Here is a 144,179-nt window from a genome sequence, read left to right as displayed (position 1 = left end):
GAGGTGATGGGGAGAGGGTGAGAGATCATGGTCTAGACAGACCCTTACGAGGACAATGGCATTTACCCCAAGTAGGGCGGAAGCCTCAAGCCGCTCTGAGCAGAAGGGAGATGTGATCTGACTTAGGATATAACAGGACCTCTCTGGCTGCTAGGTTAAGAAGGGTGGAAACCTAGAGACCGCCTAGGGGCTAGTGAGTAAATCCAGGCCAAGGTAACGCCAGTGGCTCAGCCCAGGGTGGTGGCAAGGAGGTTCAGGGTCAATTTTCAACGCAGACCCAGCAAGATGTGTTCAAGGATCAACCACAGGGCGTGAAAGGCAAAGCTGCCATTTGCTGAGACAGCTTGGGACAGGCAGATCTGGGGCCACACGGGGAAGATTAGAAATTCTGGATGATTCCACCCCGGGCCTTATGTTTGAGGTGCAGGTAACGACAATAGGTAGAGGTAATGCCACCTCGTGTGCCTGCACAGCCTTCCAGAAACAAATGGAAAGTCATCAGGCCGCCCCTTGGAGAGGATGGGTGTTTTCAAAGAGCCATTGACAGTTGAAATCCCCTTGGCTGTGGCCAGGTGTTAAAGAAAATTCAGTCCTGACCCTTGTTAAAGAGGGTAAGGCATGCTTTCTTTATTCAAGGGGCCACAGCAAGGGGGGGCTGGCCTAAGGGGAGACAGGGGGGGTTCAGCTCTGAGCACAGTCAGGAAAAGAGGGGATGTGTGGCCCGAGGAGCAGGTGGAGGTCAAGGGGAGAAGGTGTCCAGGGTGGGGATGAGGAATTTGGGTTCCAAGGGGGAGGGATTCTTGCTCAGCAGACCCGGTGGGATCCTTGCTAAAAGGGGACTAACCAGGCCAAGGACAGAGCCCAAGGTCAGGGCCTGGTTAGGAATCAGGCTCAGAGGGGCCTGACTCTGCTTTGGTCAAGGAGAGTCTATGTCAGGGGCGAGTGCAGGTGGGATTTGTTTAGGAGGCCGCAAATGTGGGCCCAAGGCCCTGGTGGCCCTCTCTCGGGCCACCGCTGTAGGTCAAGGCCTCCTGTTTCCCTGCTGTCCCCCAGCCTGCCCCCGCCGCAGCCATCCAGCCCAGCCTCTCTGCTGACCCTCCTCTGAGTAACCCCCTCCCCCCACTGCCTGCCCCAGGACAAAGTCTAAAGGCTGTCCCAGGTCCTCCCAGGTCTCCCAGAGCCTTCCAGGCTCCAGCCCCTTTGCCCGCTCGCTCCTCCCACTGCCCCAAACCACTTTGCAGCTCCCAGCAGGCCAGTCAGACCAGACTCTAGATGTCTGCCTGCCCTCCTCCCTCTGCTGGATGCCCTTGCTCCCCTCTTCTGGGGTGTCCTTCAAAGTGCGGTGGAAACATCACTCCCCGCAGAGCCTTCCCTGGCCTGGCCCAGCCTTCCTCCCAGCTGCGAGGCCAGTGTCTGCACCTGTCTCCCTGACAGGCCTGGGGGCCCCTCAAGGTGACCCCCCACTGACGGCCTGCGGGCCAGTCTGGCCCATAAGTCTGCTTCGTTCGGCCTGCGTGGACTTGCCTCCACGGTGTGTTCAATTTTCATGAGTTACCAACATTTAATAATCATGAGATTTCGTATACAAATCGAGATAGACTTCCAGCTGCTCTTGCGAGATCGAACGACCCTGGGTCTGCATCTTTGCCTGGTAACCACTGGCAAAAGTCCCTGTACAGGGGGCCACGGGGGGGGAGGGGGCCACGGGGGGGAGGGGGCCACGGGGGGGGGGTGGGCACAATCCCTCTGGGGCCCTTACATCCTCAGGGACACCTGTCTTGCCTCGGGGGGACGGGGGTGGGAGGGAGGGGTGGCATTGGAATCCGAGAACCCGGAATCAAGGCCCGAATCATTTTTGATAAAACCGATCCATGGTGCTAAAAGTCAGGATGATGGTTATACTTGGGAGGTGGCATGGTGGCTGGGAGGAGCCACGCTGGGGTCGCCCTCCGGGGCTGCCCGCACAGGTTATGTTTGGCTTATGAAAGCTCATCGACTTGTCCAGCTGGCACTTTTTTATGTTCGATACGCTGAACCGCAAAAAAAAAACGTTGCTATTCGTGACGAACTTACTGCTTTTCAGGAAGTAGAAATATGCATGGCAGGGACAAGACCTACTTGCATTTTGCACCCCACTTTTCCTTGGGGTCGGCTGATACAAAGACATGTGTCAGCTTCTGGGCCTCCTAAGTCACTTCCTGGTTCCTAAACCTTCAAAATAGAGCTTGGGAAACCAGAGCATCCCTGGCCTCTGGGCCCTCCTAATTATAGCAAGGGATTAGTCAATTAACAATTATCGGTGGGGTTTTTTAAACATTCATTCTCGAGGTATCTAAGCATAATACCCCCTTTCTTCCCCTGGGAAAGACACCACTCCAGAGTTTCCAGGAACGCCTGACCCTTGGTGCTGGGGTGCTTAGTGGCTGCTTGCCGCTCAGGGCGAGTGTTCCGAGGGGACGAAGGGACCCCGGAGCTCCGTGCAAAGAAGTCCCCAGGGGTGGGTTCTCCAGAGGGGAAAGGAACCCACTTCCTTATCAGATCGACATGGTCTTGGAAACCGTCTTAGCTCTCCCAGCAACTGTTCAGGAAGAATTTACTGGGTCCCTGCTCTGTGCCAGGCGTTCGGTGAACAGGACCGACCAGGTCCATGACTTCATGGGGCTTCTGTTCTTGAGAAAGAGACGATGATAGGTGGTAAATGCAGAGAAAAGGAAACAGGACGGAAGGGAGAGGGAGCAAGCAGGGGCCTCGCTAAGGAGGGGAATTGGAGCCGGAGAGAGTCCGATGTTCCAGATTGAGGGTGCAAGGTCTGAATTTTAATTCTGTCTCTGCCAAATCTGGGCCACACCTGTCTCTCAGAGCCTCTGTTTTCTCCTCTGTAAACGGGGTGGGGGAAGGGACCATCAGCACGTGCTGAGCACTGGGGATCCAGCGATGGCTGTGGAGCAGGCGCACGATGTGTCCAGGGCCGTGTGTCTGAAGGTTCCTCGGGGGGGCTGGCAAGGGATTGGGGGTGGGGGGAGGGGGTCGTGGGAGGTGAGGCGTCTTGAGATGCCTCAGGTTCACGCCACACACTGAAGCCTGCTCGGGGCCATGAGAAGGAACCCTCAACTTGGTACCCAGCTGCGTTTGCAGAGAACGCGGCCGAAAGAAAGCACATCTGCTCAAAAGCGTTCTCAGAAACCACAGGGATGTGGCGACTAGCAAATCAGCCTCGGCTCGGCCAGGCCAGGGAAGGTCTCAGCGGACCGGAGCATTCACGAATCGTGATAAAGGGGTCACTCGAGTCAGAGCCTGTGAACGTTTATCGGGCACCAACTGCACGTGCGGCACTTTGGCCAAAAGGGTATCAGTGAACCCTTCTGGAATTCTTACTAGATTGGCTGGGAGAACCTGAAGCTCCGGAAGGAGCAGGGCAGGGGTCGGAATCCGCGGCTTGTCCCCCTGTCGTCCGCAGGTGAGTCAAGCAGCAGCCCCACCGCCCCAGATGAGCCCTTCCTCGTTGGCTCACCGACTCTCCTCCTGGTGCTCCTCACTCAGTGGGAGTTTTCCTCTAGCCCCAAAGTCTGCAGCTGGTTTGTTTTACGCCGGTCCTGACGAGGGACAACAGGAAGACTGGGGAGAAAACAGGCGTTTTTAAGGTGTCTCCTGGACCAGTCCCTTCTTGCGTGTTTTGTGTGTGTGTGTGTGTGTGTTTTCTTTTCGTTTGAGTTGGACCTTTCGAAGCTGTTGTTTGCTTCCCTCTGCTGCCCCCTAGGGGCCGAGAGCAGGACAGCTGACCTTGCTTTCCCGCACCGGGGAGGGAGCCTCGCCACCCACGCACCCACCCACCCACCAAAAAAGCAAACACGGGAGGGGAGGGCCCTGGGGAGGAGGACCTGGGACACCACAAGCGATTAGGAGCAGGAGCCTGGAACTGAGTATCAACATTTGTAAACTCCATCGCGATGCACAAAGACATCGTGAACAGTAAACGCATGTATGTATAAAAGCTAGAAAAATTTTAAGGGCCTAAAGACGAAACGCTACTTTCAAATGTCTCTATTTTATTAATGAACAGCCTAACACGCCTTTTGGCTTTCATTTAAACATTCTTAACGTTTTTGTTTATTTTTATTTTTTATTTATGTATTTATTTATTTTTTTTTTTTGCTACTTGCAATGCAACCGCCTGTGTTCTGTTTGTTTTTGAGGGCTAACACTGCTGTCAGTCAAGGGTCAGATTTTTTTTTTAAGTTTATTTCTTTTAAGAGAGAGAGAGAGCACGAGCAGGGGAGACGCAGAGAGAGAGAGAGAAGGAGAGAGAGGATCCCAAAGAGGCTCGGAGCGATCGGCGCAGAGCACAACTCAGGGCTCGGAGATCATGACCTGAGCAGAAATCAAGAGTCAGACCCTTAACCCACTGAGCCCCCCAGACTCCCCCAAGGGTCCGGTTTTATGTAGGGTTCTTTCCATACTTGATTTGAGTGGCTGCTAAAGCTGAGAGCAATGCTGGAATTTTGAGGTATACAAAGCTTTCCAGGCAGATTGGTATTTGTGTGTTTTTAGCAAATAGATTCAAGTCTCCCTAGAAGTTTTTTTTTTCTGTTTTCTTTCCTTTTTTTTTTTTTTTCTTTATTTTAGAGAGAGAGAGCACAAGCAGGGGAGAGGGGCAGAGGAAGAGAGAGAGAGGGAGAGAATCTTAAGGCTCCACGGTCAGCACAGAGCCTGACACAGGGCTCGATCCCATGACCCTGAGATCATGACCTGATTCAATCAAGAGCTGGATGCTCAACCGACTGAGCCACCCAGGCGCCCCTAAAAGTTTTCTTTTGAAAGATTTTGGACTCGGTTGGAATTTCCTGTCCCTAAAGTGTGCAGACTCCAAGAGTCCTTAAAGAAAACCCACTTTCATCACTTTGGGGCAACAAAAGCTCGGAACAATGGAACCATTTTCAAGCATCTGCTTTCAGAATGCTCTCTTCCCAACACCTGAGTTCTTCTCAGAAAAGCAATCAGTCTCAGGCATTGTTTAAAACTCACCTTCCTCTTGAAGGAGTAGATTAGGCACATTGTTTTTGGGGGGGGGGGAGACAAAGAGCTGACAGTCATGTGTCACCCCAGAAGAGGTCAGCGAACTTGGGCGCTTGTCTTTTTCACAAAGGAAAAACAGGAGATTCACATTCAAGGCTCAGCAGCTGCTGAATGCCATCGTCGGGGTCGCTCCCCGCCACCCCCCCCCCCGCCCCGTCTCGTAACAAAGGATCACAGAGAAGTCTTCTGGGTCAAGGTCTCGCTGTTAGCAGTAATAATATAGGTGATACATATAACAATAGAAAATACTGATTCTGCGCCAGGAGGCATGACAGCAGGCTCCTGTGTGCTAACGCATTACACCCACAAGCAACTCTCTGAAGTAGGGGCAGTTCTAATCCTCTGACAGATGAGGAAACTGAGGCACAGAAGTGGCAGAACTGGGAGAGGTCAACCCAAAAGCGTTCTTAGGACTTTGCTGTTGTGGCCGTGATGGATGATAACTGTCAAAAGGGAGACTGTTGGGGGGGGGGATAAGAGGGAGCCCCCAGTGTGAGAACATGGGGACCGCTGACCTTGGGGACCAGGGCTTCTTTCCCCCACCATGCAGGAGACCATATGAGCTTCTAGAAAACTGAAGTCCAGGCCTGTGGTTTCGGCACAGACTGTAAGGGATGCTCGAGCCGCACACTCTGATGGCAGGTGAGGGGCACAGAACTTGCTGGAAAAGGGTGTGCACAGCTCATTTGCCTACGCTGCTCTGTGCTGCCTTGTCTTCCTCAGGTTTATAAGCAAGCGACATCTTTTCGTCAGAGCTAAGGTTCAACCCCGAGTGTGTGACTCCAACTTCCAGTGGCCCAGGATGCCTTGCCCTGGAAAGGGAGTCCCCGGGAACCTGTGAGGGGTCAACTCCATTCTGTGGGTTGGAAGGTTTTGACCAGAAATGTATTGAATTAAAAGAGGGTTTCACTGGGGGCGCCTGGGTGGCTCAGTCGGTTGGGCGTCCGACTTCGGCTCAGGTCATGATCTCGCGGTTCGTGGGTTCAAGCCCCGCGTCGGGCTCTGTGCTGACAGCTGAGAGCCTGGAACCTGTTTCGGATTCTGTGTCTCCCTCGCTCTCTGCCCCTCCCCCGCACACGCTCTGTCTCCAAAACAAATAAACATTAAAAAAAAAAAAAGATTCTCTCTTTCTCCCTCTTCCTCTACCTCTCCCCACTGCTCATGAATACTCTCTGTCTCAAAAATATATATATTTTTTTAAAAAGAGGGTTTCACTGAAAGGGGCGAAGTCAGTGACACATGGAGGAAACAAGGGAACCCCCCACTAGGGTTAAGGATATTAGTGAGAGAAAATCTAGCCCTGACCGGCCGTCCAGGGCACGCTGGGCTGGAAAGGGGCTCGGCTGGGGTTTGCACAGTGAACCAAGGACGGGCACACGAGAGGGTGGATTGGGGCTGGAAATCAAGGGGACCGGGATAGGTCTTCACAGACAGGAATGTTGGAACCACTGGTCTAAAAGGGCCATAATGGGGGAGAGGGGTGACTAAGCGGTTGTGACTTCGTGTACCTGGTAGCCAGGCTGCGGGAAAGAGGGTCCTTGGCCCTGGGAGAAGGCGGAGCCTGCCTTCTTGGTCACTTTGCAGAAGTACAGTGGAGCTGGGAAACTCTAGTGGCCTTTCTTCCCGGGCTGCTTGCTCTGGCTCCTGTATTTGTCCATCGGCCATGCCTTTCGTCACTCTGGAGTGTCCCTCCACTGCGGGCCTACCTCCCTGCCCCTTGACTTGGGATTCGGCCATGTGACTTGCTCTGCGGATTGTAGAAGGCATAAATATTGACGGGCCGGTTCCCAGGAGAGCCATCAAGGTACCTCTCGTGTTCCCACTGGCCCTCTGTCATTGCCATGACAAAAACACACCTGAGCTAGGCCGCCAGCCCCAGGAGGAGAACCTTGACTGACGGCCCCCCAGCTGACTTCCAGATGAGTGCCCGAGCCCAGCCAAGACCAACGGAGCTCCCTCCCTGACTCCGGCCTAGATCAGTCAGCCAACCGGCCCACAGTACTCACAACTATTAAGGCATGGGCTTAGGGGGTCATTTGTTATGTAGCATTTTGGGAGCAAAAGCTAACCGATACGGTGGCAATTTGTGTTCTCGTGATTTCTCTCACATTTCCAGCCCCAACCCCTCTCCCGATGACCTGTGCACGAGGAAAGACACAGATGGGAAATACCGCTGGCCCCAGGCACCCGGCGCAGCGAGTCTGGGTCACCAGGGATATGGGAAGAGGTCCACTGGACACATCTCCCTGTTAGAACTCACCGACCTTCTCCACAACCGAAGTATACGGAATCGACAGAAGGGAAAAAGAATGTGGAGAGTAGAAAGGGCCAACACATGTCCCAGAGATGCTCATATAACATGTCTTCATAAAAATGTTCCTTTGCAATGGGCGAGGGGCAAGAACGAATGGGAACTCACAAGGACAGCAGCTGCGCTCACTGCTGGGCCTCGGTGTCTCCTCACAACATGGCGTGATGGGCAGAAGTGTAGACCCTGGCGCCAGACCATGTGAGTTTGAATCCCGGTTCTGCCACCAATCGCTATGCCACCTTGGCCGTGTAGTGTTTCGGCGTCTCCGTTTCTTCATCTGTGAAGTGAGAATAATAATGGCTTCTGCGTCACAGAGTTATGGTGAGGACCACCTGAGTAACACGGGTAATGCGTCAAACCACACTGACTCGTCACAGACACTACATGAGAGTTTGTTGAGGGGCCCAGGATGAGAATGCTTGTGCATAAGAATAAGGATTCAGCATAAGACTATTTGTCCCAGAACAACGCAAGGGTCTAATAGACATGGGCTCCTGTCTCTTGGTGTACCAGTCACCAGTTGCTGTGTAACAAATTACCCCCAAACAGCAAGAAGCTTTCATTAGCTCACAGTATCTCTGAGTCGGGAATCTGGGATTGGCTTAGTGGGGAGGTCCTTGGGGGTTGCTGTCAAGATGTCAGCCAGGGCTAGAGTCTCTGAGGGCTTGACTTCCAAGGTGGCTGCCCCACCAGTTCGTGCTGGCTGTTGGCAGAAAGCCACAGACCCCCGCTATGCTGACCTGTCTATAGGGCAGCTTGAATGCCCCCAAGATGGCAGCTGGCTTCCTTAGAGTGAGTGACCTTCGAAGAAGTGAGGTGAAAGTTGCAATGTCTTTTGGGACAAAGCCTTGGATGTCACACACTGTCAATTTCCATAATATTCAAGGCGCTTGCAGAGGTTGATACCAACCAGCACGAGATAGAGAAGACTACTCAGAGATGTGAACAGAAGGAGGGGATCGTTAGGCGCCATCTTGGAGGCTGTGGGCCACCTGGTCAGGATCCAACACCAGTCTACAGACGATGCCCTTTATCTTCTTGCAATTGTTTTTCCCATTTGAGAGCTATTTTCTTTTTCGTTATCCATTCCTTCCTTTCTTCTTCCCTCCCTCCCTCCCTCCTTTCCTTCCTTTCTTCCTTTTTAGTAGCTTTTCCTTCTGATTATAAAGACACTGTGTTGCAGAAACCTCAGAGGATACAAAAAAAAAAGCGTAAAGAATGTCTACGTTGCCTATAATTTTGCAATTATTTGATATTCGCTTGAGTGGGTAATTTGGTGTTTTCATGCAAAATTTTATGCACATTTTCTAAAATCTTAACACGGCATGGCGTGTTCAATTTTGTACCAAGCTTTTTGCATTTGGAACCATATCACAACCACTGCTCAATGTCATTAGATGTCGTCAATAATAATAACGATTAATTACACATTTTGGAGTATTCCAGGCACTATATTGAGCGCTTCGCATAGCTCGTTTAATTTGCACAAAAATCCTATCGGTAGGCATTATTACTGTACCGATTTTAACAAAAGAAGGGATTGAGGCTCAGAAGAGTTACATAACTAGCCTAGGGTCACACTAGGCTCACACACACTAGGTCACACACACACACCGTCAAGACTTCAATTCAGATCTGAGGCCCCGACTGTCCTCTGCTGGATGCAGAGTGTTTCACTGTGTGGATGTCCCGCCATTGACTCCAACAACCTCCTGTTGTTCAACAATTAGGTTATTTCTAGTTTTTCAATGGAAGCAATGCTCTTATGCACAGCCCTTAACATAATGCTTTGTCTCTACGTGCCCCAATGTCTTAAAAGAAAATAAAATCGGGGCGCCTGGGTGGCTCAGTTGGTTGAGTGTCCAAGTTTGGCTCAGGTCATGGTCTCGTGGTCTGTGGGTTCGAGCCCCGCGTCCGGCTCTGTGCTGACAACTCGGAGCCTGGAGCCGGCCTCGGATTCTGTGTCTCCTCCTCTCTCTCCGCCACCCCCCCACCCTCGCCCCATGCTCATGCTCTCTCTCTGTCTCTCAATAATAAATAAACGTTTAAAATTTTCAAAAAAAAAGAAATGAAAATCTGTAAGTACCCCCTGGGTGTTCTTGAACCACATATAGGAGGGAAGTGTGTCATTTAGCGCTGACTTAAACGATTCAAAAAGGCACCCATTGGCTCATACAATTGAAAAGCCCAGAGGGAGGTCTTGCTTCAGGTGTGGCTTGAGGGAGCAGCTCAAAGATGCCAAGGACTTGGGTCCTCTTCTGCCTTCTGGTTTATCTCCCACGGCATTAGCTTCATCCTTCTGCCCTCGGTGCCAGAATGGCTGCCTTGATTCCCGACCTCACATTTTCCCACCACGTCAGCTCTTGCTCAGGCAGTGAGGAGATTTCTCTCTCTAGGAAGCCCCAGCACATGGCTCCCCACCCCTCACCATAGATGGGGAGAATGGGATGCGCCTATCGGCTTAAGCCGGTCAAGATGCACCCCCTAGATCTACGGCGTCCATTGATCCCGGTCAGTCCCCACCCAAACGTCACGGCTGAAGCTAAGAGGTGGCTACAAGCTGTCGTCCAATGCCATTTAACAAACTTGCAAAACTCCGTGGTGTAAAGCAGAGATTATTTCTCATGATTCTATGGGCTGGAGTCTGTCTCTCCCGGCATCATGCATGGGCTGCGGTTTTCAGTTGGCACTGTGCTGGCTGGGGAGGTGGGGAGGTCTCAGCTCTCCTCCTCGGGAGCCCCCCGAGGTGGGGGACAGTGAAAGCTGCAAGACTTCTGGGGTTCTGGCCTAGGCACTCACGTGAGGCATTTCCCTGCATTCTATTGGTCAAAACACCCCGGCCAGAACTCAGGGGAGGGCAAACAGACCCCACCCCCGGATGGGCGGGGCACGTTGCAAAGAGCCAGTAGGTCTGCAGACTCCGGCCCCCCAGTGATTAGGGCAGGTGCAAAAGTGGGTAATTCCCTCTGCCACAGATGCCGCGACAAGCTTGTCGAGCAATAGCCCTGGAGACAGTGTTGGTGTCCAACACGGGAATGTTCCAGAGACCAGCACCGGGGATAATCTCTGAGATCAGGGCAGGTGGGGCTGGGATTACGTGTCTCCCTCGCTAAATTGAGTCATGAAACTTTTATTAAAGGATGTAGTTTGTCACCGCCAAGAAAACAAGGCAATTCTGGACAGCCTTGTTAAGAGCAAATCCTTCTCCACCAGAGCAGGTGCCGCGCGTCTGATGGGATTGTGAAATGAGACAGCGCAGGCGTGCTTTCCCGGGCCCCTAAGATACAGGCACAGGGGGGCATCCATTTTCCCAAGACTTCTTTGACAGAGGGCTGCCTCCTTGGCAAACGTGAGGGACAGCTGCTTCCATTGGCTATTGGGGGGGGGGGGGGCGGGGCCCAGCCACTTGTCCATCAACCGAGGAGATTCACATGTGGCCTTGTCCCTTCAGAAAGCTGAACCTCACCTTCTGGCCCCCTCTGGAGGTGACGGGGACCCAGCTGTCCCAGCTGGAGAGACACCCCCTGAGCCCCTCGCCTTCCACCCAGTGGGTGGGGCCCAGGGAACCCTCACTGGGAAAACTGGAAATGCACCGACAAGCAGACTGGCCGTCTCACGGCCGTGTGCTGTTGGTCAGGCAACGAAGCCCCTCCCACCATCGTCAGATGGGTGTAACAATATCCATTCAACGTCTGGAAAGTTCCTGGCATGTGTTTTTTTCATTTGAGCCAAGATACTTTTTTTTTAAGTTTATTTATTTAAGAGAGAGAGAGAGAGTGCAAGCAGGGGAGGGGCAGAGAGAGAGGGAGAGAGAGACTCCCAAGCAGGCTCTGCACTCAGTTCAGAGCCTGACGCGGGGCTCGATCCCACGAACCGTGAGATCATGACCTGAGCCAACATCAAGAGTTGGACGCTCAACCGACTGAGCCACCCAAGTGCCCCAAGATTTTTGTTTCGAGCCAAGGTTGTTAAATCAGGAGATTTCGTGCAAACAACTGGGTTCTCCGCCTTCTCGGGAGCAGTCTAAAACTCGGCCAGTGCTGGGCCTGCACTCCCGGCTGGCAGAATTAGCTGGAGCTGAGGCATTGCCGGAAGACAGGAGATGGTCTCTCCACTTTGCCACACTCCCCGCCACCCCCAGTTGTCTCACGCCAGGCCTCCTTGGCTCATTTACATTCCTGGCCTAATCCCAACAGCCACGGACCGACCGGACCTCACCACCCCCGGGTTAGAGTTTCACCTCCACTGTCCTCAGAACTGGACCCGGATGGTCACCCCAGGATCTGCTCTCCTAAATCCACAGCTCCCCATCCGATCTGTGTAGGGAGTGCCTGTGGCCACCGGCCTCTTCCGTTGCTTTGGCCCTCAGGGCACGGCACGGACCAGCACTGAGGGCCCGGGAACGACCCGGCCAGTCTGCAGGGAATCCAAATCCGTTTGAATTCTCAGGGAGTTCAGGGCGCCCGTGGCTGCATCACGGCGTCTGGGCTACAGCTTGACTGGACCACCCAGCCTCCTCCTCTGATGTTTCTCTAGTCCTTCAGCAAATACTCATTGAGCATCTGCACAGGAAGCAGCAAACTGTGGCCCACACACCAAATCCCACCCACACTACCTGTTTGTGTTCGGCCCACCAGCTCAGAACGGTTTTTTACATTTTTAAATAGTTGGGGGGCGGGAGAGGGGGGGGGAGAAATCAAAGTAAGACTGTTTTGTGACACAGGAAAAGTATCTGAAATTCAGATTTCGGCGTCCAGAAGTACAGTTTCATTGGAAAACGGCCCTTCGGTTTTCGTATTGTCTGTGGCTGCCTTCCTGCTCTGTCGGCAGAGTTGGGCTGTCGCGACAGAGACGTGTGGCCCACAGAGCCTCAAAATGTTTGCTCTCTGGCCCTTTCCAGAGAGGTCTCGCTGTTCTCTGCTCGGCTGCATCCCGGGCCCTGCTCTGGATATTGGCCACGCAGCGGTGTTCCGTGTCCTGGGACTGCCCTAACCACTACCACCAACTGGGCGCCTTGCAACAATAGGTGCTTTCTTACGGTTTCGGAGGCCGGAGGTCTGAGATCCGGGGGTTGGCGAGGCCGCGCTCCCTCCGGAGGCTCCCTGGGGGAGGATTCTTCCCTGCGTCTTTCAGCTTCCGGGGGCTGCAACGCTCCTGGTGGCTACGTGCCTCCGATCTCTGCTTCCGCCTTCTCCTCTGTGGGTGTCTTATAAGGACACTTGTCACTGGAATCAGGGCCCGCTGGACAATCCAGGATGGTGTCATCTCAAGATCCTTAGTTAAATTCTATCAGCAGAGACCTTTTCTTTCCAAATAAGGTCGCATTCACAGTTTCTGGGCTGTTGGACATACCTTTGGCGTGGAGTAGAGGGGCACCATTCAACCCACTACAAGCCGTTGCTTGCTTTCTAGAAGCTTCTATTCCTTTGAAAGGAGGCTAATGACAATGCTTCTCCCTCAAAAATAAGAATAAGTAGGAGAGGGGGCACCTGGGTGGCTCAGTCGGTTAGGTGTATGACTTGGCCTCAGGGCGTGACCTCCCGGTCCATGGGTTCGAGCCCCGCGTCAGGCTCTATGCTGACAGCTCAGAGCCTGGACCTGCTTCAGATTCTGTGTCCCGCCCCCCACCCCACACACAGTCGCTCCCCCCCCCTAGTGTGCTCTTTCTCAAAAATATATGAACATAAAAAAATTTTTTTAAGTAGAATAATAATAGGAGTAATAATAATAATAGGAAGAATAATAGGAAACTGTAAGGGCTGAGGAGAACAGACAGCAGGAAGGAGGTTGGTGTTAACACCCCCCTTGAACAGAGACCCGGGGGAGTGAGATGCACAGATGTGGGGGGAGGGGCCAGCAGGTGCAGAGACCCAAAGAGGAAGGAGGTTGGCACACGTGAGGAGCAGCCAGGGGTCCCCGTGTGGCTGGAGGGGACAGAGCAAGGCGGGGAGAGGATTATAATCTCGGGAACCGGCAGTGAAGCGGCTACCGTGTCCCCAGGTCCTTCCCCTCATGCCAAGCGGGACTAATTTCTACTGTAATATTTTCCACGTACCTGTGTCTCATGGGGACGATGTCAGTGCATTGCCACACAGTTCCCTAACTGGGAAACTTATGATTGACTTCCTTTCCCCCTAAGTGACTTGTAGGAGGTCACTTAGCCCATGGGCAGCAGGGCGGTGAGCCCAAGAGTTACTTCCAGACCGGGAGCCCCCCACGTCCTCACAGCCCTTCTGGGGGCGGGGGGGGGGGGAGTGCGTCTTAAAACAGAACTGGGCTTAACAGAAAGAAACCTCGCCCAGATTACAGAATAACAGTGGGTGGCTTTGGAGGAGTTCAGGAGCGGGCCGGGCCCATCGTGTCTTGCCTTGACTTTCAAGGTCCCTGATCATAGAAAACAGTGTTCACACTGGGCCCTCCCGTGGGCGGACCTCTTCTGTGTGATCCAGGCTGAGCCACCAGGCCAGCCAGCCCTGGCACTCTCCGAGCCACCTCCCTGTTCCCTACTCCCTGTCTGGGGCCCGAGGGTCTCGGCTGCTTTCAGGCTGCCCGGGTTTGACGTGGGGGCCCGGGGGTCTCAACGAGGGCTGCTGAGAGAGGAAGGGCGGAGGCCCCTGGCAAGCAAGGAGCTGTGGCAAGACATCAGCTCCCGCCTGGGCAGCGCTGGGGGGCTGGGGAGCCCCGTCTTGCTGACTTTCTGTTACTGTTGAGAATTCAAATCGAAATAATAAAATCAATAATAGCCCCTAATACTCCCCCTCGCCCTCTAAACTGTAGCCACACCGGCCTTCCTTCTGTTTCCTATCAGGCCTTGCGGATTCCTGCCTCAGGGCCTTTGCACAGCCATTCCTCCTGCCTGAAGAACTCTCCTTTTGTCGCCTCCTCAGAGAGGCCCCCCCAAACCCCTGTGGGTGTATCTACCCCATCACCAACACCATCTCCCTCCACACGTAGTTCCCCAGTTGTTCTCGGGTCTTCTGTCTCCTTCACTGGGATGCCAGCCACGGAAGGACAGGACCAGGCCTGTCTTACTTACCGTGGAGGCCCCTGGGCCTAGAGCAGAGCCTGGGGCATGGCAGATTCTCACTGTTCGTCAAGCAACGGCCACCGCCTTTCTGTTCACCTCCTTTCTTACTCCGCCCCTGGCGGTGGAGCCCAGTGATCACCCACAAACCTGCCGCCAGCACAGTAGCCGCTCTTCTGGGGGAGGAGGGGAGGCGGGTAGGAGTAGGGGCCGTGAAGGTGGGAGGCCCATTGCAGGACTCGGGGCCCACCATCGATCTCCACCTGAAGACCTCAGGGCCTTTGCACTGCACCCGGAGCACACTGCACATTTTTTTTTCCTCTGCAGCCCTCGGAAGGGTAGGTAAGGACTCCCTTAGTCCCAGCGGAAGTTAGAGGAGAAGTAGGCGTCACGAGATCACCCCGGTGACCACAGAACTGCAGGCTGGGATGGACTCCTGACTGGACACACTACTGAGGACTGAGCCATGGTGGGGCCCAGCTCAGGGCCGGAGGGATCCGGGGGGAGGCTGGCCTCTGCTTCATGATGTACGTGGGACCCCATCTATAGGACCTTCCGTGCCTCCAGCCCTGGAGGAGCCAGGAAGCGGGAGAGGGTCGAGGACGGTGTGGCAGAGCCTGCCTCACCCCTGCAGGCCGGTGTGCGCGTCTGAACGAGAGCCCGGGCAGGCAGAACTCGGAGTCTGTACCTCTGCCGTCTCGTCTTTTTAAAAAAATGAAACGATTGCGTGTTTATACTCCAGGTAGTTAAATTCCCCCCAACAAACCAGTCACTTCGTAGGTGCCCAAGAAATGTTAGCTCCCTGGCTTTTGCCTCCCACTGACCTGAACCACCACCACTGTCCCTGTTGCCATGGTGACCCCTCCCAGGGACACACAGTGGCTCCATGAGAAGAAGTGAGTCAAGCTGGGCTCTAACCCTGGCTCTGAGCCCGGCCCCCACATCTGGCCAGGCCCCCCTTCGGGCCTCAGGCTCCCGAGCCATAAAACAAGGGCCCTGGACTTGGCTGGGATCAGGGCGGGTGTATCAGCACCTCTCGGGACACGGTGAATTCTCTGCCCCCTCCGTTCCCGCGCTCCCAGACAGGTGCGTGCCCACGCTTGCGTTCGTGTGTACGCGTGTGTATGTGTGACCAAGTCGCCGGCTGTCTCCCTAGAACAGGGCAGAAGGTCTGGGGGCAGGAGAAGGCCACAGAGGAGCCCAGGAAAGCCCAGGGCCGGCCACTTCGGGGCAGAGGTGATCAGGAAGCCCCCCCACCTACAACAGATGCAGCGGGAGAGAACTGAGCCCAAACTGCTCCGCAAGCCTGGGCTTGAATTCCTGCTCTGCCGTGAGTGACACTGGGCAAGCCTCGGGTCCTCCTTTCTCAGAGTTTCTGCCCCTGAAAGTGAAAATAACCAGCCGCCTCTCACGGGGGTCTGTTTCCGGGGAATGCATGAGGGACGTGGGGGGATGCCAAGAGATGAGCACTGGGGCCCAGCTTGGGACGGTCTCCTCTCCTGACCCCTGACTCATGTCTCCATCCTTTCCAGATGAGACATCAGCTGAGCGCCCCCCCGCCCCATCCATCCTGGACTGCTGCTGACCAGCCGACACCAGGCTTCAGCGCTATGGGGAGCACATCCCAACAGCACCAAAGACCGCTGTTTATTGAGCAACTACTACGTCCCAGGTTCGGAGCTGAATACTCTACAGCTATCATCTCCCGTGGTCCTTCAACATCCCTGGGAGGAACTCATACCCACTCTACTTTATAGACGCGGGCCGGGCACCAGAGAGCCTAAGTGATTCGGCCAAGGTCACGCAGCCGGACTGACTGATGTGTGCTCAGAAGCCCAAGAGAGAGAAGTCAGCCTACCTGCGAGTGTAGAGTCGCTTTGAAATCGTAAATCTAATCCTATGACTTACTATTGTTCTTGTTGTTTGTTTTTCTCCTCTCCCCCCCCCCCCCCACCAAGTTTTACTGAGGGGTCTAATTGGACTTAGAACTTTTTTCATTTTGAATTTCTTAGGGGTGGGGTGCTGGCACTACCCTGTTTTCCAACCTTTAGGGTCTGACCCTGCAGTTAGTAAGGTGTAGCATCTGAACTTGCACCCGGCTCTGCCCGAGTCTGACTCTCGCCTCCTCGAGAAGGACAGACAGGTTCCTGACACCCACCAAACTCTCAGACACCCACCTCTCTGGTTGCCTCCTGAGGGGTCGTGCCTGGAAGAGAGAGGACAGAGGGTGGGGTCCCCCAGGAGGCCCAGGCCTGCCGCCTCGCTGGCCGCCCTCACCGAGGGGCGGGTCTGTGGGGTGGGTCTAGCTGTGGGAGGCCTGAGGGCCGCAGAAGATCTAGAAATACCTGTGTGGCCATCTAGTGGGCATGGGTCACCTTGCAGCTACCCACCATCTTTCAAGTAGGCTTTGTGTCCGGGGAAAATTCTCCTGTTAGGAGCCCAATTCTCAAGCCCAACTGCTTTCACCAGATATGCCTACGTAGGATTCCAATTTGGGAGCAAGTCAAGCCACTTCCCAGAGCAGAGGGTGGGTGGTAAAGGACATCAAGACGTTAGGGGCAGGCGGTAGGACCCCTCGTGCTAGAGCTCCAAGCCTGAAGGATTCCCTGAGCAGCCGGCTGTCCTGATCAAGTCCCACGGGTTAGCACCGAAAGGCGCGAGACCATTTGTCAATGGCCAAGGAGCACCTTTCCTTACGGAGGTGGATTCCGTCGGCTCTCCCCAGCGTGAGCGGACGGCCACAAAGCTGTCCAAGACTGGCCCCTGAACTTGGCCCCCTGGGAGGCTGAAATTCAGGCCTGGAGGGGGGAGAGGGCAGACAGACGGAAGGAGGGGCTGGAGGGACAGACCACCTGGAGGGGCCTCGGGCATCTGTGAACCGGTAGCCGCTCCCCCCCCCCCCCGCCCCCTGCCGCCCACGGCCTTGACCCGTGGCACCAAACAGCACAGAGGCCTCAAGTGCCAGTGATAGCTTTCATTCGTATTTCGCCTACCACGTCCTTCTGGGGACTGGTGAAAGCCAGGTGTTACAGGCTGGGAATGTGGCCTACAGAGGCACTGAGCCTCGGATATGGGACTGAGTCCCCTTTAGATCTTCAGGCCATGCCCATCTACTAGTGGCCCTCTGGTTCGAGGGTCTAAAGTCCAACACGAGGGCTGGAAGCCTTTCCCGCAACCCCCCAGGCACATAAGCTGCACCCCTCTGAAGTCACCCTGGCAAGAGGAGGGATGAAGGGGAGACCTTTTGAGACAAGGCAGTTTTGACGGGGAGTCTTGACAAATCTACCAGGGACAGCTGTGCAAGTTGTTCACCGTCCGAGAAGGCCTGGCTGGGGGGACAGGGGCCCGCCCTCCACGCTCCCAGTGCAGAGCTGCACCTGCCTAGAGGAAGAAGTGCCTTTGAAATCCACACAAAGTCTGTTTGGAGTTTGAACTTTAACTGAACGTTTTATCCAGAAGAGCCTGTTTTCGATCTGGAGAGCATGAGTTCCGTTAAAATCAGCGTTGTTTTGTTTTGTTTTGTTTTTAAATACCTTTTTCCTGCCACCAGTTTTCCAGAGCAAAAGGGCATCAGTTAGAGAAACTGGTACATTTCGTGCACATCTGACTCCGCTCAGGGTACATTTTGTCCAGCACCCGACTCAACGTGTGGCACCTGGCGCACAGTAGGACCCCTCCTCCGTTTCTGGAAGGCAGGACTCGCGTCATGTCCACGTTTCCCTGTCGCGGAGAAGACCCTCAGTGAACTAAAAGGCCGAACTGGTGAGTGATGTGTAAGTGGGAAGCGTGTCCTTGAGTCGAGGGTGAGTCAGACACGCGTCGTCATAGTGAGGAAAGCCGACACAGCCGGCCTTTCATTCCACAGCCCCCTCCACATAGAAACCCCAAGGGAACCTTGCACTCGGTGGGGCCGGAGTGCCCAGGGCCTCCCCCATCCGGACGGTCACCTGCAGACTCAGTTCTGCCAACGGCTCTGAAAGCCCCTGGGACCCAGCGGCAGGGACAGCAGGGCCGGCCGGATATGGAGCCCTCCCGTCCTGGGCGGGCCCCCTCCTCACGCCCACCGGCTGCCTCTGCACCACACCCGGAGAAGAGACGGCCCAGGAAGGGAAGGGGATGGGACCCGTAGACACAGTGAATGCCGGACCCCCGGGGACCCAGACTGCAAGCCCTCAGCAACCCGCTCTTCCCACAGCTCGGGCTCTGGAACCCCTCCAACCGCTCCGCCCGCAAAGTGCCTCCACTCGGGTCTGTCACGAGGCAGACAACGGAGCGAAGCAGCCACGCAGTGCCTCTGGCGGGGAACAGAGCAGGGTGTGGAGCCCTCCAGACCCACAAGTGGACCCCAGCTTTGCCAGGGACTTGCTGCTGTGTGGCCTCGGGCAAGTCACTTCCCTTCTCTGAACCTCAGTGTCCTCATCTGTAAGCATTTGCCCTGAAGGCTGGGGGGGGGGGGTATCCTAAGGGGGTGGGTGGGCACCTGCAAAAGGCAAAGCTGGCTGCATCTGGGAGGCAGTGACGGCCTGTCTCCTGCTGTCTCTTCCAGCATGGAGGAGGCGGGAACCGTTTTTGGAAATGCCACAATACAGATCACGAAGGTAATAAAAGCCCCCAGAGCTTCCTCCGGGCTCCTGGCCCCTCCCCAGGCAGGCTTGGGAGGGAAGACCGAGATGCTCGGCACCTCCGTCTCTGGAATCTGAATCCCTCCTACTCGAGTGCCCCTCAGAGGCCGGGAGCAAGGTCGCCGCCACTCCGGGGGTGCCCAGGAGTCATCAGCTCCAGCGTGGAACACCAGTCGGAAGAGGCAGGATGAGGACTCGTTGTGACCTCTGGGCCTCAGGCTCCACCTCTGCAAGATGGGGATTATGCCTTCCTCAGCGGCTCTGAGAATAACAACGGTTATCTGTCTTGACTTTTCAGGGAGAAGATGCACGTCTGGATGAGCTTCTGGCCTCAGCCCCGAGCTGGCTCCAGATACCAATGTGAGTCTGAGAGACAAGGTCCCAGCTTAACTTCCAAATTGGCCCGCCATGGCTTAGGTTGAAAGAGCTGGGGTCTCTAGGAACCACACAGCTCACCTAAAGGGGTGTGTGTGTGTGTGTGTGTGTGTGTGTGTGCGCGTGCAGAGACTGAAGGAGGCAGGACCTTGCCACACATGTCACATGATCTTATTCCCGCTGAAAGATAGAGGTATGCGGATGGGCATATGGATATAAATGCAAGGAAAGGTCTGGAAGGCCACCCACTGAGACATGATTAAATGGCTTTGAAGATTTTTATGTTTATCTCCAAGAATCATACATTATTTCTATAATAAGGGGGAAAAATAAGCTTATTTCTATTTTTTTTCATGTTTTTATTTGAGAAACACAGTTCGCACATGCAAGCAGGGGAGGGGAGAGGAGGGACACAGAAAATCTGAAGCAGGCTCTGTGAGGAGAGCAGAGAGCCCGATTTGGGGCTTGAACTCACGAACCATGAGACCATGACCTGAGCCAAAGGCGGACACTGACTGAGCCACTCAGGCGCCCCCAGAACTAAGCTTATTTTTATTAAAAAAATTTTTAATGTTTATTTTTGAGAGAGAGGGAAACAGAGGGAGAGCGGGGAAGGGGCAGAGAGGGAGAGACACAGAAACCGAAACAGGCTCCAGGCTCTGAGCTGCCAGCACAGAGCCCGACGCGGGGCTCGAACCCACGAACTGTGAGACCATGACCTGAGCTGAAGTCCAGCGCTTAACTGACTGAGCCACCCAGGCACCCCTAAGCTTATTTAAAAAAAAAAAAATTTTTAACGTTTATTGATTTTTGAGACAGAGAGAGACAGAGCATGAACGGGGGAGGGGCAGAGAGAGAGGGAGACACAGAATCGGAAGCAGGCTCCAGGCTCTGAGCTGTCAGCCCAGAGCCTGACGCGGGGCTCGAACTCACGGACCGCGAGATCGTGACCTGAGCTGAAGTCGGACGCTTAACCGACTGAGCCACCCAGGCGCCCCCCTAAGCTTATTTTTAAAAAGAAAATATACTGTTGCCCAAATGGTCACCTATGTCTGCCCTTTGTTTCATTTAAATAATTTTTCAACCAACCCCCCACCCCACCCCAGGAAGGCACCCAACGTGACCTCTGCACGAGCTTCTGATGCCCTTCAGGGTCCTGGGGCTCAGAGCCAGCTTCCGGCCCGCCCCACACAAGGCTCCCGGCCTAACCCGGGAAGCCGCATGACCTGTGCGTTCACCCACCCCACCCCATCCACCCCAAGGCTGGAGCCAATTAATTAACATGAACCTTTAAAGATGTTTCCAATGATGCGAGCAGGGAAGGGTGGAAAAGTGAGTCCCTGAACTAAAGAAATCCTTCACTGAAGAGCTGTTCACTCGAGTGCTTTTCCCTGAGGAGGCCTGAAAAGTAAGGCCAGGCGTTCTGAGCAGACACCAAGGACGTGGCTTCATAATGTTAAAAATTAGTAAGACACCTCACTGTGACTGCAGGCCTCCTCCTGTGAGGAGAAACCCATTTGGATAAATCTGGAGAATCCTCGCGCACTCGACATTTTGGGGCACCCGCTGTGGGCCAAACCCCACACCGAGCACTGCGGAAACAGACCCTGCGTCCCCTGCCTTCACTGTGGCAGGGGACGCCGCAGGGGCCGTGAGGAAGGCCCTCACTGTCAGGACAGGCTCAGGGGGGCTTCTGACTCCTCCGATGAACCAGGTGGCTGCATTTCGCCAGTGGGACTTCGTCCCCCCCCCATCTCTGCTGACAGGCCGGGCCCCACAGAGCCGGATGCTTTCTCTTCCAGGAGTAGGGAGACCAGAGGTCCCAGCTGACCCCTGCTGGCCCAGGATTACTGCAGAGGCCGTCTGTTGTAACTCCATACATCTCCGTTTGGCAAAACAAACAAAAAACGGACGGTCACCCCGCCCATTTCCCCATCAAATCTTCGTGGCAATTTCTGAAGTGTCCAGGCAGTCCTGGCCTCACCCTTTCCTCACCCACTTGCCCGGCGGTGAGCTCGTCCACACACTGCAGAACCGGCTCAGTGGCCGACACCCTGGGTGAAGCCCTCCGACCCTGGGCCCCCCCATCCATTTCCTGGCCTCCCAACCCCCATCACCGCACTCAGCCACTCAGCATGCCACCCGGCAACAACCTGTCTGCCTGTCTGTCTGTCTCCTCGCGGGTCTGGGCTCCTTGCAGGCACAGGGTGCCTCACTGGCCTCCCAGTCCTTCACGTGCAGCCCAGCACCCGGCTAGGAAAGGTATTCGGGAAATAACGTCTGTGAAATTCACTGCCGTCAATCGGGAGTCCTGTCAAGGCCCCAGGAGTCAACCAGAGCCATTGGCACCTTTCCTCTCCCTGGTCCCCGCCACCCTGCAGCGATGTCACTCTAGGATCACGGTGGCACTCGGGAGTGGGCAGGAGGCCTGGTCGGGCCCCACCGCTAAGCTAACCAGGCAGGAGAGGCCCCAGGATCCACAGAAGTGGGGGCTGATTTGGTCAAACAATCTCATTGGAGCCTTTCGAGCTCAGACACTTTGCAACTCTGGAGTACGCTTCTTCCGAAGAGAAACCAGGCCCAGCAAAACCTATCACAAGTCGAGAACGTCGGTGCCGCCAGCTTCGCGTGTGGGAACCGAACCTATGGAAATAGACAAGCGCTGAAATTTACGTGTGAGAATGTCCACAGCGGCATCATTGAGAATAAGGAACCCCATAAACGAAGCGTGTCCGTGAAATGCCATCTGCCATTAAAAATCATGTTTTACTAGAATAGTAAGTAAAAGGGTCACAACGTGTCAAGTGAACAAGAGAGGCTGCACTACAACACGAACTCGCTTTTACAAAACCAAAAATAAAGGAAAAGCAAAAACGTGTTTGTCCACATGTGGGAAAGAAAATTCACCAAAATATTAACAGTGTTTTTCTCTGATCAGATGCCTTTTTTTAAGTTTTCTACATTTTTTACTACAATATTTTATTCAGAAGGAAAAAAAAAAGGCTATTGAAAAACAAGTCCACCCTCCATTGTCTGAGGCCCATGGCAGGCGAGTGGCAGAAAATGCTGGAATTCAGGAAGCTGTTACCAGTCCCCAGCCAAGACTGACCTAAAGGCTCACTGCTGTCCGTCTCTGGCCTTTCCCTGTCCCCTCCCTCAGAATGCAGACAGTCTCTGGGCTTGTCAAGGGCCTGAGAATGCACCCAATTCCAGCCACACTTCTTAAGGCCTGCTCTTGTGCCCACGGAGGGGGGCGGGAGACCCATTGCAGACAAGAGGGATCAGACGCAAGTCGGATGACGACGAAGGGAGCAGACCCTTTCTGCAGGTCACCCAGACTCTGCTTGCACACCTCCAAGTTCGGGGAGCTCATTACAATGCACACAGCTGGGGCCACGTCCAGCAGAATTGGAACAAAAATCCCCCATCTGGGCCCACCTTACTCCCCACGGCCTCTCCTCTCCCACCCCAAATCCTGCCTCGAGTTCTGTCCAAGGGTACAGCTCTTGGGCGGCAGACCCCATCCCTTCACCCCTTCCATCTGCAAGGCATTCAAAAAGCCCTTTCATTGGCTCAGGCACAGACCACACTCTGGCCTCCCCTCACGGGCAGGTGAGGTGGTATTTATAGCCCAGGAATAATTGGATGTTAATTCTTTTCTGCAAAAGAGCGACTGGGGTTTCAATTTCCTCCTCTCCGAACTCTGAAGTGGAGCTAGCTGTTAACTGGGAGGCTGTGACCGACACGGAGCAAGGGGCCACATCATGCACACACGGGCACACACACGTACCACCCAGGGCCCCCAGGCCCCTCACCCCTGCAAGTGGTCCTTGTAAAGGCCTCAGAAGTAGAAGCCCTTCCTCCCCAGTCCTACCAACAAGCCAGTGGCCACTCTCACTTTGGGTGCACAAGCCTCTTCCTGCCAGGTGTGGGATTCCACGTTAGAATCTAGCCGAGTCCAGGGGCGCCTGTCTGGCTCGGTCAGTGGAGCCTGAGGCTTTTCATCTTGGGAGTTGTAGGTTCGAGCCCCACGCTGAGTGTAGAGATTACTTAAAAGTAAAATTAAAGGGGCTCCTGGGTGGCTCAGTCAGTTAAGCGACCAACTTCAGCTCAGGTCATGATCTCACACTCCTCCATGAGTTCGAGCCCCGTGTCGGGCTCTGTGCTGACAGCTCGGAGCCTGGAGCCTGCTTCCGATTCTGTGTCTCCCTCTCTCTCTGCCCCTCCCCTGCTCATGCTCTGTCTGTTTCAAAAATAAATAAAAACATTTAAAAAATTAAACATTTAAAAAAATTAAATTAAAAAAAGAAAACAAAAAACGTAGTCCAGTGCCGTCAGACTGGTTGCTATGACCCTCAAGGCAGGAGGAGCTGCTGACGCGTTATCCCAGAAACTTCCAGACAAGAACCACTTCCACACGCGAATAGCGGCCGGGCAAGGCCCAGCTGTCAGACGCCCCCCAACCGGCCCCGAGGGCCACCCGGCTACAGCCTCCCTCCTCTCCCCTGCAATCACCGCCTCTCAGATGAGCCACCTGTTGAGACCTCCGCCTCTCTGCTGACCTCAGGCGAGACTTTGGGCCACAGAGGGGCAACTCCTGCCTGGGTGTCTAGAAAGGATCCATTCTCGAGGAGGAGAGGAATGGGATCCCGTGCCTGAGGAGCGGGGTGGTGGACCCCAGTGGACTCCACCCCCACCCCCGCCACCGGGTGACCCGTAAGAGCCAGCTCCCGCCCTCCGCCCCAGAGAACCGGGGGTCCCGTGTCCTTCGGCCGCTTCACTGAGAGGCTGTCCCGGCGGCCCTCCTGTGTGTGCGCTCCCCCGGCACAGTCCCACGCCCCTCACCGCCCTGCTCTGCACCAGGATGTCCTCCACCCCCACGCTGGCCCAGGGAGGCCCCGAGTGGAAAGACGCTCCCTGACCGGCGTTTCTATAACAACAACATAAGCATTTTATTTTTCATTAAGCTTCTTAGTTTCTTAGTATCACAATGGAATGATGAGAAAACGGGAACAAAAACCCACGAGTCTGCGAATCTCTGACAAAACGCAGAGACTTCAAGGCAATTGGAGGGGAGGGCGGGAGAGGCTGGGCAGAAGTGCCCAGATAGTCTCGCGGTCAGGCCTCTCCGCCGCCGGCCGGGCGGGGGGGTGGGTGGGGGCGGAATGGTGAGAAGGTGGCACTGTCACGAGCGGTCCCCGGCGCTTCTGCCTCACGGCTGGTGTCCTCGGGAGGTGCGCGGAGGGCCCACAGGATTCCCCGGGGCCTCCCTGGTGCCTGGGTGCACGAGCCCCCCGCCTGCCCCTGACGTCCGGGGGCACCCCAGCCAGCGCTGAGGGGCACCCCGAAGCCGGGTCGGCTGGGTGGGCGGTGGGAGGGGGGCGTGGAGGAGCGAGGGGCAGGCAGCCGGTCTGGGTGCGGGAATCCGAGGAGCGGCGAGGCCCGTGAGGGGGCGCCTGTGGCGGAGGGCGGAAGGCGGAGGGTGGAGGGCGGAGGCGGTGCGGGCGCGGCAGCAGCAGGTGTGTCCCGTGGTGGCGGGCGGCCGCGCCTAAAGCTTCACAGTGCCGGGGGGCAGGCTGTCGTTGCACAGTCTGTAGTAGCGCAGGTCGTTGACCAGCCTGTGCACGTTCTGGGTGAACGAGGGCAGGTCCTGGAAGGCAGGGGCACAGCTGCAGCCCAGCCCCACCCCGCACCCCGGCTCACCCCCAGCCCCCGCCACTTCCGTCCCAGCACGCTGGAACCTTCTACGCCTCCTCGCACCGTGTCAGCACAGGCGCGGCGGGAGAGCCAGAAGCGGAGCGAACGCCCCCCTGGCGCTCCCCATGTGCAGGCCTGCGCATCCGCTCAGGGACCCACCCCCTCGAACCCCACCCAAGCCTGCGACGCCCGGTGCGTTCACACCACCGTGGTAAGGGTGAAGACAGCGAAGCGCAGAGCGATCGCGGAACTTGCCCCAGGTTACACAGAAAGCAGGGAGGGGGTCCAGACCGGACTCGCTCGTGCACGGGGGCACGCCTGCCAACGCACACCTCTCCTTCGCCACGGCCAAGCCACATCCACAGAGTCCACCCCCGCCCGGGCCCCAGGCGGGCCCGACCAGTCAGCAGGGACGCATCGGCGGCACCCACGGGCTGCAGACACCCATCGAGAGGGCCCCTCGCAGCCGGAACCCAGACCCCACCAGAGGCCACAACAAGAGCACCGGGGTCAGCCCCCTCATCTTTAGGCCGGGATCACCGGTGGCCAGAGCATAGGTCCAAATGCGGAGTGACCCCAACGGTGCCTGCCACAGAGCCAGTGCGCATGCCTTCTGAAAGCCCAGTGGCCGGGCGGGTTCCAGAAACGGCTGAAGCCACCGACGGCTCCCCTTGCCCACCCACGCCTCACCCCGCTATTCTGTCCTCTTCGGCCTCCGCTCAAAGCCTGCCTCTTCTAAAAAGGCCCCAGCTGCCCAGGCCAGCACCCCTGCTCATCGCTGTCGAGCCGCCCTCGGCTCCCCCTGCGTGTGGGCAGTACCTACTGGCTCCCGAGTGAGAAGGCCCAGCCGAGGGATCCTGCTTCCCGGCTCTAGGGTTCCCGGGCTCTGAACTGCTAACTAACAGCTGACCCTGCGGAGCCTGGGCTCATCTGTGAAATGGGATTAACAATAAGACCTGTATACACTTCAGAAGGCTGCTGGAAGGCTCACGAGAGCCGGGACATGTGACGTGGCCGGCCCGGCGTCATCCACGGAGGGCGCCGCCGCCTGTCTTTCCAGGGAGGCTCCTCTGAAGCAGGGAGGGACTGAGCCCCAACACCCTCTCCGGGCCGAGAGGCAGCCAACTTCAGGTACAGAGGGAACTGGTGAGTGGAGGCACTGATTCCTTTACTCATCCTCCAGAAAACAAACCAAGGGGTGTCTCTTAGATCAGTGGCTCCCAAATGCCAAATTCAAATTTCCTGGGGGAGGATACAAGAATATGTTCCTGTGTGTTTCATAAGCACCCCAGGTGCACTGATGCATATATAGATTTGGAAGCCCGGCTTTCAATCGAGAAGTTGGCTGACAATGACATCACTAGAAACTGACAGTTAAATATCAGGATGTGGTCTCCAGGAAAAGGAAGGAAAAATACCCAAGTGGCTGAAGTGAACTTTAAGAAAAAGTTTAGGAGGGAACAAGACATCCCAGAAAGATTCCAAGACAAGGGAAAACAGGACCTGAGTCTAAGAAAGCACTATCCTGACACACGTCACAGACGAGACGGGCAAGCGGTGAGAGGAGTCTGCTCCAGCGAGAGCGATGTGTAAATCTGAACACTAAAGGGGAACCGTGGGCAGGCTGCTCCAGGGTGGGAGGCAAGGCAGGGACGCATGAGGACGTGGGAGAATGATTTCGTTTTGCCATGTATCAGGTGGTGAAGGACGAAAAGGACTTGTTCCGTGGGAAGAGTTCCAGAAAAAGCCTATCGGGCAAGCGAAGAAACCTAACGGCTGAGAGAGGAAGCAGGGCAGGTGAGTGCCCAGGAGGGAGGCGCCGGGACAGAAGCCGGGTGCCACGGGACCCGGACACACGGACAGCGCTGGCTCCGTGTGCACCCACAGCCACCCAAGGTGCTGCACGGGGGGCCACAGAGCCCACCCTCCCACCACGTTCCCTGAGCGGGCAGTGAGGGGGCAAGGGGGTGTGTTGCAGGGGCTTCTCCGAGGACCCGGCAGCAGGTCAGCCCACACGGAACCGGGAGGCCTGGGGAGAGCCCAGGGGCCCATCTCGAACTCTGGGGACTCAGAGACTCCTGAGCACCAGTCTTCGCAGCCTGTCTGCGAGTTCACGACCCGTGTGGGAACAGCATCTGGATCCCGGGGGAGAAGCACAAAGAAGCTGAGGCAGTCGGACGGACTGCTGGGGCCGGGCCCCAGGGGCTGACGTGAAGAACACACACCGGGGGAGGCGTGTGCCCCTGCGTCCAGCCGCGGCACCAAGTCGTTCAGGAGCCACCGGCGGGTACAGACCACTGCCCCTTCCTCCCTGAGCAGGCCCCGGGCGTGAGAGCCCTGGCCCGTCCTCCCTTTAGCCTGGCCTCTCTCTCCTCACCCGATCCATCTTGAAATTCCGCCCCAGCACATTTTTCTGGTTGGCATCCACGCCATCACAGCTGGTCAGAAACTCTGGGAGGAAGGCTGCAAAGAAGCCGTCAAAGTCCACAGAGGCCATGTTGTAAATGGCAATGCCGATCTCCTCCTGCAGAAGGTCGTGGGACTTGTGAACCAGGACCTGTAGCAGCACGTTCACAAACTGAAACAGCATGGTGGTCCGGAAGATCTTCTGCAGACAGAGAGGCCTGGGTAAGCCAGGGCACGAGGGCCCGCTCTGCCCCTGGGGCCTTGAGGAGGGTGGGACTCCACCCGCCCCCGGGGCAGCTCTGCCGAAGGGCCCTTCCCGAGAGGGGGCACTGACCTTGTGGTATAGCTTCTGCTTGGTGTTGAGAGTCTCCAAGTAGAAGAGATTTTGTTTAAATAGGTGGATATCAGGCTGGAGAAAGGACTGTCCGAAAGCCTAGAAATAAGACCACTGTGTTATAAGCACCATTTAAACCACCTCAGACCAGGCCCTCAAGGGCCCCCGCCCCACACCAAAAGAATGGGCGTGCCACAGGCAGTTCCTCATGCCCACCGCAGGGCTAGGGTATCCACTGCCTTGATTCTTCTGCTCAGATCTTGGAATGTTCCTGTGTAGCCTTAGCTCTTTTTTTTTTAATGTTTATTTGGACGGGGTGGGGGGGGGGGGGATGCACGAGTTGGGGAGGAACAGAGAGAGACGGAGACACAGAATCCAAAGCAGGCTCCAGGCTCTGAGTTCTGACACCAGGCTCGAACTCACAAGCGGTGAGATCATGACCTGAGCCGAAGTCGGACGCTTAACTAACTGAGCCACCCAGGCGCCCCTAGTCTTAGCTCTGAAGTCCTCCCCACTGGACCTCACTTCACATCTTGGTTTCACCTTGGCCTTTTGGAATAAACCTCCAGATCCCTTCATGGATTCTGCCTGTGTAGCGAGAAGCCGCCCACCCTCTCCTCGGCGTCCCAGCTCTTATAAACCACAAATCCTGGGAGGCTCCTTCAACCAGCTGCCTCTGCTTGGGGTTAAGCAACAGCAAAGTGTTAAACTGCTTTGTAATTTCTGGGCTATGAGCTATTAGTTCAAGGACAAAAAGAAACGCCCCCCCGGACCTGACCAAAACCACCCCCAAGCTGATGACGTACAAGCCCCCACCCCTAACAAGCTGCCGATTGCTCTGTCATTCTGACCCCAGGGCCCTGAGCTACAAGAAGGGGGTCTTACAATGCCTGCTACAGCAGTGACATCTCCATGATGCCCAATGTTTTATTTACTTTTTTAAGTTGGGTTTACTGAAGTGTGTGACACGGAAAAACTCCTTCCGGGAGTCACACACTGCTGTGTGACTGGTACAGGGTCATCTAACCACCATGACAATCAAAACACACATTTCCATCTCCCCCCACCCCCCAAAAGTGTCCCTGGTGTCTCCATTAGTAGTCAGCCTTCTCCCCTGCCCCTGGGCGACCACTGCTCATTCTCGGTCCCTCCAGTTTTGCCTTTTCCAGAATGTTATATGATGTAATGGAATCATATGGCATGTAGCCTTTTGGGTCTGGCTTCTCACCCAGTACAACGTGACCTATGTTGGTGTTGGTGTAAGAATGTTCCTTTTTACTGTCAAGTAGCAGTCCATTTTATGTGTGTGCCTCAGTTTACCCACTCACCAGATGATGGATATCTGGATTCTCTCCAGATTTGGGCAATTATGAAAAAAGCCACTATAAATACCCGTGGACACGTGGCATGAATATGTTTTCATTTATCTTAAGTAAAATGCTTAGACGTAGGATTGTTGGTCAGGAAACTGCCAGACTGTGAAGCTGTCTTCCAAACTGGCTTTTACCAGTCCCGAGCAGGGGGCCAGCCATCACCAAGAAGGCTTAAAAGCAAGGCTGAAGAGGGGGACAGGAGGGGAGCAAACACTTGAATACTCCACACCCAAGGCCCCGCCGGAGACAGAAGGGCAGCAGGAGACCAGGCGTAGGGCTCGTGCTCATCCAGACTCTCCACACTGGGAGCGTGTGCCTGTGTGTCGACTGGGGCCTAAAGGGGGTAAGGGGAGAATCCCTCTGCCCATGCTGTGAAGAAAACCCTGCACTGAAACAAACAAAAGGAGAGCCCTCTACTCCAACCTAGGTTTAGAACAAAAAGTTCTACAATCCAGTGCAGAACGAGGACAGTGCTGGAAGGCAGCCACGAGGCAGCCTGGCCGCCCTAGCCTCCCACGGCGGGAGACCACTTGCTTCACAGGGCGGTGTTCCACCAGTATAGTGTGGTACGGGCCAGGATGATCTTTTTTTTTTTTTTTTAATTAATGTATTTATTTATTTTATTAAAAAAAATTTTTTTTCAACGTTTTTTATTTATTTTGGGGACAGAGAGAGACAGAGCATGAACAGGGGAGGGGCAGAGAGAGAGGGAGACACAGAATCGGAAACAGGCTCCAGGCTCCGAGCCATCAGCCCAGAGCCTGACGCGGGGCTCGAACTCACGGACCGCGAGATCGTGACCTGGCTGAAGTCGGACGCTTAACCGACTGCGCCACCCAGGCGCCCCTGTATTTATTTATTTTAATGTTTTATTTATTTTTGAGACAGAGAGCATGAGCAGGGGAGGGGTAGACAGAGAGCAAGACACTCCAGACACTCCAGCTCCAGGCTCCGAGCTGTCAGCACAGAGCCCGACGCGGGGCTCGAACTCACGAGCCGCGAGATCATGACCTGAGCCGAAGTCGGACGCTCAACCGACTGAGCCACCCAGACGCCCCCTGAATGACCTTTTAAAAATGCAGATCACTGGGTCCCTCTCCAAGGGGGAGTCTCCCCAAGTGACTCCACTCAGCTCCCAGTCAAGGAGGCCTCAACAGCTGTGCTGACGGCAGGCAGTCCCCTCGCACTTGGGAAAGACAAGTGCCAGCTGCCGAGCATACGCTAACTCATCCAACCTCACAATAAACCCATCAGATAAGCAGCATTCTCCCCACTTGATAGATGGGAGAGACTGGGGCTCCAAGAAGTTAATTAACTTCCTAGGTCGCAAGAGGTAGTAACCAAGCTTCGACCCAAGACGACCTGGCTTCCCCACATGTCAGGGAAGCAAACCAAGGGACGGCCAGCCAGTGGCCCCAGCTGGTGTCCAGGATGAGGCCTGTTCGTCCCGGGATCACACGGCAGCCTCACCGGCTTTTCCAGCATGTTACCTGCATGATGGCACTGAACTGAGGCTCATTCTCCATCTGCTCCTCAGCGATCCCCCTCTGGACACTGGCCAGGACAGTGGACTTGAAGAAGTACCTCCAGTTGTGATGGAGCGTCCGGAACAGGAGCTCAAACAGCTCAGCCTTCACATCAGGGGAGGGGCGCTGTGGAGACACACAGACCCTCAAACCTTCCCTTCCTGCGGCTCAGGGGGGCCACTCACAGCCTCGGCTCCGAGCAGAAAGGAGGCCCAGGCAACGCCTGATAACAGCAAGCAGAGTGTCAGTGTCCCCCGACACTGCCGTCTGGTCCAGTCCCCTTCAGGCCAGCAGTTCAAACCAGGTATACTTCCGCAGAGACACGATGCCCGGGCCAGTGCCAGGGTTGGTGCCCTTTTTCTGAGGGAAACCCTCAGCCCTCTAAGCCGGGAAAAAACGGCTACCAAATGGCAGAGCAATGAGCGACATGGGTTTCCTGTTTAGAAAGCAGCTGATCCGATCTGTCACCTCTTCTTGGCTATGTTGTTCCTTCCCCCAGGATAAAAACCGCTGTCCCAGCTAACCTGCTGACCCCATGCAAGACAAGTAAGAAGCTTTAAAAGCAGTTTTGCCGTCTACGGAAGAGGAGTCACAGAGCACCTGGAAGGCACAGAAAGCGTCAGGGGACCTCGGAGGAGGCAGCGTGTGGCGCTGAGCGCTCTCTGGGCCTGTGTCCCTGGTCACCGGCAGCAGGGTTCTGGGAGGAGGGGAGGCTCAGCAGTATTTTCTAACTGAACCAAAAATCTCCAAGTCATTGGAGGGCATGCCAGGTCACGGTATTCCAGATGTCTCTGTAGAATTCAAAACTGTAAGCCCCAGATATATTTAATTCAGCCTTGATTAAAATTAAATTGGGACCAGAGGGCACGAGCTCCCATGGCAGGAATCCTTACAGGGCCCAAGCGTGTTTAACGATGCAAAGCAACTCACTCACTTAAGCCTTAGTTGGGGGACTTAAAAAGGTTAGCTCTTAACTATCACATAAAATGTAGTTAAATTCACACTTATTCTGGATCTTGTCATGCTGAACGTAGGTTTTCTAAGGATGTGGAGTGTTTAACAACAAAACTTTTACATGGTTCCAAGCACTGGCCTCATATCCTTGAGACCGGTGCATGGGCTTACTAGTATGTCTTAACAAGTACGTCTTGTTACGGTGTTTGCCGGAGAAAACCACATATTCACCTAAAGTTAGAAGCTATTTGCCACGGAGACTGATCTTACTCGCCGACCAGCCTCGCACTTAACCTGCTGTGTTTTCCCTAGACTAGTTCCAATTAACTCGACCAACACAAAAAGACTGGACCAAGCTAAAGGCATTCTTTCCTGGAAAAAATTATTTTACAGAAAAATAACTAACAAGTGAGCTTTAAAACAGTGCATTTTCTTCACTATCTCGTTCCCTCCTCGGCTGCAGAAGCGAGGCAGCACAGGGGACCACCCCAGCCCCTCATACCTCGGCAATGATGGGATACACCTGCTCCATGCACAGGGAGATGATGCTGGGGAGAAAAGGCTTGAACACCTGGCCAGGCTCCTGGACCACCACCTGCAGGATCTTCAGGAACTTCTCCACCACCCGGCAGCCAGTGCTGCCTTCGTGAAGGATGCTCTCGGCCAGCTGTTCTCTGCAGACAAGGGGAAGCACGCAGTAGCCAAAGTAATGCTCTCTGGGGGGGCCAGCAGGAAAACCAACGCTCGCGGCAAGTGAAGAGAAAGGAGCAGAAAGTCCTAGGTTTTGTGGCCGGCCCCACCCTTCCTTGTCCCCTGGGAGTCTGGAAGCCACGGACAGCGGGTCTGTGGTTGGTTACCTGGTAAACATGTTGAGGAAGGTCTGGATGATCTGCTCCGTGAAAGGCACGCCCATCTGTACTCTAAGGCCTCGGAACAGAGTGAGGAAGAAGCTCAGCATCTCGTCAGTCACATCTAAGCAGAGGCACAAAGCGAACGGTCAGAGGCGTGAGCACACGAGGCTAAGTGGAAGCCCGGGGCCTGGCTGACCTCCTTTCTTCAATCTGCACTATCCTCTCTCCCGAAGGCTTCCTGCTGGAAGAAATTTCCCCAACACCATCGGAGCCGTGATGCAAAGCGGGAGATGACTGAGGACATGCTGGGACGACGGCTCCGGCCTCGCGAACCTCTGGCTCACAACGGCTCACTAGAGGAAGCGAAGGTCACCTCGAAGCCTCCCTCGCCAGCCGGCATCCAGCGACACCGAGCTTTCACTGCAGGTGGGTCATTTTGTGCTCACGCTGACGGAGCGATTCAACCGGGTCAACACCTGAGTGCTTCTGCCATTTCGCTCTCTGATCGCTAATCCCCGCACTTGGGTCAGAGGTTAAGTGGCTGAAAATGGATAATGACGGTGTATTCAGGCTGCGTGGCCCTCTATTATTAATGGTCCATTATCATTAATGGACCAATAATGGGACTAATTGCCGAAAACGTTGGTTACGTTTCCTCCGGCTCCACTGGCAGATCCCAACAATCATCTCGTACAGTGTTCTGGCTCTAACCTCACACACTCCGCTTACAAGAGGCAATCAGTGAGTGCTTGCTGACTGACAGGCCCCAATAGTCCTCTCCGAAGACTGACGAGGCTGCTGCAAACGCTCTCCCGAGAGCCAGAAAGAGCCTCTATCGGGTGAGGGAGGGAACCATGTCGGCAAAACCCACCTTGCCATCTAAGGAAATACGCGGCACTCGTGGGAAAAAGTTCCTTCCCCTCCTTTACAGAGCCCCCTGCACCTCACCACTCGTGGCCACGCTGGGAGAAGGCAAAGACTTAGAAGCGAGCCCCAGGTAGACGCCCCAAGTGACTCCGGGCCACACGACACAGGCGCAAGGCCCAGGTGAGGGCTCCACAGGGCCTCAGCCACCCCCCCCCCCCCCCCCCCACGAGCGTCCCTGCCCTCTGCCTTCAGAACCCGGGCCCGCACCGCCAGCTCCTTGTGTTCTGCTGAGCCGAGCAGTCGCTGTGGGCCTTGCAGGCGCCTGCCAGCAGCTCCTACCTGACTGGTGGATAAAAGCGGGAAAGAGGGCCAGGGAGACTTGCACGGATTCCTGCAGCGACTGGTAGCAGATCTGCCGGGACTTGGTGGACTCCCCGGAGATGCTGTCCACGATGTCTTCTAAAACACTGAGCGTCTGGTGGATAATCACTTTGGCTGCAAATCGAGATTCAGTGCATGTTATGACTTGTCGGAGGATAAAGCAGGGGGCCGGGGAATACCCGGGAGGGGGCGAGATTTGCAGAAGTATCCGGAGGGCAATCGCAGAAACCCTGCTGAACGAACACAGTCTCTCTTCATGGGCTTCTCCACCTCTCCCGTCTCTCTCTCCCTACACCCTCTTCTTTCTTCTTTTCTCCGCCAGGACTCTGGCTGCCTGCTTGCTCAGATTTTTGCTTCTCTTCTGCCTCCCTCCACCAGAAACAAGGCCACCCAGAGGAAAAGATAAAACGTGGCCCCCAGTTAGGTGTCTAGATTCTAAGACGGTGAACAGACGGGTGAGACTGGGCGTCCCAAGGTAATCACCCCAGGCGAGAATGGACAGATGCAGATCCGACACCCCTTCCACCCGACGTGTACCTCCCCGCCTGGCGATCGGCAGCAGCACCCCGCTGGCCCACCTACTGCTGCTACGTTCGTGATTAAACTGCCTGTTCGCCCCTTATCCTACTGGGCCTGGGGCCTGACGATATATATGATTATTATGGTATCATATGATGTTATCAACAACATACGCTTCTAATGAGACCCTGATGTAAACGCGATGCCTTCAGGGAACACAGAGAAAGCAGAGGTGGTGGCCAGCAAACGGGCAGGAGCTCAGAGGACACGGAAAGGGCCCTGATCAGAGGTGCCGGATAGGAACCACAGACGGGCACTTGACGGCCCTACACCCAGACAGGCTCCTTGTCAGTACACCGGGAATAGCCAACAGCCCCACCTTCACGGGGCTGCCGCGAGGATGAGAGACAAGGTTAAGAACGTGTCTAGCCCAGTGCCTGGCACATCGGAAGGTCCAGCACAGGGAAGCTGTCACCATTCCTCAGCACTGGTGGGGCTGGCTCCTCCCCTTAGACACGGAGCTTCCCACCGGCTGCCCTAAGAAGCACCCCCATGGCTCAGCCTGAGCTCAGCAGACTCAACGCTGGCAGAGCTCCAGAGGGCGGAACCAGAGCTGGGCTGAGGGCTGGCCTCTACCTGGTGGGGCTCCCTGGGTCGCCCTGGCCCCTCAAGCTCACCAGCCTCTGCGGCAGCTGAAGCAGCTTCCAGAGAAACGTAAAGCAGAAGGAATAGATCTAGAGGAGCAGGTTTGACTCCTGACTCCACTAGATTCTGTCTCCTCATCTGAAAACGTGGACAGAGAGAGACCACCACCTCACTCAAAGGACTGAGCATGAAAGAGAAGAATGGCTCACGACGGGCCTGCTTCTCTAACGGCCAGCCACGCGGACCTCGGCAAGTGCACACAGGGCACACGCATCCCATGGAAGGAGCCCCTCCCTCACAGCTGCTACGAGGACCGGGGCCAGGAAACTGCACTCGGGTCAGACGTTTCTCCAAGACGACACAAGGCACAGGGAAAGCAGTTTAGGGGGAAAAGCCAGTAGAGTTAAGAGACCAGAACTTGACCTCTGATGTGTAAGGAAACTGAAATAAGAACCAAAGCATATTCACAAAAATGTACAAGAGCAAACGGAAAGCACCGTTAAATATGTAGTAACAGGAGAGATACATAAAGTGTGACACCTTCCATGGAATAGGATGTTATCAAATCATTAAAAACAATGCTTTTCAGAACAAAGGGGTGATGTCGTGCAGGACAAGGATCTGGAAGCATTCAGAACCAGATCTGACTCCCGACCCCACCACCTTCTCTCTGATCCTGAGCAACCTACACCTGCTGAGCCTGGTGGGGGAGGGCGCTTCACAATGGAGAGACTGGCAGGCACTGCTCAAAGCAAGTGATCCCATGCCAAAATGGGACACACAGAAGTGACACAACGGGAGGTACACGTCACTGCCCAGGTGGTATTCACACCCCAACTGCTGGAAACAATCAGACAGAAAAGATTATGGGACATTTTACATGGAAATGGGTTTGGACTCTTCAAAACTGTCAATGTCAGAAGAAACAAAAAACCAGGAATACTTTTCTATATTAAAACACTGAAGAGGGGCACCTGTGGCTCAGTAGGTTGAGCGTCCAACACTTGATTTCAGCTCAGGTCTTGATCTCACAGTTCGTGAGATGGAACCCCATGTCGGACTCTGCACTCACGGTGCAGAGTCTGCTTGGGATTCTCTCTCACCCTCTCTCTCTGCCCCTCCCCCGCTTCTGCACTTGCTCTCTCAAATAAACAAACAAAGAGAGATGTGACAACCAAACAGAACACAAGCTCCTTGACTGTATCTTGGACTTTTTAAGAAGCAAAAAAGGCCACTTTGGTAACACCTGGGGAAAACCTGAACATGGTCTATGTGTTAAATGACATTACCGTAATGTCACAACTTGGCTGTATTCGTGGTGTCTGGGTTACAGGAGAGAACACCTTGTTCTCAAAGACAAAGGTTAAGGTGTCAAGGATAAAGTGTCGGTAACTTCCTTTATTTAAAGGGCTCTGCTAAAAAGAGGAAGTGTGTGGGGAGGTGGGAGGAAACACGAGTGTGGCAAAACACTAACAAGTGGTAAATCCTAGTGAAAGATACACGGTTGTTCCTTTGCTTCATCCTTCAACTATTCTGTAGGTTTTGAAAACTTTTCAAAGTACTAAACTGGGACGGGAAAAAACACTCCAGGCCTGGATTTGATCACTTGCGGCAGGAGGAGAAGACGAACCTCACAGGGCTGCAGGGAGGACCGCACGACGTAACGTACATGAAGTTCTGGGACCCCGCCTGGCACGCAGCGAACACCCCACAGACATTACTCTAAGTCTGTGCACCGTGGGAACCATGGGTTCCATTCAGCAAATAGTTCCAGCAGGTGGTGGCACCCGCTCTGCAGTGAAGCCACGGCCGCGGAAGCGTATGCTCTGGCCGAAGAAGAGTGAGCGGAGATACAAATGATGGGTGTCACCTGCAGACCGGTGCTTTAAGAGCCACTGCACAAGCCCCCACGTCCCCGTCCCCGTGTAAGCACAGACTGCGGGGCGGCCTTCAGCGGCCCGGGTCGCTGAGTCGCCAGGAAAATAAGCAGGACGCTCTCCAACCCCCGTGGCCCCAGCCGAACACGCAGTGTGAGCGAGAAATACATCTTTCTCCTGGATTAAGCCACTACGCTTTGGGCACTGTTTGTTACCACGGGGCAAACCTACCCAACCCATGCTGGCTGACTGACATAAGCACGTGTAAAATAAAGAGGCAAAAGACCACTAGATTTTCTGAAACATGACTCCACACTAGCTGTGTGTAACCCCTGCGCCAATGACCTCCTCTTACCCGAGTTTCCCCAGGGGTAAAATCAGGATAATCAACAGTGCCTAACTTGTAGGCTGATGTGGAAATTCAATGAATTAGTGAATGTAAAACACTGAGAACCAGGACCAGGCAAACACCGGACCGTGAAGGCTGGTGCCGGCTCGGCCAGAGGTGTGATGGCGGGGAGAGGACCGCCCAGGCAAGGGCCCAGCGCTCAGTACACCCTCACGAGCTGCGCTGCTCCCATGCAGCTCCAGAACTAGAAGACACACTTAAACAGAGAATAAGGATGACAATGAGAGAATCAAAAGGGTGACTTTCTAAAATACTAAAACCAATGAGACTTAAGAGTTTTCCCCTTCTTTATACTATTCTAATATTTTTGTACAATAAGCATTATGGTAATGTCCCTGATTATGAAAATGATGTTTTTTTTAAAAAATGCTGGTATTTATTGCTATGTTTGACATTTGTTGGCATCCTATGAATGTTATCAATAATGTTCCAATACTTTCTCACTGTGAAAATACTGTATTTTTTTAACATGTACTATAAAATTTGTACATCAGAGAAATCTGATGCCTTCTACTTGAACTGAGTTCTCTTGATTCATTTTTCTCTCCCTTTTTAATATAAATAATTAAACTTGAAGTGCCATTTGTGAAGATACCAAGTTCTTTCAAAGCCTCTGAAATACATGCATTTGGAAAAAGGTTAAAAATAGTTTCAAAAGACAGTTCTTAGATCTGCTCTTCCCAGTGAATTGCTTTGATTGCTTATATAAGTATCTGAAACAGATCAGTCCCTGTACATTTTTTTATCCAAGGAAGGCACCGCTGACGGTTTACTTATTTTTGACATTTTAACTAAGAGAAGGGGTGTCCCACATTCAGGAAATAGGTCCAGCTGACACGTTCACAGAATTCCACAGAGAAGCGGTTTCTACCGCCGAAGGCTGGCTCTCCCACTTTGCAGCTGAGGGACTACGGACAGATGAACGAATGCCTCATCGGCCACAAAGGAAGACAGCGCCTGGCCTACCTGTCTCCCCGGGCCGTCCCCGGCTCTGGGACACTTACTGTCATCCAGTGGCATCTTCCTCTGTGGGGCCGCAGCACTGGGTTTCAGATCGCGATAGTCCCGTGAGAGCGCGGAGATGAGGCTGGCGTGGTTGATGGAACGTACGGGCCACTGCTGCTCATTCTCAGGCAGGTTTGGCCACGGAAGCAGCAGGATGTTAGAGAGGGCTCGGCACACCAACACCTGAGCCTGGAAGAGACCACCCCCCCGCCCCAGGTATCCATCAGAGGGTTAAGAGCAACAGCCGCGGCACCGGACGCAGCCTGGGCACCCAGGGCACACGCGGAGCTCAGGCCTCCGGGCTCCTTTCTCACAGGCTGGGCCTAAGGCTTCGGTCCAAATCTAAGGTAAGGCAGGGAGGAAAGTGAAAGTGAAGCAAAAACACCACGCCTCGGTCCAGCGCGTTCCATGCCCCATCCTGGAATGTCATTTCCCGGTGCTGTCGCTGCCCCTCTACTCTGGTACCTGCAGCATTACAGGGCGGGGGAGTCACAGTCACTGCAGACGCTCGGTCTAACCAGTCCCTTAGCTGCTGGCTCCCAACACCCTCGGAGGAGCCGCTGAGAACAGGGCTGAGAGAGAGAGGCTGCCAGAGAACCTCTTACGATCAGTGTGCCTTTGGCACCAGGTCAAAAGCAATACTCTGCCACCTCGGGTGCTCCCAAGTAACTGCTCCGACTCCCCTCGGACACCACCTGTGTCTTGTTGGTTTTTAAACTTCCAGCCTGAGCCTCCTGAAGGATTTTGTGAAAATCCTTGTCTGGAGCTTCTCAACCCTAAGAAAACAAATGTAACAACGGACTGTTTTAAACCAAAAGGAATGCAAAGAAGACGCTGACACCAGCCAAATCGCTGGCTCTCAAAGCAGCACCACCTCAGCACCTATCGGGAGGGTCTTTTACATCCTAATCTGCACACCGCCCGACTGCGTCGGGAAGGGCCTGACGACAGAGCACGGAGGCTGCCCTAAGTGCCACCTGGGAGGAAACCGTCTCTGGCGGCACAGCCCGTAAGCTCTGAGTGCGAAAGGCAGGCCAGACTCCTCTTGCTCAGCCTCACGGCTCCAGGGCCCATGCAGCATGGCCCTGGGGTCTCACCTTATCGACGAGTCGCTGAGCAGAGGCATCGGTGATTCTGTTGAACACTTTCTGCACCGCGGGGATGCTGATCAGAAAGACAGGCCGCACGGTGGTGGCCAGTGAGACCAGTAAGTGGCACGCAGATAGCAGCAACTTGTCTTGGACCTGGAGACAGAAGAGAACGTGTCGGTTCACTAGCTCTCCCGCGAGGCTGCGATTCGAAGAACCCTGACGAGGCAGTCACAAGCCAGATCCGCTGCCGGGCTGTCGTTCCACATAACTCAGGCTCTGTGTCCAAGAAGTTTCCGGGGACGGCGCCCAGCAACGAGGCACGCTCCTCTGTGCCACGTCGCAGCTCCTGACCTCACGCCGGGAGCGCCACCTCCAGTTCCTCCTGTCCTTAGTCGCTGGCACCTCTGGGTGCGATCGCTTCTCAGCTCCAAAAATTCCACGGCAGCCTCCTTGGCATGTCATTCAAACTACTCGGGATTGTTCACCTCACTCCTCCCGCTCCAACCAAGCCAACGTTTCTCTCCACCCGCCTTCCAACACTCAACCGGTCACGCCAGGCTCTCCCGCTTCCTCCCCTCCGCATGCCAATCAAAAACCTGGTTCAGGGACCATCTGCCCTTTTCAAATTAGCAAAAGAGAAAACTCTTTATAGATACGACATAATGCTGGTAAGACTGGTAAAAAACAGCACACCAAAGAGTCACGGGCATGCAGTTACTTTCGAAAGAAATATTATGAGAATTTCCTAGAACCACACATTATCCCTAACCTTTAACCTTTAATCCCGCTTTAAGAAAATCACCTAAAAGGATAAAGCTAAGTGCATACGTGCATTTCAGAATGATCTATGGTGATTTTTTTCAAATGCAGGCAACATTAAAGTCCAGCAATGGCTGGATACATCATAAATTATATAAATCCCTCCTCGTGGGATATTTTAACTCATTTACAAATTACAATTACAAACTGAACAAAACCTGGGGCACCTGGGTGGCTCAACTGATTAAGCATCTGACTTCCGCTCAGGTCATGAGCTCATAGTTCATGGGTTCGAGCCCCACGTCGGGCTCTGTGCCGACAGCTCAGAGCCTGGAGCCTGCTGCAGATTCTGTGTCTCCCTCTCTCTCTGCCCCTCCCTCGCTCACACACACACTCTCTCTCTCTCTCTCTCTCTCTCTCTCAAAAATAAACATCAAAAAAAATTTTTTAACAAGCTAAACAAAACCTTACGGAAATCAATACACTGTTAAGAGGAGGACAGAATGCTACGTAGGTTAAGACTACAAAAAGACAGGGCCCAGTTGGTTGCTTGCCCAACTCTTGATCTCAGCTCACGTCATGATCTCGTGGTTCACGTGACAGAGCTCCAAGTCGGGCTCTGCGCTGACAGCTCGGCGACTGCTTGGGATTCTCCTCCTTCTGACCCTCCCACACTTGCACTCTCAAAGCAAATAAACTTAAAAAAAAAAAAGACGAACACCTATATGCTCCATAATATAAACTGATGGTTTTCTCAAAGGACAGCTGAGTAGAAGCTGTCAAATTTACTTGGATGCACCTTTAACCCAGTAAATCCACTTTCCGGAACCCATCCTACAAGGATGTACATACCAAGAACTAATTTCCATCAACAGGAGAATTATAAAACATTCCCACTACCAAACAGCAGTGTTTTAGAATGGGGGATTAAAGAGTACCATAAATTTTCGGTCTATAATTTAAACAGTGTTGAACTTCTTCACAATGAGCATGCATTCATGTGGGACTAAGGTTAAAAACTTAAGCTACCTTTGAGTTTATATGGATCACAGCTCAAAAGGAACATGAGACGACACATGGTTCTATGGTAGTGCAGAGAATTATGGGTCTAACACCATGCGATATTTTGATTTTATAATAAGTGGGTATGTGGACAAAAGGACAAGGACTTAGATACAGAGTGTAGCCCTTGGGGCGCCTGGGTGACTCAGCTGGTTAAGTGTCCGACTCGATTGCGGCTCAGGTCACGACCTGGAGGTTCGTGGGGCCAAGACCCACGTCAGGCTCCGCGGTAACGGTGCGGAGCCTGCTCGATGTTCTCCCTTGCCCCCCCCCCCCCCCGCAATAAACAAACTTAAAAAGCGTAGCCCTTGCTGCCTTAGGACCTTGGTGCTGATCAGAGGTGTGACGGCATCCATGGTGGTGGAGACGAGTGTAACAAACTGCTGTGTGTTCTGCCGATGAGCTTCGCTGCAGTACTGCGCTAGCCAGTGAGAGTACGCCTGGAGAGCAGCCAGGGACTGGGCGTGCCTGCAAAGGGGAGAGAAGATGCGATTTCAAAGGTTAAGGTCAAGACATATGAGCATCAAACTTGTGTCCACAGCCACGCGAGACGGCACAGAAATCACGTACTCGCTCAGGTAGGACCTAAAAATCAAAACTCATCATCTAAATGTTGCCACCACTGCCTGTGACACAGAAAGCAGTCAGTTCTCTATGAAGCTACGGCTCCTTTTAGTGGACAACAAATTTTAGGAAAGAAGAGCCTGGGGACTTAGGGGTCTCACCGCTCCTAGGACCTTTTAGGGGACAGAGCTAGGATTCAGGCAGACACCACGTGGAAATCAAACTGGTCGCCACCAACCGGGCGGGCAAGTTGACCTCAAGCGCCTCAGACAGGACACAAGAAGGGCACACCGCCACCTATCTAGTGTTCTCGCTAAAAATGTTGACCATCGATCTCATACGGATCAACAACCAGACAAATTTCGATTTTTAAGATTTTCCTTAGGAAAAAAAATTAAGAGGGTGCCTGGGTGACTCAGTCGGTTCAGTGTCTGACTCTTGATGTGGGCTCCAGTCATGACCTCACGGTTTGTGAGTTCAAGGCCCGCATCAGGCTCCGTGCCGACAGCGCAAAGAGCCTGCTTGGGATTCTCTCTCTCTCCCTCTCTCTCTGCTCCTCTCCCACTTGCACTCTCTCTCTCAAAATTAAGTGAACATTTAAAAACAAAAAAATTAAGACCTAAATCTCCCCAAAACTCCATTTCTCTTTCCCTCATCTGACTCTCCTCCTTTCCCTCCCTCCCACCAACATGTACAATCTGGGGAGCTGATCTAGATTATGGGAGAGAAATGTAGTATGGGATTCATGATTAGTTAGACATTGGATCCAAAGAAAGAAGGACACTTCTGAGGCAACTGGAGAAATTAGAGTATGGAAAAATATATACATATACACTCTTAAAAACCCCAGATATTACGGCATCCGTGAAAGTCTCAGAGTATTGATAATGGTATTATGGTTATGTAGGAGGAGGACCTTGTTCCCAGAGATATGTGCTCAAGAGTTTATAGGTGAAGTGACATGTTTGCAATTTATTTTCAGTTTACTTACAAAAAAATAGTGTGTGTGTTCACCTGTATAAACAAAAAGGAAGTGTGAGAAACAAAAGCAAATGTGGCAAAATATCTATAACTGATGAATCTAGCTTGAGAGTATAGGGTGTTCATTCTGTTTTTCCCCTTTTCTACAGGTGTGAACTTTTTCAAGCCGTTATTTTGTATTTTACATTTAGAATGCACTGACTGTTTTAACTTTTAGCTCTGAAAGTCGGCCTTTGGAGTCTAGGACTTTTAGTCAATCTATCAAATTTACAGAGCTCCATAAGGCTTAAAGGGAGGGGCTCCAAAACTTCCTGAAATTGTGTGCAAGATGTTGTGTTTATGAGCAAATTAGCATTTTTCTCGGCAGAAGCTTCACAGCTTTCTCTAATCTCGAAAAGGAAAAGTATATATATATATATGTATACGTGTGTGTGTATATATACACACACACACACACACATGTATACACACACACACACACACTCTGAAAAAAAAACCTAAACCACTAAAGTAACACATAAGACTCTCTTTCTATCATTTACCTAATTTGCAGCTTAAGAACTGCTCCGGAACAGGGGTCAGCAGACTTTTTCTGCAAATACCAGAGTGAAAATATTTTAGGCTTTGCAGGCCACACACACTGTCACAGCCACTCTGCCGCTGCGGCACAAAAGTAGCATAGATGATACGTAAATGGACGGGCCCGGCCGTGCTCCAATCCTAATTTACAAAAGCTGGCAGTGGGCTGGATTCGGTACAGGCCATAGTTTGCCAATGCCCGCTCCGGTCCAGAGCAAGCCTTCCAAGGCAGTGTGATCCCTGAGATGTGGCCCCGCCTCCAGTCTCCATTCTGCTGTCCCTTCCATAGTCATTTTCTTAATAGCTCCCCACCATCCTGAAAGCTCTCAAAGTGTGGTCCCTGAATGTTCTTCAGAATCGCCTGAGGTCTTGCATAATCCGCAAATACCCGAGCCTTACGCATCCTGCTGTAGTCAGAATCTCTGATGGAATGTGTTCCCCAAGTAATTCTCTGGGCCCTACAGTTGCAGTCACTGGCCCACAGGAGAAGATTCACGGCACTCGAGCTGTTTCCACCATAGTCCTACCGTGCCTATCCGGTCTCATCTCCCACCACACAAACCACACACCACCCCCTAATCATGGGGCTCTGCAACACATCTTTGTCTTGGCTCATGCTGTTCTTTCTTCCTGAAATGCCTACCCCACATACCCTCTGCTCCCAGCTCTCATCTGCCTGATGAATTCCACTTACTCCAACCACCCCTGCCCCCAATCAATCTTTCTCTCTGCCTAGGCTTGGAGGAGGGAGTTTTTCTCCTCTTCATGGCAGGCACAACTGTTCCTTTCTATCCAGAAAATTCCTGGGGGCGACAAGGTCCCTCCTGAGAACGCACAAACAGCTAACTCTGTACTTACACATCAATGAGGTCAGGTTTCAGTACTGACGGCACAGCAGTTTCAATGTTGTACAATTTTATCTGAGATCCATACAGAGTGACTTTGACCAACCTGTTGGCAAAGAAGCAGGTAAGTGAAAACATTCAGCTTATGGGCTAACATAGACAAAATGGACAAGGTACCAACAAAGGTCCCAAAGACAGACTTTTTTCCATCCAAAGAAGAATCAAGACCAGACCTTCAATTTTATCCCAAAGATACCTGAGATGCGCATGAAGATTTATATAAAGACACTAACTAAAGCTGACTTACAGAATAAAAAAATTTTGTACGCAAAATAAATATCTAACAGGGAAATATAAGATGATAGAATATATACAGTAAAAGTGACTAAGAAGTAAGTATTTCATGGTGTGTATTTTACCACAACGAAAAAACACTGGACAAGAAGTAAATGTTTCAGGTAGACAGATATATGACAAAGAAAATACAGCAAAATGTTCACTGTAGAATCTAGGTGACAGGTATATGGGTGGTCCCTGTATAATTTTTCAACTTTCCTGAAGATTCGAAGATGTTCATGATAAAATGTTTGGGGGAGAGGGCAGGGCACAAAGCAAAAAAGGTTTTAGAACAAATTGAAGGGTTTTTGACATGAAGCACAATCCTTCCAGAAGCAAGCTGCTGCGCCCACTGGTGGCCCAAGGGCTCACTGCACGCAAACAAGCCTTCAATCCAGTAACTGAGAGGCGGCTGCACAGAGAAACGGAAAATGCCTCTTTCGTTAGAGATGGATGCTCCTTCCTGAGCAAAGGGAAGAAGCCGGAGACGCGGCGAAGTTCTCCCCGGGCCTGCTCTTTAAGGAAGCCTGGGAGCAGCTCTGAGGCGGGCGCCAGGGAAGACAATGGGTGTTTCTCTCCCTCGGTGCCACGGCACAGAGCTTCTCAAACTTCACCGAGCGGAAGACTCAACTGGGGAACCTGTCACAGTGCAGGCTCCCTGGTCCAACCCCACAGACCGACCCTGCAGCTGCGAGGAGGAGCCTGGAAATCTGCATCTCTGGAAACATCCTGGGGCTCCGTGCGCGTGGACCACACTCTGGAAAGTGCTGCTCTCTGAAGGGACCAGAAAGCGGGACTTCACTAGAAAACCACAAGCTTGAGTCCCAAAGTAACGAGGGTCAGGAAGCAGTCAGAAAGTGAGGGTGAAAGTGCCAAGGGTTCTCGACTGGAAGCTCTGGAAAGGGGCCGGGGTGATAACGTAAGCGACGTACCAACATGCATCTGGTGTTTAACTCTTTAAACTGTTCTCCATTCTTCACATTCACATAGTAGGTATACATTTATTTAGTGGCACTGAATACACACTCCGAGCGTGCAGCCACCCGCTCCTGTCTCCTTTACCTTTTCATCCTATAAAACTCTAAGTCTGGACCCACGAAAGAACAACCCCATCCCCCGCCGCAGCCCTGGCCACGGCCATTCCCCTTTCCCTCTGGTCCGGACTATTCCATGGGCCTCACGTTAAGTGGAGTCACCCTGTGTTTGACTTTACATTCCGCTTTCGCATTCCCCAGCATCCTTTAGTGCTACTCTACACAGAAAATGGGCTTCTAAACGTGTCTTTTACGATTTCTACGTGCAGCAGTTTAGCTAGGAAGTTTATTGTGTGGAGCCTGAGTGAAAAGCCGGCTAATCACACCAGCTATGAAGATCAAATAGTCGTAACAAGGACTTCTCTCACACTTTATTCTGAATGAAGACAAGACTGCAAAGTACCTGTAAGTACTGAGCCTCAAACCTAAAAGCAGTGCAGAAAGATGTATATATAAGGACCTATGAGCTAATGACGCAGGAACTCTGAACTCTGAAAAGATACAGATTTCAAGGAGGAAGAACGCGTCCCATTCCGCTAACCGTCAGTGGAGTGGGAACAGGCCTCACCCAGGACGGCGAGGAAGGAGGATGCTGGAGGTGACAGCTCTGTGGTGTGGCAAGAGCACAGCATCTGGACTCAGGAAGATGGTCAAAAACCCATATGCTCCCTCTTGTGAAGTGTGGCCTGAAGAGAGGCACTCACCATCTCTGGGCCACGGTTGGCTCACAGGGAACGTGACATCCCCATCCCCCAAAGTAAAGAATGAAATGATACGTGCAAAACCACTTTGAAAGTTTCCTACCACGTGCTACTTTTACTATTTATTGATATTAATCTGGCTTTTAAAGATTTATTCAAAACTCTTTGTTTTCTCTGCTTTTAAGCTAAGAGTAACAGTTAAAGACGACTCTGGTGCGCAAGTCACCAGGCTTGGGGCTTGGTTTCGCTTGGCGTGTTATCAATGATACGGCGAGTGGGCCGGTGAAAGAGTCCGGCGGCTCAACTGTGGGCTGGACCCACATCTGCCCAATTTTGATCTAATCAATCCACCGGTTACCCTGAAACAGTCTGAACCTCCAAACACATTGAAGCATCTGACTGGTTAAGTGCCTGAGTTCGTGGGAGGGGCGCAGGGAGAATGGGGCAGCCAGGAGCGGTCCTCAACACACGCAGCCATAAACCCGAGGAGGGACCCGAGGGGAGGGGTAATGACAGAAGCCTGGTGGTGGAGAGGTTGGGAGCCACCTCTCCGGTCAAGCTTCAACTCCTCAGGACCCTCCCAGGGCTGGAAAAAGTCCCACCTCTAGCACCTGGCTGTCAGATGCCGACGGACTACCTGTTTGTCCTTCCACTCCCAGGGCTTTCCCGGTGTCTCTTTACCTGTGGGCAGAGACAGAAGACTGACCCCACGTGGCTTCTTCCGGGACTAACCCTGCCTTCTCATCCACAGACCCAATCTGCAATGAAGTGAACGGCCTACGTGTACAGGCTGCTAACCCCCGGCCGCTGAGCTAAGTGCCATATCTCGTGAACTCTCACAAGAAGCTACAAGGCACCAGGTCCCCTCCATGTCACAGCGAGGGACCTGAAGTCCAGAGGGGTCCGGTGGCCGCTCCGCGTCCGCCTTACAGCCGGCAGCACGCCGCCCTCACGCAAGAAGGAGCGGCGCCGTGACGTCACTCTGGCCTACCTCTCCACGACGGTGAGGGCGTCGCTGAACCGCGCCGCAAACACGTCTCCGATGAAGTACTCGGCCAGCCGGCCCACCGCCTGCAGGAGGGAACTCAGGTCTCTCAGGGAACAGTGCAGTCGCCGGCAGTCATTCTCCGCTGTGATGTTCAACCTGTGGCCTGGAACGTAACACCGCAGGCGGTTTTCCACGGGAAGGACGCGTTTAGTTACCACTACGGACAACAGCTCCTACAGGCAAGCTACATTTAGCAAAACCAGTTGTTGAAACACAGCAACTCACAGGCTGCTTCCCAGACACGAGCTGGGAAGATGGGCCCAGTCCTCCACGTCAACCTGTACCCACACGCACCCCGGGGCCAGAGAGAGGGACAGCGAGCGCAGACAAGAGGGACACACGGCCTGGTGTGCCAACATGGACGGAGCACCTGACGTCATTCCTCTTGTGACCCTGAGGTAGTGACACCTCCAATTTTGCACCCAAGGAAACCCACACAGGGAGGCCCAGCCACCCGCCCAATGCGGGTCCTATTTCTGGGGCAGAACCAGGCTAAGCCTCTACAGCTGCAAACCTGCCTGCCTTCTGCACGTGGCCTGTCACACAGAATGGAATCTCCCTGGGCTGACAGGATTCACCCCTGTTCAAAGAACCGGGGGTAGCTGGCACTCCACCCCAGAAGGTCTGCGGGTAGCACGGTCTAGAATAAAGGCACGGGGCCTGGATTCACAAGACAGGTGCCCTGCTACCCGCTGGCTCCGGGCCTCAGCAAACCCTTCCGAGTCTGGTTTCTTAAAGAGGAAAATAATGCTCCCATTAAATTCACTAGTGTAAAGGCAAAGTTAGAATGAACTATGAAGCATCCTTCAATGTTTTAAGAAATAGGTGTAACAAAAAACTTGTGATTTTCTACGGCCTGAGACTTTCTTACTTTTCCATACGATTTCTTCAAGCCGAGTGATTTAGGTGCAAAGATGAAGGACAAAAACATCTTCAATTCAGCCCATCTCTTTGCCTTGCGGACCCCTCTCCCCACAAAGGTCCACAAAAGACAGTGAGAAGAGCCAAGCCAGGAGAGGGCGCTCTGAGTTGGACAGAGTTCTCCTCCTCCAGAGCCCCCTCCCTGCCCACAGGGCACCTACAAATCCTACCCCTCCCTAGATACCAGCCCCTTCCTGCGGCAATTTCAGGGGTTTACTCCGTTAGAAGAGAGGAACTGGCTAAGGGCAACCCTGCTCCCGTGGTGTCCCACAAGCGTCTTCCTAGAACCCAGACCTACAGATGCAGCTCCCCTCAAGCGAGTGTCAAACCCCCTGGGGCTCTTCCAGTTAAGGAAGGAGAACCCGGACCACTCCCCCCTCCCCTCGCCTCCATCAACACCAGGGCTCTCGTGACTTCACTGCCTCCCACCCCCCCCCACCCCCCCTCCCCCCACCCCGTTCCAATACCTCACCCAGACCCACTGTTAACCCCCAGTGCCTCAGGTCCCTGCCCGGACTGTCCACTGCATCCCTGACCACTCACGCCCTGTATGCTCTTCTCCAGATTCATATAACCACCACGTCTTCTGGGAGACCTTCTCTCCACATTGCCCGACAGAAGGAATGTGCTTCCCTCCTTTCCTGCACCCCCCTCCAGGGCACCTCAAGTACACATGCAGATAAACTAATGAGCTACAAGTCTCCTCACTGACCATGAACTCCTTCACGGGGAGGGGCTGTGGCCAACACTCTGCACAGCGCCTGGTACGGAAGAAGTGACCACAACGAACGAATGAATTAGATACGGCTGAATACAGAGCAAACTAGAGCAGTACAGGGAGGCTTGGGGAGCTTGAGGTCCTCGTACTGCCCTTGGGAATGTTCCCCTGATTATTTAAATGTGATTATGGATAAACAACACCTGTGGCGAGACAAACAGCAAAGGCTGCACACCTAAGAAATTGCCGGATGAAGCGGCAAGTTTGATGCCTCGGATCCTACGCTGGCTTCCACGTGATGAGGCTAGAAACAGACCTGTGACAGCCCCCAAGGGTAGGCATGGGTTTGGAAAAAGGTGTGGGTCACATCCCCAGGAGCAGGAGGACAAAAGGAAGGTCAAGGAAGGTCAAATCAAGGAAGGTCTTTACAGGGACAGAGCCGGTGACAAAGGCCAGCTTTGGCCCACCCCCGCCTTCCTCACCTGGTCCTCCACCCCCAGCCCCGCACAGAGAGGAGTGCCTCAGTGAGGAAAACACCAAGCGGTGGGATTCGCGGCCTGCAGGCACCCTGCCAAGGTCACTGGGGTGGGCGCCTAAGTGACCTAGAGTGAGCCAGCTCCTCTAGTCAGAGCAAGAGGACGACCACCCCACGCCAGCCAGATGAGCCCACAAAACAGAGAGAACCAAGAGGTATTTTTGATCACGCGAGAGACAACACTGCCTCTCCTCCTCTCCCAGCTAACAAAAGCACCACAATCACGCACTTTCTGAACGTCAAGGATTTTCAGGCTTACAGCTATATAACTGACTCCCAGGGTAAACTAAAACCTGTTTTCCTTTGCACACCAAGCTTTAGGGCTGTGGGAAACAAAGCCTTAAGAAAAATCTGCCCTGGAACTGGGTGCGGTGCTGCTAGTGTCGGCCGAAAAGAGACCAGCCTTTCTCTCCCCGGGGCAGCGAGGACAGATTCTGACTCCGCACTCGCCGCCCGCGCACCTTCATCGCCTCGCCCTCGCCCACGAGGCTCTCCACCCTGCCGACTGCTTCCCAACTTCTTGTGCCCTTAGGTTTACCCAAGAACGAGGTTCTTGAACAGTTTAAAACATGAAGGGAAACAAAAACCAAACCAAGATACCACCCTAAATCGGGTTTCCATTGGCGTCTGGGTCCTAACAGCCCTGGAGTCATCGTGAGCAGGCCTCCCCGCCTGCTCCTGAGTCCACCCGGCTACAGCCGGTGCGGGGCCTCCTCCCAGCCTCTCCCCACAAGCCTCTTCGGGGAGTCCTCCATGTTTAAACAGCTTGGCCAGAAACGACAGAGAAAAAGTGTCCCTCCCCCCACAATTCCTTATTGGCATCCCTGGTCCCACCCCGAGGGAAGAACACAAAACGAGCCTAGGCCTGCTTACGAATGGCAGCCTTGGGGAGAGGCAAAGACAGAGACTCTCCTCTCGGCTCAAATACACCCCTGCATCCCTTCATTTCCCGTGTCACCCTCTGGCTGAGAATCCCTGCCATCCTGCTCGTTCCCTTCTAAACCTGCCCGAATTTGTCAAAGAGCAGGACTTGGAATGAAAACCAGCTTAGGACCGCTGTGATTTTAAACTATCAGTTTGAACCATAAGAAACTGCCGATATGTGTCCGCTTCTGACAGAACAAAACTGCATTTCCGTATAATTCAACTGAAGACACACGTACCGTCTACAGCGCATGTCAATGCACACTGTGACTGCTGCTTGCCTACTGTCCGCAAGACAGATAAGCACACAGGCAGGGGGCACCCCAAATTAAAATCTCTGCGCCCACCCCCGAGCCTAGAGCCTTCACACCGCCAGCAGCACCAAATGCCGCAAGCAATCACCTGAGTTCCCACTGAGAAAGCCGTTCAGAACCACCCCCTTCTCCTCCTATTTGGCTAAGGCTTAGATGTCCGCCTAATAGCAAAGAACAGCCGCAAAGGGGAACCCTCAGAAGGACAGCACTGCCACATGGAGATTTGCGGACAGAAAACATCGCAGCCACACTGAAGCGCGATCTTCCATCAAGCAAGTCGCCCTGAGGCCATCTAGGTGCATGCGCTTTTTACCACGTCCAAAGGACGGCTCCCTGGCAAATCAATGCCCGGGGGGGGGAAAACATCTTCATGTTAAATATAACTCAGTCTTCTTTTGTTGGGGGGGCTGCGGAGGTAGAGATGTGAAAATCCCCATTTGAGGAATTCTACTCTGAGAGAACAAGTAGGTCATAAATGAAGCCAAGCAGAACAAAGAACAGAAGAGACACAACAACCAAAGACGGGATCTTTCAAACCACAGACGGTTGAGAAAGATAGGCAATGTGGGCGAAGGATGACCTCCCAGGGGCAAGACCCGCACACAGCCACTGAGGTGCCACAGCGACCTCAGGCCTTGTCTCCGTCCTAATGAGGAAGCAGAGGCAGGAAGATCGGCAGCAGGTGTAAACAGTCAGTCTCCCATCCATACAGCCTCCAGGGGAGATTCGAGAATTAAAAGCTGGTGAGAAGTAAAGCACATGAATGGAGGGGCCACCCTCTCAGAGGAAGATGCCACAGTTTCTGTTAAGAGGCAGGAAGGCTGCTAATCCAGCATGGAGGTTATTTGAGAGGTTAGATGGCCATGGGAACCAGGGAACAAAATGTATTCAGAGTTTCCATTTTTTAATAGGCTTTGCATTGGAAACTTGGCTTTGGAGCCACCAAGGGATGGGGGAATGCTTCGTCACGGATAAGAGAGATCGTTTTAAAACAGTAAGTATTTCTCCGGCCTGAGAGGAATATGCACCAAGGAGCAGTGCTAGGGATGAGATTTATAAACGATCTGGAAAGGCCAGGCACACTGGGAAACCGCCAGTAAACGGGCTTCAGTGAGAACAGGTATAGGATATTTCATTCAGGGAAAAATAAATCAGATTATCCTTCTCGGATGAGAAACTCTAAGTTACCAGTATGTCTCAGAAAAAGGATTTAGGGGTCGCTCAGATTTTTCTCCTCAAGACAGACTCAATGTAAGCTCTATGTAGGGGTCTATTTGGGGGGGTGGAGGAGTACATGCTCAATTTCTTAAAAGATCGAGAATAAGATCAAGACCAGGTCTTTAGCATGCTGAGTACATTCTAATTTGATGAGTGGCCCTGAGGGAGAGACCACCAGGGTACAATTTTCCCCAAGAATGGATGCTGGAAACATGTGTAGCATTTATACAGTCAAATGATTTTTGTTAACGTTGACAGCATATTTTACAGGCATGTTTGCTTTGAAAAGTGATCTTTTTAAAGTTCTTTGTAAGCTGTTCTTAACCTATCTACAAACTTAGGGGCATGCCAAGTCCCATCAACCTCCTGGGGCCCAGCGGATTATTTAGAAGCTAATAATACAGTCATGGAAACAAACCGTCACAGGCCACCAAGAAGGGCAGCCCCAGACAGAGCCTCTCGTGGAGGCTCTGCCATGAATAACAAGCTCGCCCAGGAGATGGTCTCTACCCTGAGCGGCTCTGTGCCGGGCTGAGACAATTACACAGCAGAGGGGCTGGGGGCCGGGGCCAGGCAGGACTCCTGGAAGGAAAACACTGGGAAGAAGATGGGGGAGGCTGGAGGGATACGGGGAAGCATGGGTGCATTTGTAGGCACAAGAAGTTGTTTTTGGTGTTTTCAACTAGCTAGCAAAAAATGGACGGCAGATTTTAGTTCATTCAACTTTCTAATCCTTCCCTATTATACCATCTTGGGACAAAGTGACATCTCTGGACACCCATTTCCTCTTCCATAAAATAGGAGACCAGGACAGGTGAGAGAGTTAAAGACAGCGTAGGCAAAGAATACAGTGCCTGGCGTGTGACGTGTGTTCTACACAGGGAAGCTGTTATTGTTATCAACCAAACAGCCAAAAACTGCTGACCCTAAACCCCAAGCAGGTGAGTGAAGCCACCTACCAAGGGCAGCCCAAAGTCTTCCCAGCCAGCTGCAGCCAGGCCTCCCGCGGGCCAGCTACGGGAGGAGAGCTAACAGCCACGAGCTGTCGGCGTGTTCCCACACAGGTCGGCCGACTCCAGAGCCGCTCCTGGGTCCTCTTACTGCTTAACACCAGGGAGGAAAGAGCACACGGCAGCAAAGCCCAAGGCCATTTTTCCCTAGTGCGCTTGCTGGTTTCAAAGACATAAGGAAATAGCCTAATTGCTGGGTTTTTGTTTCTTTTTCCCCCTCTAAGTCCCCCCTCTTTGCTCCAAATCAGCTGCTTCTTTCTCACTGAAACACCTGTTCGGAATGCACTGTCACAGCCTCATCCTTTACCTCCCCCACGGTTCCTTTTTGTCATTGATTCTTTAAGAAAGTTTTCCGTTTAGAAGTGGGGAGAGACAGAGCGGCGGGGAGGTGGCAGTGGAGAAATCATGTTGCGACAGCAAAGAAGGCAATAATTAAATATCAGCCCGGTAGTTTTCTTAACGTCGGTTAAATTAGAAAATAAAAACCAGTTTACCTGACCCTGAAGTAACTATAAACTGCTGTAAACCCAGATAAACTTCTAAATTGTCCTGAAGAACTGGGAACTGAAAACGAAAAAACAAAGATTAAAAAAAAAAAAAACAAACATAAGTCCAACTTTTAACAGCATTTTAACGTTAAAACATTACAAGATCTAGGGGGGGTGGGGAGGGGCATCAGATTAAAAATACCCTTTTCTCGGAGAACCTTTACTGCCAGCTAAGGAGTGGCTCCCTTCAGTGCCCTGCCTTCAACAATTTCTACAATTCACACCACCAATTAATGTTCGGAATCAGAAAAGAAAAAAACAAAAAAAACAAAAAAAAACAACAACTTATCAGGTAGATAACTCTTTTCTAAACAAAGCAACGGATGCTGGGTTTGACTATTACGGTTCCTAAAAGAGGACGCCAAACCCCAAATGATCTACACCTTCTAGAGCTTAAAGACGGAACCTATCTCCCTTCAAATCCAAGGGAAATCCTATTCTGGAAAGAACTGTCAGATAATCTGCCTTTAATTTAAGTGCATGGCAGAGTGAAAAGACAGGCCCAATTTTTTAGAAGTCTGATTCCCTTACTCATTTGGCAGACAGGACCCTCATAACCAGAGCTATCAGTATCTTTTCTTTCTAAAGCTGCTAACTCACCGTTAGGACAAAGATCAGACTTCAATGTGACAGGTCCCTACGAAAGGCAGATGGCGAAACACAACAGAACTGTCTACAAGAGAACACAAGACCCCCCTCCCCCAAATCATCTTGTCCTTGAAGAAGAGATAGGCTTAATGAAATCTCCCCAAATAACAAGCACCACTGAGTGAAGGAAAGCGGTCCTTATGACTAAGATTCTAGCACATGAATATACGCAGAGTGCTAGCGACGGGCTTTACAAAGGCTCACTTTGCAGCAATGCGATCTTTAGCAGGAAGTCCTCTGCGTGGCCTGGTCGTTTCTGAGCTACTGATGCAGGCCTGAAGGCATTAGTAAAACTCATATTACATGTGAGAGTTCAGGAAGAAAAACAGGGCTTCCAAAAGCGGATTTAAAATATTTGGGGACATGTTAGCATTTGTTGAACTTTGAGGGTCGGTGATGGTCATCATTATTCTTTGTTTAAAATGTAGACCTATATATTTTAAAATACTGGTGAGCAAAAAAGCCTTACTACTCGTGCTACATGTGCAGGGAGAGAATCAGGCTCTTCGTTCCCCTCCCGATGGTGAGTTACCAGTGTCGAGAAGGCGTGTGTGGGAAGGAGCTCCATCACTTTGGCCACTACCTCCAAGCTCTGGCGTAAGTACCGCTGCCACTCTGTCTGCTGCTGTGGGGGAAACACAGAAGGATCAGCTCTCCCGGAAAGGCAGTCCTGTCATCTTCCCTGCCCACCTAGCCTCAACCTCAAGTCCACTCTCGGACATAAAATCTTGAAGAAGTGGCCAACGACGGAACCAGGTCATTTGGTACTTTAAAAAGGCCAACCTGGAATCTTTTTTTTAATCCAATGAATTCGTTTCCTAAAAAGCTGTTTCCTCAGCACATGATCCAGAGAGAATGACCTACTTCTTCCCCCTACGGTCACAGGGACACAGAGATTTTAGAAAGCCACTGGTGAAATGCTCAAGGCCCCTCTATGAGAACGCAGCTATAGGAACCGGTCACTCGTTCATTACCTTCTGAAACAGTGCATTACTAGGTCCCTAGCAGTAGAACGGACTGCATCAGTGCCACTCAAAGTACGGTCCACAGACACGGTAGCACCAGCATCTCCCACGGCCTTGTAGGAAACGTAGATTCTGTGGCCCCCACCCCTAAATCAAAGTCTGTTTAACAAGCTGTCCCAACGATTTTTACCCATGCTCCAACGTGAGAAGCACTGAACTAAATTGTACAGCTAACAAGAAGTGAAGCTAAAGTTTACCGAGCACCCACGACGTAGCAGGCATGCAGCCAGCCCTTCCACACATTACCGTCATGTAACCGTCAGCACAGGCCAGTCAGCCACATCGCTCCCCTTTTGGGAGAGGAGAAAGTTAAGCTCAGAGAAATCTAAGGCCCAGACTTCTATCTCCTTGTGGCCCAAGGTTTCAGAGATTCAAACCCAGGCCTCTGAGTTCCAAGTACAAGGCTCTTTCTAACCCAAACACGGCCACCCTCAAGGTCTCAGCCATGCCACAGTCAGTTATTTTGAGAGCCCTACCAGTGACTTGAAAATTCTAAAGTGCATGGTGCTTAAGAAAAAGGAACATGGGAATCGTGTCCTTCAACACATTTGCCTTACCCATGTTGGGCACACGAGTGCCCAATAAATTCAAGATTGATTTTAAGATACTGATTGACAAAATATACTCAAAAGAGACTTCTTTTCATCCTAGCCTTACCATTTCAGGAGCTCTTTATGCCCTATCCCTCACCCCGCATCTAGCTAGCTTTTATTCGTTGCCCGGAGTGGGGAGCAGAGGTGTGGGTGCAAGGCAATACAGAGCCCTTGCTCAACCATTTCTCACTGTGCATATGGTGTCTCTACTTATCTCCCTAGTTCATACAGGTAAAAACGTCTGTCAACTTCTTTTTACAATTAACAAACCCCAAAAGACGAGCAGGATATATAGCTGGCCCTTGAATGACACAGGTTTAAACTGGGCATGTTCACTTACACAGGATTTTTTGTTTCAACAAACATAGTACAGCTCTGGAAATGTATTTGCTCTTACCATTTTCTTCATGACATTTTCTTTTCTCCAGCTAACGTTATGGTAAGAATATGGTATAGAACTCATGTAACATACAAAATATGTGTTCATCGACTGTCGATAAGACTTCCGGTGAACAGTCAGGCAGCTAAGTTTTAGCTAAGTTTTAGGGGAGCCAAAAGTTATACTTGGGATTTTCGACTGCACAGGTCGTCAGCACCCCTAGGCCCCACACTGGTCAAGGTCAACTGTAAAGTTCAAACACACAATTCAAACTGTAAGACTACTCTGGCTCCAGAGCAGAGAGCTTACAGATTCCAAGTCTCCGTTTGGACTCACACCGAAAATGACAATGACTACGGTTGATTAGGCCACGCCGCTTACATCATCATCCAGAGTCTCGTCATCCAGCTCCTCCAACTGGGCCTGGTTGTATCTGAACTGGATTCGATTCAACACCTCCGTGAGCAAGAGGACTAGAGCGTCTTCGTACCTATGCGGCAGGGAGAAATTCAACAACAGGTGACAGCAGGCTTTTAGCCTGGGTTTTGAAAAGGCCTCCTACACTCTGAAGAAGAATAGCGCCCCTGCTGGATTACCATATACAAGCAGTATCTGAACTAGATTTAGCTTACAGGCTGGCAAGTGCCTATGTGAGAGTGGAACGGTGGCAGGGGTATTTCTTTATTTTGCTATGTTCCAGACACCTTCTTGACGGATGGACCCTTTATCATTAGACGATGTCCTTTGTCCCCGGCAGCCACTCTTGTCCTAAAGTCTATTCTGACACTAGCATAGCTGCCCTGAATCTCTTTTGGTTACTGTCTACATGGAATAGCTTTTTCTATCCTTTTACTTTCAACCTGTTTGTGTCTTTGAAACCGAAGTGAGTCTCTATTTATAGACAACATGTAGTGGGATCATCTGTTTGCAATCCATTCTGCTAATCACTGCTTTTTAAACTAGAGAAGTTATATTCTTTACGTTTAATGTAATTACTGGTAAGGAAGGACTTCTGCCAGTATCTTTTGTTCAGCTCCTCCATTAATGCCTTCTTTTGTGTTAAACAGACACTTCTTTTCACTCCCCTGGCATTCTTTTCACCATATACTCTTGAGTTATTTTCTCAACGGGTGCCCGAGGGATTATAAGTAATGATATATAAATATCAATTTACACCGATTCAATAGAAGGTTCAACTCCATGATTCAATCCTTTTAACATCTGTGAGAGGTAGGTATATTATTGGTGTTTCTCCGACAAGGAAACCAGAGTTAACAAAAGTTAGACAGACTGCCCATGGTCACCAAGCTAGGTGATTTGAACCTGGGGCTCCCTAACTCAACATCCTATGCCCTCCTCTCTATGCATAAACCAACAATGGTCTTCGAGCCTGCTCCGCTCCGTCCCCCAAAACCTTCAGTCAGAACACTTAAAACCTAAAGGAAGAAATGGAAAAGGTCTGGAGGAACCCTGCCCCTTCTCAAAGAAACACCTAAAGCTCCAGGCCTGGCTATTTCCCACGTGTGATGACAGCCTACCTCCGGAAACACCAAGTTACATGCAGCAGTCGCACCCAAGGGCCACCAAACCCTAATTTTCAAGAACAAATCCCAAAGCCTAAATGTCTGTCCCGAAACGCTTCCAAGACAGGCTCAGGGACTGCTCCCACTCACAAAGCCGGGCACTCACGCCAGGCGTCCGGCGCCGATCCAGCCGCACGCTTTGTGACGTCGGGGCCCAGGCTGCGCAGAGCACACCTCTCCTCTGCCTGGAGGCTCTGCAGCAGGGGCGCTGGAGGAAGACCAAGAGGCAGCAGAGCACAGGGATGCCATTCTCCTGGTGGGCTCGCTGCCCTGGAAGTATCACCCCAGTGACGGTCACCTGGAGGTAAGAACTGGTCCTACTTTCAGCTTTCACATTCCTACAGCCAGCCGCGTGCACTCTCGGAGGTGCCAGCAGCAGCCAGGTCGCGCCCCGTCCTCTCAGGAGTGAGCACCAGCTCCAAGCCTCCACCCCGCTGCCTGGCCGAGCTCCTGGGTGCCCTCTCTTCAGAGACCTGAGCTGCACGGCGCCCATCCCTGAGATCCAGATTTGAACAGCTCCACTCTTTTCCTTCAGCCCTGGGGGTGGGCTGCCCCCTGTCGTTCTCATCTGCTGAATCTTGGTGTCTCCTTCTTGCTCTTCCGGCCCTCCAACACCGGTTTCATCAATCTCTTACACCGAATTCTTAAAACAATTAAGTGTGGTGTCCGTTCTCCTGACAGGACTCTACCTAATGAACCATCTAATCCAACACAGGTGAGTACCAGACAAGCTAACCACAGCTAAAAGGAATCCAGCGCCAAGATCAAATACAGTCAGTCCATCTAGTCTGCTACAACCCTTGTAACAACTCTGTACACAGTCTCGAGACTACTTGGAAATCCTCCCATGCTGTCACACTGCAGAGTCTGGTGGGCACAAGAGTTCTTTTTTTCACTAAGACAGAAACACTGACCACCCCTCCCCGCAGTGTTTGCAAATGACTTAACAACCCAGGCTGGACGGGCAACCAAGCAAGGCCGCCCAGAAACTAACGCTGGCAGGGAAGATCACTCACAAAATAGGCAACGTCTGTGGGAAGAATTGCCAGCAGACTCAAAATCCTATTTCAGTCGACTTCAGAGAAAGGTAAGATCAAACACTTAAGCCTGGAGCTTATATTTGCCATTTGCTCAGACATAAATTCCTAAAGTTAGTTACACAAGTTTTATGCTATAAATCACTACGATGGACCAGTGCATTTTCACAATTTTGCTAGGAAAGAAAATCCACTTCAGACCAGAGGACAGATGAAACCCGTCATCTACAAGTTGTCCTGCTGAGCTCAAAAGGGACTTTAAAGACTTTGTAAAATGCACAGAATTACCCTAAATTAGACCTAAACCCCTACCGGCGGTTAGCGGCTCTGGCTGCAAAAAAAGCTTATCCCATAGAAAACGGACCCCAACCACGAACCAGGCTAAACACACTCAGGTAGCAACTGCTCTCCCCAAGTGGCTGGTGAAGGTGGGCAGAGTATTCGGGTGTGGCAGACTCCGGCTCCCTACCCAAGACCCGTTCTTCCTTTCCTCCTCAGCAAGACAACACTGGGCACTGAGGCCAAGTGGAAGACTACATTTCCCAGCCTCCCTCGCAGATGGCAGTGGTCGAGGACATGCTAAGAGGAGTCACAGGGCAGAGCCTCCGGACAAGAGCCTTTGGTCCAACTCTCCGCTTCTCATTCCTGCTACCTGCGTTGCGGGTGCGAGGTCTCTACATGCAGCATCTCTGAGCATAAGGTGACCGTGGTGACGGAAGCCATGCCTGAGGCTGGTTCACATAAAGAGGTAAAAGCATTCGAGATACTAGTCAGCATACAAAGAATGAGGAGACACTGACCATTAATCAAGGGAAAGACGATCAACAGAAGCCAACCTCAAGACGCCAGTACCCTGGAATTATCGAAGACTTTTTTTTAAGGCAGCTGGTATAACCATCCTCCGTAATGTTCTTCGGGCAGGAGGTGCTAGGCACTGAATTGAACTGGGTCCACTGGAAATTCTTATGTTGAAGCCCTATCCCCCGTGTGACTGTACTTGGAGATAAGGCCTATAAAATGGGAACAGAGGTTACGTGAGGTCATAAGGGTGGGACCCTATCCAACGGGACAGTGGCCTTACATGAAGAGAAAGTGACAGGGGAGAGTGCATGCGTGCCACTCGCTCTCCCGTGCAAGCACAGAAGGGCCACATGAGGACACGGAGAAGGCGAGAGTCTGCAAGCCAGGAAGAGTCCTCACCAGGAAGTGAACCTGCCAGCACCTTGAGCCGGGACTTCCAGTCTCCAGAACTGTGACGAAGTAAACTCCCGCTGTTTAAGCCACCCGGCCTGTGGTATTTTGTCAGGACAGCCCAAGCTTGTTAATACAGTAAGTAAATGACCATAGGAAAGAAACCTGGAACTTTAAGAATGAAGGACAAAAGCAAGAAATTGGCAAATGTCTGGGTAAATACCATTTCTCTAGTGTTCTCCAGACTATTTCTCTCCTCTTAAGATCTTTAAAATATGAATGATGGATGAAGGCAAAAATAAAACACTGTCTGCTGGGGTTGTCCACGTATATAGACATAAAACATGTGGCAAGTTCAGTATAAAGGGAGGCAAAAGGATCTATGTGGTGACAAGGCATCTTCTACATACGCTCTCAGTGGTGAAGGGTTAAAAGGAAAAGTAGACATATTGTAATACCAGAGCAACCTCTTAAAAACCTCAGATAAAGACAGAGAGTCAAACAGACATACTGAAAAGGGAAACTAAATTTGTGTGAAACTAACAACAGAGTCTCAAAATAAATGAAGTAAAAACTGATAAGGGCTGAGAGGAGACATTGGTAAACCCACAATCACACACGGAGAGCTTACCTCTCTCCCGGCCACTGACTGAACATGACAGAGGACACACAGAAATGCCACCTGCCAACCCGACCTAACCAACATTTACACAACACCCCATCCGACAACAGCAGAATACACACTCTTTTCAAGTGCGCGATGAACAATCACCAAGAAAACTAAGTCATAAAACAAACCTTAACAAATTAAAAAGAACACAAACTACGTTTGCAGATCATGGTAACTAGAATATGGTAACAAGACAGATGGAGAATCTCCAATATCTGGAAGTTAAACAGCAAAGAGGAAACCCCAAGAGAAATTAGAAAATATCTTCAGTGAGGAGTGCCTGTATGGCTCACTTGGTTAAGCATCTAGCTTCAGCTCAGGTCATGATCTCACGGCCCATGGGTTTGGGCCCCGCGTCGGGCTCTGTGCTGACAGCTCAGAGCCTGGAGCCTGCTTCAGATTCTGGGCCTCCCTCTCTCTCTCTGAGCATCCTCTCTCTCTCTGAGCATCCTCTCTCTCTCTCTCTCTCTGTCTCTCTGTCTCTCTGTATCTCTCTCTCTCTCAAAAACAAACTTAAAAATTTTTTTGGATGAAGCTAAAGCAGTACTCAGAGAGAAATGTGTAGCATTAAATGTTTAAACATGCAACAGTCACAAACCTACAGACCTCTGTGACTGGAGCCACAAATGTGATTCCGAAGCACCCCAACTTCTGAGTTAAATAAAACTGTACACGTTAAGACAACTACAGAGTAGGTGTTCAGTAAACAGAGGACGGGTGAAAGAACAAATGAACAAAAACGTGAATAAATGCAGGCAATAAACAGACAAAAGTCCAAGTGAGAGAGGGCTACAAAGGACAGGGGTGGGATGCCGGCCCAATTTTGAAATTACTGAGACCCCATTCACTTGCTCTCTGGGGCCGTCAACAGCATGAATTTCTCTTCCTAGGAGCTAGGAAACGACCGGAGCCCTGACAGAAACCTAGTTGACACCTTTTATTAGTGTATCAAAATGTCACGGGTCACAACAGCACTTCCTTTTTGTTAAGCAGAAAACCCACCCGGAAGGAAAGGGCAGCAATTGTTCTCACGCTCGCCCACATGTGTTTACAGTCCAACCCGGTGTCACTCGGGATCCCTGGCTGCTCTGTGGCTGGTCCTGGCCAGCACTCTCACGACGAAGCGGTCACAGGACATGACTCGAGAACTTTAGAGGTTGCTTAACTCCCTTCAGGTTTCCTCCTCTTCCTGCAAGAAGTTCCTACACAGGTGGCTCCTCTCACAGTGACAAGCACAGAGAGAAGGGAGTGAGAGGGAGCGAGTAGAAGAGAATCAGTTCTTCACCAAACACCTACTGTCGGCCAAGCTACTCGACACGCACCGGTTCACTTCGTTTACTCAACAACCTGTAAGTCGGCACAACCTTCCCCAGAGGACAACGGAGGAAAAGGAAACTGAAATTCAGGTCTTCCCAAACCACCACCTGAAGATGGCCAACCCGGACCACGAGCTCCAGCAGCGGCTTTGTTCTGCTAAGTTACAGAACACAGCCCTCGCACAGAGGGACCCAAGTCCCCAGCAGCTCTGATCAAGAAACTCTGGAGCATTCTCACGGAGTGAGGAACATGAGGAGCTCCGATTTCCAAGCTCCTAGGTCCAAAAATAAACTCATGTACATTTGTGCTTCTAAATTTGTAGCCTACAATGCCTACACCACTTTGTTGTGATGGATGATGCAAAACCTGTAAACCGCAAGGGACAGGAACTGAGTGACTTAACCACACCTACGTTTCCCATTTAAGACACCAAGAAAACATTCTTGACGAGTTCCTGCAACATCAATTGCTTCTGAAATTCTGGCTTAAGCCACAAATGTGATTCCAAAAGCACCTCAACTTCTTTCAGATGCATTTTACCAGCCGAAAAACATTTGATCACATTTACGTGCTTTAGTTAAAATGAGTGGGTCACGACCAGTAGCCAGTGGTCTTTGTCAACTACTTTTGCGAAACAGCACATCTCTGACGCATCAGGGTCTCCTAGAACCTAGAACAGTGGTTGCCACACTTCAAAACTTTCATTTAAGGACTTGAGCGCACACCTGCATAAATATACAGTGTTTAAGAGGTGACCGGAAAAATATAGACGTTAAAATTCAACTATTTTCTTTGTGCCCCTCAGCGGACTACCTTATACAGCCCTCTTTGTAATCTGTAACCCAGATACTAAGTGATATCTGCTCAATAAACAGTTCCCTGGTGATGGTTAACTAATAGCAAAAAACCCCAGACCAGCTTTGAAGATTTCAAGGCTTTTTTTGTTTTTCAAGGGCATAAAAGTGTTGTAAGTGTATGTTTGGGGGAAAAAAAGTCATAGGGGCACCTGGGTGGCTCAGTCCAACTTCAGCTCAGGTCATGATCTCGCGGTCTGGTCCATGGGTTCGAGCCCTGCATCGGGCTCTGTGCTGACAGCTCAGCGCCTGGAGCCTGCTTCGAATTCTGTGTCTCCCCCTCTCTCTGCCCCTCCCCTACTCACACTGTCTCTCTCTCTCAAAAATAAACATTAAAAAAAGTCATAAAGAATTAGAAAGCCTCATTTAGGATGATAATCAAATGATCAATAAAAAAATTCTTAGGGACATGTGGGTGGCTCAGTCAGTTAAGCGTCCTGTGCTTGATTTCAGCTCAGGTTTCACCTCATGGTTTTTGAGATTGAGCCCCAAATCGTTGGGCTCTGTGTTGACAGCACAGAGCCCACTTGGGATTCATATTCTCTCCCTCTCCCTCTCTCTCTCTCTCTCTCTCTCTCTCTCTCTCTCTCTCTCTCTTTCCCCCCCCTCTCTCTCTCTCCCTCTCCCTCTCTTACTCATACACTCTCTCTCAAAATAAATAAATAAACATCAAAAAAAATTCCTAGTGTTGAAAGTGATCAGCCATCACCCCTGACAACCCAGTGACATCAGATGACAGATGCCTGGGCAGACAGGTCAACATTTGAAGGTGGACTAAAAGGCCTTTAGGCCACCTGGGGGCCCTGATCACTGAACTCCATGGTCACCACCACAGTCCGACGGCAGCAACGTCTTCTACTACTTATTATCATGGTTGCAGTCATCACTGCGACCATTTACTGAGTGCCTAAAACAGGCTAAATACTGTGCCAGGCATGTTATATATGTGATTTCCTTGAATCCTAACCATCCTGAGAGGTCAACATGCACATTTTGCAAGAGGAAATGTGATCAGCATATAACTTGACCAAAAGTAACACTGCTCCCATGAAGCAGAAAAGGAATTTAAATTGTATACCACTGCTCCTTCTGTCGGTAGGTTGGTGTGCACAAGTGTATCTTTAACACTAATAATCTGCCAGATTAATACTAAAATCTATTTAAGACTACACTCTGCAGATTTTCTCAATGGAACCATATTCTCCACACCTAAAACACTTTTGTACTGTGCTTTAAAAAGCATTTTCATATTAATCATTTCCTCAGTTTATTCTTCCAACAAGCGTGAGATGTCAAGTCTCCCACTAAACATAGCAAAATCAAGCACAGTCCCGGAACTACAGGACCCAACTGTTCAGCATACAAAATAGAGAATAAGGCAAAAATACCTTCCCTTTGAAGAATCTCATTCAAAAACACAATAACTAACTTTTAGTTGGCAAAATCACCAAAAACAGGATCTACTGTTGTGTAAGAGTTTCGGATACACGAATATACACCCACAAAGCACATCTGACCTGACAACAAAGCAACTTGCAAGCTATTTTGCAATCACACAAATAATGTTTGGGAACAAAAGTGCAGATTTTTAACTTGAAATGCAAATATTCAGTTTAAGATTATAAAAACTCGGTCCGATCTCTTCCCAGGCCAGGATTCTCCTCGCCGCCCCCCACAGGGCACATTGCTAGGAAGGGGTGTTCACTCACCACCAACCACTGATGCCATCTACTGAGCGAGCATTCGCAATGTGCCAAGCGTTCTAGATTCATTAGCTCAATATTTCACTTCTTAACTAAATAACTATGGTGGACAGGAACTACACTTTCTGCCTGCAAGCAAGAAAAATGACCTTGAGGAACATAAGGGGAAAAACATTTCCCCATTTTCTGTTTTTTAAAAAATGCAATAGAGTGGCGCCTGGGTGGATCAATCGGTTAAGCATCCGACTTCAGCTCAGGTCACGATCTCGCAGTTCATGGGTTCAAGCCCTGCATCTGGCTCTGTGCTGACAGCTCGGAGCCTGGAGCCAGCTTCGGATTCTGTGTCTCCCTCTCTCTGCCCCTCCCCTACTCGCGCTCTCTCTCTAAAATAAATAAACTTTTTTTTTAATTAAATAAATAAATAAAATAGAAATAAATACAATAGAAAGTACAAAAGTAATTATCGCTGGACTGTGGGATTATGGATATCTTTTCTTTATATTTTTCTATCTTTTCCTAGTTTTTAAAATACTTATTTTTCACAGCAGGTATTTACTATACTTTATTTAGGAAATTTTCACACACATACAAAAGGAGCTAGCATATAATGAGCCCCAAGTTACCATCAATAAAGGTCAACATCAATTATCAACACACGGCCAACCCTCCTTTCCCTCTATCCCAGTGGATTATTTTAAGGCAAATCCCAGACGTCCTATCATTTCATCCATCCAATAAATACTTCAGTTTTTAATCTCTAAAATAAGGGCCACTTAAAAACAAACCCTTGAGACAGTTATCACAGCTAAAGAACTATACAAATTACATTTTTAATCAGAAAATAAAATGTTTTAAGAAAATGAAATATTTAAAGGGGGAAAAAAATATATGAAAATGCTCAATGACATTACTACCTACCCAGCTTGTGTGACCCAGTTTCACTGAAGAGGTCTGACGGCCTGGCTGTCCCTTTAAGCCACAAGAAAAACGCAAAAATGTCTATTTCTATTTATCGGTATTTCTGAGGTTTACCTGTTGAGAACTGCTTCCTTGTCTCCCAGACGGCTTTTAATTTTACTTGTCAGATAGTCCAGAAAGAGCGTCCAGATATCCAAACAAGAGAAGTAACCTTCATGAGTAGGCTATGATGCAAAAGAAATCCAGACAATGAAATTACTTAACGCAGCTCCTCCTGAGAAACATCCCCACCAGTGTTTATTTCCATCAGAATGGTACAACCCTAAGCCTAGATTCCCTCCACTTCCTGGTAACCACAACTGCAATCTTTCAAATGGTTTTCATGACTGGGCCCTGGTGAACCTAACAAGACAAAGGTGCCATGGAACATATCATTATTAGGGAGATCCTATGCAGGACAAACTTAATTACAAAATAAGCCAAGCAGACACCAATCTTTAAATCTGAGATTGACGGGGAGGACTCTTACAGATCATCCCATTCAAATCTGTTTTAGAGAAAAAGAAATTGAGATCCAGGGACATGATTTATTCAAACCAGGTCCCTTTACCACCCCCCTCCCACCCCAGTAAATGCTCTTTCTACATATCATCAGGAAACCAGAAGTTTCGATGGTTCTGAAGGTGACAAGTTTACATATTTGAAAGTTAGAAAAGTAACATCTGCAGTCTTCCTACATAACAGACTGAAAATTAGCTTAAGTCTGACTCTCAGGCATGATCTCATCTGCAGAAGGAGGGGTGTCCAATGGGCTAAGAGCAACCTCTAACCAGGTGTTGACAAAGACAAAGTGAGGAGAGAAGAACAAGTCTCTGTAGGGTCTAGTGCCTGACTCATTGTGCTCCGATTCCTCAAGAGCCTTGAGATTCTATTTCATGTAAACTCCAGGCACTACATTCTCCAACGTCTAGTCCTTCTCACGCATATTCAATTTCAACTTGTGCCCCCCCACCCAGTCCCTTCTATATCCACTGAATTTCTTGCTACCTATAAGAGCTCTTTGGTTTTGTGATTGCTTCATTGAAGCAATGTTGGGTGGCAGGATCAGATAGGGAAAGAAGTAAGACCATCATCTTCTTGGATCAGTTTCCTTCCATCTCGGATCCACAAGGAAATCCAGAGGCTTATAAGGGCATGTGTGGGATTTGCCCATTGGGTGGTAGCAGGAGATGGAAGTTCTGTACGCAGTCTGAGACAGAAAGCTAACTTTTTCCGGGGCAGACTGGGGCAGAGTCCAACCTCACAGCTCACAGGGTTGCCTTGGAACTGACAATCAGGACCTGACAGGGCCATCCTCTGAAAAGAAAATGACCATTTCCTGTCTCCACTTCATCCTTTGCAAAATCCAGGATGTACATGACATGAAGTGAACCAGAAGAATAAGCACAGAAAACAATAAGCCACGTGGAAATAATATAAGTAGCCTGTAGACAGGCACTCAATTTGCACAGCCAGGAGATGGGAGTCTTCCCTGGCTTCAGCTTGCTGAGCTCCCTGTGAGTCAATCACTCAGTTGGCCTTCCTAGGTTTAAAAACACCCATGTTCTCCTCCACAGAACATAGCTGATCAGGAAGTACTTTTGGGGGGGCGCCTGGGTGGCTCAGTCAGTTAAGCGTCAGACTTCAGCTCAGGTCATGATCTCAGTCTGTGAGTTCGAGCCCCGCGTCGGGCTCTGTACTGACAGCTCAGAGCCTGGGGCCTGCTTCAGATTCTGTGTTTCCCCCTCTCTGCCCCTCCCCTGCTTGTGCTGTCTTTCTCTCAAAAATAAATTAAAATATATTAAAAAAGAAAGAAAAGAAAAGAAAAGAAAAGAAAAGAAAAGAAAAGAAAAGAAAAGAAACAAAACGAATCGAAACCAAGGCTCCAAAGCAAAGTCACCTGCGCAAGATGAAAAGATAAGGAACAGAAAGAGAACCAGAATGTGGAACTTCAGCCTCCTGGCGTAGAGCCCTGTTCCCCGGTGCCACACCACCCCAGGCACTGTTTTAGGAAAAGGGGGCGGGATGAAAACGCAAGGCCCAGAAGGAACTGCTAAGGATGCAGTAAGAGGACCAGGAAGACAGAAATCAGATGCTCAGAGGGGACACCACAGCGAGGGGAGCAACGCTGGAGGCAAACACCTGCTGAGCTATAGTGGCCAGAGGGGCTGTGGTGGGACACTTCGGTGAGAGAAAAAATGTAGGACAAGAAACAAGAGAGAGGAGATGCTTATAGAAAGATACTAACACCACCTTTGTCTTATTACTATTCCTTCAACACATGATGACCAGTACTAAAATTTCTTATGAAAATTTTTTTAAGTAATCTCTATACTCAACACGGGGCTCGAACTCACGACCCTGAGACCAAGAGTCAGATGCTCCGCCAACTGAGCCGGCCAGGCACCCCTCTGAATTTTAGAAACAAAAGGCAAAAATACTGAGTACACTCAAAACCCTCTAGACAAGAGGAAAGAACGTTTTCCAGCTTTGCAGATAATTAAACCATGATAAAGTATGATCACACTGTTAATGACCAGATGAGAACTTAAAACTGTCTCTTGAGGGCACTTCATTTCTTATTCTTAAGTCTTACCCCAAAGAATTCCCCTACCACCGCCAGCTCCTGACCCTGGAGTGCACCCTGCCCATTTACGATAGGCAGCCCAGCCTATAGTAAACTGCGCAGAACACCTTCTAGCTTCCTGCCCCTCCGCCCAATGCTCAAATCTGCTTCTTCCTGGACCTCAAAGGACACTGACTCCCATAGTCCAAGAGCCCACACCCAGAAAGGAAGGGCCTCCAGATGAATGGATAAAGAAGATGTGGTGTGTGTACACACACACACACACACACACACAATGGAGTATTACTCGGCAATCAAAAAGAATGAAATCTTGCCATTTGCAACTACGCGGATGGAACTAGAAGGTATTATTATGCTAAGCAAAATTAGAGAAAGACAAACATCATGTGACTGCACTCATATGAGGAATTTAAGACACAAAACAGATGAACATAAGGGAAGGGCAGCAAAAATAATATAAAAACAGGGAGGGGGACAAAACACAAGAGACTCTTAAATACAGAGAACAGACAGAGTTGCTGGAGGGGTTGTGGGAGCGGGGATGGGCTAAATGGGGAAGGGGCATAAGGAAGACACTTGTTGGGATGAGCACTGGGCGTTATACATAGGGGATGAATCACTGGAATCTACTCCTGAAACCATTGTTGCGCTGTATGCTAACTCGCTTGGATGTAAATTAAAAAATAAACAAATAAATAATTTTAAAAAATTTTTTAATGTTTTGAAAGAGAAAAAAAAAGAACGGAAGGAAGGAAGGTCCTCATACAGGAGACCAAGAGAGGACAAGGAAGCTCAGCTGACAGTAACCTCGGGTAAAGGACAAAGAAAGAAGCCTGTTGTCTGCTTCATGACCATATTCATTTCTTTTCCCAGTATATACATGTAATATATAAACATACAAAACCACCACTTTGATTTCAATGGAAAACCAACACCTAAAATTCTAGGCAAAGGACCACAGAAGATGAACAGGGGCAAGACTGTGAAGATGCCCACCACAGTCGATCTCCTTAAGTGAGGAAACTGAAATCGAAGGCAATTAAAAAGACTGCTCCAAGGACACAGACCTCATAGAAACAACCAGAGCTCCAACACAGAACTGTTTGTTGGGTTCAAGTCCAAAAAAGTAGGCATAAGACATGCATACTTTAAAACTTGTACTTAGGGGCGCCTGGGTGGCGCAGTCGGTTAAGCGTCCGACTTCAGCCAGGTCATGATCTCGCGGTCCGTGAGTTCGAGCCCTGCGTCGGGCTCTGGGCTGATGGCTCAGAGCCTGGAGCCTGTTTCCGATTCTGTGTCTCCCTCTCTCTGCCCCTCCCCCATTCATGCTCTGTCTCTCTCTGTCCCAAAAATAAATAAACGTTGAAAAAAAAAACAAAAAAAAAAAAAAAAAAAAACTTGTACTTAGCTTTCTTCTATGTCATATATAAAGGGCAGATAAAAAACTTCACAGGCAGAGCAAACTGCAAAACATTTTCACTCCACTTTCCCCAAAACCCCTTCTTTGTGACTGACCTCAGCACTGGCTCCCCATCTCTTTCATTTCTGCTACACTTACTCTAACGTATCTACTGAATCCTTTCTTCCCGGTCCCCTCCGGGAGGTCTCTGGATCCATCTCGAAACGCTCCTACCCGGAATGCTTCTCTCCCACCCCCTCGCCCTCCCACATCTCGTCACCTCTCCCATCCCCTCTTAGGTCTGGTGAACTGAGCGTGCTGTCCTTCCTGCCCTGCACTCACTGGCCCCTCTACCAGACATCCTGATACTTCCTCAACCCTCGTCCTCCTCCACCCCCACCCTCCCTGCTGCACCCAGGAGCGGTTCACCCTCACCCACTGGGGGCGCTTACTTTTATGCGCCGAGTACCCCCCTGAAAAAGGCTAGCTCACACACCAAACCCTCGCTCCAAATCCCCAACCACACACACACACACCCCCCTCCCAGCCTAGGCCCTTGTCTCTCTTCTACCCTCGTGAAGCTACATCATTGGTGGTTTAAACTTCCACGACACGTAAAATCCACAACTTATAAAATCACATGCCTTCCCTGACCCGGGAACGTCATACCCAGGTTACGCCAACAGAAAGAGCTACACAGGTACACCCAAAAGCACGTATGAGAACGCCCACTGCAAGAGAATTCATGATCACCAAAAACCGAGCAGCTCATATCTGCAGTGGGACAGATTTTCAGATAATGACTTACTATAAAGCAATGAAAACAAACTACTGCCACACACACAACACAGGTGAATCTCACAAACATGATGTGGAATGAAAAACCAAGACAAAACAAATATATACTGGAGACATCCACGGAGAGAAGTTCCACAACAGGCAAAAGGAATCTGGGACGTTAAGGTCAAGATTGGGGTGACGCACGGGAAGTGAAGGGGAAGGCACCCAAGGCGGAGCTGGCAGTAATGTTCTACTTCTTGACGAAGGTGGTGGTTACATGGCTGTGTTCATTTTGGGAAAATTCATCAAGCTGTCCACGCGGGATCTATGCGCTTCTCCGAATGGGTGTGATACTTCAATAGAAAACTTATTTTAAAGACACTCACAGAAGGATGAGCGCTGAGTAATGTACAGAACTGTTGAATCACTATATTGTACACTTGAAACTCATATAACACTGCATTAATTATACTGGAATTAAAAAATAAATTACACACACACAAATGCACAAGGGAGAAGACACGACAGAAATGTCTAAAACCAGGCTGATGATGACTGCACCAGTCTATAAATCTAGTGAACATCACGGAGCTGTACAATCACGATGGGTGAATTTCATGAGATATATAATTCTACCTCAATAAACCATTTAAAATATGTATATAAAGAAAAGACATTGGGCCACCACAAAATGTAAACAAGGCACAAGGACTTTGCTCGTGAGGGTTTATACGCCCAGCTCCTGATACACAAGGAGCTCAAAAAGTATTTGTTGAATGGGAGCAAAAATCCGATCCGCCAAAAGTTAACTCCTCAGAGCTTCAGTATTTATTTTTTTTTATAATATTGTTTTTTTTTCAACGTTTATTTATTTCAGAGAGACAGAGAGTGAGTGGGGGAGGGGCAGAGAGAGACAGGCAGACAAGAGAATCCCAAAGGGCTCAAACCCACAAACCACGAGGATCATGACCTGAACTGAAAAACCAAGAGTCGGACGCTTAACCCACCGAACACCCAGGCGCCCCGAGCTTCATTATTTATCATCTCCCTGTAGGAAGTTTTAGTGCCAGTTACAGAAGGAAAGGCCCTAATTTCAGACTATTTCTATCTTTTGCTTCTCCAACAAAACAGTGGTTAAGAACACAGACTCTAGGAGTTCAAACGCCTGGCCCCACCACTTAACTGTATGACCCTGAGCCGGTTACTCTGCGCCTCAGTTTCTTTATCTGGGAAGTGGAGATGACGATAGTAACACCCACCTCAAAGGGTCATTAGGAAGGACAAACGTGTTAATCTTCACAAAGCCAACACTATACAAACGTCCGGGAAATAAACTACCCTGGAAACAACAAAGCGTGCTTTTTCAGGAGGAAAAGGATGAGCGGTGCCGGTGCTTTACCTGATGAAATGTGTACTTGAACAAAAGCGTCAAAAACTCCACCACAGGGAACTGGGAGTAGGACTCGATTCTTCTCAGGTGGACACTCACGAAGAGCCGCAGGAAGTCAGTAAACTTCTCGACATAGCTAAGTAAGACAAGAAGACGAGAAGAGACGATCAGAAACCCAGCCACCTCCTTAGAAGAGAACTCAAATTCAATCCAAATTTCTTTCAGTACAGAACTACGCAGATTTAAAACAGCTTTTCAGTTAAAAAGATAAAGGCCTGCAACAATTACCTACAGGTCAGGCAACCCTTCATTCCATTACCACCTGAAACATAGCAGAAAAGCAACTTTAATCCTCAGGCACTCTCTACTAAGACATCTTATAAACTAGGGCTCTCGCCGTTTCTAAGTCCTTCATGTTACAACCGATTCAAGAGAAAGAAAGTGATACTAAAAAGTCAAGGGGCAGAGCATGTGCGTCATGTCAATGTGGCAAGTCTGGAAGGCCGGTTGCCTTTGCTAGGAGCCCGAAATATTAACGTGAATGTGCTAAGAACAAAACAAGGCTATACCAAAGGCATGGCATCTGGATAACGTATATGCAGACTTGGAACCTAATGCTCGTCCCCCCCCCCCCCGCCCCCGCCCTCCGGCTCCCGGCACTCAATAAACGTAAGCACATCCCGATCTACTCAGAAAGTGACTGCAAATATAAGGGAGGGGAAGAAGCTGCCCGAGCTGGACAGGCCTCGGGGACAATTCAGTCTGGCGCTTCACTGTACAGACGAGGCCCAGGGAGATCCAGTGACCCGCCCAAGGTCACTGGGCCAGCTCGTGGCAAAATGAGACTACCGACTACCATCCACTCCCACGCCAGTGCTCTTTCCTTTCACAGCACAGTGGCTCCCCAACTCATGTGTATGTACAATATCATTTCCCAGAGGAGTGTGGGTCCCAGCTGCAAGGATAAGAGACTGTTGTTACTAGATACACAGCACATCATCACTCTCACATGTCACAAACTGTCATTTTAAGCCCCTAAATACCAAAAGGTGATTCGAAAATGAGATGGACGTACCTCCAGAGATCACATTGCGGACACCGATAAAGACTTACTTATGGGCCTTAGTCAAAAATTAAATAATGGCTAAAACCAATTCTGAAAGTCCTAACTGCAAAAAGTTTTGTTTTCTTGTTTTTTGTTTTTTAAAGCAAGGATCTATGCAATAATAATGGGGGAGAAGAAGACAACTACGCAGAAGAGCAAAATTGCCCCATAAATAAAATGTCCCACATTGTGCCTGGGACCCAGCACCCTGAGGGCGGCCAACCTGCCTGCCTGACCTCCAAACGGCTAGCTAACACACATGTAAACTTTTCTGCAGTTTAAAACAAAAACAAAAACATTAATCTGCTTGATCAGGAGAATGGCCGTCTCTGTGGATCATGGGACCAAAAACTTGAAACACAGTTAAGGCGTTTGAATCAACTGTTTTTAGAGAGAGTCAGGCGTGAAGAGACTTCTCTCGATGCCTTTGACCACAGATACTCAACAGCAGGGGCTCCTTATTCCTCGTTCTGCTTCTAACGTGACAGTCAGAGCCGTCACCCAGTTTACTGCTCTCTAGGAAGATGCACTCAATTCCCTGCCACCCATGAAATAAAGAGAAGCTTGGGTAAATGTCACGCAATCTCGATTTTATTTCACTCTCCAACCCAAGTTTTTGGGCACACAAACAAGGGCCTTTCGGCAGCTAAAACTATAGATTTTATTTCACCTCATTTTCTTTCCCTTGCCCACCTTCTGGTACAGGTGCTAATGAGCAGTTGAAAGTTAGAAACAGGCAGGAAAGGAGAAGAGAAGCAAAGGCCCTGGGGTAAGTAGCCCCTAAACAACCGAGAATGGACTTAGCTGTTTAGAATTAGTGGTCAGGGGCCCAAGAGCCAGGAAGCAAGCACACAGTATTGTTCATGTCACCTTTCTGCTTCCAGGCACCTCTCAGCTTTCACAGGGCAATAGGAAGCATAGGATTAAAATATAAAACCAAAAGCACAGAAGTTACACGTAACAAAATCAGTACATAGGTAACCCACGACGACATCTCTATGCCATCAGTACGTCAGCCATCGCGAACGTTATGCCTCACGTAAAACTCAAAACAACTGATACCTGATGGTCGGTACGAGCGGCTAGACTTTTTTTTAACATATAAAGTGCAGCCTTTCTTAACCAAAGCTAGAAAGGATATGAAATTGTCTGTTTGCATGCCGATGCCTCTGAATTCATACAGAAAGCTATTATAAAATGAAAAAACCAACATATCACCATAAGAGATTATGAGCTCTTTTGCGATTATACAAAGAAAATTTCGCACAAAGCTTGTTTACGATGGACCAAACCAAAACAATCTTAGGCATCTATGTTTTTAACTTTAGAAAACCTTAACAAAGTTGCTAAATTAAAAAGCACTAAAATGGTCTGTAAACCCTTGACTTTACATTCTGCTACTTACTCTAAGGAAAAGGAAAATGCCTTAACTCTACGCAGCTTAATAGCAAAAAGCAAGCCAAGGAAAGTGGATTAACATATTAACAACATTTGCTGCCCGGCGCTCTAGAAGAATTTTCTAACTCAATACAATGTATCTGCCTGGAAGTTTCTGAACAGTCAACATGATGCTTTTATATGTAAGTTTCTAATTTGCTCTCTTGCTTTTACACAGCAGTAGCCAGCGTCACATCGATGAAAGCTCTAAGACAGATAAATGACATCATCTGGAGGGAGATACATGAGACCACGCCTCAGGGTACCGTGACAGCGTCATCTGTGTGAGTACTTCAGAAGGAAAAGCGAGGTAATTTTCAGCTCCATTCAAGGGGAGGGTCACAAAGAAACACGGTGTGTGCCACGCTAAGACGTGCCCATATTCCCATCTCTTGCTTTTGATGGAAATGTGCCGTGTGTGTAAAACTCACAGTAACAACGACATGCCTACACGCTGCACGATGTGCACTGGGGGAAAGTCACGGAGTCAAAACTGACAAGCAACGTCAAGTGAAAAGGGGGGATTAGAACTCCTGTACCTCCGCGGCCTCCTCCCACGTTCCTGGCTACGCACGAGCAGCAGACTCGGCTCCTGCGCCACTCAGACCTGCAGGCGAATCGTGAGGACGAAGGGAGGGGGTGGAAGGGAGGACAGGAGACAGACGGGGGAAAAGACAACAAACCTGCACAATTCACAGTCACTTTCCAAACGTGGCTCGCTCCCCTCTACCACCCTAGCCCTTCCAGCTAAGCTCAGACTTACTGGTACACACCTACCTGTCCGTTCCTCATCAGGAGCCCCAAATTCTGAAACCAAAGAGGATTACAGACACCATGCGGCACAACACGGTAAACGGTCAAGGCCCCTTCTTAGGGCGCGGCCGGTTCCACACCCGTGTTCATTACCTCTCATCGAGTTCTTCTAGCCTGCTCTTCACCGTGTGGGCATTGTTATCCTTGGTGATTTTCTGCAGGAGGTAGAAAGTCTGCTGGAACATACGCAGTAAATACTCTTCGAATTCCATAGGCACACAGTTCTTGGACATGAGTTCATTGATGCAGGACATGGCCAGGACCCCAAGACGGCCACGCTCCTGACCCAACACACAGTTCTGGCTGCTGCCGTTAACTGATGCCATCTTTCTGGCCCGGATGTCACAGCCAAAGCGCGCAAAGTGGAAGATGGTGGTTAGGAGGGACGGGGTGATGCTGGCAGACAGAGGAATCCAACTGAAGAGATGGGCCAGGCACTCCAAGGCCAGGGAACACATATACTCACTCTCCGCATCAAGGATGGGGATTGGCTGGTTCAACAGTTTGGCTGAACTAGGACTCTGCAGCAGGTTACTCAGTAAGTCACCTGGAAATACACAAAGGTTTTAACAACCACCCTACCAAGTCTCTTACAAACCAATTTAAGCACAACAAAGAGAAAACAAAAGCCACCTTTCACCAAGCTACACATTAAAGATACCTGCAGAAACGTAAAATAATGCCACTCAGGAAACTTTCGTTTGCTTTGGAGAATGCATCTTTCGTTAAAATACATTCTTTGTTCGTATGTAGAGTTCATCACAGTCCTTTTTAAATGAATTAATGTAAATTTCCTCAGTGTTATGTCAACAGATACAACCCACAAAGCTCTTTGAGGACCATGGCGACTTTTAGGAGTAAAGCCATCCTGGGTGGCAGGGTGGGCAGAACGGGTGAAGGGGGTCAAGAAATACAAACTTCCAGTTAGAAGATACAGAAGCCCTGGGGATACAATGTACGGTGGTGACTACGGTTAGTTAACGAGACCGTACCGTCCATTTGAAAGTTGCTAGGGGAGTGAATTTTAAAAGTTCCCATAAGAAAGACAATTTTTAATCGTGTGTGGTAATGGATATTAACTCCACTTTCCGTTGCCATCAGTTTGCAATACATACACCATGACGTTGTACCCCTGGAGCTACAGTGTTATAGGTCAATTATATTTCAATTAAATAAGGGGGTCCAGAGACTAAAACACTGAGAACTACTGCGCTGCTCGAGGTAAGTCTGTGGACCTGTATCGTCAGCACATCTGGCAGCTTGTCAGAAATATAAATTCTCAGGCCCTGCCCACACGTGCTGCTGGGGATCCTGGAGGCGTGTGGTCGAGACACGGGTTTTTACATACTTTCCAAGAAGTGATGCTTGCGCATGCTTAATTTTTTTAGTTTTTTTTTTTAAGTTTTTATTTTAATCACCTGGCACTCATCACAAGCGTGCTCCTTAATCCCCGTCACCTATTTCACCCACCCCCCACCTCCCCTCTGGTTACCATCGGTTTGTTCTCTACAGTTAAGAGTCTCTTTCTTAGTTTGTCTCTTTTTCTCCTTTTCTCATTTGCTTTACTTCTTAAATTCCATATATGACTGAAATCATACGGTATTTGTCCTCCTCGGACTTATTTCACATAGCATAATACCTCTAGCTCCATCCATAAAGGTCATTGCAAATGGCAAGATGTCATTCTTCTTTGTGTGTGTGTGTGTGTGTGTGTGTGTGTGTGTGTTTAATGGCTGAACAATATTCTATTGAATAGACATACCACATCTTCTTTATCCATTCATCAACTGATGGGACACCTGGGCTGCTTCCATATCTTGGCTATTACAAATAGTGCAGCTATAAACATAAAAGTGCACGTATCCCTCTGAATTGGTGTTTTTGTAATTCATCGGGTAAATACTCAGTAGTGCTGCTGGGTCCTGGAGTAGTTCTTTTTTTAACTTTCTGAGGAACCTCCAACAGGCTTCATTTTTGAGAAGCATGAGACTAACGGAAAGCACGCGAGACGAAATGGGGATTGCAAAAAAAAGGTATCATGATTTTAGAGAAGACGGACATTCAAAGCTATAACAAGAAGAAAACTTTCCTGAAAAGAAGGCGTGCATATACAAAATAAAGGGGCTTATTCTGCCTCAGGAAGAAATGATAAAGACTAAGAATCCTAGGAATAAGGAAGGAACGTAGGCAGAAAAAGCACAAGCACAGAAGATAAAACACCACACTCAGACTTCTCCACAGTCACGCAAGAAACCAGACAGCAGTGGTAGAGTACCCACAAGTTCTGAGGCAGAAAATGACTTAACCCAAAGCTCTCCTTTGAGTACGAAGGAAGGGGACATTTTCTCAAACACAAAAACTCAGGTCACATACCGCCCACGGCCTCTTAAGGAGGATCCTGTTCGTGAAACCATGCAAATAAAGCAATAAACAAAAACGCAGAATTAAGGAATGGAGCAGCTGTGGCAAGGGGACTACAGCAAGCTTGAATTAAATATAGAATCAAGACTAAACATATGTAGGAATCACAGAGGGTGTGCTGCCTAACTCCCTCTTCTTTCACAAGCACGTTGTCTCAAAACATACGGGCTAGGATTAAAACATGTAGTAAGAAAATGGTTTTCATCATCTTTTTTTTTTCTTCTTAATCCTACAGGTGTCTTTTACAAACTAATATTCCTGTGGCAAAACCACCCCAAGGTCAGGAATTCCCTTAGGGTTAATACTTCCCATTCAACTCAGGTAAAACTACAATTTGTTGCTATGAAAAATAAAAACTACGGCACCTGGATGGCTCAGTCAGGAGAGTATGTGACCCTTGACCTTGGGGTCATGAGTTCAACCCCGTGTTGGGTAGAGATATTACTTAAAAATAAAATCTTTAAAAAATTAAAATGTATGATATGATGCCACTTTGTCTTTTTATTTAGCTTAACCTCTCTGTATCTATATAGAGAGAGGCATCTGGAATGACGTTATTTCTGGATGGTGGAATAGTGGCTAAATCTTTACACTGTATTTTGTGCTTTACAGAAACAATTCTCAAACATTTTGATCCCAGAACTTTTTTACACTCTTTAAGAATTATTGAGGGGGCGCCTGGGTGGTTCAGTCGGTTAAACTTCGGCTCAGGTCATGATCTCACAGTCTGTGAGTTCGAGCCCCGCGTCGGGCTCTGTACTGTCAGTTCAGAGCCTGGAGCCTGCTACGGATTCTGTGTCTCCTTCTCTCTCTGCCCCTCCCCCCCACTCACACTCTTTCTCTATCAAAAAATGAATAAACGTTAAAAAAACATTAAAAAAAATAAAAAAGAATTATTGAGGATGCAGGGGTGCCTGCGTGGCTCAGTCAGCTAGCTGAGCATCCAACTTTGGCTCAGATCATGACCTTGTAGTTCGGGAGTTCAAGCCCCGCATCAGGGTCTCTGCTCTCCACACAGAGCCCGCTTTGGATCCTCTGTCCCCCCGCCCCCTCCCCCGGCCCCCACTCTCTCAAAAATAAATAGGGGCACCTGGGTGGCTCAGTTGGTTAAGCGTCCAACTTTATAGCTCAGGTCATGATCTTGCAGTCTGTGAGTTCGAGCCCCTCATCAGGCTCTGCACTAACAGCTCAGAGCCTGGAGCCTGCTTCAGATTCTCTATCTCCCTCTCTCTCTGCCCCTCCCCTGCTCACTCTCTCTCTCTCTCTCAAAGAAGATAAACATTAAATTCTTTTTTAAATTTTTTTAAATAAATAAATAAATAAACAAACAAACAAACAAACATTAAAAGAAAAAATTACTGAGGATGCCAAAGAACTTCTATGCGGGTTATTTCTATTGATATTCATCACACAGAATTTAAAACTGACGTTTTCAAATACTGTATTTTCAATATTCATTTAATAATATTAAACCCATTACATGTTAGCATAAAATATTTTTAAGTGATAAAGTGTACTTTGCCATCAAAAAATAAGTGAGAAGAGTAGCACCGTTTGTACATTTTTGGAAATCTCTCTAATGTCTGTCTGGCTTAAAAAAAGATCGCTAGACTCTCTCGTCTGCTTCAATCTGTTGCAATATGCTATTTTCACTGAAGTACATGAAAAAAACAGCTTCACAGAGATGCACAATTGAAAAAGAAAGCAGCTCTTCGGCGGCCTTTCTGGGTAACGGCAGCTATTCTCCAGTATTAAACTTTCACTTTAAATTTCTTAAAGGCGAACTGCAACGTGGGATCTGATTGAGTTCTGTCCAGTATACTCACGAGAGCATGCGTAAAAATGACAAACAACATGGGATGCCCGGGGGGCTCAGGCGCTGGAGCGTGCGACTTCAGCTCAGGTCTGGATCTCACAGTTCGTGAGTTCGAGCCCTGCGTCGAGCTCTCTGTTGTCAGTGCAGGGCCTCCGATTCCCTCTCTTTCTGCACCTCCTCCACTTGCACTCTCTCCCTCAAAAATAAACACTTAAAAAAAATGTCACAGTATTTTTATGAACATATATTTGATCTTTGGGACGCCTGAAAGGGCTTGGGGGACTTCCAGGGACCCCCAGACCTACTGAAAACTGCTACCTTAATACTAATGTTGAATGAATACGAACGGATTAATCTTTCTCGGCCTCATCTCCTCTGCCAGTAACGTGAGGATTTTGTGATTTATTAATAAGGGGTTTAATTCCTACTGTTAAAAGTAGATTAACAAGTGGGGCACCTCGCTGGCTCAGTCGGTGGAGCATGCAACTCTTTTGATCTCAGGGTGGTGAGCTCAATCAAGCCCCACCTTGGGCAGGGAGCCTATTCAAAAGCAGGCAGATTAAAAATCTGTCCCCTGCCATTTTATCTGGTAGGGTGTTCAGTGGTCTCTGCTCTGAAAGAGCTGCATTTAGTACTAGGTAAGACGCATCATGATCTCAGCTGCCCACACTGATCATCAGAAGACCTGGTTTCAAAGAAGAACGCAAGAAGGATGTTCAAGTACAATCTAGGCATATTTCAGTTTGTTGCTGGATTAATAAGGCTGATTTCTGGAATTGTTGTGGTGGCTGTCCACCTGAGTCATATGTTCAACTTTCTCTCTTTCAAAGATAGTAACTGTTTCTGGTGTCGCTCTTCTCGTCATTCATGGACTGGGGCCATTTATGAAAGATGTTGGTGTTAGAGGAAACCACCACCACCCAACTAGAAGGATTAACGGGGCAAATAATTAACCAGGATCAAATGGACACTTAACCAACAGATACCATCTATGTTCTATTAGACCCGGACATCTTTGGGCCCTTGGACCTTTTAAATCTCTTGAGCACTTTTAATTAGAAATAAATCCTGGCTTTAAAAACGAAAGCAAAACAGAAAAGTTGTCTCTCTACGCTTTAGCTCAGAAGAATTTTTCCAGACGAGGATTGCCAAAGGGGGGAAAAGCAAAACAACAACAATAATTATGTAAGAACAGCCACCATTTAATGTGTTATTATTTGCTTAGTGCTGCATTAAGCACTTTACATACATATTCTCATTTCATGCCCACTGCTCTAAGGTAGATATTATTATCTGCATTTACAAAACTGTTAGAATAAGACCCAGATAGATTAAGTGTTTGCCCCATGTTCCTCAGCTCCTAAGAAGTACAGCTGAAACGGAAACCCAGGTCTGGCCCCTAAGCCTGTGCTCCTTCCCAGAAAGCAGACCCACTGGAAGGATCAGGCAGCCAGGCAAAGCGATAAGAAAGCTAATATTCAAATACGGGAAAATATGTATGCTCTAAAGTCCTAATTAAAAAGCGTGCGCACCAGGGCCACAACTGTAGAAAGACATAAACCCAAGGGCAAATCCTGAATGGGATTATGCAAAATTCTTTAAGTGTGTAAGATGAACTATGATTTTTGCCCCTCAAAACAAGAATCTTTTAAGGTTGTTCTCAATGAAAATGATTTTATTCAACTTTAAACTGATACAAACAGATACTATACTTGATCTTAGCCAAAAGGCTGAGAAGTGATGATTTTATTCGACTTTAAATATTTCAAAGTATTTTAGTAGACTACAAAGAGCTTTTCAAAAACTGTATATTTTTTAATTTTTGTTGCTGTTGTTGTTGTTGATAGAGCAAGCAGGGGAGAGGCAGAGAGGGAGACAGAGGACATGTACTGTCAGCACAGAGCCTAATGAGGGGCTCAAACCCACAAACCACAAGATCATGACCTGAACCACCCAGCAGCCCCTCAAAAATTGTATTTTAAACAAAGGGGAAGGAATTACCACAGAACAGACACTGCTTCATGCTGCATTTCCAATGCAAACTTCAGAGAGCCTGACAAGCTACCTATGCAACAGGGTAACATCTTGGTTGTAGAGCCTGTGAACGACCGGCTTCTCTGAATCAGGCCAGGCTCTGGCAGCAATGTGCAGCATCCCTGCCGAGAGGTGCCTGGACGACTCTGGTGCATTTACTCACTTGGAAGTAACCCAGACAGGTCAGGCATTCATGCAAAGATCCCCCGGGCTTTTTTACTTTTTTATTTCTTTAAATGTCGTGTTTTCTATTCAGTTCTACGTTTTCTAATCCAGGGTTTCTCGACCTCGGCACTACTGACATTCGGGGCTGGATACTTCGTTACTGTTCTGAGCGTCATAGGATATCTAGCAACACCCCTGGCTTCCACTCATCAGATGCCAGCAGTACCCTCTCCTCTCTTACGCTAGCCAAAATACTTCTCATGTTGCCAGCCAGATATCCCCTGCAGGGCAAAATCACTCCCCACTGAGAACCAGGGATCTCACTGCAGCCTCAGTCCAGCGAAATGGGGAGAAATTCCAGTCAAGGAGCCCTTAGGCTAAGAAAATGAGATCACAGGAGTTGAGTGACCCTCCCGAGAGACATCTTCCTCTAAGCAGCTTATAAGGGAACACGTGACAAGATTTCCAAGTGCACAAAGATCTGCAATCTGCAAAGTGTGGGAGAAAACAGGAAGGCATAAACTGGTCCCCACCATCTGAGCTCTCTAAGGTACCTGCACCCTGGACTCTTGCCATCACTGGTATCCGCACAGACCCACACTGGACAGTACACATCATGCCGATGAAAGGTACGGTCTCAAGTTTTATTGCAGAACAGCGAAAGCTAACTCGGAGCTGCAGTATTTACACCATTTCATTTTGTTCCCCGCTTCCCCCACCCCATCTGTCCAGGTAAAGAGAGGGGAGGACGAGCAGAGGCTCTGAAAGCAGGAGGGCTGAGGCTGCCCGGGCGCAGCAGGAAGCCGCAGCCCCAGCGTGTGGAGGGCACGGTCACGTTCCGTCCTCAGAGTCCTCAGAGCACTGCTCCTCCTCCTCCTCCTCCTCCTCCTCCTCTCCTGCTCCTCTCACAGCCCAGGATGGCCGCAGTCCGGGAAGGCGCCCAGCAGATGCGGGGTAGCCGGGGCTCTGAACCAGGGGGAGGGGGAGGCAGAGAGACGTGGGGCGAGCGGCCGAGAAGGCAAACTTCGGCCGAAGACCGGGCGCCGAGGCCGCCCCTGCTCCACCACTTACTGGTGACGTGATTTCCCCCATGAGCCCCAGTTTCCTCGTTCGTAAACGAGAGATGAAACCGTCATCTACTTCACAGGATTCTGGTGTAATGAGGCAAGTTTCAAAGATAAGGCAACAATTTGAGGAACTATTCTGAGAAGCAGACCGCAAGCACCCTTCAAAGCTTTTTCTATCTCCAGACTGCCAGAGTAGCCACCGCAGGGACTCGTCCGCGGGCTTTGTTCTTTGAAAATGATCAGACAAAAAACGATGTTACCAGAAAGTATGTGGGGGGGGGGGGGGGGGGGGGGGAGACTCCCCACCGCGGAGGGATTCGGCGTTCCGGCAGGGATTGCCGATTAAATAAAGGTTGGGTGGGGTGGGTATAGGAATTATCTGCTTTACTCACTGGGCTCTAAGGTTCCTCAGAATAATTTTTGTCCCTAACAGCAAGTTTATTAGGTCAATAAAGCTCAACAACTTTTTAGAAATTTTACTGCTTAACTTGGTGTCTTAAGTGCACAAAGGCAGTTGAGCAAAACCATCAAAATAAATGTTAATTAAATCCTCAGCATCATCCAAATAATGGAACAAGATCCAACAGCTTCACTTGCAACTGTCAGAGAAAAAGGCATGTCAAATGAACATGCAATCCTGTATTTTTTTTAATGTTTCATTTTTGAGAGAGAGAGAGAGAGAGAGAGAGAGAGAGAGAGCGAGAGAGAGAGAGCAAGAGAACATGAGCAGGAGAGGGACAGAGAATCCAGAGCAGGCTCTGTGCTGCCAGCAGCGAGCCCAACACGGGGCTCAAACTCACAGACTGTGAGATCGTGTCCTAAGCTGAAGTTGGACGTTCAACTGACTGGACCACCCAGGTGCCCCCTATTTTTTTTTTTTTTAAGGGGAAGTATACCAGCTTGCTTAACTTCCCAGGCTCCAAACAGTCTCCATTTGTTTTGTTCTTTCTCAAATACTAAAATTCAAGACTTCAAAAATGTCTTAATACTGTCTAAGAGGCAATTCTCAAGAAATACACACCACATTTTTAGGTTTTGTTTATATGGAAATGTCAAGTTGGTTCATACTGTATTTTACCTAGCCTCATAAACAAAACTTAGGCAACACAGAAAAGAGGCAAGAATATATTTTTGATTTGTATCATCTGATATTCCCCAACCTGGCCTCCAGGAAAATAAGTCTATCAAAGCATAAACTGAGTTCGCTCAGAACATGTAGCTGAACAAAGCCAACTAAAACATACCACTTTTGGCATTGGAAAATGATCTCAGAAAAACAAGTTTTACTAGAGTAAACTGCTAACTGAAACTGGATGCTAAGCCAGTATTCAACCACCTAAAACCAAATCCAATTCAACAGAACTAATCTTTGCAAGCTACTATTTAAACGAAATGACAGATTCTAAGATCAGCTAACCTGCAAGAGATTCCAAAGTGTACCCTCATGAAAGCAAGGCTCTGCCTCATTTGCAGTTTTTCCTTTAATCATCACGTATTGCAAAATTTACATCTGCTAAGTCATCTCAAATATCCATGTTGAAAATGAAAGTCTGCCACCAAGTACAAATAAAGTTCAAATCCCTGTCGGCTTTTAAAACACTCTAAAGCTCTGTAATAGTGTTTCATCTAAGAAGTCTGACAAGTGGCTAACAGTTTTTAATCCAAGTATGACAAATGGAATTTGGAATAAATTGGTAGACTATGAGCAGTCCTCAAAACGTCATGCTTTATTTTCAGCTCTGCGAGAATTTCAGCTTCCACACACTAACAATAACAGGCTACATGAAACAGCTCGGGCTTAGAGGTGTCTGATTTCAACAGCCCATTTCCTGGGGTAAAGGAGAAAGATGGAGAAATATTTCCCCTCAGCCATACCAACCAACCTTTACAGCAGAGGAAGCAACAATATGCAATTCACAGGATGGACTCTACTTGAAAAGCACCTGTGATCACTTAGTGTAAACACAAGCATTCAGAAACCAAAAGTTTCTGCTCAGACACAATTTCCTCTTTCTATCCTTGAAGTTGCCATTTTTAGGCGAACTGCACTCACTTCTGAAAGACTGATTAATGTAACTGTGGATAATCAGCCTCCAGTAAACCACTTAGTGACACTGTAAATATAGCCATGCTTTATCAAATTATTCTGAACTGATCTAAGTTGATGGTGATGTGATTACTGCACACTGGCCCCATCTTCCCCGAGCCCCGAAGGGAAGACAGCATTCCACATCCTCTTCTCCCGTGTGTCGTGCCGCCCCCCTACCAACCCCCACCCCCACCCCCCCCACCCCCACCCCCGGCTTCAGGAAGCCAACCAGCTCCTCGGACCTTGACCCCTGCATAACTGCAAAGCAGACCTTTCAGGCCCACGGGCTCATGCCAACGTGAGCATGAGCAATACAGCCATGAAATCTGAGAAAAAGCAAAAAACAAACCAGGAGGGACAACACAGTTATAAGCTGAAGGGAACGGAAGTAGATGACAGAACATCAAAGGTGCCATTTTTCTGATGGGTAAGGAAGAAACAATGTATGTTGTTCAAAACGTTACATTAAGGAAGTACAAGTACTTACAAAGAACCAAGTAGAGGTACCTACTCAGAAAACGTGGGCAGAGAGGCCAAAAAGTGATGAAGGAAAAATCAGCATCTGTATCTGGCATAGATAAGCAATCGCTACCCCATCGAGCCCCCCAAGTGCATTTAAAAAGAGGAACAGCACACGTGGTGGGCAGACCGTACCACTTTCTCCTGAGGTCGGGGATGGTGGTGGGGTGGCAGCAGTGACACTGTGCTTGTCCCAGACAGTCTCCAAGATACCTAGCGAGGAAGGAGAAATGGAGTTTAAGAGAGAAATGAAGTCTAACCTATGAAAGTCAGATTTAAAAACAGATCTGATCCCTTCGATCAAACGTCAGTATTTAAACCTCCCTCTCCCCACCGTAGGTCCAACTAGACACTCCCGGACACCACCACCTGGATGTCCTAAACTCAATTCATCTTCCCCCACAAACCTGCCACTGCTTCTCTTCCGCCCCTCCCCCAGCCAACAGCGCCACCCACCCATGGAACATGGCTTCCCTCAGGCCTCTGCTCTCCCACCTGGCCTCACCCCCACCTCCATACAAAGGCTGCGCACGCTCAACGGGGTGCTACCCCTTCCACACCAACTTCTGACCTGCTCTCCTCCTGGCAACCCAAGCTGGACCTTTCTACCAGGCTGCTGCCTGTCCATCCCTCAGAGCTCCACCCAGCCGCCATCGTCCCCAGGAAGTCTCGTCTGCTCAGTTCTGCCTGTGAGTAAAACACACCTCTACTAAACTCTTAACACACTGGCTTTAGCTGTCTTTCTCCCCAACTCAAGTACCCCTCATTAGAGACAGGGACTGTGTTTTATTCCTCTCTGTACCTCTTTATGGAACCTACTGCATAAGATGATCAGCTGTAAAGGCTTTTGAAAGTACGGTGTTTTCAAAACACTTAATATTATAACATGGATGGGCTTTGAAGTATCCCACTAAGAAGGCCACATAGTGTATGATTTTTTTTTTTTTTTAAACGAAAAGGCCAAATAGGAAAATCCATAGAGATGAACAGATTAGTGGTTGCCAGGGGTTGGAGGGGGAAAGGGCAGTAATGAAAGTGTTCTGGAATTAGATCGCGTGATCGTTGCACAACCTTGTGAATGTATTAAAAACCGAGTTGTGACACCGTCAGATGGTGGATTTGACGCTACGTGAATTAACCCCAACTGAAAAAATTTTAACGTCTTCACGGCAGGACACAGAGATATCAGACATGATCCTTAACTATAGAAATATAACATCTAGTTGGGGGCATCACTGAACGTGCTCTGAATGAACAAATGCTCTGAGGTGTGGGTCTCCCCTAGGGACGTGGGGAAGGACACGGGGCAAACGACAAGTTTACTTTTGATCGGGCATTCTCAACCGATTTTAAGTGACCACTGCATGCCCAGCACTTTTGTAACACAGACAAAAGAAGCAAGTTCCTAGAGATCCGAGAGGAAGTCTGGGCAGAGGAGCTGCAGATAAAAACTGTTTTTTTCTTTTTTTTTTTCTTTTTTTTCTTTTTGCACTGCGGCATTCCTTCAAGCAGCAAGCGGGCCCCCGGCGCCTCAAGGGCCCCGAGACTAGGGCTGCACCTGCTCCTCGTACAAGCAAGCGGCAGGGCCCTGGCGAGCCAGCGTGCTCCACCCTCGTCCCACCTTCCTGTCTCGTTGTGCGGTTTGCTTTTGCTTTCTGTTTATTCTTACTCCTCGCACACGGTTACAAGGCTCTGATAAAACAGACAAGATGACGAGCAAAATGCTACTTACAACCACGACCAGGCGCACGGGGTGCGGATGCCACATCTGGTCTCACCTCCCTGAGCGGATTTTGAAATTTCCCCATCCCTCCTCCTCCAACTTCTCCTGATCTTATATTCAAATTATTTTACATGAAGTGCTCGCCACCCACCTTACTGAGAATGCAGCGCTTGGCATTTCAATCACATTCCCATGACCTGATCTCTACCTCATTAACGACAGTGACAGTGAGGACCGATTCATAAAGACAGTAAAAACAAGTAGGTTACGAGCATCTGGCGAGGTCCTACCACGTGCTGGACACGGGGCTCAGTGCTGATGGCACACGCCACCACCACATTCTTTGTTTTTCAACTCGGCCACAGTCACAAGCAAAACTGCTCGAAAGTGCAGAGCGCCACCGCCAGTGTCCCTTGCCTCCACCGAACGGCTCACCTGTCAGCAGCCCGAGCACAGTCTGCACCTGGTCCAGCAGCAGCTTCCGCAGCTCCTCCTTCCGGGCCACGCTGAGGTCCTCACGGGGACAAGCCAGCTCTTCTGAAGTCGTCTTCAACATGATCAGCCCGAGGGGGGTTGTCACGGGGGACTGGATCAACTGCAGGGAAGAAGAAGTTCTGAGCAGACTGTCCAGCCGATGGAAGGACGAGGAGGACCACGAAACATTAAACCCGTGAGTCCCTCCATGCGTTTAATTTCACAGGAACGGGCCGCGTAAATCAGTGCTTCAGAGTGCATTTCTGTACGTTTTTTACTGATTCAAAGTACGTTCTCGTTTTATTCTAAAGACAAAACTCGAACCATGAACACAATGCTCTTTTACACCTAACACGACAATTTTTCTACATGTCCAGATTCCCAACAAAGCCCTGGTCCCTTTGCCCAGATTCGTGTATTGGCAACAAGGAAATGTGTGTTATCTTTTCAACATTCAGGGGTTAAATCAATGTTACGTTTCTAAGCTTTGCATGCTCCATGCAAGTTCAAGATTAAACGCGTGGCAGAACAGAAACATGCATAATGAGGGCTACGGTTATAATTTTGCAAATACCTACGTAGAGATTTGAGTTGTTTTTCTACCACCTACAATATCCACTACACTGTACTGGTCGCCTTAAGAGACAGAAAGAAAGGTACACCTTCAACAGCATTAACACTATTTATGTCTCTCTAGTCAATTTCTCAAAAATTCAGTGTTACTCACTAATTCAATTTACTTTTTAGTTTCCAGAAATGGTAAAAGCAAGCTGCCACGAAAATTCTGTGCAGTTCTATGCTACAATCTATACAAGAGTACGTACACGATTGAAGGAACACTTGACCATCTTCTTTGATCACAATGAACTTTAAAAATCCCTCATTCTCTGATACAAATTAAGTTGTTTATTTATTCAGTCCACAAAAATCAGAGAAGAGGAGGGCACCAGGAACTGCAGCCGGACAGGATAGAACCCACCTTCTCTGCTTCAAGCAATACAGGGCACCTGCCTTTCCCTTGCAAACAGCTCTCCCCTCTGAAGACTAAGGCAACGCTCATCCCAAAGAGCAGGAAATTCAGGGAACTGAGGATAAATTCAACTGTCGTTGGGAGCAGCGTGATGTAAGACAAGTGGCAATAAAGGGCATGCTGAAACTGCTCTTATTAAATCAATTATCTTGGACACTGAAACTTCAGATACAGCCTCCACAAGTTTTCTCTTCTTTTTGTCCAAGTTTGGGCTACTTCTAACAACGTAAAAGAAAACGCAGCAGGAGGAACAGGAAATCCCTGAAGCAACTTTTCTTTACTGACCCTTCATAAGCATCTCTTCCCATCTGGAGGCCTGTGGGTTATCAATCTGTACTTTAAAGATTCCCATTACTTCCCCCTCTTTCACTCCCGTCTTTCTCCTCTACCTCTTTCTGTGTCTATTTTCCCCCACAGCCCTCACTCTTACTCTCTCGGCTGGGAATGCTTCGTATTACCGACTCTTCCAATTTGGCAGTAAATTTTTCCTGTAGGTGTGAGATGCTCTGTGCTCCCGTAGGAAAAAAAATCCTACGCTATGGAAAATGTATCCAAAGCCCTCCCTTCTCTCATCATTTGGAAAAAGGGGAGACAGTCAAAAAGCCAACTGAAAATGAAAGTGATTCTTTCCTGAAAGAACAGCCTGATCAAGGGTGCCCGGGTGGCTCAGTCGGTTAAGTGTCTGACTTCGGCTCAGGTCATGATCTCGCGGTCCGTGGGTTCGAGCCCCATGTCGGGCTCTGTGCCGACAGCTCAGAGCCTGGAGCCTGTTTCGGATTCTGTGTCTCCCTCTTTCTCTGACCCTCCCCTGTTCAGGCTCTCTCTCTCTGTCTCAAAAATAAACATTTAAAAAAAAAAAAAAAAAACAGCCTGATCAAATATTTTTCTGCTCACCAGCTTTGTGTCCAAAAAGCTTGTTTGTAAACTAGCATTTCTCTCGACCATCTTCACATATATAATTTAATCTTGTAACATTGGTAATTCTCTGCAATTTACTTTAACAGAAAATAAGCACTTTTAGGTTGAAGATCAAGTTCAGATCCTTTTTCCCCCCCTCAAGTTCAGGCACTTAGCGTGAGCTTCTGAAAAGGCTCAATGATTTTTATTACACCACCCAACCAGAAAAGAAATGGTCATTTTTTTCCTATGCTGCTTACCCCTTAATTACCTGGTGCCGGGCACAATGTGACCACAGGTTGAGCTCAGGAGATTTCAGGAATCTGAAGAACAGACTCTACAAAGCTGTGATATTTGGCCTAGTGTATGGGTGGGAGGTGGAGGGCAGAGTGGGGGCAACAGAGGTCAGTTTCAGCTTCAGCTATTTCCTTTTCCAGTAGCCTAGAAAGGGCAAAGCCAGCACAGAGAACTCCAAGAATCCCGCTGGGGCCCCAAATCAACTCCTCTCTGCCTGGTGTGGTGGTCACCACAACGATGGCATGAACTGCATAGAGGTCCACCAAACTGTCAGTTAAAAAACAAAACAACAACCACAAAACAACGATGCACCCCAGACAGCAAGCGGACCGTGAGGGAACTGAGCCCGAAAAAAACCTCTTAGAGATGGCTTATTCAAAGGATCGGAGGATGGTGAGGACGGTTCCAGAAGCGGGCAGCTCTCTACCTGAAGAAAAGCTTGCTTTATTATCACTACCAGACACGTCTGCAGCGGAGCACCATTATTCTTGACCTGGCTTTCACGCCACTGACTGCTTCGGACGGATAAATGAGAAGAAGCAGAGCTTCTTTTAGTTACTACACGTGGAAGGATTCAAGAGATCACTTACTCCAATCCTCTCGTTTTACAGAGAAGGAAGAGGAGGCTCCCGGAAGCAGAAGGAGCGGCGAAACCCAGAGATGATTTGCGACAACGGACGCAGACCCCACACCCGCTTGCCCCCTTCGCTGCTCTTTCCGCTGTGGGGCGTTCCAAAGTCACAAAGGCTGCATGAGGTAAACGGAGTCATTTTTGAAGGGGTGCAAAGAGGGAAGTGGTAGAGAACAGAGGGCAACAACTAGCCTTTCTAAACCTCCCTGAGCACTTCGCCTAAAAAACGCTCTTCCAGACGGTCATGTGTTACCATTAATCATATTTCAAGGGTTGACAGGAAATCTGTTCTCCATCGAAAGGAGTGATCCCAGCCGGGTGGGAACACGGCTCCCCCGACTGCTACCGGCAGGACCGGGGGCCTCCGGCTCACAGTCCACCGCCGCTTCTCACGGGGCCTGCCACTAACCGACCCAGGAACGCAGTCTCCCTCCAGGGAGGCCGTGGAGAGTGACCACAACTGTCCGCATCTTGGAGTGAAGGCAAATATACCACAGAGAGCCAGCAAAACCTCTCCCCCTACCTGTCCTACCCCTTCGGGCCCGCCGGCCTCCTTGCCATTCTTCAGGGTCCTTGCACCTACTATTCCCTCTCCCTCCAACACTGTTCCCCTAGATACCCACATGGCTCACTCCATCACTTCCACTCAGGCTTCTACTCGAATGGCTGCTCCTCAAAAAAAGCCTTCTCATCACGCCGTCTAGACAACACCCCCGACGCTCTCTTTCTCCTTGCCTTAGATTTAATTTTCTTCATAACACTTAGAAGCACCTATAAGTCTATTTGTTTATTGTTTACGGATGTCTCCTCCTTGAGATTATAAGCTCCAGAAGGCAGAGCCATTGTTTTGTTTCATTACCATCTCCCCACACGTTTAGTTAGCACACGGCTGGTATTCAACAAACAACTTACTGAGTAAATGCATGAATCTCCTTTGCAGTATCAACCCAATAAACCTTTAGATAAATGGAGTCACTACACAAAACAATACTGAATGAAGAATTTCTGTATCACTTTGAGGCAGTCTGAGAGAAGCAATAAGGATGCTCTATTTTTTTCTTAGGTGCTAAGAAAGAATTAGTTTCTAATTCTTTGTAACAAGAGCAGACAGAATGTTAGAAAATCCTGAGCCTACAGTCACCGAGACACTAACTTTCAAAGAATTTTATTCTATAAACGATACCTAATGCCCATTTCCTGTGTACCCGTGACTACCTCAATAATATGAAAGTGTTTCCAACTTCCGCATAGGATTCAAATGAACAACGGCATCTCCCGCTTGGCTTTTGGGTCCCACCTTTTGCCCTGATGACTTCCAAATCCTGACCTGCGCCCCGACCACCTTCCCGAGCCCCAGATCCACAGCTCCCAATGTCTCAGGTAAAGAAGGAGGGCACAAATATTAAGTGCCTTTTCTGCCAAATTGAATTCCCCATCTTCCACCCCAACTCATTTCCTCTTCCTTCACCCCTGGCCTGGAGAATCTGCTATCTGAGCCAGAAACCAGGAAGGCATTCTAGATCCCGCCCTTGCCTCACCTCCACCACCCAGTCACTAACCACAGCCTCCTGACTGGCTCTCCTAAGTGCCCCGCCTCCACCCGCCAGAGAGGCCCGGGGGCCAGGTCCCCACGGTAGCTCCTATCTTTCCAACAGCAGCGTCAGGGGTCCAGCCTCGCCCCTCTTCGATCCACACCCCATACTGTTCCAGAGTTGTGGCTCCAACACGAATATGTGGCCCTGTCTTCCCCCCCTCTACACACTTTTCATTAGCTCCCACAGAAGGACTATAGGTTACAAATTGAAGCCCCCTGCAAGAGCAGGGCCCTTCCCGGCCTGGCCCCAGCCCATCAATCTGGTCTCTTACTCCAGCACCCCACCGCCTCACCCAACAACACTGAGGACACCTCAGCTTCTGGGGTCTGCAGGCTGTATGCCACCGCTGCACGCCACACACACTTCCACAGTGTCGGACGATCGTTTGCACAGCTATCTTCTTACTAAAGCGTAACCGTCAAAGGCCTCAGCCATGCACCCCAACACCTGGCACAGGACCTAACAGGCTTTCAGATCTTTGCTGAACAAAATTTCCCATGAGGTTAACAAAGCGACTGGGTTATCCACCCCCCTCCCCCCGCCCCCGTCCAACAAGCACAAAGGTACATGTCTCAAGAACACAAAGTGGATAATTTGTCCCACGATGACCTCACTACTGCAGTTCCAAAATGCTAATCTGAAAACTCCCCCTCAAGACAAGGAAATAATCACTTCTACAAACAAACAGTTTATGAGATGAAGTTTCCTTAGGTATATCCTTACCTGTAAAATGTTCGTAAAAAAGTCATGGTAGAACATGGGCCAATCTTGACGGCCAATATCAACAATAACTTTGCAGAGCTTGTTCCGGATAAAGTAAGGTAAGGTTTTGTGGTGAGCCAAAAGGAGTTTGGGCAGGCAGCTACGGATTTCCATCTTATCTTGAGATGGGACCCCAAGCCACATTTTATTGATCAGATTCTGAAAGACAAATACACGTCTTCTAAGTGAACCATCTGTACACAACAATAACCGGCTTTCATCCAACGGTTAGCTACATCATCTCAAACAAAAGACCCTGCTTTTAAACAAAGGCTTAGGGCAATTTAGCAATAAGAGTACTAGGAATATTCAAACCCTATAATACAACAATCCCATCCTCGAAAGATCCACTAAATAACTTCACAGAAACAAAAGGCTCCATGTGCAAAAACTTTCTATTACACCACTGTCTCTGATGGCCACCAAAAAATGAAGAAAACAACTTTAATGTTCAACAACAGGAGGACCACTTGGTGAATAATGGTATAACCACTTATATAGGAATATAATTTAAAGGCTAAATGGGGGGGGGGGGGGGGTAGCAGAATACAAAGAGGCATGAGCAACATGATTATAATTAGGTTAAAAAGAAAAGATATACACAGGAAGACAAAATTTGGAAGAGGTAAAATAAATGAAAATGTTTCTGGCTGGGTAACAGCATTATGGGTATCACCTCTCCTCCCAAACTGTTCCTCTTTCATTACCTTTCTCTTTTAAATGATGACGTGGAAGGCAAAGTTACACGTTACCAAACCAGCCCTGCCTCACCTTTCTGGGTTGAAGATGGAAAGGTGCCCCAGAAGCCAGACATCTTGATGGGGGCAGCGTGTGGGAGGAAGTCCCTGAGCTGAGCTACTGCTGTTTCCCTGTCAGCTGCACCTCAAAGCTAAAGTCTAGTGCCAATGACCTGGCGTCGTGACTACAAAAGACTTTTCAGAACAGTATAAAGGCATCTGACAACTCACCTCAAACACCGTTAAACTGTACATCATGACATAGTCATTCCTGGTGCTGGAGAGGAAGTACAGGCAGAGTCTCCAGGCTCCTATTTGCTGGGCAAAGTTATCAAGAAGCTCCTCTGAAAAAGTTAAATAGCAACAAAGAAGGCTATGAAAAAGACATGAAATTAACACATGGCTGGGCTGTCTCATCAGGTTTTTAAACACACATCTCTCCATATAACTGAATGGCCCCCAAAACAATAGCAAAATCCAGCTGCGTCTTCGAGATAGAAAGGACAGACTGTACAACATTTTTCTGACTCTGAGGTGACAATGAACATGGACAATGTGTTCAGCCATCTACAATCCAATAGCCTAAGGGCACTAATTGAGGCAGAGAAACTTTCAATGATAAAGTTCTTACTTAGCCTAAAGTGTGGGCAGACAGTGATCAAAGTATCATTTTACCTTATAAATGAAGGCTAATTGTTAACCTGTTTCCTCTGGGTTACAGGCTATATGTATTTCCTCAGGACTCAACAGTGTTCACACAAACACACACAAAATGATGGCTAGAGAAGCGGGACAAGAAAACATTAAGGCTAACCTTATAAACACAGGACAGGAAAAAAATGCCAGAGAATTACAGATGGCTAATTCTCTGTATTTGGTATTCGTTTGGTTTCATTCTAAACTACCACGTGAAAAACGGTCTGTAAGTAAGAGTAGCAATCATGGGAGTTACCACTGTCCACATCAAATCAGTTAGAAACGGTTTTCCCCCTCCTGAGGCTGCTGGTACCACCAGCCAGAAGCCCAAGACAGCAAGCACTGAAAGTCTGTCACCACGTTTCCGAACACACTGCCCCTTAGTCATCTTGACCTGCTACACAGGGCATGAAATACAAAACAAAGGGGGTAAAAAATTTTAAATCAAAATAAGCATAAATTTAAAAGGTCAAAAAGGAAGTTTAAAATTAGAAAAATTTTGAAGAGTAAAAGGATGAATAAAAGGCAAACAACCCCCACAGATTCGAGGAAGCCCCTGGAAAAGCAGGAAGGACCCTAAGATCACTGCTCTGCTAGCAGAAGACCTCACTGTAGTAGCCTTACGGTTAAGTAAAAGCTTGTATGAATCCCAGAGCAGGAGTCAAACTGGAAAGAACGAGCTCTGGCTAGAAATGAGGAACACTGGGCTGGAGACTGTGCTGCTCACTCATGGAGTCTGATTCCGAGGGATCACTGCTCCTCTTTGATGCTTCGGCTTCCTCCACTGTGAAAATGACCAGACTGTCCCCTGAGGTTCCCTGCTAACAGCTGTACCTCTAGAGTACTAATAACGCGCCTCCTTTCCGCCACCTCCCCAGGAAAGTTAGTTTAGTTTATCCTAAAGTATGGAAAAGGAAGCACGCGGTTCCAGCCCACACACTCAAACAAAGCTCCAAAGACTAGGTACAAAGAGAAGCCAACTGAGACACACCCACCATATAGAACCAAACCCCTGAAGACTCTCCTTAGCCTGTGTTTAAATTAGACATTTGTAGTATCTGGTTATTTAAAGCTATTTTAAAATCAGATTAGAATACAAGTTTAGTTAAGAGGTTCCACTTTAAATTCATGAACACTGAAGGTGAGCAATATTTGCTTGGCAAACCAAAAACTGAGAGAAAACCCAGGGTGCCTGGGTGGCTCAGTCAGTTAAGGGTCCAACCCTTGACTTCAGCTCGGGTCACGATCTCACAGTGTGTGAGTTCGAGCCCTGCATCGGGTTCCGTGCTGACAGTGTGGAGCTTGTTTGGGATTCTCTTTCTCCCTCTCTCTCTGTCCCTCCCCTCCTCAAAATAAATAAATACTTTTAAAGAAAAATTGTTTTAATTGAGAGAAAGACCAAAACCACTTCAATTATAAGCTAAAAATAGGACTTCAAAGGTATTAGTGTTGGGATATAGCAGATTGATGTAAGAGAAAGATCCTTCACCTGCTTTGGTAAAAATCACCAGTTGTATTTTTACTGTTATGTATAACGTACTTTGGCAGCATAAAACTAACAACGATCCCTTGTTGATGAATGCTCTGGTTCTCTACAGACACTCCGTCAGAAAAGACAGGCATATATGGGGCAGGCCCAAAAGAGAGCACCAAGTTTAAAAGTAGAAGAGTAAAGAGGCGCCTGGGAGTCTTAGTTGGTTATGTGTCCAACTGTGGCTCAGGTCATGATCTCATGGTTCGTGAGTTCGAGCCCCACGTCGCGCTCTGTGCTGACAGCTCAGAGCCTGGAGCCTGCTTCGGATTCTGTGTCTCCCTCTCTTTCTCTCTCTGTCCCTCCCCCACTCACACTCTGTCTCTCAAGGATAAATAAGCATTAAGAAAAAAAAAGTAAAAGTAAGAAGTTCAACTACCAGAAGCTGATACGATGCTCAAAGAAAGCGAGAGAAAAAGGGCTGCAGCCAAAGGTCTACTGGCTACCTGGAAATCCAGACCTTAGTCAAACCTTGGACCAAAGGCAGAAATCAGCCACAACACCCAACTGGCCAACATGACTTAGAGAAGCCAAGTGGGGCAGAGAAATGGGCCTCCAGAGTCCTAGAGACACGCAAAAAGGCCTCCCTGGAGGTGAAAACAATGAATGTAAAGTTATTACCCAGCAGTCAAACATCCGAGGGAAAAGCTTTTAGGTTGCGACAGAGAAGAAAACATTTTCCATTTTCAAGTTCAGGGGTTAAGTGAGGACTCAGAGGGGGGAAAAGAGTGCTCTAGGACCACAGTGCAGCATGTCTCTGAGGCAGAGATCTGACAGTTCACAGTGCGCTTCAATGGATAATGCTCATGTAAATGAATATGAAATTCAAAAGGAAATTCTAGAAGGTGCTGAGATTCCCAGGAGACCCAAGGTAATTATATCTTCATCTCTGTTGTCTGAAGCCTTTATTCATCACAACTTGCAGAATGGGGGAGACAATCCTAGAGATAAAGATGTAGCAGCAGCCCCCAAGGGAATACCAGTTACATAAAGGACCTCTAGGCACCAGATGAGGTTTGGATTGGACTTCTACACACCAAAACCATGTCGTTCTGACACTTTTAGGAGCTGTTTTCTTAAGGTAACAGTCACGGGCTTCTGTGACAGAAGTTCAACTTTGCTGAAATTAAGAAGAGAGCGGCGGGAGGGGTTTTCCACACTTGGCCAGAGAGAACCCATCACCGTGGATTATGGCGGGTTCCGTGAACCACAGCCCTTGATTTACAGACGCCACCGACCAGCAAAACAAGAGCCAAAAAAGAGCCAAGAATTTAGGGGGAAACAAGCAGGCCTGACCAGCCCAGGCAACCGACTCCTTCCTCCTCACCACACACTTTGTGTGTTTGAAAGGACTCTCGGCGACGCTCAGCACTTCACTTACCTATCTCACGTTTTCTTTCGTTGGTTGTACAATCGTGGAAGAATTCTGTCATCAGACTTTCCAATGCCCTGAGGGAGGCTTCTTCAGAGGCCTAACAAACGTATTTAGGAAACAAAAAAAAAAAATCAGTAACTGTGTCTCCAGTTCTACTTTCCTCAGTTCCCTCCAGGTCACATTCAACAGCAATAGTAATTTACTTCCTCAAACATCTTCTTTCAACATTCTTCAAATACACGGGATTCAGAAAACCTGAAGGGAATTTCCCAGCTGGCTCAAAACCCAAATTCTGAGTGTATTCTACATATCCATGCTACCGTGCAATCGATTTTCAATTATTTATGCTAAGGCAAAGGGAACAAATGACTCAAAATTTAATTCTGGAAGTATATCGAAAGCAAATTACCAGCGCCTGGCCCTGACTGAACAGGCAGAAGAGACCCAGGGAGAAGGTCAGGGCTCCCTACAGACTTCCTGTCCACTATACATTTGCCCCAAGTCTAAACAATTAGCCATATTTTGATTCACAACAACTGCAATCAAACTGCTGCATGGATTCCTGGGGGTTGTTGTTGAAGGCACTTCAGGAGCCACACGTTCTGACAACTGTCCATCTCGAATGAGCAGCCACCAGAGGCTAAGGCGAAGGCAGCGAGGAAACACACTGAGCAGCAACCCCCAATCAGCACATCCCAGCCACGGACCCATAGACAGGCAACCGCTGGGCAGAACCGCTCAGGTGGAGAATGAGAGGGGAGGTGCTCTCAGCCCCAGAGCCCACCGTCTCCCTCTTCCGTCTGGGGCTCCAAGCCCACTCCCTCTTCTCGCACTCATGTAGGGGCATCGTTTGCAGCAATGAGTTTGGGTCCGCCCTCCTTCACTTGCCCATCTGCGGGAAGGCGAGCATTCCTAGACCATTTCTGAATCTGCGCTGGCATTACATACCCAGAGACCATCAAGAGCCAAGAGCAGTTCTGATTTCTTATCTCTTCATTCTAGTCTCCCCGCTCCTCCCTCCTCCATATCCTCTCCACTGTCCCCACAGTTAAGAGCCGATGATAAAAATTGCATTTTAAAGCAACCCCACACTCAAATGTGTTATGTAATCAATCTGTAATGTTACCAGAGGCCTCCACTTGGCAACCGACTTTTGAAGACCCTGAGGAACTGGGGCCACCTCTGTGGCAACACCGGCATTTCTTGGGCCTGGTACCAATTACAGGGGCCGAGTCAGGCTTACACCAGCCCGTCCACATCAACTGGCATGCACAAGCACACCACAGAGCACACAGGGGTCACGTTCAAGTAGTGCCAGGCACGGCTGTCCCTCCCATGCCGCAGTCATACGTGAACGGCTGCATGATGTGTCATAATGGCTGAGTGAGGAATTACTGTACAATAGTTATAGCACTTGGGATTTGTCTGAAGTTTACAGCTATGATCAGGATTGGCCCCTCTTACTCTGTTTTCAAACCGATGCATCAGTTCAACTGAAAAATATCCTTGGATTGCAAATTAAGCTATTTTCTTTTTAACATTTATTTTTGAGAGAGCGCGAGCGAGCACGACTTGGGGGGAGGGGCAGAGAGGAGATAGAGCATCCGAAGCAGGCTCTGAGCCGTGAGCAATGAGCCCGATGCGGGGCTCGAACTCACAAACTATGATATTGTGACCTGAGCCAAAACCAAGAGTCAACCACTTAACCAACTGAGCCACTCAGTTGCCCCTGCAAATTAAGCTATTAAAAACTACGTATTTTAGGGGGCCTGGCTGGCTCAATCGGTAGAACACGTGACCTAATCTTGGGGTCATGAGTTTGAGCCCCACACTGGGCATGGAGCCTACTTAAATGTGTGTGTGTGTGTGTGTACGTACATATACACACACATTTTTTTTTCAAATGGAGAAATAACCAGAAGGTCAGACTAAGATAGCCCACAATCTTTTTTAACCGGTTTTCAACTTTTTGTGTTGATCGAAACATCTCACTGTTCTCGCTTTCTAAGTAAATGCTAAATATTCAAATTCCTAAAATGAATTGATGTAAGTAAAAGAATGCTTTGATCTATTTCATAAATCGACTTGGTATACCCATTTGATTCGGGGGGGAAAAAAAAAAAAGATTTGTTGGGGCACCTGGGTGGCTCAGTCGGCTGAGCATCAGGCTCTTGGTTTTCAGCTCAGGTCACAGATCTCATGGTTCCTGAGTTCAAGCCCTGCATCGGACTCTGTGCTCACAGTGCAGAGCTGGCTTGGGACTCTCTCCCCCTCTCTGCCTCTCCCCTGATTCCTCCCTCTCTCTCTCTCAAAATAAATAAATAAATAAATAAATAAATAAATAAATAAATAAGCAAGCAAGCAAGCTTAAAAATGTTTTGTGAAAGAAAAAAAAAATTGTTGTTTTAAAAACAGTCTGTGTGGGGCGCCTGGGTGGCACGGTCGGTTGGGCGTCCGACTTCAGCCAGGTCACGATCTCGCGGTCCGTGAGTTCGAGCCCCGCGTCGGGCTCTGGGCTGATGGCTCAGAGCCTGGAGCCTGTTTCCGATTCTGTGTCTCCCTCTCTCCCTGCCCCTCCCCCGTTCATGCTCTGTCTCTCTCTGTCCCAAAAATAAATAAACGTTGAAAAAAAAAAAATTTTTTAATAAATAATTAAAAAAAATAAAAAAATAAAAACAGTCTGTGGGAAAGATCTGAAAGAATCAAAGGAAAATCTCACCATTTAACTTACTGGCAAAAAAACAAAACTTAACATAAATTAAGAGATACCTGTTGAACTTAGGTCATCTATTGAGTTAAAAATAAGTCAGTAGTTCCTCTGGAGTCAAATGGGTCCTTGAAAATTAAGGACACATCCTCAAATCACACCTGCTCCACAACTTTTTCTTGTAGTGAATCATGTCAGGGTAGATCCTAGAAAACACTCGAGCTCAGCACATTGAGGCAAACCACCACCAAGGTCTAATTTGTACTGGTTCTTCAGGGACAAGTTTGTGAACTTGACAATCACCAGCCTTGTATTAAATGCTGCTGGGACAAGTTCAGGACAATCTCTCCAAAGAACGCACCTCTAACTCCACTCCCGGTCCCATCCACCCTCACTGCCCAAACCCGAGCTAACCTTCCAACAGAAAAGTGGACAGATGAAAGCATCCACATGGATCACAGGATGGATGCTCCCCACCGAGTGACGGTTACACGAAAAACGAGACTCCAAAACCTAACCCAGTAGTATCACCAGGAGCTTGCCAATAAAAACAAATAGCATGCTGTTTACATTTTCAATCACTTCTACAACAGCAATATTAACACCTACCTCACAATGACCCACGTAAAGCTACTATGTAAACTCTAAAGAATTACCTAATTCATAGTTATGGCCGCTATCATTTTTATTTGGTCTTAAATACCAAATGAAAACAAACCAAAACAAAAAATTGAAGTGGTAGGCCTCCTTTGAAACTGGAGATTCATGTCCTCAGGCTTTACGGGCTTTGTCCAAACATCTCTAATGAGGCTTTTCCAACTGGATTTCAAAATGAAACTATGTAAAAGTTTACAGGAGACAAAAAGGAGATCAAAGTCATATACACAGAACAGAGATGTAAAGACAGAAAAGATAGGTTCAAGACCGGCAGAGAGCTCGAAGGATATTGGCGAATTCCTCCCGACTGGCAAGAAGGCTACTGGAACCTTTGCCAGATGTTTCAAGGAGGGGATGAAGTCAAAATCCAGATTGCTGTGGGTTTAGGGATTAAAGGCAAGTAAGGAAGTGGTAAGATTCCGTGCAGACTTCACTTTCCAGTAATGAAGGAACAAAGGACATAAAACAAAACCCACGTGCCATGATGTGGTAGGAAGAGCAGGCTCCAATTCCCAAAGACTACTCAAGCCCTGTAGTGACTAACTTATGAAGCACACTCAGGACTCAATACACCCAACTGCTTCCCAGCTTGTGCTTGGGATGTAAGATCCGGATCTCGAAGAACTAAGGAAAGACAAGATTAAATTAAAACCAAGTAAGACACATTCACACAAAACAATTACAGTTGGACAACAGATATAAAATGTGAGAGAGAAAATAATAAAGCTTCTAAAAGATAACGTAGAGCATCTTCATGACTTTGGGGTAGGGAAAAATTCCTTGAAAAGGACACATAAAAGCACTAAACAAAGGGAAAGATTGATAAATCAGAATATTCATCAAATGGCATAAGGAAGAGCACGCAAAAGAAAGCCACAAAATGGGAACAGAGGACTTTCCAACAGAGGACTTAGAGTACAAATCAGTAAGGAAAAACAAAGGATTCAACTTTTTGACAAATAGTTAATTCTAAGAAGGTATTCAAAAAGCCTATTTAGGGACACCTGGGTGGCTCAGTCAGTTGAGCATCTTACTCTTGATTTCACCCAGGTCATAATCCCAGGGTCACGGGATCGAGCCACACATCAGGCTCCACACCGAGCATGGAGCCTGCTTAAGATTCTCTCTTTCTCTCGCTCTGCCTCTCTCTCCCCCATTTGCACTCTCTCTAAAATAAAAAATAAAAAATAAAAAATGTTAGGCATATACAGAAAAGAAGTGCTCAACCTCATCCGTTGTCAGGAAAATGCAAATTAAAACCATGACGGCACTATGCATCTACCAAAACGGCTAAAATTAAAAGGACAAAACAAGAGTTGGTAAGGCTGTTGAGCAGTTAGAACATGCACACACTGCTGCCGGTGAAGCATACACTGGCACAACCACTTCAGACAGTGGTTGAACGGCGGGACAGAAGAAGATAATTAGCAGGTGACATGTCCAATAAAGGGTCAGCATCCAAAATATATAAAGAACTGATACAACTCAACACCCAAAAAACAAACAATCCAATCAAATAATGGTCAGAAGACATGAACAGACATTTCTCCCAAGAAGCCAGAGATGGCTAGCAAACACATGAAAAGCTGCTCACCATCACTCGTCATCAGGGAAACACAAATCAAAACCACGATGAGATACCACCTCACACCTGTCAGAATGGCTCACATTAACAACTCAGGCAACAAGGGATGTTGGCGAGGATACGGAGAAAGAGGAGCTCTCATGAATTGCTGGTGGGAATGCAAACTGGTGTAACCACTGTGGAAAACGGTATGGAGGAGTATGGAATATTACTCAGCCATAAAAAAGAAAGAAATCTTGCCGTTTGCAATGACATGGATGGAGCCAGAGAGTATGATGCCAAGTGAAATACATCAGTCAGAGAAAAATACATGATTTCACTCCTATGTGGAAGTTAAGAAACAAACAAAAATGAGCAAAGGAAAAAAAGAGAACCAAGAAACAAGACTCTTAATTATACAGAACAAACTCCTGATTACCAGAAGGGAGGTGCATGAGGAGTTGGGTGACACAGGCGACGGAGATGAAGGGGTCACCTGTCACGATGAGCACCGGGTGACGCACGGAAGTGCCGAATCACTCTATTGTACACCTGAAACGAATGTAACACCGTATACTAACAATACTGGAATTTAAAATACTTTTTTAAGAGAGAAAACCCTTGGCAGCTGAACACATGCATCCTTTATGATCCTGCAATTCTACTCCTTGAGAACTCGAACAGAAATTGGTACACGTGTATCAAAAAAACTGTACACAAATGTTCACAGCACCATTATTCATAATATCCAAAAAAGCCAAAAGAACCCAAATAAGTATCACCAGTGGAATGGATAAATTGTGGTTCATTCAGCAGGAAAATATTATAAGACAATAAGAATGAATAAATATCGCCACATGCAACAACATGGATGAATCTCACAAACACAACGTTGAGTAAAAAGAAGCCAAAACACACTCTTCATTATTCGTTGTATGTTAATTTTTAAAACAAGCAAAATAATCAGAACAGTGGTTACCTCTGGGGAAGAGGGATTCTGAGATGCTGGTAACATTCTGTTTTCTTGATCTGAGTGTTAGCACACAGGATGCACATTAGGATTTGTGCACTTTTCTGCAAGTATACATACACCATTTAAAAAACTTAATGGCATACTTATTTTTAGCATTCAGGTTGTTATGTTCAGCCAGTGAGTTTAAAAGTTGTGTTTTTTCCTCTCTCAGCACAACTACTGAGAGCAACTGGGGGCCTGAAGGTCAGGTCTGAGTGGGAGACTCCTGGATTGCTGGGAACCATCACCTATGTTTTCAGAGCTGTTAGGGGGACAGCATGAAGGATTACAATCCCAGAAGCCTGTGTATACTTCCCCAAGACTTCCTCGGCTTACCTCAGTAGCAAACTAAAACCCTGAGGCAGGATGAGAAAATAAACCTGGCTCAGAAAACTCTCTCGGAGTGTATGTATCTATCTAAAATAAAGTTTTCTGTTCCACAAAGAGTTAAAAATCTGCAGCGCAGAGGAGCTTTCAGCTGTGCCTGCTCTGACTTTATCTGTTCCTTTTATTGCACTGCTCACGGTTCAGTGGTTCAGAGACCTACCTACTCCTGACTCATTTATTAAGGAGCAACAAAGTCAACCAACACCCATAATCGCCTAACTACAAGGAAAACTTGAAAAGGGAAGGATCACATCATCTGAAATCTTTGACTCTTCCTTCTATCTTCTAAGATCACCAGGCCACCTGGTTCTTGCTTTACACTGTCTTTCAGATTTGCACTTTTTCCCTCATCACGTCTATAGGCCCTGATCCCCTCCTGCCTAGATTACTATAACTTCTCTTCCCTGGTTGCCTTGATGTCGGCTCTCCCAATTCCAGTCCAATCTGTGCTTCGCCACCAGATGAATTCTTCTAAACATGGATTCTCTGTCCCAATTATTCTAAATCTAGCTTTAAAGGGCCTTTGAATCTGGACTGAGAAACTCAGCCATTCATTCAACAAACAAATAAGCCCAATGCTCACCAAGTAACTGACTCTGCATTAAGCCCCGGAGATGAATATCGATAAGACTAAGATGAACAAGACTGACTGACCCCCTGACTTCAAGGGACTGGAGGTAGCCGGGGGGAGAGAAGGGGAGAGCCTATGGTAAAAAAAAAAAAGTAGAACAGGATGGTTTACGAGATCCAGTAGTGACAGATGTATAAATGGCTTCCGGATCCCAAGGGAACGAACTCCGTCTGAGGGAGAGAAGGAAGGCTTCACAGAGAACATGCGTTTTGGGTTTTGAAGAACGCAGAGTTTACTAGGATGAAAGGAGGAAAGCACGCCTGACTCACCATCACTCACCACAGGAAGCCATCCCTCCATTTTGAGCACGCATGGTCTCCCCAGCAAGTGTCTCCTCCCATCCTGCACCTGCTCCTGGGTCTGCAATTCATAGCTCTACCTTCATGACGTTTCTTACAAAATGAAAGTTCACAGCATGGCTCCCTTCGCTGTGTGTACCTCGTGTTTTTATCTCTTGCAATCAGTACCAACAGTTTTGCCCATGGCCCTGTTCTCTGGTCAGTTCAGCACGGCACAATTCAAGCGCACGGGTTCCGAGACTGCATTCCTCAGGTTTGAGCCCAAATGCACCTCAACCTCGGCCTAGTTATTTAATCTGTCACTTTTTTTCCTCTTGTGCACAACTGGGGATAAGAGAACCTAACACATGGGATCGTTCTAAGGATTAAATAATCTGTGTGAAGCACACGGTGAACATAATGCCAGGAATAAAGGGCTGAAAGCCCCATCTGTCACTGCTAATACTTCATAGGTAGTGGGCCTCTCCATAAGCAGAACATAAAATGCCTGGGAAGACACTCTGCCTAACACATTTGTATTTTCTACCACATCCAGCATGGACTGGTGCTCAAATGTCTTACAGTCCAAATTCAGGAGAAAAAAAGGAACAAGGAGACAGTATCACTTTTAGTTTCTCAGGAATACTTGTAATCCTTCCGAATTTAAGATACACGTGACTATTTAAAATTCCCCCTTTAAGGCCTCGGACTCACATGCGTTCAATAAACATTTCTGGAAAAAACGGGAGAATGCTAACCATTCATCTTAAAAAGACACTGAGACCCAAAGCGGATAATATGGTGCTTGGTCCTTAACTTAAGACACGTACATGGCAGGTTTCTCAAACCCCACCTAAAATTTGTAATGTTTTATCTACTTGCCTCTAAAATGCCCCCCACCGAAGCATAATCTTTTTACAAAATCAATACCAGGGGGGAAAAAATGACTCTTTTCTCAAGAAGCTTTTATCAAGCTTCCTGGCACCTTTCCCAGTATGTTCCTCCCAGGAGGTGACTCAGATGAGCCTCCTGCACTTGGGCTCATGGCCTCCTTGCCGCCAAACCCAGAAACATGAGGACCAGCATCCCAGAGTCCCACTCAAATATCCTGTGGCATATCCAGAACAATGCTATCACTCTATTTGCCTGTATAGAAAGGTTTCTGAGAACAAGGATTCCGCACTAGCCTCTGACCAAGGCTCGAAAGTACGCGAGGCATACCTGATGCGTTACAACAGATGCCATTAGTGAAGACATTTCAATCTCTTACAAACTTTCTAGAAGCTAACAGGATTACCGTGGGTGTTCCGACTCTGAAGAGAACACTCCTTCTCCCTCACACTCTTCTTCACGGAAGAGGAAACAGATGAGGAAAGAAGGCCCTCTGGCCTTCAGGCCTGTCAGAGCATGAGACGGAATAAGCAGCTTAAAAGAATGTGCGACGGGAATCAACAACGTGACATCTATGTGGCCCCTCTGAAGTCACTCGGCTCAAAAAGCCAGAAAGCAGGAAAGCCTGGAGAGGAAGCCCTGGTCAGGAGGGATTCACAGGTCTTCTCCCTCCTTTCCTGTCTCTGCTCTGTGTGTCTCAAATGGCAGATACTATCCTAAAAAAAAAAAAAAAAAAAAAAAAAAAAACCCTAAACACAACCTAATGAGTAGAAATCTCGCTTTACTTCTCTAAAAGCAAACTGTTGAAACCGGCTGGACCTCTGAAGTCCAGCCGTCAGAAGCGCAGGCGCTGAGGCCGGGGGTGCCGAGTGCCTGGCTCACCCGTACGCAGCTGGCACGCGCCGCAAGCCACGTCTCCCAACTCAGCCGCATCCGTGCCCGAGTCCGGGTGTCCCTTAGCCCATCTGTGACGGGAAAGTAGAGACAACGCTAAGAAGAGGGGTTGTCTGGGACTACAGATGTGCATAACTTCAAAAATTATGTACAGGGGTGCCTGGGTGGCTCAGTCGGTTGAGCGTCCGACTTCGGCTCGGGTCATGATCTCGCGGTCCGTGAGTTCGAGCCCCGCGTCGGGCTCTGGGCTGACAGCTCAGAGCCTGGAGCCTGTTTCAGATTCTGTGCCTCCCTCTCTCTGACCCTCCCCCGTTCATGCTCTGTCTCTCCCTGTCTCAAAAATAAATAAATGTAAAAAAAAAAAAAAATTATGTACAGAAGTTGCAGGAAAAACGGTTTTCTACTGCAAGAAAGAAACGGAGACGCACCATGTTCTAGGAGAGCAAGGCCAGAGCAGATGCACTTACCATGACTCCACGAACACATGTCTGGAACTAACTATTGGTGCTCTGCATGGGGTGCCCGGGTGGCTCAGTCGGTTAAGCATCCGACTTCAGCTCAGGTCATGATCTCACAGTCCGTGAGTTTGAGCCCCGTGTCGGGCTCTGTGCTGACAGCTCGGAGCCTGGAGCCTACTTCGGATTCTGTGTCTCCCTCTCTCTGCTCCTCTCTCTCTCCCTCTCTTTCTCTGTCTCTCTCAGAAATGAACAAACGTTTAAAAAAAATTTTTTTTAATGAAGTTCTGCGTTTGCCTCAGAAGGGCTCCTCATTGTTGCCTACAGCTTAACTTTGAAAATATTCGCCCTTTGGGAGTAACGACAGATATCACTTTGTATAATATCGTCATATAGATAATTATTTGATTAAAACATATGGTTTAGCCGCATCTAAGCATAATTCTAATCACTAAAAGGTACTTTTCTGCTTTAGTCGAAAGCTACCGTCAAGCTGATCAATGGCAAAAAATACCTCCCAGCATTTTTTGGGTTTGCACAGTATTTCTCGGGTTTGGGTCAGATTCTGTCTCTCCCGTGAACAAAAGGGGTCTGTTTACTGCTGAGGACTGGGAGGCAGAAGCAGGAAAACGGCCAGGCATCTGGGCCAGAAAGCCCAACTGGTCCCACTGTGGCAGTGAGAAGGTCGAGGCAGCATTGTCTGTCCCCCTGGGGACCAGCCAGAGGAAACATCTTGTACAGAGAGGACAGTATGTTTTAATGCTGGGGAAAACCTATCCATGTACTATACTGGACAATACAGTAAAACAAGAACCACCAATCAGCTACTAATGGACAGGGGCACTGGTTTCCAAACTTTAAAACAAATCTAAAGGAGATTAACGAGTCATGACTAGTAAATGCGATACTCGATTCTAAGGCTAGATCCTGCACCAAAGTGGGGAAAAATACTACAAGGACATAATTGGGTCAAAGGACAAAACTGGAATACCACTGGCAGATCTGATGAAAGTACTGAATCAATGTTACATTAACTGAAGTTGCTAACTGCACTGTGGCTCCGTAAGAAAATACCCGTTGGAAAATACACTACATAGGGTCAAGGGGCCATGACGTAGGCAACTTACTCTCAAACAGTTCAGCCAAAGAACCTGTGTACATATATACGTGGAGAAACCGTAAATAATAAAGCAAACGGGGCAAAATGCGAACACTGGCAGAGTTTGGATAAAGGGTAAAAGAGTTTCCTTTGTACTACTCATTCTCTGCAATCTTTGTCAGTTGGAAATTATTTCCAAATAGAAAGTTTTTGAAAATTTCATCTGTTGAGGGTGCCAGGGTGGCTCAGACGGTTTAGTGTCCAACTCTTTTTTTGTGTTTGTTTGTTTTGTTTGTTTTTAACGTTTATTCATTATTGAAAGAGAGAGCCAGAGCATGAGCAGGGGAGGGGCAGACACAGAATCCAAAGCAGGCTCCCGGCTCCAAGCTGTCAGCACAGAGCCTGACGCGGGGCTCGAACTCAAACCATGAGATCATGACCTGAGCCAAAGTCGGACGCCCAACAGACTGAGCCACCCAGGTGCCCCTATGTCCAACTCTTGATTTTGGCCCGTGATCTCATGGTTCGTGGGATCGAGCCCCACGTCCTGGCTCTGTGCTACCAGTATGAGGCCTACCTGGGATTCTCTCTCTGCCCCCCCCCCTAAAATAAACAAATAAACATTAAAAAAAAACTTCATTTGTTGGATTGGTACCCCTCCAACTTTGCTCTTCAGTGCTCCCAGCGGGCTGGGCAAATAGGAAAGAGAAAGCAAGAAAAGGGTATGACAGGCAAAAGGGACTCATCAACCTCTCAGATGCCAGGGTTATACCAGCACGCATCATTTGTGAACAAGGATAGGATATAGCATAGGCATTAAAATTCTGCATCTGCTGGTTGGGCAACAAACATATCCCACTAGGAACTAAAATACATGTAAGTTATATGCTTATTTATTTATATTACAGTAGAAGGTTTCAATTACACAGCCAAAAAAGCAAGTGATAAGAATAGTTATTCGGCAAGAAACTGTCTAAAATAAATGAGTAATACAACCCAAAATAGGCTCTCTCGTCACAATTCCATCTGCTTCTTTTTCCCAGGTACATATCCCAGGAGGATGGATATTTTTATCTGCATGCCTAGTCAATTAAATCCAAAAGATGCCGAGACCATCAACACAAGGCATACTATCAACAACTCCTAAAACAGGACCACAGAATCTTAAGAGAGAAATACAAACCCCAGAGAACAGCAAGTCCAACCTCAACATACAGAGGAGGAAAATGAAGAGTATCTTGCCCAAAGTCGACCAGCTACTGGTCAAGTGAAGGCCCTGGAGCAGGGCCACCAGAGCCCTCTCCCAGTGACAGCTCCTCTATCCTTTAAAGGAGAACACCGAGGGGCACCTGGGTGGCTCCATCGGTTAAGTGTCCAACTTTGGCTCAGGTCATGATCTCACGGTCCGTGGGTTCGAGCCCCGCCTCGGGCTCTGTGCTGACAGCTCAGAGCCTGGAGCCTGCTTCAGATTCTGTGTCTCCCTCTCTCTCTGACCCTCCCCTGCTCATGCTATGTCTCTGTCTCAAAAATAAACGTTAAAAAAAAAATTTAAAGGAGGACAGCGAGTTCTAGGGCTGTATGATGAGTGAGCTGGCATTACCTCGCATGGGATGAAATCAGGCAATGAATGAGTGTGAAGTTAACAGGCCCACTATATGTGTGCTGCAAATCTAAAATCCCAAGTAACACTACAAGTCATACATAAAGAATCCATGGCAGCTGCTCGTACTACCTGTAACTGTTCAAGAGCAAGTCTTGTAAAACCTGTACCACCTTCATCCTGAATTATTCCCAGACACAACTGGCATTTTATTTTTAATGTTTATTTATTTTTGAAAGAGAGAGAGAGACACCATGTGAGTGGGAGAGGGGCAGAGAGAGAGAGGGAGACACAGAATCCGAAGCAGGCTCCAGGCTCTAAGCTGTCAGCACAGAGCCCGACGCGGGGCTTGAACCCACGAACTGCGAGACTATGACCTGAGCTGAAGTCGAACGCTTAACCGACTGAGCTGCCCACGTGTCCCAGAACTGGCATGTTACATAACGGTTTAAATAACATTTATTTCATTTTGGCAAAAATCTCCAGATTGTATTCCAGCCTGCTGGGATTTGAAGGGGCATAATCACTTCCTTTCTCCCACCCAGGTCTATCGCTTGCTACAGTCTCAAGCAACCGAGTGCGATCAAAGCCCAATATCCTCTTCCTGACTTGCAAAGCTGCAATGCCTCCTCCTTTCCATCCTGAATTGACCTGATCCAGCCAGGCCGAGCAACAATAGGAAGGCAGGACGAGGTGGCAGGAGACAAGCTTCTCTTGAGGATAAGCAGGTGAGAAGTCCAAGGACAAAGCTAGGAGGGTTCTGATGCCGTGACCTCACACCTGGGAAATGTGGGCCAATGGTGTTGGGCTCTCCCCAGTGCACCCATCATAAACAAATCAGGAACTACATCCCTCCTGGGGGAAGGAAAAAATGAGAGGGGGAAGCCAGAGCTCAGAAGAATGTGCTCCAATACCGTTGCCACCTAGGTTACACAGGACAACTGCTCGAACGCGCACCAAACTAGGAATGAGGACATTGGCGGCACACAGTGAACATACCTACCTTAATGTCACGGAGTCGTACATTTTTCAATGGTAAATTTCATGTTTATTTTACCACACACACACACACACACACACACAGAGAAAACTCTTAAGGCTGTGGGGAAAAAGTATGTTAAGGCACCATTTCTTAAATTTTTTTTTTTTTTCAACGTTTATTTATTTTTGGGACAGAGAGAGACAGAGCATGAATGGGGGAGGGGCAGAGAGAGAGGGAGACACAGCATCGGAAACAGGCTCCAGGCTCCGAGCCGTCAGCCCAGAGCCCGACGCGGGGCTCGAACTCACGGAAGGCACCATTTCTAATACATTAAAATAACTACAAAGGATGCTTAAGTAAATAATAAGTAAACATTAAATAAACCTATAAATGTGACCTATAAGTCCTATAAAGAGACAAAAATAAGGAAGAATGTAGGTAGCAAAAAAAAAAACAAAAACAAACAAAAAAAAAAACACCAGACAAAAATCGAAGTTGGTGATAACTTTTCTTACCCTTCCACTCCAAACAATATATTACAATGAAGCCGTTTTTTAACCTATTAAATTTGCAACAATTTTCTTAAGCCTACCCAATGCCAAGGAGTGTATTTATCTACAGCTGGTAGGAAGAATAAACTGGTATAAACTTTCCAGAAAATATCTGATGACGTACCTTAAACATGTACATACTAAATCTAAAACTATGTTAAAAATAAAAGGTTTACTAAAAAATCTTCATACCCTTGGGTCCTTCTGGGAATCTAGCCTAAGGCAATTTTCTGAAATACAGAAAAAGCTCTTTGCAAAAACATGAATCACATATTATTTACAATGGCAAAAAAAATGGAACAATCTAACTGCCCAAAAATCCATGCAATGCAATATTACGCAGCCTCTGTAAATACTTATGAAGTATTTGATGATTTGGAAAACCACTTCTACTATAACATTACATGCAAAAAGAAGGAAAAAAGTGCATTTACAGTATCGTGATCTCAGCCATGTTTAAAAAATACATAGGAGGGGTGCCTGGGTAGCTCAGTTGGTTAAGTGTCCGACTTCGGCTCAGGTCATGATCTCACACTTCGTGGGTTCAAGCCCTGCATCAGGCTCTGTGCTGACAGCTCAGGGGCTGGAGCCTGCTTCAGATTCTGTGTCTGTGTCTCTCTATACCCCTTCCCCGCTTGCAGTCTGTCTCTCTCTGTCTCTCTCTCTCTCTCTCTGTCTCTCTCTCTCTCTCTCTCTCTCTCTCTCTCAAAAATAAGGAAACATTAAAAAAAAATTTTAATTCTAAAAAATAAATAAAAAGTACATAGGAAAGAAGACCAGAAGGAAACAAAATCCGAGAGGTTGAATCCGAGGATGGTGAGCTCTTATCTATTTTGTACTTATCACAATAGTCTACAACAGAGTTCAAAGTCCTTTTTACCATCAGGGAAAAACAATTGACTAAGCAAAATCAAAAGGTGGCAGAGAAGCCTTTGTGACAGCACCAGCACCTACTTCAATTACCAAATGGTACAAGAAAGAAGACGCTACAGAAACCGACCTAACTCACTGGCCACAGATCTTGGAAGGCTGGATGACTACAGCTCTGTGTAAAAGTAAATCCCCACGGGAGAAAAGCACACAGGAGCCCCACACACTATTTGTGCAACCCTTCTGGTCTAAAATTACTTCCAAATACAATGTTTCAATTAAATACATAAATCCTTGATAGATCCCTTACATTGTCTTTCTCTAAAATCAGAATGCAGAATGTACGTGAATAATTTCCTGGGCTGTACAAAAGCACAGAGCTCCTTTCGTCACGAACTGAATAAAAGCCTCTGGAGTCGCGGTCGTCACAGAAATCACCAGTGCAGCCAGGCGGGCGTCCTGTTCTTCAACATTTCAAAGCTTTCGTTGCTGTGAACTGACCCCTCTTCCACATGTAGCTGTGGCTCCATCTGCCCGAAATGGCCCTTCTGCTTCTGCGCCTCAAGCCCCAAATTCTTTGCCTAGTGACTTCCTCCTTCTGCTCTGAAACCTAGCCCCAGTGTCACCTCCTTCCGGAAGCCTTCCCGGTTACAACTCTCCAATTTGGCCAGGGTTTTTTTTTTTATTTTTAAAGTACAGGTGTACCTCTTACAAGGCTCTATTTTTGCACTTATCCCCCAGGACAGTAATCATTTGTTGGCATGCACATCTCCTCATCCAGAGTTACAAACTTCCAGAAGTTATAAACTTCTAGAACTTTTCTCCACCCTTTGCCACCCTCACATTCAATAACTGTAGACCAGATGAGTTCCCAATTATTTTGCAACTCTATCACAAGCAACTCCCCAAACTCACCTCCCGACTTTCCATTTGGGTAAAGTATTACAAAGCACACACACATCCGTGCACAGACTTCACACCTGAAATTAAATGTCTTTTCAACTTTCCTTACATCATCAGCAGGATCTTCAGAGGCCTAGCACGCCACCAGTATTATGAACTGCTTTCCTTTCTTTCTACACCTAGGGCATGGTGAATCCAAGACACCAAACTTAACATTCAACTCTTGAATTTATCCATAACTTCTATTTCCTCACTAAGAACTTCAACTTCTTATCTTTTCATGTGCATTACCAATTCCATGAGTTGAATTTCTTTGGGGGATTATCTTCCATAAAGTAGTGAAGACTTTTATAACGCCCTAGTCACAACCCTGAATGGTAAAGAACCCACAGGCTGCACTGAGCTAGGAGGTCAGCTGGGCCACTCGCTAGCCAGCTAGGTAACTTGTTCTAGACACTGCAAGACACATCTTTAAAAAAAAAAAAAAATGACTTATCAAAGGCTTTGAAGGTCACCGACAATCATCAAAACCACAAGTGTTAAATGTCAAGGGTCCTATGGAGTGTGCCGATAAAAGCGGTCCACGCAAAGTCCTTTCACTTTCAATCTGTTCACTATCAAGGTATAAAAGGGGGTTCTTTTTCTCAAAATGTCTTCTGATATTTCTTCGAGGTCTTTAAAAGCCTTAAGTTTCTTCTCTTCGTAAGAAGTCTCCTTTACAGTTATACGAGGATGGGATTTGTTAGCACTTCTCAGCAAAGCATGTCTGTCCACAAAGGTCTAGAAACAGACCAGTCGTCCCCACGGCAAAATGAGCTGAAGGCCACCTGGTGTTATCCTCAAAGATAATGTGTGTGCCTGGGTCTTTAATTTGCTTGTGAAGACTGGGGAGGCCAGAAAGGTGGGGAGAGAGGAGAGGAAGGAAGAAAGAATACATACATTGATTTTTAAACAGTATATGTTTAAAGTCAACCCAAGAGACTCAAGACATTTCAGATTCACAGAGAGCGGCTATGACCTATAGCCCCAGGACAGGTACCTTCCTTTAACCAGGTATAGGTGTTCTCTGCCATTAGGGGAATCTCAGTAGAAAACAGAGAAACCCTAAGCATGACTGGTAAACTCCCTTATGAAATTACTTCATGTATCCTTTAGCATTCTAAATTCACACTCTGGTTCACAAACCCAGTTAACAAATGATTACCAGAAAAATCTCTTCACCAAGGTGAGCTCTGCAGCTTTCTGGCAATGGAATTGCTTTCCTACAACTAAACTTGTTCTTACGTTATGTTATGACAAACATGAAGCCAAGCAGGAAAGAATATTGTCTTAACCACATGGATCATCAGACAAAAGTTTAGAAAATGACGAGATTACACAGTCCCATCACTAAGACAATCATGTTAGTCAGGTCTACAATATTGGTATATGTGAAATGTTAGTGCTCTTATTCTGACTAAAATCAGCAGCATGAGAGCCATCGACCAAATGTGCAAGCCATTCCAAACACAATTTTATCGATTCTAAAATTCAGCCAAATTACATTCTTTTTAATTGTTGGCTGACCCAACAGAAAAACGTACAAAGATCTGGAGACCAAAAATGGTCAGCAGACGTGGGAAAAAATGCACATGGCAATAAAATATCAAAAGATGTTCCACTTCACTTACAAAGAAAGGATCCCACATGTAATTCCTGATATGCCATTTTCACCTCTCACATTAAAAAGTTTTAACGGTTGGCTGGAAGATAGGAAAACAGGAAGTATCCCATTAATGAGAGTAGAAACTCATAATTTTGTAGGAATAGCACCATCTACCAGAATTTTTAAATACACGGTTTGCCCACAATTCTTCTAGAAATTTATCCTACTATCTCACAAAGTGGACAAAGATGTATTCAATGTGTTTACTACAGTATTAGTACCAAGCACTAGAAATCTAAAATAGCCAACATTAGGGAACTTATGCCTTAAGGCAGGCATACCACGTTCTAGGGCAAAATGATAACAACAACAAAAAAAAATAATCCACACTAAAAGATATCCTAATTGAGTTACTGAACTTCAGCAACATAGATTTCTTCTAACAACCATGCAAAAAAAAGGCAAGCTATCTCTAACTGGGGTAAAGGGACAGCATTATATGAATTAGGCTAAACACACTTGTCCACACAACATCATTCAATGGCAAAAAAAACGGTGAGTATCAACAAAATTCTTCAGAAAAGAACGTATGACCCATGAGTATTTATGGGTAAGAACAACAGGCAGGCATTTTCAAACATGAAATAATTTAGGGAATATAGCAACCAAAAACTCTATGAAAAGAAATTATCAGCTAATCAATGCTGAACAGATTAAAAGGATCAACAAAACACTCAATCCCAGAATATCTAAGAATCTGAAGGAAAGAGTGCAAACCAAGAATTTTATACCTAGCCAAGATATCCTTCAAGTATAAAAGCAAGCATTATTTCACCAAATAAGTCACCCTTTTTAAAAACTGACAATCAAATCTAGCCAACAGGAAGATGAATTAAAGATAGGAGATATGGAGGGGCACCTGGGTGACCCAGTTGGTTAAGTGTCTGACTTTGGCTCAGGTCATGATCTTAACAGTTCATGAGTTCGAGCCCCACATCGGGCTCACTGCTTTCAGCACAAAGCCTGCTGCATTCATATCCTCTGTCCCCTCTCTCTCTGCCCCTCCCCCCACCGGCTCTTTCTCTCTCTCTCTCTCTCTCTCTCTCTCTCTCTGTGTGTGTCTTTCTCTATTATTTGTTAAATAAATAAACTTAAAAAGAAAAAAGACTTCGGGTATGAAAAGACCACAGTTCAAAGAACCAGTGGAGAACAATTAATCCTTAAAATCTAAAACTAAAACTAAATACTGAGGAAATTATGGTTACGGAACAAATTATAAATGCTCTAAAGTAACGTAAAACAACAATCAACAATGAAAAGGGGAAAATAGAAGAAGTGCAAATGTTCTTATTTTTCCAATTATTAAGGTCACTGATACTGCCTAGAACTGAAACATGGAATATATTTATTAAAAATGATGCCATCTTGGGGTGCCTAGGTGGCTCAGTCGGTTAAGCGTCCAACTTTGATATTGGCTCAGGTCATGATCTTTCAGTTGTGGGAGCAAGCCCCATGTCTGGCTCTGTGCCAAGCATGAAGCCTACTTGGGATGGATTCTCTCTCACCCTCTATCTGCCCCTCCCCTGCTCATGCGTGAGTGTGCACACTCTCTCAAAATAAACATTAAAAAAATGGGGGCACCTGGGTGGCTCAATTAAGCATCTGACTTAAGCATCTGACTCTTGATTTCCACTCAGGTCATGATCTCACGATTTGTGAGATTGAACCCCTCACTGGGCTCTGCACTGACAGCACAGAGAGCCTACTTGAGATTCTCTCCCTCTCTCTGCCCCTTCCCCTGCTCACACTCTTTCTCGCTCTTTCTAAACAAATAAAATAAACGTTAAAAAAAATTGATGCCATCTTCTTGGGGTGCCTGGCTGGCTCAGTCAATGAAGCATGGGACTCTTAATCTTGGGGTTGTTGAGTTCAAGCCCCACGTTGGGCTGTAGCTTATTTAAAAATAAAATAAAATTAGTAGATAAAATAAAAATGACTCCATCTTGTTGAAGTCTTTCATAATCTTTTCTCTTAACCTCCACAGATTTATCAAAAGCTAATAATTACTGAAGCAAAGATTTACTTGAAATCTGACAAGTCCTTGTTCAGTTTCATTGCTTTCTTTATGTGCTATGAAATGCAAGTGACCTCTCAAGGGCGCCATGTTTATGAAAACAGTCAATCTCTTAAGGTCACACACGGATTACACTCCTACACTGTCCTCAAACTGACAAAGCTAGAGGGAGAGAGAGATGAGTGGATGCTGGGGGGTGGGGGCAGGACGCAGAGAGTACGAGGCTTGAGGAGTTCTGTGGTGCTGCGGCAGCTCTGGACCTTGACTGTGGTGCAGTTACATCCATCAGTACATGGACCAAGCTGCACGGAACCATACACACAAGTGAGTGCAGGTTAAAAACAGGTGAAAACTAAGTAAGGTCTCCAGTCCAGTCGGTAACTGATAGGCACCAACGTCAACTTCCTGGTTTTGCTATTGCACACAGCTATGGAAGATGTCACCACTGGGAACTTGTGGTCCTCCTTTTGCAACTTTCTGTATTTAATTACTCCAGAAAGTAAAGCTTTAAAAAAAAAAAAAAATGCAACAGTTAATTGATTTTTCTTTTATTTTAAAACTAACATGATTCCTCGGGGGTGCCTGTGTGGCTCAGTCGGTTAAGCATCCGACTTCAGCTCAGGTCGTGCTCTCGCAGTTCATGAGTTCAAGCCCCACATCGGGCTCTGTGCTGACAGCTCAGAGCCTGGAGCCTGCTTCGGATTCTGTGTCTCCCCCTCTCTCTGCCCCTCCCCTGCTCACGTTCTGTCTCTTCTCTCTCTCAAAAATAAACGTTAAAAATTAAAAAAAAAAAAAACGATCCCCCAAATCAGCATGATCACTTTTGAAATGAAAGAACTTTAGGATTCCATCTCGCCTATCCAGATAACACACATCTACAAAGACACACAGATATTTATATGATGCTAATTATACTTTAGGGTAGTAGGATTAGGGGTGATTTCTTTTGCCATATTCTTTGCACCTGTAACGCCTGATTTTTAAAAAGCACATGTCATTCTTATAAAAAACTATCCAGTTGTTACTTTTTTTTTAAATTTTTTTTTCAACGTTTATTTATTTTTGGGACAGAGAGAGACAGAGCATGAACAGGGGAGGGGCAGAGAGAGAGGGAGACACAGAATCTGAAACAGGCTCCAGGCTCTGAGCGGTCAGCACAGAGCCCGACGCGGGGCTCGAACTCTCGGACCGTGAGATCATGACCTGAGCCGAAGTCGGACGCTTAACCGACCGAGCCACCCAGGCGCCCCTGGTCGCTCTTTTTTAAATAGAGAGATGGAACGATCTTCCCAGGTCTATTTAATTACTAACCAATTTAGAAACCAGTGATTTTTTGTTTCCCCAGCTGCATTTAGCTAATAAAATACCTTTACCTTTTCAGGGAGTCTGAGACCCGAGATCTTTTTCATGATAACCCTTATGTAAAACAGCAGCAGGCTACTCTAATGTAAATGAGCTCCCACATATGCTAAACCTAATGGACTTAGGTCAACTGACCTGCATAAAGAAATCAAGCCACTGTCCTTTCTGCTGATGTGCTGTGACGGGATCCAGCTACCACTGTGCCCTCAAGAGTCATGCTTTCTCTAGTCTATCACAGTAGAGGACATGCAGATACCTAGTTTCCCCTCAGTTATGAGCAAAGTTTTGACCATCTTGCCCTATTACTTTACAAGTTTTAAGGTTAGATGACTAGATGCACTGTTTTTCCTGGGACAATACACCCAGCTGGACTACATTTCAAGTAAATACGTCTCTGTAGATGTGCACTGGCTTAAGAAGAAACCTAGTGAAGGAGAAGGAGGAGGAAGAGGAGGAGGAGGAGGAGGAGGAGGAGGAGGAAGGGAGGGGGTGGGGGAGGAGGGGGGAGGGGGAGGAGGGGGGAGGGGAAGGAGGGAGGAGGAGGAGGGGTAAGGAGGGAGGAGGAGGAGGAAGGGGAAGAAGGAACAACCTAGTGATGTCAAAAAAAAAAAAAAAAAAAACACGGGCTGTGGAGTTAGAACCTTGGGTCTGAATCGCATTTCTATCGACCTGCTGTGTAATTTTGGACAAGGTACTTACATTATCCTCCCTGACCCTCAGTGTCCTCATCTTCCCAACTGTGCGATGAGAACAGAGAAGACCCACCTTGCAGCGCTGTCATTAAATTAAAGGAGGTACCGTATGCAGTGTACGTGAGGGCCCATCGACAATGGCTGCTGCTGAGTGTAATTATGAAACACACACAGACCTTCTGCTCCCTCTGACCCCCAGCTTCCTTCCTTTCCCATCAGCCTCCTGCCACCTCCCTCACTTCCCTCTGCGCCGTGAGTTTCCTCAGTATCCACAACCCCTCCCTCACCACACCCCATCCCCCCTGCGCCCCAACAGTTCTTCCAGCAGCAACTGGTGGCTGGAGCCTCCCCCTAAGCACACCATCTACACAGCATTTCTAACAACTTCCCCGGCTTGCTGTTCCCCACCTCTACGCGTCTAGGGGGAAAATGCTGTCATGCGAGCGTGCTGGCTTTGGAAAAACAGGGCGCCTGTTTGTGAGCGTGTAGGTTTTGGAAAAACAGGGTGCCTACTACATTCATACTCTATTACAATCTTACCACACTCTCCAAAAACTGCCACTGTCATTTACTACAGTCTAGGGCCTCCCTGACCTTCTTGAATTTTTCTTTTAACGCCTGACTCTCTTGACTGCCTCAGTATCTACAGAATGCTTACAGATGCTGGAAATGCAAAGAGGCTGGAAAAGCAAAGAGGCCTAAGACTCGCCCTGACACAGACTCTTAAAGACAAAGATCTAATCCTCCCCACCCGCAGACTTGGAGTGGGACTAAAAGACTAAAAGCACACTGTGCTCCTCACGCTTCTGAATTGACACTAGAAGCATGTATAATAAAAAACAATATATCAAAATAATAAAAGTCAAAAGAAAAAACATAACTGTATTCAAAGATGATAAATGCTAAACTACTAGCTGAAAAGCCTTAGAAAGGTGTTTATGGTGACCTTGAAATGGTGGGGAAGGTGTCACCTGCAAAAATGAAGAAAAGGACATTAGAGCAGAGGGAACAGCACTGAGCAAAGACAGAAGTAGGAAGAGTACTCACTGTTCTGGGAACGACAGGTGGTTTGCTGTGGCTAGGGAACATGTATAATTTGGCAAGTCTTTAAAAGATATTCCAAATACATCACTGTAAGCATTTAATACATCATCTTCGTCTGTACTGAGAGGACTAAAAGTGAAATTGCGAAAATCCAGGGCCCAAGTGCTTCCCGCCGCTCTGTGTAAAGCTTGGGTCTCTGCTCTGAATGATTTGGGGTCGAATGGCATGCTTCCATCTGAGCTCCAAGAGGTGGCTCTGGCAGGAATACAAAAGACAGACTGGCAGAGGGAGAACCTGGAAGCTGTCAAGACACCAAGACTGAAAGCAAGAGACAACCCTGACCGAAGTGGAAGGAATGGAGGGAAGGGCGGGGGTCAGAACACAGGTCAGCAGAGCATCCCCAAGTCTAGAGGCATAAGGTAAAGAGGAAGTTAAAGATGACTCAGGTTTCCCACTTAAGTGTACAGCAAATAAGGTCATGAACAGAACCAGGGCAGGTGGGAGGAGGCACTAACCTGAGATAAAGACGGTGGACTTGGCTTAGACAGGCTTAGAGTGCCTACAGGACACTCAGGTGGAGACCAACGGCTAGAGAGTGAGGCTGAGTCCTCACTGGCACACAGGTCCTAGCTGAAGCCATGAGAAGACCAAGGAAGACTAAACCAGGACAGTAATATCATGGGAGGCAAGGGAAAAAAAGTGTTTCAGAAACGAAAAAGAAGTCCAGGGGTTGCCAAAGGCAAGTCAGAAAGGCACAAGGACTGAAAAGAGGCGGCTTATACTGGTGTCAGCACCCGCAAGTTACAGGTGATCTCGAAAAGTGGCGAAGACACAAAGTCAGTCTGCGACGGGTCGCAAAACGTGCGGGAGGACAGCAGCCACAAGCTCAGGAGCCCCCTCCCTTTTCACCCAAGCCCATGCTGTCACATCTTCCTTGACTTGGACACGTATGTCAACGATTCCGCTTCGTCAATCGTCAAGACCTTTGTCCTGCCCAGATGCCAATCACCTGCATCTCAACGTAGCAAATGCCCACCTCCTTCCCGAGCAAACCCCTTATTTTATCTGCATGGGGCCTCTCTCCTGTCATCTTCCTGTCCGTTTCTTTACCTGTCACCTCCTCCATTCCACCAAATCCAAATCACCAATTAATTAAAACCTCCACTATTCCCAAACACCAGTTTCCCAAAGTCAACTTGAGTTTTTTCCCTTTTCTTTATCCCTTCACTCTGGAATCCACTTTTTAAAAAATGACAACTCTCTCGCTCAAGTCTTCCTCACTCTAATTCCACACCTAAAAACCGACCTTTGGCACAGCCATACAGGCAAGGTGTCATGTCTGGTTTCCCACACCAATCTAACCTGTACACGGCAGATGGTTTTCCTTTAAGGAAAAACCAGCCAACAAAGCCAAACTCCCTACGGAAGGCCCTCCATAACCTGGTCATAAACCACCTTTATGGCTTTCTCTCCAACTATTACATAACACAAACCGCCATGGCCAAACCAGTCTATTCAATGGTTTGAACATTAGTTACACCCTTCTCTTCTGAAATATCCTCTCTCGGCAAGTTCTATTGGGCACAGGGAACCTAGCTTACTCCAGTTCTCTAAAGGCCCTTTGAACACGCAACACATCCACAGCATTCTTACAATGTAACTGTCTACTCTGCCAGAAATTGTTCCAGATTCTTGCCATTCATCAGTGAACAAAGTGAAGATCCCCAGCTCTATAGAGTTAACATTTTAGCAGAAGGAGATAACAAGAAATAGACCTCATAAATAACATCAAGTATATAAAATGTTTTAAAATGGTCAATGTTACACAGGGCCTTGCTGGTTCAGTCCCTAGAGCACTCGACTCTTGATCTCAGTGTCATGAGTTCAAGCCCCACGTTGAGCATAAAGCTCACTTCAAAGTGGGGGGGGGGGGGGGCGCCTGGGTGGCTCAGTCGGTTGGGTGTCTGACTTGATTTTGGCTCAAGTCATGATTTCACAGTTCATGAGATGGAGCAAAGCCTGCTTGGGATATATATTCTCTCTCTCTCTCTCTCCCTCCCCCTCCCTCCCTCCCTCCTTTCTCTCTCTCTCTCTCTCTCTCTCTCTCTCTCTCTGGGCCTCCCCTGCGTGCATACTCTCTCTCAAAAAAAAAAAAAATTTAAAAAAATTTTAAGGTAAATGCCACAAAAAGCAAGCAAGCAGGATGTGAAGGCGTGGGAGCCCTGGAGAGGGCTTGGGAACTAATCATCTCAGCTGTAGCACCAGTGGACAGAGGAACCTTGATGCACCTTGATGTGCGAGGTGAGGAATTAGAAAGCACTCTTCCCCAGAGTTCCATTGCAAAGGGGAACAGAGAAACGGGGCAGAAGCTGGCCTGGGCAGCAGAGGTAAAGGTATTTACAATGAGAAGAAATAACACGTTTGTGTCCTACAAGTACCTAAAGCCCTACAAAGTCGTAGGCACTCAACAAATGTTACCTTAATTCCTTCCTTCACTTTCCCTTGACACCTGTTTTTGGTTATCTTTAGGGATACCTATCTGATCTTTTTAACCATCTGCAGACAACTTTTCCTAACCCTTCAAGATTCCAATACGCTTCCTGGGAAACCCTCCCTGGCCCCTCTCCTCAGTAAGTCTCCCTCAGATATGCTGCCTTTTTGCACCAATGCATTCTTCTATCACCCTTATCACAGTCTCTTGTAATCACCAGGAGACAGTCCCATCTGCCTCATTAAACTGGCTCCTAGAGGACAGGGCAATACTAACCCTCTTGGGGTCAAAGTGTAACAGTTATGAGCTCTGACTCCGCTCTGACTCTGGAGCCAGACTGCCTGGCTTTGAACCCCGGTTCCACCACTCAGTCACAATGTGACCCTGAGAAGGTACCTAACCTCTCAGGGCTTTGAATGTTCTAATCCATAAAATGAGAAATAAAAACAGCCTCTACCTCCTGGCATTGCTTAGAGAAGTAAATGAGCGAACATATGTAAAATATGTGGTGTATGCTAAGCCCTATAAGTATTAACTATTATATTCTTATATCCACAGTACCTAGGATTGTACGCTTGACATAGGAAACCAATAATTTTATGAATGAACTGAGGCACTAAAAAGCTCTCACTCACCGTAGAGAATTACTTCTCTATGCATTAGAGTTTGTGTTTTTCCCAGTGAAGTAATTCCATCATTTGAGCAATGTCATTTCTCGGCTAGTTAACCTGCTTCCCAGCCCAGCTCCAGCTGCGTTGCGGACGACAGAGCCTGAGTACTTCTGAACCTTTCCCTGGCATCTCTCCGCACCGGCATGGCTCTTCATACCTCCCAGGGCTCGGTGCGCCACGTGACACCATTAACGAACAAGGGGATGACACACCATTTGAGTGGCCAAGCGGAAGGTGTGATTTTGCCTCCATTTTCGGGACCACTCACAGAAGACAGCATTCAAAAACATAAGAAGTCTTTGTAACCAAAGCACTTTTCTAAGCAACTAGAAAAACACTAACTTAAGCAAGAACTTGATTTTGCACAAAACTTCCACAATAACCAACAGCTCATTCAATATGAAGTAACCACTTTTCAGAGGAGTGGGAACCTCAAGATATTACATCACTGCAGAACTCACCGAAATTCAACAACAACACGCCAATGAATTAATCAAATGTAGTTACGGCATAGCTGTTCTAGTGATTCTGTACTGCAACTACGAATCTTGTTTTTTAACTGGCTCTAAATGTGCAGGTCAAGATACCTCCTAGAGGGAGGGTTTAAAGGAAATATCCATACTTCCCGGCCCCCATCACTATCTACCTCAGGACCCAACAAAATGTAGTCGGATTGACATCCCCCATCCTGTTCCATGATCTTCCACGTGGAGCAGCACAAGGCGCAGACAGTCCCCGACTTACAATGGTCCGACTTCAGGAGGACGCAAAAGCGATGCGCAGTCAGTAGAGACCATACTTCAAATTCTGACTTTGGATCTTTTCCCAGGCTAGTGACACGCAGTACGAAATTCTCTCCTAATGCTGGGCGGTGGCAGTCAGCCGCCGCTCTCAGTCAGCCACACGATCAGCGGGGTCAACAACTGATACACCCACAACCATTCTATTCTTTTCAGTACAATATTCAGTAAATGACATGAGATATTCAACACTCTGTTGTAAGACAGGCTTTGTGTTAGGTGATTTTGTGCAACTGTAGGCTAACTTACGTATTCTGAACATGTTTAAGGTAGGCTAGGCTAAGCTATGATGTTCGATAGTAAATGCATTTTGACTTACAATATATTCGACTTACGTTGAGTGTATCAGGACACAACCCCACTGGAAATCGAGAAAGATCTGAACTACCAAAAGCACAGGCTCTGGAGTAGAGCGCCTTGGTCCAAATGCCAGCTCCACCCAGGTACCTCCATCAGGTGTCATTTCCCCCCCTCGTAACAATGTGACCTCGCAGGGCTGGTCCAGCAAACCAGACCAGATACAGATACTGAATGACTGACCACAAGAAAAATGAACAAATGAGAAACAGCTAGCTTATAGCAGACACACAACAAATGGTGGTTTTCTCCTATTACACCATTTTCATCTCATCAGAATTGAAGTTTTACAAAGAAGACATTAAAAAGGCTCAAACATGTCAACTAATGCCCTTAGTTAAAAGTAAAAATGTTAAGAGTGAGGAAAAAGTTCCCGGAATAAAGAAAGAGCTGTGATCCCAGGGAAAAGCTCCTCCTCCTGTAAAATACACACCTGGCAACAACTTCCTTGCATTCTGAGGACAAGGCCTGCCCCGTCCACACCCGACCCTGGGATGCCTACAGGATATGAACCCCTGGTGTCAGAACTGAAAAAATGTTGTGATTAGAAGGTCCTAGTCTCGGGGCACCTGGGTGGCTCAATTGGTTAAGCCTCTGACTCTTGATTTTGGTTCAGGTCATGATCTCCTGGTTCATGAGTTCAAGCCCCAAGTTGGGCTGTGTGAAGGCACAGAGCCTGCTTGGGATTTTCTCTCTCTCTCTCTCTCTCTCTCTCTCTCTCTCTCTTTCACTCCCTCTCCCTCCCCTCCCTCCCTCTGCCCCTCCCCGCTTGCACACTCTCTCTCAAAATAAAGTCGTTTAAAAAAAATTTTTTTTAATTTAAAAAAAAAGATCCTTTTCTCATCACATCCACTGTGGCGACCCCCTGGGTGCTTAAGTATGTGAGGTCTAGGTTACAAAAACCTTCACTTGAAACTCACCCCCCCAGAAAAAGACATACAAGGTAAACATGAAGTCAACTACTTTACAATAATTGCTCCCAGGTGGCCATTTTCAGGATGCTCTGCCTGCCTATTAACGAAATCTGAATGCAAGGGTGCTGGGCTAGCTTAGTCAATAACCAATAAAATTCTGCCCGGGGTCCTAAAGCAACATTCTTTGCAAACTCCCCGAGGGGAGGAGCTTATCTGCTTTTTCATCTGACATTCCCTAGAGCCTGCCGTATAGTGGGGACTTAAAGTCCACTGAAAGATTTGGACACCCCTCTGCACGGCAGCATTACTCACAAGTCAAAAGGTGCAAATTAACCCAGGTGTCCATCAACAGATGACTGGGTGCACAAAATATGAGCTTATAGGAGTTTTATGTGAGTTTACACCCACAAAAGAATATTACTCAGTGTTAAAATGAAGGAATTTCTGACACATGCCACAACATGGCTGAACCTCCAGGACATTATACTCAGTGAAATAAGCAGTCACGAAAAGACCCAATACTGTATGGTTCCACTTATATGAGATACAGAGTCAAATTCACAGAGAGAGAAAATAGAATAGTGGTCACCAGGGGATGGGGGAGAAAGGAATGAAGTTATTGCCTAATGGATGCAGTTTCAGTTATGCTAGATGAAAAAAGTTCTGGGGATGAAAGCACAACCATGTGAATGTACAGTGACCCTTGGACAACGTGGTTTTGAATGTATTTCCTCTTCTTTATGATTTTCTTATTGACTTTTTCTCTAGCTTACTTTCTTGTTGAGAATATAGTATATAGGGGCACCTGGGTAGCTCAGTCGGTTAAGCGTCCGACTTCGGCTCAGGTCATGGTCTCCCGGTTTGTGAGTTCGAGCCCCGTGTCGGGCTCTGTGCTGACAGCTCAGAGCCTGGAGCCTCCTTCGGATTCTGTGTCTCCTCCTCTCTCTGCCCCTCCCCTGCTCATGCTCTATCTCTCTCTCTCTCAATAATAAATAATTGTTAAAAAAAAAATACAGTATATAATACACATAACATACAAAATAAACGTTCATCAACTGTTAATGTTATCGGTAAGGCTTCCGGGGAAACTAATAGTAAAGTTTCGGGGGAGTCCAAAGTTATACACGATTCTCCACTGCATGGAGGTCAGTGCCCATGACCCCCATGTTGCTCAAGGGTCAAGTGCGCTTAATGCTGCTGAGCTGTACGCTCAAAAATCATTAACATGGGGAGCGCCTGGGTGACTCAGTCAGTTGAGCGTCCAACTTTGGCTCAGGTCATGATCTCACAGTTTGGGGGTTCAAGCCCCGCATCAGGCTCTGTGCTGTCAGCTCGGAGCCTGGAACCTGCTTCCGATTCTGTGTCTCCCTCTCTTTCTCTGCCCCTCCCCTGCTCTGCCGGGCTGTCTCTCTCTCCAAAATAAATAAATGTTAAAAAAAAAAAAAATTTTTTTTAAATCATTAAAATGGTACATTTTATGTTCTGTGTATTTTACAATCTAAAAAAGAAAAACAAGAAAATTAATTTGAAAGAACAAACGAAGGAAGAAATACTGAGTATTATTTTCATCACTCACTAAATGTCTTATCTCATACCTTTGGATTATTCATTAGGGCGTTCCTAGCTCCACATTTTACAGATGAAATTGGGACTCAGAGAGCTTAACTGATCTGCCACTCCATTACACACAGGACCTACTACACAATGCTGCTCACCATTAATGGCCTAAGCCCCACGAAGACAAGGCCTATGCCTGAGGTTGTCCCTCTATGCCCAGAACCCAACACAACAGCCACAGGCTCCTTGAGTGTTTTAAAAATCCCACTGGCCTGAACGTCTAGATCACAGATGTCACTGTGTCCCTTTCTCCACGAAATCCCCAACAGGGGTAAACTGGGCAGCCCGAAGACCACTTCCTTCTCTGGAAGCGCACAGACACAGGCTGAGCAGTCAACCGCTCCCCCAAGGGCTTACTATGTGCCAGGAGTTGGGGCAGATATAGGTTCAATTTCATCTTTGAGAGAACTGAATCTACTGCGGTAGAGAGACAAGGCTCAGAAACAATTACAACAAAACAGACAAAAGGCTTAATAAATAGACAGGAGTACATAAATCTAAGGGAATACTGAGAGTGTCCATGGCTCTGAAAAACGTGGCAAGTATCTTCAGAAGAGGTGGCTTCTGAGCTGGATGTGGAAGGATGAATAGTTTTCCAAGCGCTACCAGGGAAAAGGCCAGAGCACGAAGCAGAAAGAACAGCAGACTGGGTGTCAAAAGAGCACCCCTGTTCCCGACTTTGCTGTTATCCAGATCAGTGACCTCTGCAAATCGCAACCCGTTTCCTCGTTTATAAGCCTACAGCAAGCTCCCCAAGTCCAGCTCTGTGTGTTCTACCTAATACAAGCTCTGAAGTCAAAGTGCCTAGGTTCAAATCGCGCCACGGTCACTTAAGAGTGACCTTGAGCTGGGTTATTAGTTGCTCTGTGCCTCAGTCTCCCCACTTCAGGAGAGAGCTGGTGTGCTCCTTAAATAACACAGGTCAGTCGCTCAGCACATAGTAAGCCCTCAATAAATACAGGAGAGCCCCCGTCAAGCATGCCACATTGTGAGAGAGGCAAACGCCAGATGCAAGGGGAGTGCCGGCTGCGTTTCCAGGTCCCTCCCAGTCCTGAGACATCCCGGGGGGGGGGGGGGGGGGGGGGACCGGGGTGGGGGAGGGGAGCGCCGAGCCGGGGCTGCAAAGCCTGCACGCATGTGTCACTGCTGGGCTCGGCACGCGCCTCTCCCCGCCCCGAGGAGAAGCGATGGCTCAGCAGTCCCGGGGCCCGCTCCCACCCCTCGGGCCGGGCACCGGGGCGGGAAGGGGCTCGGACCCCACTTACCATGCTGGCCGGGGGAGGGGCGGCTCAGGTGAGCTGGCTCTCGAGCTTCGGACACGTCCCGCTCGCACAGTTCAGGTCATGGTCCCGGCAGGTTCGGGAAGTCCCCCGCCCATGCAAAGACAACCGCTGCCCCACCCGGGCCCCGCGGGGACCCTCTAAAAAGAGCTCGGCCCCCCGGCCCACCTCGCCGGGGACCCCCGGAACAAATTCATCTAGACCCACCCGCCCCTCCCCAAGGAAACTGAAAAAGCAGGAAATGGGGCTCGGAGGCCGGCGAGGAGGGCAGCGGCTCGGGGCCCCCCGCCCGGGCCCGACCCCCGAGGGGAGGCTCCGGGCCCAGGCAGGGGCTCCCGGCCTCCGCGTTCAGAAGCGGCTGCGGGCCGGGCCCCGAGGCTGAAGGGGCGGAGGCTGAAGGGGCCTCGGCGGCGCAGCCCCGGCGGCCGGCTCAGGGTAGAGGCCCGGGGGCCCGCGCTGTCCTCGCCGCCTCAGCCCACACGGCCGCCGCCGCCGCCGCCCCCCGGAGCATCCCTGCGCGCGCGCCCGCCCCGGAGCCGCCCGCTCGCGCCGCGCGGCCGCCCCCGACCAACAGCCCCAACGCGCCGGAAGTGGCGAGCGCCCGGCGCGGCCCCACGGCGCGGCCGCCGGGCTGCGGCGCTGGAACCGGACCAATCCGGAATCGAGCGGGGAGAGGGTGGGGGGGCGCGGGGCGGGGCCGCACCTGACGGCTCCCGCCTGGCCCCGCCCCCGCCCGGCCCCGCCCGGCGCTCGCCGCCCATCCACGCGGGCCGCCGGCCATGTTGGTAAAGGGCCCGAGCCTGCCATCTTAGTAAAGGGGCGGTTTCCCTTTCGCTTCGTTGGCCCATTCATTCCGCCGAGCTTTAGGGAGCGTCTTCGCGCCAGGCTCCCCGGCCGGGAGCCCGCCGCCTCTGCCCTCCGTGGAGCTTACAGTCCTCTAGTCCACGCACACGTTAGCCAGCCCTGCTAAGGACCCAGGCGCTAGGACTAGTGCCGTCAGCACGGCTGCTGTCGTCCCGGCGCTGGCGGAGGCAGAGAAACAAGGAAAGGGCAAATGAACAAACTAACTGCAAGAAAGGAGCGCTGTGAATGTTAGGAACCCAACAAACACGCAGCTGGCCGAGATAGCAAGGAAGGGAGGGGGTGAAAATGCAGACGGACACCTGAAGAATAAAGTCGGATAATAGTGGAAAGCGTGATCAAAGCTGAAGGAGCAGTAGGGGGCCTGGCTGGCTCAGTCAGTGGGAGCATGCTGGAGGACTCTTGATCTTGGGGTTACGACTTGGAGCCTCACCGAGTGTGGGGATGACTTTAAAAAAATAAAATAAAACCTTTAAGCCTGCTAAGTTGGTAGAGATGCTACTCTTGATCTTGGGGATGTGAGTTCAAGCCCCATGTGGGGTGTAGAGATTACTTAAAAACGAAATTTAGAGACAAAAAAATTTTTTTTTAAGCTGAAGTTAGCAGCAACTGCAGAGGTTCTGAGAGGGCATAGAATGTGATGAGTTCCTGTTCCTATCCTCCAATGCGCTCTCCTTGCGAAAGTGCTGATTTTAGGAAACAGGAGGAGAGGCGCCTGGGTGGCTCAGTGAAGCCTCTGACTTCAGCTCAGGTCATGATCTCACCGTTTGTGGGTTCGAGCCCCACATCAGGCTCTTTGCTGTCAGCACAGAGCCTGCTTCGGATCCTCTGTCCCTCTTTCTGCCCTTTCCCTGCTCACTCACTCTCCCTCGGGAAAGAAAGAGAGAGAGAGGAGGAAAGGAAGGAAGGAAGGAAGGAAGGAAGAAGCAGGAAAGAACCCCAGTCCACAGAGGCTAAGCCCTACTGTGTGCCCACTGCATAGACTAGAGCAAATCTGTATAACCCAGTGTCTTTCGAACTCCTGCAAGAACCTGAATGGCCTGAATGGCTTGTTAAACACAGATTGCCATCCCAGTCCCACTCTCTGAGATTCTAACTCAGTAGGTCTGGAAGAGGCCTAATGATTGACAGTTCTAACAAGTTCCCAGGTGATGCTAATGCTGGCAGGTCCTGGGACCACACTTGGAGAATTACCAAGAGAACTCCTGACCACAGAAAACAAGAGCTTTCATTCCTTCTCTCATCAAATATTTATTGCCACCCACTACGTGACATCCACTGTTCTGAGGATTCGGTAAGGTGAAAACAGATACCTATGTGCCCTTATGAAATAGACAAGCTATTTTAAAAGTATTATACAATAATAGGGGCACCTGGGTGGCGCAGTCGGTTAAGCATCTGACTTCAGCCAGGTCACGATCTCGCGGTCCGTGAGTTCGAGCCCCGCGTCGGGCTCTGGGCTGACAGCTCAGAGCCTGGAGCCTGTTTCCGATTCTGTGTCTCCCTCTCTCTCTGCCCCTCCCCCGTTCATGCTCTGTCTCTCTCTGTCCCAAAAATAAATAAACGTTGAAAAAAATTATTTAAAAAAAAGTATTATACAATAATAAATCAGTTATACTTGGGATAAGAGTGTGGAAGAAAGGGGTGCCTGGGTGGCTCAGCCGGTTAGGCATCCAGCTCTTGATTTCAGCTCAGGTCATGATGTCTCCTTTCATGAGATCGAATGTAGAGCCTGCTTGGGATTCTCTCTCTCTCAATCTCTCTCTCTCTCTCTCTCTCTCTCTCTCCTCTCTCTGCCCCTCACCCACTTGCTTGCGTGTTCTCTCTCTCTCTCAAAATAAATAAATGTAAAAAAAAAAAAAAGTGTGAAAAAAAAATACAAACCACCATGAGAATTAATGGCCAAGGGATCTAAGTTAATCTCCAGGGTTGGAACGGGGAGAAGGTCAGGAAGTGACATTAACTTAAGCTGAGGCCTGAATGATATGTTGTACTTTTCTAGGCAAAGAGAGGATGCATAGAATATTCTAGGCAGTAGAAACTGCCTGTATTAGGGAAGCCATATCAAAAGCTAAACGGATGAATCCGAACCGAGACCAAGTAACTTGACCTTTCTTGGCTCAGTTCAGTGGGGTGAGCAAAGGCTGTAGGATAAGACGGATCTGGAGCGGAATCCCAGCTCTTACCATTAGCTGAGGTATGTTAAGCACATGACGATCCAAGTCTTGACTCCCTCGCTGTGTAATTGGCTGAAATAGCGGAAACTCAACCCAGACTCAGAGGCATGCCTTTGATTCACATAACTCCCATAACTGGACATCCAGAAATAGGCCAGCCAATAGGTCTACCCATAGCTGGCTCAGTTGGTAGAGCATGGAACTCTTGACCTCAGGGTCCTGGGTTTGAGCCCCACGTTGGGCGTAGAGCTCACAAAAAAGAAAGAAAAGAAGAAAAGAAAAAAGGAAAAGGAAAGAAGAAAAAGGTCACGTTCATGCTGGGAGTGATGGAAGCCCTGGGTCCATTCCTCCATGATTTTCTTGGCTCTGCTCTCCTCAGTGGATTGGCTTTGTCCTCAAGATGGCTGCGGGGAACAGACAGGGCCACACACTTCCGGGTTCACATCGGCAAGACAGAGCACCTTACATCACACCCTTTCTCGTGGCAATAAACTTTATCCTACTGGTCTTACTTGGCTCAGGCCTACCCATCCCTGAACCAGCCGCATGGGAGGAGGATGGAATTGCTATCTCCCTGGAGCCGATTGCAACTCCCCATAATAAAGTGGGTGCGGTGGGGCCCCTACACGATCAGCACACCTCCATTGCCAAGCTGGAGTTAATATTAAATTGAATGTCCGCAGAACACCTGGCACACGAGGCATATAATAAATCACAGGTATTATTAATTTTGCTCCAGGGATTGTGTCCAAGTCAACTAAATAACACTTTGTTATTAATATTAATCTCGATCCTGTCTATTCCAGAAAAAGATTTCAGGCCGCTATTGCTTTCTGTTGGCACCGCAGAGATGGCCCCCATCCAGCTCCTCCTGCCCATTCCTTTTGCCGCTGCCTTGGTCTCATTCATTCAGTTATTCATTCAACAAACACCCAGCATCAACTTTACGCCAGGCCTTTCGCCAAAGACCAAAAATCCCAAAATGAGTAACACTCAGGCAAAGTGTTCGCTGCCTCACGGCAGAAACAGCCACCCCAACAATTACCGCACAATAAGGTGCTATAGGAGGGGTGTGCGCAAACTTTCTGGGAGCACAAGAAAGAGGGGAGGGCGCAACCAGCTAGGGAGAGACACGTGGTTGGAGGATTGGACGAAGACGGTAACATTTTCATCGGGTCTCGCCGGATGAACAGAAATTCGCCTGCCTGCTGCAGAGTGCCCCGTCCTCTTCCCACTCCGAGCTCTCTCCCACTGCATCACGACTCTTTCCATGGCAACTGACAAGGTCGTGACCCTGGAGTGGGAACGCTATCACACAGACTTTATCGTCTCGTGTGGGAGGATCATCCAAAGGTTTAGGTGGATTTCGGACGCGGCTGGATGCAGAGTCCGAAGTGGCATCACAGAACTCCGTTTCTCTCCATTTATTGGTTCTGATTCCTTGATGGGGGGGGGGGGGGGGTCCTTGATCCACACCGTCACCCCTGGCATGTCCATGCTTTATCTTCTCTGGTAGAGAAGAAAGCTTGCCTCTCCTACCAGTGTTTCAGGAAAATAGTCCCGTTGGCTTTGATTGGATCACTCTTGAGCCAATCACTGTGACCAGGGGGACTGTGGTGCTCTGATTGGCTGGACCTCAGTCACACCCTCGGCCCCAGTTTCCAGAAAAGCTCTTTCTATGGCAAAAAAAATCTCTCTGAGCGCCACCACGGCTCTATGAAGCCATCGGAACCTGAGGAATTCTTTCATTTTTCCCTGCAAGGAAGCACCTTGGTTTCTCAGGAGGCATAGGACTATCACCCAGTATGGATTTAGTGAAAAAAGGAAGAAAGGACGAGCATCTGGTACCCTCTATAGATGATAGGAACAGTCTCTGTTTGACATGGCACTTAAGGCCTTCGAAGGTCTTTGGCGCTCTCTAGCCATACTCTGCCTGAGTCTTTACTCTTATGTCATTGTATGGCTTGAGCAGGTCACCTCAACTCTTTGTGCCTCAGTTTCCTAATCCATAATATGGGAGCAATACTGGTACCCACCTGGTCAGTTACATACCTGTATCAGTCAGATTCTATCAAGAAATTCTAGTTAGAATGTGAGGAATTGATAAGGGAGCTACTTTAAAAGGGGTGTAAGGAAACCGTACAAAAGATAATACAGAACCCCCAGTCTCGTAACACCAGGACTTTGAGTGCCCCTAGGGCTGAAGAGGCAAGTGGGGGAACATTTGCCAGAATCTGTCTAGGGGGAATCGTGCGAGAGCAGGTGAAGGAAGCAACCAGCGTAGGTGCTCCTATAGGGAGGAAGCCAGTGGAATAAATACCCTGACCACACTCTCTTCCCTCCATCTCCTGTTGGGGCTCCCCATTGGACAAATCCAACCAGAAGCCAGAGAGCAAGGGAGCCTGTTGATATAGTGGTCGGGGCCAACCTCCTGGACACAGGGCGAGAAGAAGAAATGGGACCCCGGAGGTGCAAATGGAAGAGATTCGACAGAACAGTACCATTACTGTGGCGAAGCACGTGAAGTGTTTTGTGACGGGCACCTTAAAAAGATTTTCAATAAATATTACTTATTTATTATTGTTTCCATCCTAGTTACTGCCGCCCTTACTATCTCCTCTCCCTCTACAAGCCCACCGTGCTGGACTCCTCATGGGTGCTGGAAAGCAGCAGTCTCTTCCACGTCTCTGAGCCTGTGCTTATGTCATTCTATCATTAGGAATGTCCTTTTCCTCGTCTCTTTCTCTCCCCTTCAAATTCCTACTCGTCCTGAAGACCCAACTCAAATGTCGCTTACTGAGTGACCTCCTCATGTAGAATAAAGAGCTGTTTACAAACATCCATTAATATGATTAAGGGAGAAATCTTGTCTGAGGTCTTACCTAGCTGTGACACCCACCAGAAATATCCAACAAGAATTACCCATGGGCAGGGTATGATGGGAGAGAGACTTCCAGTGTTCAGCGATATCTGCCTTGGCTCGCTTCCGAGTACAAGGGAGGTTTATACTTCCCCACTTCCTGTGGTTGGATTGGACAAGGCCAGCTGGCTGGAAGTGACCCACGTCATTTCTGGGCCAGAGCATTTCCTTGGCTAGCATTTCCTTTCAAGTCCCTCTGATTCTGTTCTCCCCTGCCATAGTGCCCTGTGAACCATTATGTTGGGATTGGAGCACCATAAGGTGGAACGCTGCCCTCAACTACACCGGGTCAACAGAATGAGCAAGAAATAGACTTTGTGTTTTGAGACACTGGTATTTAGGGTGGTTTGTTACTGCAACAAAACCTGACATCTCCTGACTAGCACCTGAGACCGTGTGTGGTAGCTGGTCCAAAAAGAATGCCCTCAGTGAACCATGTCTGTCGGAATGCACATCCTTGTGTAGTCCCCTGACCTTGATTCTGGGTTGGCCCTATGAATTCCCTTCTGACCAGTAAAATGGAATGGAATGGAGCCTGACTTCCAAAGTTAGTTCCTAAAAAGCTGTATAGTATTTGCTTGGGTTTCTTGGGACATTATCTTTGGGACAAGCCAGCTACCATGTAAGAAGTCTGATTACCTGAGAACACCAAGCTGTGAGGAAGTTCTAGCCAGACAAATGGAAAGCCCATGTGAAAAGAGAGAGTACTGCCTGACCAGAAAAATCCATCACAGGTAGCTCAGCTGAGGTACCAGCCATGTAAGTGAAGAGGCCATCTTGGACCGTTGAGCCCAGTCATGACTTGGGAAGACTTCAGCCCACAGAACCTCTCTAACTGCAACAGTACGAGAGATCCCAAATAAGAACCACCCAGCTAAGGCCCCATCAACTGTGCAGAACTATGGGGGATAATAACGAGCAGGTATGCAAAATCATCATGTTTGGGGATAGAACAGTAAATAACCAGAACACTATAGTAAGGGTCTGACCTTTTATTTTAAGTTTATTTATTTTGAGAGAGATAGAGATAGAGTATGAGTGGGAAGGGGCAGAGAGAGAGGGAGAGGTAGAATACCAAGCAGGCTTCGTGGTGTCAGCACAGAGCCTGATGCAGGGCTCAAACTCACGAACCATGAGACCATGACCTGAGCTGAAACCAAGAGTCAGATGCTTACCCGACTGAGCCACCCAGGAGCCCCTGGATCTGACCTTTAAGGAGACTAATGAGGAGCCATCACAGCTTTCTTGAAGGGCTGTGAAAAATCAGTTCTCCATATCCCCAGTCAGCTGCTGGACAACCCCCTCATATAAGTCCTGTGCCACCTCTGGGGACTGCATCCTTAAAGGACAGGAAGCACCTCATACAAGGTCATCCCCTCCCCATCCAACCCCAAAGCACACCCAGGTCTCCCAACCTCAGTGAGCCCCAGGTGACCTTCTGGTTAGAGACCCTCCAGCTTGAGCCCAATGCCCCACTTTCACCGTGAGCTAGATGCTGAAATGGATTTCTGTGGGCATGGCAAACTTCGGAAGTAATGACGAAGTGCTAAAGCCAGCCATATGTATAACTAATAGAAGAAAGTCCAAAATTGCAATACTTTGGTTGTGAACAGTGTGTGTAATAGTTATTTTTATCGAAAATTATTTCCTCAACAAAATCTAAATTTAGGAAACCCAGTGTGTTATTGAACAGTAATGGCACGCAAAAATGGGGAAGGTGATAAAAGTTCACAAACGGATCCAAGAATATGGCACTGACAAAGGAGAAGATGAGGCCGGGTCTGTGGGCCAATGGATACAAATTGAGTACAAAATACCTCTGTTTTATATGCAGATTAGAACTAACAAAAAATAAGTGTAAAATGCAGAAAGTTAAAAGAACAGCCTATTACGAAGCAAATGACAAATGGGGAAATAAACTAAGGCTGCGAGGAAGGAAGCTATAAAAAGACTCATTAAGCAGTGATTATACACATAATCCAAATCTTAAATACAGGTGCGACGCAGGTGTCAGTCCTTTGTCCTCTGGCTCCTGTGTGCTTTGGTTTTGCCCAACCTCAACCTGGGCCCCAAATTCTGAACACCTTTAAGTTTCCCCAAACAATCCACTCACACCACAGCAGCGTTTCCAGTGGGGGTGCGACTGGCCTCGTGCGAGAGACATCTCACCAGATAGCGTCATCCTGGTCACCAAGTCAGTAATGACCATGCCTCCACCTCCCAGAGGTCATCAGGACAAGAAAAACCAAGCCCACCTGTTTCCAAGTGCTCCTGGAGGCAGTATCACCCTCAACAGGGAAACGCTACAGCAAAGCAGTAGGGACCCTTCTTTACTGAAGATGTTGTACGGAGGAGAGGACTTACATCGCACATCTCATAGCAAAGACTCTGAAGCCTTCATTCCCACCATCTGCAATTTCCTGCAATCCCTCATCAGCTGGGCTGCTACTGGATTGCTTTTTTCCCTTAGCACCTCTCCCCCTCATAATGCCTGGCTGTTTAGTTCATCTTTCTCCCCTCTAGAATTTCATCCCAAATCTCAAGCCTCTCTCCTCACTATGACGCAGTCACCTCAACATTGCCCAAGATGCTACCCCATGTTAGTATATTCACACGCATCATGGGTGTTCAGCAGAGCTAAGGGCCCTCACATTGATAGAACCCACCGCCCTTAGAAGGTAGTTGAGACACCACCACTGGTTCCCCAAACACACCTAAGTGCTGTATCACTGTGTTTGCTCTGGAGCCTTCCAGTAAAGGAAGTTGTCTCCATCATGTGACACAGGAAGGGTATAGATGATGCAGGGGACATCTGTTGTTGTTTTTTTTTTCTTGTCCCTTCCGATAACTCCAGTTTTTCTATGAAGGATCACCTTTCCTTTATACTCGGTTTTTGGAGCTTGGATGGGGCCAACCCCACTCCTCAGTATCAGAGGTAAGCATGTGACCCAAGAAAATGCGGTTTCCGTTCATTTATTAACAAAACCAATGCTGTAAAAACTTACCCTATGCATACACATAAATGCGCGGGTGTATCCATAGGATAAACTCACAAAAGTGGAATTACTAGGTCAAAGGGTAAATGCCTTTGTGATTTGATGGATTGTCCTGAATAGTCCTGTATAGGAGTTGTACACTCTTACCAGCTACACAGACAGTATCTATTTCTACACAGACCGGTCAATAGTCAATAGTCAATACTGTCAGCCTTCTGGATTTTTGCCCATCTGAGAGATGACATTGCAATTTTTTGGTGAACTGTCCAGTTTTGTGCTCTGCCCCTCTTTGCCATTGAGTTGCTGGGCTCTTTCGCTATGTTTCTAGGAATTCTTTATGCAACAGGGAGATTAACTCTTTGTGATATTGACTTGAAAATATTTTTCCCAGATTGCTGCCTTTTGACTTTGCTTATGGTTTCACTCTTCCACAGAGAAACCTTAATTTATTTTTTATAGCTGAATTGATCGATCTTTTATGGCTTCTGATTTTGAGTCAAACTTTATAAGGTTGCTCCCATGCCAATACTTAAAGGAATTTACTCATGCTTTCTTCAAGTACTTTTATATCTTTAATTCAAAAACATAGGTAAATCTTTGATCTACATAGAATTTATATTGGTATACAGTGCGAGGTATGAACCCAAGCTGTTGTTTGAGACGGGAGACGCCAACCCCAAACCGGGCACTGAGTAAGGTGACTTAGTTCCCGGAAAGAGGCCAGACCTGTTGCCAGAAGCCGATGCATGAAACAAAAGATGTGCCCAGAACCGGCCAGGACAGCAGGAGCAGCACGGTGTTCCAGTAGGTGACAGCAGGAAGACAACAAGCCCAAGTTCCCCATCAGCATAAAGATACAAGGAGACCAGGAAAAGGGACTGGGTAGCTGCTCCCGCATCCAGAAAAAGCCTAGAAAAAAAAAAAAGAAAAAAGAAATTCAGTCGTCTTTTGCATCATTCAATAGCATTCTACGGTTTCCTTCATATAGATTTTTTAAAGTAATCTTTACGCCCAGCATGGGGCTCAAACTTACAACCCTGAGATCAGGAGTTGCACGCTCTACTGACAGAGCCTGCCGGCTGCCCCTCCTTCAAATAGATTTTATGCATTTCTTATGAAGTTTATTTTTAGGTCCTTTATCTTTTGTGTTGCCATTGTAGATGGGGCCACCACTCCATTATCTCTTCTAAGCAGTTGTTGTTAGTATAAATAGGGAAGCTATCGATTTCTTTAGTTAAATTTTGGACCTAGCCACCTAAGTGAATATTTTTATTGTTTTGTTTTGTTTTGTTTTGTTTTGTTTTGTTTTGTTTCTTCCAACAGATTCACGTAGGTTCTCCAGGTATAATGCTGTATCACCTGAGGGGAGCCTGGCTTGGTCAGTCTTGACCGCGTGCAACTCTTGATCTCGGGGTTGTGAGTTCAAGTCCCACGGTGGACATACAGCTTACTTGAAAAAAAGCAAACAAACAAAACTGTATCATCTGTCAGTCATGTGGAGGTTAGCTCCCTTTTTCCATATCTTAGAGACGACTGAAAATCAAAGAGGACGTTTCCCCTGATTCCAAGTCCCTCGTGTTTGGGGAAGAGGAAGAAAAGAGAAATTCGCCTCTCCTGTGGTACCTCCTAGCCATTACATATGCTCTCGCCTTTGCTGCCCCCTCTTTTTTTACATAGTAGATTTCTATCACACTTCAAACCCCAGATCAAATGTCGCTTCCTCTGGGAAGCTCTCCCTGACCTCTCGGCCCACACCTGGGTGGCCTGTACTTGTGCATCATGGAGATCACCCCAGTCATTGTCCTGTGCTGCGGGAGGACCTGATTGGTCCGGGCCTCCCCTTGGCTGGAACGCAAAGAGGGGAAGGAAGTGTGTTCATTTCAGGGAGTGTTTGTTTTCTTTTTTTTTTTTTTTCTTTTTTTTTTTTTTTAATTTTTTTTTTCCCAACGTTTATTTATTTTTGGGACAGAGAGAGACAGAGCATGAACGGGGGAGGGGCAGAGAGAGAGGGAGACACAGAATCGGAAACAGGCTCCAGGCTCTGAGCCATCAGCCCAGAGCCCGACGCGGGGCTCGAACTCACGGACCGTGAGATCGTGACCTGGCTGAAGTCGGACGCTTAACCGACTGCGCCACCCAGGCGCCCCAGGGAGTGTTTGTTTTCATCTTGCCCAACGTCCATCGCTCCCTCAATTGCCTTCTGACGTGTCCATCCTCTCATTAAATACAGTGAGTAGGGATCGAAATCAAAGATTTTCTCTCCTCTAGCCAAGGGAAGGAGCATATGGCCCAAAGTAGGCTAAGTGGAGCCCCTTCCCAGAAATTTGAATATCGGGACAAAAAGAAATGTTTGGACTATTGTTCCGGATGTGTGGACACATCCTCCTTCCTTAGCCTCTGGAGCCGCCCACTTCTAAGGCTCCTGATGACCCCATGAACAGCCCATTTCCTTCCAAGAAATTCACTTTTACTTAAGTTGGCCACACTTGATGTCAAGGTACTCTATGCTGCAGTAACAACCTAAAATCTCAGTAGCTTAGGGGCGCCTGAGTGGCTCAGTCGGTTAAGTGTCCGACTTAGGTCGTGATCTCGCGGCTCGTGAGTTCGAGCCCCGCGTCGGGCTCTGGGCTGACAGCTCGGAGCCTGGAGCCCGTTTCAGATTCTGTGTCTCCCTCTGTCTACCCCGCCACTGCTTGCACTCTGTCTCTCGCATTGTCTCAAAAATAAATAAACATTTTTAAAAAAAGGGGTTTTTTTTTTTTTTTTAATCTCAGTAGCTTAACACAGTAGTTTACTTCTTGTTCGTGTCACAGTTACAGAATGTTGGCAAATCCTTCAGGGTGCCAGGCCCTTTGATCTTGGCTCTCAACACTCCTTCAGTTCCCTGGAGTCATCAGATCTTCTGCATCTGCTGGCAAACAGAGAAGGTAAAGGATTCCCCTGGACGTGCGTGAGGAGAAAGGTCACATATCACATCACTTTCCCCCCAGATTCCATTGGCCAGAACTTAGTCATACGGCCCCACCCAACTGCCAGGAAAGCTAAAAAATGACGTCTGTGTATCAGAACAAAAAAAGAAACAGTGTTTGCTTCTTCTGCTTACCACCAACCAGAGTACACTTTTTTTTCTTACTTTTTCTTTTCCTTTTAAGTAAGCTTCGTGTCCAGAACAGAGCCCCACATGGGGCTTGAACCCACAGCCCCAAGATCAGCACCTGAGTGGAGATCAAGAGTCAGACGCTCAACTGACTGAACCACCCAGGCGCCTCTCCAACCAAACTGTATGTTGACTGTTAAACTTGCCATTGTATTTTCAGCCCCTAGCCCCATGCCTACACAGAGCGCCCACTCAATAAATATTTACTGAAGGAACAAACAACGAATGACACGTGATAGTACGCGGTCTCCACAATAACCTCGCTAAGGCTCAGAATAATTAAGCGACTTGCTGAAGGTCACCCAGCTACTAAGTGGCAGAGCCAGGATTCAAAGCCAGTGTTCCTTCCATTGTCCCGTGCTGCCACCCAAAAGTTCCATCTGTGTGCTGAACCCTGAGCTGTGTGGGAAAGGGAAATCAATAACAGCCAGCCCCTTGGCCTGGCGGAGTTCACATCAAGAAAGAAAAGCCGACCGGCGCCCTGGGTGGCTCAGTCGGTTAAGCGTCCGACTTCAGCTCAGGTCACGATCCCGCGGTCCGTGAGTTCGAGCCCCGCGTCGGGCTCTGGGCTGATGGCTCGGAGCCTGGAGCCTGCTTCCGATTCTGTGTCTCCCTCTTTCTCTGCCCCTCCCCCACTTGTGCTCTGTCTCTCAAAAATAAATACATGGAAAAATGGAAAAAATAATAAAAAAAAGAAAAGAAAAGAAAAGCCGAAGAGCAGCCCAAGTCTGCCAAGATTTAAAGACCAGAACAGGACAAGAACAGAATGAAATGGCACACAGTCCCATGCCAAAGGCACCGCACAGACAAACGTGGGGAGTGGAGAGATGCACTTTGGGTCGAACCCAATGGTCTGGGAAATCCTCAGAGACAAGGCAGAACTCAAACATCAACAGAAGCTGTGTGCACACATATTCTCCTGGGGACATTTTGGAGTCAGGCTCTGGCCTATCAGTGCCTTTCACTGGATCTGACAGCAGGCAATTTGGGATTTAGGTCTCAGCCTCGCTGCTCACCTGCCATGCTGTTTGTCATGGGCTGAAATTCTCAAGACTGTTTTAGTTTGTATAAGAGACAAGCAATTCAAATCGGCTTTAACGGAACAGGTATATATTCTGGTTCACATGTATTAAACGTCTGGGTGTCAGTGGTCTTCAGGCATAGCTTGATCCAGGGACTCCTGGCAGGTCCTTGAAACTTGATCTCGCTTTCTCTTAGTTTATCATTTGCTCTTGGCTAAGCTCTCCCCTAGTGGCGGACCCCGGCTGTACCGGCCTCTTACCCTCTCAAGAATAAGTCTAAAAGAGAGAATGATTTTCTTCCTGAATTATTCCGGAAAGCGTCCTACAACTTACTCTAGGTTAGCTTCCGTTGAACCATCACTTTTGAGCTGGGTAGAATCTAATCTGAGGTCCTGGATGGTACATATCCGCGCTGTCACTCCTCTATTTCCAGGCCTTGATGACCTCCGGCGAGGGAGGATACAGAAGGGACAGACTAGCAACGGGACTTCTCACATAAAGGGAGACCTCAGCCCGGCACCTCCTCTTGGAGCAGGGACCGGCCCAACATATCATGACTCACGTTGTTGAAGACCTTTAGTAGACAGGTCTGGCTTTTCTTCAAACATTCAGTGAATGGAGGCCTCTGCTGCCCAAAAGGGGGCCGAAGAGATGTGGTAGGTCCCAAGGTTGACAATAGCTAGTGGACTATCTCCATCCTCCAGCCTGCCTGAAGGACCTACCTACAGAACCTACTTGAAGGTTCTGTTTAGGACCCCTGGGCAGTATTATCTTATCCACATGACTCACTCTGACGGAGTCTGGCATGGGAACCACCGGGACAGAACTGGCAGCTGGGGCCTGGGCTGAGCAGGATGGAGGGTGGTTAGGAGCTGTCTTGCATCCACGTGGTCCAGAATTCAAGAGGCTGTCACTGTTTCGGCACAGTGTGCGACAAGAAACAGAAATCCACTTGTGCTAATTTAAATAAAGTGGTAGTATATGCATTAGAAATGCTTTCAGCAACAAGCAACAAAGTCTCAAAAATGAGGACTGGCTTTCTTTCTTTCTTTCTTTCTTTTTTCTTTCATGTTTGGTTGGGGGTTTTTTGGTTTGTTTTTAGGTTTGTTTTGTTTGTTTGTTTGTTTGTTTGTTTTGCTTAATAGTAAATAAATGACACTGTGTAGACTCAGGTGCTCAATGGTGCAATGGCATTTCTGTGATTCTCTTAGCCTTGCCCTCATGGTGGCAAGATGGCTGCTGCAGCTCCAGGCATTGTGTTCACATTCAAAGTAAGAAGCAGAGGGAAAGAGAATGTGTCAGCCATACCCGCCCCCCGCTTTGGGGGGGGGATAAAATCAAAGCCTCCCTATAAACCTTGAGCAGCCATCTGCTCCCATCTTATTGATCAGAACTGAGAAATACAGCTTCCTTAAGCTGCGAGAGAGGCTAGGAAAGAAAATATTTAGCTTTTCTAGACTACAGTGGCAGTAGAAGGCGAGGAGTGGGGAATGCCAAATAGTGTCAACCACAGGAAAGTTTACTGTAAATACGGTAGGATAATCTTTTTAGGATATCGACCTATGTTGTTTTCAATGTCCTGATATTTTCTTTTTTAGTTTTTTTAAGTAATCTCTATCTCTGATGTGAGGCTCGAACTCACGATCCTGCGATCAAGAGTTGCATGCTTTACAGACTTTGCCAGCCAAGCACCCCCCACACCCAATTTCTTGATATTTTCTTTTTTTTCTCCTGCCACCAAGCCAAAAGCTATGCTTGTCACCTCAAGAGAGGGATGTGAGAGGGTGAGAAACAGAAAAGGCCATGAGCCTGGCTTTTGTGCCCCGATGCCTTAAGTCCTTACTGGAGACACATAAAAGCCAAAAGTAGGGCTTGCCCCCTTCGGCTCAGGAATATTCTCCCAGGGTCTAGGGAGGAGGAGGAGAGGTAACGAAAAAAGCGTTTGGGAAATCTCGGGAGGGCAGGCCCTGAACCCTACCTCTTTTGGGGACAGCAGCAGGACTCCAAAGCGAGGTTCGTGAAGTCCAAGTGCAGATGGAAAGAATGCTTCCCAGAGTGCCTTGGTTCCCAGCAGGCATGAGAGCAGCGGGATATCCTGATCGCGGAGCTTTGACGATGGTCGAGAAGAGGCCAAGGGAGCTGAACAGACAGAAACGAGGTGGCCTGTGTAAGCTCATGGTCGGGGGTAGACAGCTCATGGACAGAGGAGTTCAGGACAGGCACGGCCCACCATAGCTAGACGCCTCAAAAGCCACCCAGGAATTAGACGCATTCACACAGGAAGGCATGCCTGCCATCTTGGTTTGCAATAAAAATCAGAGTGAACTATGTCAAAAGTGAAGAAGGCCACTCGTGCACCCTTGAGTACGTGGACTGAAGTGACGGTCTGCGACAGACATGGCTGGTTGTCTCCCCCCGGCACCCATTCTCCCCTTGTTCCTTAGGAGTAAACCCTTACTTCTAGCTGAACACATTTCCCAGACTCCCCCGCAGCAAGGTGAGACGTGTGACCGCGTGGTGGCCAGGAAGATGTCCGCAACACTGCTCTGGGGGACTTACACGAAGTCTCCTTAAGAGGACGGGACCCGCGTTTTGTCCCTTCTTCCTTGTTGCTGTCCGCAATGGGCAGCTCCAGCAGCCATCTTGGTGCAAGAGGTGACCTTGAAAACAGAAGGTGGGAGAGGAAGTGGAGCCTGGGTCTCTGTGACCTGGCCTAACCGGGAGACGCACTCTGTCAGTCCGCTCTGGAGGCTGCAACCAAGTGCCGTAGGCTGTGCGGCTTAAAGACCAGAAATATGTTTTGCCACAAATCTGGAGGCTGGAAGTCCAAGAGTAGGGTATCAGGAGGCCTCCCTCCTCGGCACTCAGACGGCCGTCTTCTTCCTGTCCTCACATGGTCTTCCCCCTGTGCGTCTCTGTGTCCCAATCTCCTCTTCTTCTAAGGACACCGATCATATTGGCTTAGGGTCCACCCCAGTGACCTCAGTTTACCTCCATCCCCACTTTAAAGACCCCATCTCCAGACACAGTCACACTCAGAGGTGCGGGGGTCAGGACTTCAACACATGCACTGTGGGAGGGGGACACCACTCCGCTCATCCTCCCCTTTGCTCGCAGGAGCCAGCCCTAGCTTGTGACGCAGCTCTGTGTCAATCCCGCTTCTGCCCTTTCTGTGACTCAGTTTCCTCTTTTGTGAGGCAAGGGGCTTAACAGGCTGATGGCCACTGTTCAGGTTGCTTCTGGAGAGCTCCCTCTGGGGCTGCTTCTCAGCTAAATTTAGGGCCCATCTGTCCCCATCGTGGGCTTGGTGTGGCTGGAGAAGGGTGTGGGCAGACTGAAAAAGTTTTGGCTGCAGGCCCACAGCCTCCCTCCGGGCTTCCCTCTCTCTCCCTCCAGGAGGCCAGGACTGGCTCAGGCCCTCCACTGACCACCGACTGTCCGCCCACAGTGCACTTGAAGAAGTTGAGGACAAGGCCCGTTGGTGCAGCCCATATCTGTGTCCAGTCGGTCCTGGGTCTCAGAGAAAAGGTGAGGGTTACGTCTGACAAAGGTCAGTGCTAGGTGCCTTTCATGGTTAGCTCGAGAACCTTCCTTTTACAGAGGGAGAAACTGAGGCAAATTCCTACCCTTATACTTGGACCTTGAATCCCACCCTCCCCCACCTTCTTCTTTTTTTTTTTCTTTTTATGTTTATTTACTTATTTTGAGACAGGGAGAGAGAGAATGCCAAGCAGTGGGATGTGGGGCTCAATCCCACAACAGTGACCTGAACCGAAACCAAGAGTCGACCCCCGACCAGTGGAACCAGCCAGGTGTCCCCTTCTCCCGCCTTCTTGAAAACTTCTCGCTTCTAT

At 48.6% G+C, this 144,179-nt stretch overlaps 1 protein-coding gene and 1 non-coding gene across 8 annotated transcripts; both read right to left on the bottom strand.

Annotated features, from left to right (window-relative positions):
* Positions 1-24,332: 24,332 nt before the first annotated feature.
* On the bottom strand, positions 24,333-127,720 carry XPO6 (exportin 6). 7 transcript variants are annotated; one of them, XM_043560239.1, is made up of 24 exons: positions 127,178-127,720; positions 96,771-96,861; positions 93,394-93,506; positions 92,387-92,584; positions 87,175-87,334; positions 85,152-85,229; positions 74,999-75,452; positions 71,560-71,686; positions 65,470-65,579; positions 56,464-56,572; positions 54,618-54,710; positions 53,384-53,453; positions 47,193-47,352; positions 44,144-44,236; positions 41,485-41,629; positions 39,347-39,493; positions 38,249-38,438; positions 33,753-33,908; positions 32,553-32,667; positions 32,198-32,369; positions 30,706-30,867; positions 27,843-27,941; positions 27,480-27,710; positions 24,333-25,055 (listed from the first exon to the last, which is right to left on the bottom strand). In XM_043560239.1, the coding sequence occupies exons 1-24, from the start codon at positions 127,178-127,180 to the stop codon at positions 24,954-24,956; spliced, it is 3,378 nt and encodes a 1,125-aa protein (XP_043416174.1). In that variant the 5' UTR covers positions 127,181-127,720; the 3' UTR covers positions 24,333-24,953. The 7 variants fall into 7 exon arrangements, with proteins under 7 accessions (XP_043416174.1, XP_043416170.1, XP_043416169.1 ...); XM_043560235.1 differs by having other exon boundaries at positions 54,555-54,707; positions 85,134-85,229; positions 127,178-127,698; XM_043560234.1 differs by having other exon boundaries at positions 54,555-54,710; positions 85,134-85,229; positions 127,178-127,697.
* Positions 80,693-80,884, bottom strand: LOC122472093. Its single transcript, XR_006294346.1, has one exon. It is a non-coding gene; the product is annotated as a U2 spliceosomal RNA (small nuclear RNA).
* Positions 127,721-144,179: the final 16,459 nt, after the last annotated feature.

The sequence above is a fragment of the Prionailurus bengalensis genome, chromosome E3 (assembly GCF_016509475.1).
Source record: "Prionailurus bengalensis isolate Pbe53 chromosome E3, Fcat_Pben_1.1_paternal_pri, whole genome shotgun sequence".
Lineage (NCBI taxonomy): Eukaryota > Metazoa > Chordata > Mammalia > Carnivora > Felidae > Prionailurus > Prionailurus bengalensis.
The sequence above is the reverse complement of the archived record's forward strand: the minus strand, read 5'-3'. Positions and strand labels throughout refer to the sequence as shown.

Coding starts and splice junctions, on each gene's coding strand:
- XPO6 (XM_043560234.1), bottom strand. Junction 56,573..65,469: donor AAGGAAGCAGTTCTCAACAG/GTAAACCTCAGA, acceptor CCTGCCGCATAG/GTACGAAGACGCTCTAGTCC. Junction 53,454..54,554: donor CTGCACATGTAGCACGAGTA/GTAAGGCTTTTT, acceptor TTTCGTTTTCAG/TTCCCAGTTCTTCAGGACAA.